This window comes from Ooceraea biroi, chromosome 10 (genome assembly GCF_003672135.1).
Source record: "Ooceraea biroi isolate clonal line C1 chromosome 10, Obir_v5.4, whole genome shotgun sequence".
In the NCBI taxonomy this organism is placed as follows: Eukaryota; Metazoa; Arthropoda; class Insecta; order Hymenoptera; family Formicidae; genus Ooceraea; species Ooceraea biroi.
The window spans coordinates 6,203,518-6,320,658 of record NC_039515.1 but is presented as its reverse complement, the minus strand read 5'-3'; the positions used below and the strand labels follow the sequence as shown (position 1 = coordinate 6,320,658).

Below are 117,141 nucleotides of genomic sequence, written 5' to 3'. Positions count from 1 at the left end.
CTGGATCCATCGGTCGTTCTGTCGCGGAGTAACAAAGCATCGAATCTTCCATAAAATCAGTGTGCTAAGAAACATACATGTGCTGCACGTAAAACGCTTTGCAACGTTCTGCCAGCGGGTGTATCGTTGGATTTCTAAATCCTAGTTTATTAGACGGTGTATTGAAAAATTTGCGATTACGATCAACTTCAGAATGTACGCAGTCGCGCCGCGCAGAAAAAAGATGAAGCGAGAAGAAGAGAAAAACCGGAGAGAGATGAAATCGCGTAGGATCCCAGATAACATTTTTTGCTAAAGCAAAGTAGTGCAATCTATTTGCTGGCAATTATTGCTGTCATGTTGCTATAATAATGACAGAAATTAACTTTTGCCACACTTTTGTTGACATAATGCCATAATTATATATTTTTCACCGCAACTGTTGCCCCAAAGGTGCTGTAAAGTTGCTGTTTTCGTGTTTCTTTGCTACCAATATGGAAACAAATGAGGACTCACCTTGTTGCCATTTTGTTTGCAACATTTCTGAGCAAATTCTTAGCACAATACTTGCAAAATGTTATGTGGGATAACAATGGACCACTTGTTAGACGGCCCATCTCTCTCGACCTTCCGGAATATCGGGGATACAAAGGATACTATTATCGGTTTACCATCGAGGAGACTTCTCGAAACGACGACGATATCGTCTGATGCATCAGAAATAGAATCGATTGAATTAGAGGAAAGTCCCCGATTATGAGATACCATATCGATTTTGCCGAATGTAAGGAAATCTATAGGCAGAATTTAAAAATGTAATACGTTCTCTTGAAGAGAATTTAATAAGCTTTAGGTTGGTCAAATGAAAAATCTAATTTTAATATTATTTTTTCTGAAAATTAAAACAATTTGAAAAAAGAGCTTTACGCAAGATCGCGAAAGTGTGCTCCTAATATAAGATACCTCGAGAAATCGGTGTTAAAAGTGCAAAATACATCAGTATTGCAAGTAAAAACTTTATTAGATATTTTTATAAAAATACTACTGCCACAGCCTTCGCCAAATCTTCACGATTCCACTGTCGACGCTTCCTCGTTCCTCTAACCTCCATAGTCAGATTCTATAAAAATTAAATACACAAAAATTCGTATTAACTTTTCTTTACCCTTAACGTAGTATTTTCTTTCTTTTTATTACACTACATAATCTTCATATTCGAGCAATAATGATCTCATATTAAGAGTACCCTGAATATCTCATTATACGAGCCACGCGCCCAGCGGTTCCGCGATCATGAAATCTAACCTCTACAATTAAGCAATTCAACAAATCGCATATTTTCCTGTTACTACGATTCTACTCTATCATTGCATACTGAATTTATTGCCAACCATTTCTTTATTATGTAATAAACAGGGTTTAAAGACTTACCTTAAGTTCCTTTGACACGTTGACAATTCCACAAACCTTTTCTTGCAAAGGCTAAACGCAATAACGAACAATGAATTTTTCACTAAATACATTTTACACCAAGAGTAATAAGTTTATGGTGGAATTAACAGATAGTGCTCACTAGTTTAGCAGAAACCCCATTATCTCATATTAGGAGCATATCTCATAATAGGGGATTCTCCTCTATTTCCTATTATCGTTGAATGTGAACTTTCTTGCTGGCATCTTGGAGGAAGGTCTTGCGCATCACCCTCAATTCGTCCTGTGACAAATGGGGTTTTATAAATTACCGTGATAGAATGTGAAAGCAAAAAAGAAATCTAAATAGAAATTTTTGTGATAAAATGTGAAAGCAAAAGAGAAATCTAAATAGAAAACTTTTGTGAAACGATAATAATGATTTTCATGAAAGGAACGCGTTTATCTACATAGCACAAAATAGTTCTTATTTTTACCGAAAACGGCCCTCGGTTAAAATTTTTACGATAACGCAACGTATATGTATCTAACAAATTATCTAAAAATAATTAAAATGAACTAAATTAACTAAAAATAGTGCTATTTAAATTTTATGCTTTATAAATAATTGTAATTGAACTTTAAATTCATGATCAACTAATCCAAATGTTAGAACAACAAATTTTATATGTAACAGTAAAAACATTTTACTCTACATTAGTTACCACATACGCTCTTTTCAAACATTATTTTCTTAAGTAAGATTTAATATTAGAAATGTTCACTTTACATAAAATTGTTTCTTCTGATCCTTACAATTGTCCTATTAACCCAGGCAGCACATGTTAGCCTAATATATGTTTCTTAGACGTATCTAATGTCTAAGAAACATAAAGTACCATTTAAGAAACGGTTTAAATAGAAACCGTTTTTAGACCTCAATTTTAAAAACGTATTTTTCACCTTTCCACAGAAACGAAAAATGTGTTTTATTCAATTGATTTGAAATTATATAATTAATATAGAAAAAATAGTAATTTCTATTTACTTTGCGAGAATTAATTATTTTTACATCATACGTTTCAATGTACTCGATTATGGAACAAGAGACAAAAATCAACACAAGTGTGTGTGATTCCCACCTCTGATTCACCAAGCGACCGATAGATGGCCAGGCCAGACGTGACGTTCTCGCAAGTAACATTTGTGTTATCACCTTATAAATAACCATCCGGAAAACCGATCCAATACTCTTTTCTTCTTCTTTTCTTTTGAAACTTTTGAGACCACTATTACTTGAAGTGATATCTCAAAAGAGTGAGATCCACTACACGAAATTTAGAGAGTAATTCATAAAATATAAAAATCTAGTTTTTTACAAAAATGTGACTCAACTCTGTCTATCTTTGAGGCACTGATATATAGAATTGATAAATATTTTTCTGATGGTTTCTGAAACGTTTTTTTGCCGAAAAAGAAACGTTTTTTCGTTGGACATTTTTCTCCTAACTAAACGTTTCAATAAAATGGTTATGAAACGTTACGGCAAAACGTTTATGAAACGGTTTTGAAACCAATGTGTGCTGCCTGGGAATTTAACGTAATAACTTTACTGTACTTAATTCCGATAGAAATTCTGATTTTCGTGCAACAGTCACGTGATGGAAAAAATTCAGTTAAGGGGGTATTCTAGTGTAAAAGCGGAATTTGTATACTATTTTGGTGAATTTTTTTTGAAAAAAGTATAAGGTTTTTTGAGGCAGGGTTTTCCCTGCTTATTCATACATATTTGGTGTATGTTTCCAAATTTTTGTATTAGACAATAACTATAAATAAGCGCTGCACATGATATTAAATAAGAACATGAAAAAAAAAAGTTGGTCCATGGTTCCCATGATTTCAGCTGTTCTGCTCATCTGAAACAAAAAAACCAAAGAGATTCTTAATTAGTATGAGTGTGGCTATAGCAGGTACCAGAATGAAAAAAAAATGTTAAAAATTTAAAACATGACTTCATTGAGAAAATTAAGTTTCGATTTGTGCCATTTTTTTCACCATTGAAGGGCTGTAGAAATTCCAAAAAACAATATTTCGACTTGATTGTGGTAGGGGCTATAGCCACACATATACTGAAGATGTGTGCAAAAGCCTGAGTCAATTGATTAACTGGTTTTTGAGATATCATGGGAACCAATTTGAGAAACATGGTTTCGAGAAAAACACGTTTAAAGTTTTTCATACTGATTACATAGAGATAATGTTACTTACGATCAATCGGCTAGTCCAGGGCCATACAGGGGACATTCCTCTTGTTCGTAGAAGTCCTGCAGAGCTGATCTCTCTTCCCTGCGATTCGTTCTCTGATCTCGAGAGAAGTTAGTGGAGCGCCGCCCCGAGCGGGCGATACGAGCTTCGCTCCGGGAGTTTGCGTACATCACCGCTTGCTGACCAATACTAACTCCCATCACGTTCATAAGTTTGAAAATTGGCATAAATCCTTTATTGAAAATTATAACTGCCAGGAATGTTGCTATTTCAACAACTTTCACGCCAGCGTGGAGATGTTTTGGAGCAAAAGTCCAAATCAATGAACTTAGAGATTCATTGTACTATGTAACCTGTACTATACAAAGGCTCCAATTCAAATGTACGACCTTCAAAGAATAACGATCTTCCGACCCTACCTAAAATACTAACACAATGCTCTGGTGTGTGCCGCGCGGTCCAACCGCCGAGCGCGCGCCAGAGGTTTTTTTCTATTAGGTGCTATTACTTTGTTAATTTTGCGAATCGGGCTAAATCTTCTCGCAGACATATTTTCCATACCATGTACTTGCAAAATATGCCCAAAAAAAAAATTCGATTTTTCTGACACGCTACACTAGAATACCCCCTTAAGGAGAAATCGGTCGGGGTCGCTCGAGTGCGAGCCGCCAATCTGAAAAATCGCAAATTTCAATAAGACTGACGTTAATCGCTACTTCGTAACTCTGCTCTATGGGACACCAAGCAGGCGCGCGGCATCGCGATATCGGCGAAGCGGGTGATCCGAGCGCTCGCATTGTGCGCGCAGCCTTATCCTTTGGGGCTCGCTCGTGCCCCCGGGATCCAATCGCTCGCGAGATCCCCATCTCGTTCCTGGAGAGGGCTCGACGCTCGCCGTGGCGTCCCCTCGTTGAATGAATCAGTCAGTCAGTCGGGCCGCGGTCTTCGCGCTGGTGCGCGCACGTCGCCGTGCTTACTCGTAGCGAGGAGTCGCGCGCGCTCGATCTCTGCTCTATCGACCGAGGAGGTGGACAACCGCGCGTTGAAATCACCGGGCGGGATCTTCAGCATCTCGCCGCGGTCGGTGCGTGCGCCGTGAAAATCTGGGTCCGCGCGCGGGCAGGGACGTACGCGCGTCGAGGAAGAAGCGGACGGAACGCCGCGCACCGCTCGCCGAGCGCGGGGGAAGGGGCGAGCGTCGACGGAGTCGCGCGCGTGCACCAGCGTGCAACGCGTCTGACAGCGCCGGTGTGGCAGCGCCGGCGGTGGCACGTCGTGTCCGGCACCTCGCGGATGGTTACGCGGTCGGCTGCGGCCGCCCTGGCGGTGGCGGCGGCGGCGTTAGCCCTGCTCCTGGACGCAGCGCTCGCCCGGCATCAGCATCACTCCGAAAACGAGCAGCAGTCCGATATCTCGCTATGGATCGATCAGCAACAAATTAAGATGCTCAGCGGTGAGCTTTCCTCTTGTTCCTTAGCGCGTCGCCGTCGCGACGCCAACAATGACGAGTCTCGGAAAGTACAGTAGGAAAATAGTAAATTCGTCATTGGGTATTGCTGTTTATTATTGTACGAACAAAGGGCGGTAGACGGTAAGGTGGTTTGGAAGTTAATGTTGATCACGAGTCATCATCTGTGAATTGTTTTTATCACTGATACAGGAGTGGCGATGGAAATATACGTGATCGCCGAAGGAACCGTCGTCTCGTATCTTTTGGACCCGGACTTTGAGAATAAAGTGCCGATTATTCCGAGCGAGGTGTCGCACGTGAATTTCACGTGGAAATCCGGCGTGAAAAAGTACTTTTACAACTTTTACCGTTTGAAATCGTTCGACGAGTCCATCCTAAAAACACCGTCGATCACGATTAAAAAGCAAGGACGAGTCCCCAAAAGGCCGAAAGGTAATTACTGAATATCCAAGCTAAATAACTCTGGAGACCGGCTTACTTAACTAATCTTTCACTGTTTATCGTCGCTTTTTCCACTATGCAATAGTAGAGAATAACACAAAGCAGAATTCGCTACGTCGATATACGCATGATCGTTAACAAAGTTTCACTTTGTGGAAAAAGAAGTCCTTTAATGTCAGACAAAATACTTTTGTTTTTTTTTGTTTGTTTTTTTTATCGAATCGGTGAATCCTGCACTGCGCGTCGCCGGGGGGAGGAATCGACCATGTGAAAAAATCCAAGTGCGCAAAAACCTTTTTTCTTTCCGTTACAGAGTTCAGCGTTCTGCTACCTTGCGCTGGCAATTCGGGAGTAGCGCAATTCGGAATAACTCTGATAATCGAGACGCGTAAGAAAAAGCCTCTAAACGGGACCCCGCTCCGTTTACTTTTGAGGAAAGAATGCACCGTGCGCGGTGAGTGCGTCAGTCGCGCCCACGATCATCACCTCTTCACTCGCACATACAGTTCCGTATCAGCAGTAATTCATTGCCTAATTTGCTGCATGGTTTTGATCGATTTCAGGAGAGGCAGTCGGAACCCCTCGCCGATCGTTGATCCCTCGAGTACGAGAAAACGAGACGAGAGGCTGCTGCCTTCGCGTACTCGTGAAATCCGGTTCGCACATGGTTTCTTTCGCTCACGTTCCGACTGCTTCTCTTCTTTTGATTTAATCGACAGCCGTGGCATGTACGCCCGAAGCACGCGAGCGTTCATTTTGATATTTTGTGAGAAAGGATTATCTACCTGCCTGAATACCTGCCTATCCAGATAGCCAAGTCTGCCGAAAGCAGATGATGCTAACTATCTGCTATCAACTATTGCCAGCCAAAAGACAACAAATTTGATACAGAAGTTGTTGTTAACGATTAATTCGACAAATTGGTGCCAGAAATGTAACGGAGCTTGCTCACAAAATCTAAGAACAGATTGGCGGCAGAAACCGAGCAGAATCTGCAAACATGGCTCGAAGTCGGATTGTCGACAGAAACCGAGCAAGATTTGCGCGCGCGGAATCTAACGGCAGATTGGCAGCACAAACCGAGCAAGATCTGCGCGCGCGGAATCTAACAGCAGATTGGCAGCAGAAACCGAACAGGATCCGCAGCTTTTGACAGTATTCAAATTTACACGGCTATGAATACGTGTTTTCGCTCCGCACCGCTATGCGGTGCACGCGTCGAGTTCTTACTCGATGTTAAGATTTAGCCTAACAGTTATATAAGTTAATATACGCGCCTTGGCATGATAATATTAATTTTTCTGAACATTTTTGCACTCGCGGCACAGAGGCTCCCATGGACAGCGTCCACGTAGTTCACGCACGCCACAAGCAATCTGAAGTTCGAAAGCAAAATTCGGACTTCGGATTAGAATAAATTAACAATAAGAGAGAGATTACGCAACGAACTGTCAGAAAGACACATCAAGCCAAATGTACTTTAATTTAACAAACAAACAAGTGCGTTCTTTTAACAATTTATAGTGTGTTAAAAGTAAACACATGCTTTAATATGTCGTAAATATGAATAGCCAAAAGCTGCAGATTCTGTTCGGTTTCTGCCGTCAATCTGCCGTCAGATGTTAACAGATCCTGCTCGGTTTCTGCCGCCAATCTGCCGTCAGAGTCTGTTAGCAGGCTCTGCTGGCAGATCACTATCCTAACGCGGACATAACGGATGCCAATTTGCTATCAACTTCTGCAGTAATCTGTTGCCAATCTGCTGGCAGATTGCACACATTTTGCTTACCCGGATAGCCAAGTCTGCCGAAAGCAGATGATGCCAACTATCTGCTATCAACTATTGCCAGCCAAAAGACAACAAATTTGATACAGAAGTTGTTGTTAACGATTAATTCGACAAATTGGTGCCAGAAATGTAACAGAGCTTGCTCACAAAACCTAAGAACAGATTGGCGGCAGAAACCGAGCAGAATCCGCAAACATTGCTCGAAGTCGGATTGTCGACAGAAACCGAGCAAGATCTGCGCGCGCGGAATCTAACAGCAGATTGGCAGCAGAAACCGAACAGGATCCGCAGCTTTTGACAGTATTCAAATTTACACGGCTATGAATACGTGTTTTCGCTCCGCACCGCTATGCGGTGCACGCGTCGAGTTCTTACTCGATGTTAAGATTTAGCCTAACAGTTATATAAGTTAATATACGCGCCTTGGCATGACAATATTAATTTTTCTGAACATTTTTGCACTCGCGGCACAGAGGCTCCCATGGACAGCGTCCACGTAGTTCACGCACGCCACAAGCAATCTGAAGTTCGAAAGCAAAATTCGGACTTCGGATTAGAATAGATTAACAATAAGAGAGAGATTACGCAACGAACTGTCAGAAAGACACATCAAGCCAAATGTACTTTAATTTAACAAACAAACAAGTGCGTTCTTTTAACAATTTATAGTGTGTTAAAAGTAAACACATGCTTTAATATGTCGTAAATATGAATGGCCAAAAGCTGCAGATTCTGTTCGGTTTCTGCCGTCAATCTGCCGTCAGATGTTAACAGATCCTGCTCGGTTTCTGCTACCAATCTGCCGTCAGAGTCTGTTAGCAGGCTCTGCTGGCAGATCACTATCCTAACGCGGACATAACGGATGCCAATTTGCTATCAACTTCTGCAGTAATCTGTTGCCAATCTGCTGGCAGATTGCACACATTTTGCTTACCCGGATAGCCAAGTCTGCCGAAAGCAGATGATGCCAACTATCTGCTATCAACTATTGCCAGCCAAAAGACAACAAATTTGATACAGAAGTTGTTAACGATTAATTCGACAAATTGGTGCCAGAAATGTAACAGAGCTTGCTCACAAAACCTAAGAACAGATTGGCGGCAGAAACCGAGCAGAATCCGCAAACATTGCTCGAAGTCGGATTGTCGACAGAAACCGAGCAAGATCTGCGCGCGCGGAATCTAACAGCAGATTGGCAGCAGAAACCGAACAGGATCCGCAGCTTTTGACAGTATTCAAATTTACACGGCTATGAATACGTGTTTTCGCTCCGCACCGCTATGCGGTGCACGCGTCGAGTTCTTACTCGATGTTAAGATTTAGCCTAACAGTTATATAAGTTAATATACGCGCCTTGGCATGATAATATTAATTTTTCTGAACATTTTTGCACTCGCGGCACAGAGGCTCCCATGGACAGCGTCCACGTAGTTCACGCACGCCACAAGCAATCTGAAGTTCGAAAGCAAAATTCGGACTTCGGATTAGAATAGATTAACAATAAGAGAGAGATTACGCAACGAACTGTCAGAAAGACACATCAAGCCAAATGTACTTTAATTTAACAAACAAATGCGTTCTTTTAACAATTTATAGTGTGTTAAAAGTAAACACATGCTTTAATATATCGTAAATATGAATGGCCAAAAGCTGCAGATTCTGTTCGGTTTCTGCCGTCAATCTGCCGTCAAATGTTAACAGATCCTGCTCGGTTTCTGCCGCCAATCTGCCGTCAGAGTCTGTTAGCAGGCTCTGCTGGCAGATCACTATCCTAACGCGGACATAACGGATGCCAATTTGCTATCAACTTCTGCAGTAATCTGTTGCCAATCTGCTGGCAGATTGCACACATTTTGCTTACCCGGATAGCCAAGTCTGCCGAAAGCAGATGATGCCAACTATCTGCTATCAACTATTGCCAGCCAAAAGACAACAAATTTGATACAGAAGTTGTTAACGATTAATTCGACAAATTGGTGCCAGAAATGTAACAGAGCTTGCTCACAAAACCTAAGAACAGATTGGCGGCAGAAACCGAGCAGAATCCGCAAACATTGCTCGAAGTCGGATTGGCGGCAGAAACCGAGCAAGATCTGCGCGCGCGGAATCTAACAGCAGATTGGCAGCAGAAACCGAACAGGATCCGCAGCTTTTGACAGTATTCAAATTTACACGGCTATGAATACGTGTTTTCGCTCCGCACCGCTATGCGGTGCACGCGTCGAGTTCTTACTCGATGTTAAGATTTAGCCTAACAGTTATATAAGTTAATATACGCGCCTTGGCATGATAATATTAATTTTTCTGAACATTTTTGCACTCGCGGCACAGAGGCTCCCATGGACAGCGTCCACGTAGTTCACGCACGCCACAAGCAATCTGAAGTTCGAAAGCAAAATTCGGACTTCGGATTAGAATAGATTAACAATAAGAGAGAGATTACGCAACGAACTGTCAGAAAGACACATCAAGCCAAATGTACTTTAATTTAACAAACAAACAAGTGCGTTCTTTTAACAATTTATAGTGTGTTAAAAGTAAACACATGCTTTAATATGTCGTAAATATGAATGGCCAAAAGCTGCAGATTCTGTTCGGTTTCTGCCGTCAATCTGCCGTCAGATGTTAACAGATCCTGCTCGGTTTCTGCCGCCAATCTGCCGTCAGAGTCTGTTAGCAGGCTCTGCTGGCAGATCACTATCCTAACGCGGACATAACGGATGCCAATTTGCTATCAACTTCTGCAGTAATCTGCTGCCAATCTGCTGGCAGATTGCACACAGTTTGCTTACTGGGTACCTACGGTCGATGGGCCCTGATAATCATGCGTCGAGTCTGCACGCCACCGTGTTTAGAAATTTACGACTGTCGAGTCTTTCAAGCCGACTCGATCATTGTGGTACGAACGGTCAGGTCTAATCTCAACGTAGATATTGCGTAAATTGTAAAGTGTCAAACAGAGTGAATTGACTCGTTTCAGCTCATATTCTTTTTCCAACACTTTCACGATGCGCCTGCGGGCGACGGTTAAATATTTTCTTTTCCCCAAACTTTTGTAGTTTCTAGATGTAATTCATCTCGAGTAAAACGTGTGAAATTTGGCAATTTTGCTAGAAATGAAATTTCTCGCGTTTGCACCTCGCCAAAATTTGTTCACTGTTAAAGATTTAAAGGAAGAAAAGACCCAGTAAAGACACATAAAAGAGGAAAATCATCGAGTAAGAGAGATTTTGCAAAGATGTGTACATCGTTGAATTTCTCAATAGAGTATCGCGCATCGAACCGGGCCCATCGTCGCTATATTTGTTTGATCTTGTTTGTGCTTGTATTTTTTATGTTAGCATTCGTTTTAGTCCTGCCTGACACTTGGTTGAGCGTAAGCCAACTCTCCGCTTCTTCGAGACATTCGTCCGCGAATTGTGAAGTAATTACGTAATTGCCTACTTAATGCGAAAGAACGCACGAGTCCGTTCTGCCTCTTTAGCGTTCTCTGTCTCTTTAGCTATTTTCCCAGCAAACACAGTCATATAACAATGATATTGCCATAATATAACAGAATGTAACACGCAATATAACATGTTCGTTACATGTAACGTATATGTTGGTTGTAATTTCCCACTCAAACGAAATTGCAGTAATATAACAATATATAACGTGTTACTAAAATGTTATTTAAATGTTATATAAATGGAATATATATTATTTATTCTTTCTTCCTCTCTCTACAACTACAGGTGCACGTTTAATTTATTTTCCTAAACGTTATGTACAAGTTCGTACTTTCCTCTTATTTATTATTCGTTCAAAATGTACCACTTCATCGTAGAAATGGACTTACGATACAACAAGTTGTGCCCTGCCGTGATCACCGTCCCTATATATATTTTGTATTATATTTTGCGTGCGAGAAACGAAGCCATCTACCGGACAACTCGACATCTGAATGTTAAAAATGATACATAACATAGACATAATATGCAAATATTACAGTTATATAATATCGCATATTTCAGTTATATTACTGTTATATTATTATAACCAATGTATAACAGTTTTATAACGCAGTTATATTGCAGTTACAAAGTCAATTATGCAACCTCAACATTAATAACATATAACAGTTGTTACATTACGTGTTACTTCTGTTATATAATAGTTATATTTTGTGTTTGCTGGGTTAATTCTCACATTCAAATCAAGTCTGCTTATTTGTTATTCAAATATTTTTCGTATTAAACATTTGAACAAATGATAATGTGGACATTAAAAATATTGGACTTGTGATACGCGTGATAGAAGCGCTCACTCGAGTTTAACACGCAAATTTTGACTGGATAGAGATCAGTTCAGACAACGATTCACGCGATACGTAAACGTTTTCATCTATTCGAACGCAGATTGGCGTAGTAGAATACAATGCTCGATCGTTTCTGCGGTAATATTCCGTCGCTAATAGTAAGTCAAAGGTCAAATACAAATAGATATTTTTCATGACAAGAAACTCGAGACACAGGAAATGAATAAAGTTGAATAAAAACAGTTCAATGAAATGAGAGATTCACAGTGTTTACGCATGCCAATCGAGGATGAGACATTTACAGATGATCTTTTCATTAAAGTTCTTAAAAAAGATTTAATCTTTTCACGCACTTATCTCTGCAAAAGTTACTGTAACGTTCAAGTAACGTTAAAAAAGAAAAGAAGACTGTAAACAATATTTTTCAAAACCTTCTTTTCGCGAACAGCAGAACAAAAGATCCGATTCTTCTGACCAATCGTTAATTTTTAAGATAATCACAAGATGTCGACAAAATTGAAAGTAATAAACGCTCTGTGTAATTTTTAAGGATATTCATATTCATAGAAATGTTTACATCGCATGTATCTTTTCATGATTTCAGATAAGATAAATATGTATCGTATCTCTAAATTCAGTAGTTTATCATGCAGTTCTCGAAAAGAAATTTGATTAGATCTGCATGAAGTTGCATGCTTTGAGAGCCATGTTATCAGATCGTACGAGATCACGCTTGATAACTATAGCCAGAACGTTCTTTATTTTTAGTCAAAGATAATTGTTAGATATGTGCATGAGCATATGCGTGTGCGTGCGTGCGTGTGTGCGTATACTATACAATGCATCTTTTTTCACTCGAAACTTTATTTTTACAGAGCCCAATCCCGGTCCGTGCCCGGATGGCTATCTGGGGCCACCTCATTGTAAAAAAGCGCTTTGCTACCCAAATTGCATGAACGGCGGCAATTGCACCGCGCCAGGAGTATGTTCATGCCCGCTTGGATACCAAGGGCCTTTTTGCGAAGGAGGCATGTATAACGAATTACGTGCATTAATGTAAACAATGCAAATGAGCTACTTGTGCAGGATGTTAAAGGCTTTAAGGGGGGAGCCTGCTTTAAAACGTTGAAAATAAGGTATAATTTTACGAATTTTTTTGGAGAAACTATACAGCGGATCATTATAAAACTTTGATGCATTTATTAGTACATGTTTAAAGATAAAAAAAATTATTTTTTATTAGAATATATCGCCCGTAGAGGTCGTCCTGGAGGCATCTTAGTGCAGCCGGCATTGCAAATTGGTGAGCATTCTCCCGCCTCCAAATTTCATCCAAACTGAAAAATTGAAATATTTTCTCGTTATTTATGAATTCCCATCGTCGATGAACCTTTAATATTCATAAAAACATTAAGTTAAACAATTACTTTTGCATGAAAAAGTTCAACAACTTTGCCTAAAAATCGTACTTTTGTGTTCTAAGCTCCACCATTTTGGCACTTTTCAACTTTTTTCTTCTCTCTTTGGTTCATCGACGATGGGAATTCATAAATAACGAGAACATATTTCAATTTTTCAGTTTAGACGAAATTTGGAGGCAGGAGAATGCTCACCAATTTGCAATGCCGGCGTCGCGGCTGCACTAAGATTTCTCCAGGACGACCTCTACGAGCGATATATTCAAATAAAAAAATAATTTTTTTATCTTTAAACATGTACTAATAAATGCATCAAAGTTTTATAATGATCCGCTGTATAGTTTCTCCAAAAACAATTCGTAAAATATACCTTATTTTCAGCGTTCTAAAGCAGGCTCCCCCCTTAAGGGCATGCTGGAGTTGCTAGTGAACTATTTTTTCACTATAGCGATGGTAATTGCAGTTTCGAAAATTCTCTTTATCGCTTGTGCAGTATAAAAAATCCTTTTCCACAAATGAAATATAGATAGAAAGAAAGTCCGCTCTACAGGACTTTATACTCAAAATGGCAAAAAGTTAAAAACTTGAATTTGTCTTTTCTAACTTTGTTCCATTTTGAATATAAAGTCCTGTAGAGCGGACTTTCTTTCTATCTATACTTCATTTGTGGAAAAGGATTTTTTATACTGCACAAGCGATAAAGAGAATTTTCGAAACTGCAATTACCATCGCTATAGTGAAAAAATAGTTCACTAGCAACTCCAGCATGCCCTTAAGGGGGGAGCCTGCTTTAGAACGTTGAAAATAAGGTATAATTTTACGAATTGTTTTGGAGAAACTATACAGCGGATCATTATAAAACTTTGATGCATTTATTAGTACATGTTTAAAGATAAAAAAAATTATTTTTTATTAGAATATATCGCCCGTAGAGGTCGTCCTGGAGGCATCTTAGTGCAGCCGGCATTGCAAATTGGTGAGCATTCTCCCGCCTCCAAATTTCATCCAAACTGAAAAATTGAAATATTTTCTCGTTATTTATGAATTCCCATCGTCGATGAACCTTTAATATTCATAAAAACATTAAGTTAAACAATTATTTTTGCATGAAAAAGTTCAACAACTTTGCCTAAAAATCGTACTTTTGTGTTCTAAGCTCCACCATTTTGGCACTTTTCAACTTTTTTCTTCTCTCTTTGGTTCATCGACGATGGGAATTCATAAATAACGAGAACGTATTTCAATTTTTCAGTTCAGACGAAATTTGGAGGCAGGAGAATGCTCACCAATTTGCAATGCCGGCGACGCGGCTGCACTAAGACTTCTCCAGGACGACCTCTACGAGCGATATATTCAAATAAAAAAATAATTTTTTTATCTTTAAACATGTACTAATAAATGCATCAAAGTTTTATAATGATCCGCTGTATAGTTTCTCCAAAACAATTCGTAAAATTATACCTTATTTTCAACGTTCTAAAGCAGGCTCCCCCCTTAAGGGCATGCTGGAGTTGCTAGTGAACTATTTTTTCACTATAGCGATGGTAATTGCAGTTTCGAAAATTCTCTTTATTGCTTGTGCAGAATAAAAAATCCTTTTCCACAAATGAAGTATAGATAGAAAGAAAGTCCGCTCTACAGGACTTTATACTCAAAATGGCAAAAAGTTAAAAACTTGAATTTGTCTTTTCTAACTTTGTTCCATTTTGAATATAAAGTCCTGTAGAGCGGACTTTCTTTCTATCTATACTTCATTTGTGGAAAAGGATTTTTTATACTGCACAAGCGATAAAGAGAATTTTCGAAACTGCAATTACCATCGCTATAGTGAAAAAATAGTTCACTAGCAACTCCAGCATGCCCTTAAGGGGGGAGCCTGCTTTAGAACGTTGAAAATAAGGTATAATTTTACGAATTGTTTTGGAGAAACTATACAGCGGATCATTATAAAACTTTTATGCATTTATTAGTACATGTTTAAAGATAACAAAATTATTTTTTATTTGAATATATCGCCCGTAGAGGTCGTCCTGGAGGCATCTTAGTGCAGCCGGCATTGTAAATTGGTGAGCATTCTCCCGCCTCCAAATTTCATCCAAACTGAAAAATTGAAATATTTTCTCGTTATTTATGAATTCCCATCGTCGATGAACCTTTAATATTCATAAAAACATTAAGTTAAACAATTATTTTTGCATGAAAAAGTTCAACAACTTTGCCTAAAAATCGTACTTTTGTGTTCTAAGCTCCACCATTTTGGCACTTTTCAACTTTTTTCTTCTCTCTTTGGTTCATCGACGATGGGAATTCATAAATAACGAGAACGTATTTCAATTTTTCAGTTCAGACGAAATTTGGAGGCAGGAGAATGCTCACCAATTTGCAATGCCGGCGACGCGGCTGCACTAAGACTTCTCCAGGACGACCTCTACGAGCGATATATTCAAATAAAAAAATAATTTTTTTATCTTTAAACATGTACTAATAAATGCATCAAAGTTTTATAATGATCCGCTGTATAGTTTCTCCAAAACAATTCGTAAAATATACCTTATTTTCAGCGTTCTAAAGCAGGCTCCCCCCTTAATAGATGTTGTGGGTATAGGGTTCGATAAACCCAATCCCATTATTTCTCTAATCTGAAAATTTCCGGAAATGACGAAAATCTCGATTTTAGACAATTACAGAAAAAGCAAAGATTAAACATTCGTTAACAGATTCGCTCTTTCTAGCTAATGATAATTTATTAGGTTTTGTACAAAGTACAATCGTATATATTTGTAATATTATTTACAATCTACGTGTTAAGGATACATACATGTATCTTTAACGAGGGGAAACATTTGGAGACGCTCTTCACCTTAATTCATATCACTTTGGAGATGGATATGGCTGTTTTGCAGCCGAACTTGATCACGTTCGTGAGAGCCTGGTAGAACGGTGCTTGCTCGGCACCGTGATCGATGCCGGTATCGTGATGCTCCTGCTCCTCGTCGCGAAATTTCTTAATAGTTTCGAGAATCTCCTCGTCCACGTCCGCGTTTCCCTTATTCTCCATCAACGTACGCAGCTGATCGTTGTAATGCTCGACGATCACGGTTTCCACAGCGACGGTGCACGCCATGGCCGCTTTCTCGCCCATCAGGGCAGTACCGGCACCCAGAGCGAAGCCGGCGATATTCCACAGAGGGGTGAGAACGGTGGGCCTGACCCGGTACTTTCGGACCAACTCCTCGAATTTGGCGCGATGCCGTTTCTCCTGATCCCACATGCGTTGTATGGTCGGTCCGACTTGCGTCCTGCCTAAGCTTTCGCATGGAATCGTCAAATGAAACGGCGTTCTGTTTGCGAGGACGGTTGACATATCAACCCATTAACGCCTGAAAGTCCAAAATTTTCTGCTTACTTTCGATTCTCTTGAATACCTATCAAATCATGAGCAATTTGACCAACAATGTACATCCTACTATTTTTGGGTATGCTCTTTCCGAATCCGTCGTTATATTTGAGTTTCGTCGACGTGGAAAAAAAAATAAAATAATGATAAGAATACAAAAAAAACAAGACTCTTCTCTCCGTCCACCTCCTAGTGGTAAGAGTCGGGCAACGTTAGAGACTAACGGCTGAGGGACGGGGGTGATTATGAACTTTTCATGATGGCTTAGAATGTACTGGGCTCTTATTATTACCAATTTATGTATTTATAGAGGATGATACACTAGATCGAGAACAGACGAGGATAACTGAGAAAAGTGAAAAAACTCCATATTTTCAATGTTTTCGCGAGTTGATTGGCTGCTATATAGAGTTCGCTATTTTTAAGAGTGAAAATATCAACTAATATCAAGTAGACTTATCGAATTTATCATTTAGAATCATGAATTAGATGTAAAAATCTCGATTATCGTTGAATTGTATCGAAAAAATGCTGTATTTGACAAATTTCCTTGACTTTGCCGTCATTTTGACACCGCCATGATGTTTTCGACCTTCTGTTTATGTGCATCTTTAAAGTACAACTATTTTATCCATCGATGGACGGGGTCTTAACTTCATTTCTACTCCCATCCCATTCCAAAAACAGAGATTTTTTCTCGAAAATACTGTTTTTTCGTATTTCTTTTTATTAAGCAACCATATTTTTTTCCACGTCGACAAAACGCAAATATAACGACGGATTCGGAAAGAGCATACCCAAAAATAGTAGGATATACATTGTTGGTCAAATTGCTCATGATTTGATAGGCATTCAAGAGAATCGAAAGTAAGCAGAAAATTTTGGACTTTCAGGCGTCAATGGGTTAATCTACATTTATTCTCGTTCGAGCGACGGTACCTAGCACAGCCATTTGTCCGGCGTATATCCTATCAGCTCCCAATTCGCCAGCATGATCGACCCTTATTATCGAGTCCAATGTCTTCCCAGGTGCCTTCGTAGCTGCCGACGTACTGGCTAGTCGTGCTCCGAGACCTCCGATACGCGACATTTTTCTATAAAGTTCGGGAGAAAACGTACACGTGAATTTCAAAAAATCAGAAACACTTATGACAATATTTGTTAACAGGTATTTGCACCGAAAAGTGCTTGAACGGAGGCAAATGCATACAAAAAGACGTGTGCGAGTGCACGAAAGGCTACTTTGGCTTGCGCTGTGAATTCTGTGAGTATAGACATGTTATGTTACGAGAGATCAACTTCAAAGAACGTTTTATAGCTGTGCACGTAAGACCTGACGATGGGTCAGAACAGAAAATAGCTTTCACCACGACATTATTTTTGTTGCAGCAAAATGTGTCATTCCTTGTCTGAATGGCGGCAGGTGTAGGGGGAACAACATATGCCGATGCCCGGAGGGATTTAAAGGCAATCATTGCGAAATTGACAAACGCTCGTCGCAACGTTCCATGTGTACGAAGCCGTGTAAAAATGGAACTTGTCAACCAGATAACACGTGTCTCTGCGAGCCTGGTTGGTTTGGAAAGTTATGTAATAAAAATAAGCTGTGGGCTTAGAGACTGAAAACGTGCGGTTAACGTTACATCTTACACCAACCGACTGCTTCAAAGACCCATACAATATTTAAATTACGTGCGCAAGATACGTATTCTAACAAATACGTGTACAAGACACATATTCTAACAAAGATCTATACCATTCTAATAAAGAAAGAATCTCATCAGGTTTCAAAGGCTCATAGAATTCTTGTTTGTTTAATCAAAGGCCAGGGACACGCCAGCGAAACGAGGATTTAAGCCCCGAAAACTTTCAATTGATCCCCATCGTTATATAAAATTTGCAAAATTTCTAATTTATCCTGTCTCATGTGTGATATGTAAAGCTCCTCTGTTTTATATAATATATTACAACACTATTATATTTAGTTATTGATACTTTTATATCAAGAAAACTCAACTATTGTGAGAAAGGTAAAGAATAAACAGATCATAAAATAATTTTCTAATGATGTGGCGGCAGGTGTAGGGGGAACAACATATGCCGATGCCCGGAGGGATTTAAAGGCAATCATTGCGAAATTGACAAACGCTCGTCGCAACGTTCCATGTGAACGAAGCCGTGTAAAAATGGAACTTGTCAACCAGATAACACGTGTCTCTGCGAGCCTGGTTGGTTTGGAAAGTTATGTAATAAAAATAAGCTGTGGGCTTAGAGACTGAAAACGTGCGGTTAACGTTACATCTTACACCAACCGACTGCTTCAAAGACCCATACAATATTTAAATTACGTGCGCAAGATACGTATTCTAACAAATACGTGTACAAGACACATATTCTAACAAAGATCTATACCATTCTAATAAAGAAAGAATCTCATCAGGTTTCAAAGGCTCATAGAATTCTTGTTTGTTTAATCAAAGGCCAGGGACACGCCAGCGAAACGAGGATTTAAGCCCCGAAAACTTTCAATTGATCCCCATCGTTATATAAAATTTGCAAAATTTCTAATTTATCCTGTCTCATGTGTGATATGTAAAGCTCCTCTGTTTTATATAATATATTACAACACTATTATATTTAGTTATTGATACTTTTATATCAAGAAAACTCAACTATTGTGAGAAAGGTAAAGAATAAACAGATCGTAAAATAATTTTCTAATGATGTGGCGGCAGGTGTAGGGGGAACAACATATGCCGATGCCCGGAGGGATTTAAAGGCAATCATTGCGAAATTGACAAACGCTCGTCGCAACGTTCCATGTGAACGAAGCCGTGTAAAAATGGAACTTGTCAACCAGATAACACGTGTCTCTGCGAGCCTGGTTGGTTTGGAAAGTTATGTAATAAAAATAAGCTGTGGGCTTAGAGACTGAAAACGTGCGGTTAACGTTGCATCTTACACCAACCGACTGCTTCAAAGACCCATACAATATTTAAATTACGTGCGCAAGATACGTATTCTAACAAATACGTGTACAAGACACATATTCTAACAAAGATCTATACCATTCTAATAAAGAAAGAATCTCATCAGGTTTCAAAGGCTCATAGAATTCTTGTTTGTTTAATCAAAGGCCAGGGACACGCCAGCGAAACGAGGATTTAAGCCCCGAAAACTTTCAATTGATCCCCATCGTTACATAAAATTTGCAAAATTTCTAATTTATCCTGTCTCATGTGTGATATGTAAAGCTCCTCTGTTTTATATAATATATTACAACACTATTATATTTAGTTATTGATACTTTTATATCAAGAAAACTCAACTATTGTGAGAAAGGTAAAGAATAAACAGATCGTAAAATAATTTTCTAATGATGTGGCGGCAGGTGTAGGGGGAACAACATATGCCGATGCCCGGAGGGATTTAAAGGCAATCATTGCGAAATTGACAAACGCTCGTCGCAACGTTCCATGTGAACGAAGCCGTGTAAAAATGGAACTTGTCAACCAGATAACACGTGTCTCTGCGAGCCTGGTTGGTTTGGAAAGTTATGTAATAAAAATAAGCTGTGGGCTTAGAGACTGAAAACGTGCGGTTAACGTTGCATCTTACACCAACCGACTGCTTCAAAGACCCATACAATATTTAAATTACGTGCGCAAGATACGTATTCTAACAAATACGTGTACAAGACACATATTCTAACAAAGATCTATACCATTCTAATAAAGAAAGAATCTCATCAGGTTTCAAAGGCTCATAGAATTCTTGTTTGTTTAATCAAAGGCCAGGGACACGCCAGCGAAACGAGGATTTAAGCCCCGAAAACTTTCAATTGATCCCTATCGTTATATAAAATTTGCAAAATTTCTAATTTATCTTGTCTCATGTGTGATATGTAAAGCTCCTCTGTTTTATATAATATATTACAACACTATTATATTTAGTTATTGATACTTTTATATCAAGAAAACTCAACTATTGTGAGAAAGGTAAAGAATAAACAGATACATAAAATAATTTTCTAATGATCAAAAAATATCATCGCAAGATAGTTTAGCATATCAGTCTCGTTTTTGCCACCACGTTTCCTTTTCTTTCGTGTGCATAAAATGTAGATGAATAAGAGAGTAAGTTTCTATTACAAATTCATGGAAAATATAAATTTAATTCCGAGGTGAATTTGCCACTTGTGCAAAACGCTCGTCTGGAGAGTGACGTAAAGCTTACCGACACACAAGTTTATTTATAAACTTCAAAATAGAAGTACAAATTGTGATACCACAATTGACTGCCACTAATCTTGGCAAGATTTTCAAACTTTGGCCATCTATAAAATGCGTAATCGTATTTTAACTTTGCTTATCCAGTCATTTCGATAAACTAACAGTGACAACAACAAAGGTGTTAAAGCAGTTGGCAAAATTAGCTTAAACAATGTTTCGTGCCTTTAAACGATAAACGAGCCGTAGAATGCGATGCGGAAAATTTTTATAGAAATTTCATAAGCATATTGTCGCGAGAACGAGTAACTTTACGTCGCACGAGACGCGACGGCGATTAGCGTAGGTCGGAGTTTGCACGCGCGATTGCGATTATTCTCGAACGAAGGAATACGCACCGGCGCGTGACGAGGCCTCGTCAAACGTCAAAACGACGAATATTCCCAAGTTGTTTCACGGGCGAGGGCGTACAGGTTATGTCGTCCGAACGTCGCGTCCAGTCGCGCCGCAAACGGTAGTCACGTGTCCCGTCGACCAATGGCGACGGCCGTACGCGGTGCGCCATGACGCGTGCCCCAGCGGTTCCCGCCAATAGCGCTATCCCAGGCTTGTATATATGTATATGGCGTTGGCGCTCGCCCGGATCGCTGCTGTTGTTTAGCCGACTCCTGCGGGAAAATGGTAAGTGCTGGCGCGGCAGCGGTGCGTACTTGGCGCGTAAGTGGTCGCCGATCGGCGTCGGTCGGGCGTGACGCTGAGCGCGTTCGCGAAATCGCAGCAATTCCGCATCGTCTGCTCGGGCGGGCATGCATCGCGCAGACTCGCCCAAGATGGCCGGTCCGTGGCCGCGTTTGTTGTGGTGGTGATGGAGGCCCGCTCGGTGCCGATCGATACGCCCGTCGCCGAATACCGGCCATGGCGGCTACCGTTGTGGCGCGTCACGCATCCTGAGGCAAACGCGTCGGCGAGAGTGTCGCGATCGCTGCCGCGGGACCGGCCCGGTGATGATAAGCGCGAGCACGGCCGCGTGTGCGGGGTGTGGTGCGAGAGCGTAGCCGAGGCGGCCGCCTCGCCGCAGACGCAGAGAGCCCTGAGCCCTCCCTGATCCACTCCGCGGGACACACCAAGGTGCGTACGCAACTCGCGATTTTCACTGGGCCTGCTCCATCGGCTCCGCGTTACCGAGCAGTCGTCGTGAGCAGCTCCGCGGCTACCCGGGGTGGTCTCTTTGCGTGTGCCCTGCGCATTTTCATTGCCCCCCCAAAGTATCAGCCCGAATAAACGCGCATATCCCCCGTCTCCCTCTCTCTCTCTCTCTCTCTCTCTCTCTCCCCTTTTCTCTCCGCCTCTTACGCGCGCGTTCTTTATCGCGTGCTGTCTTGTTGTCGTTTGTTCGTCCGTCAATCCTCCGCGTGCGAGGTGTCGCGAGTGGAAGACCGGGAAACGCGATATCAGTAACGCGCGGCAATTGCTGCCGCCGTTGCCGCTGCCGCGGTCGTCGTCGTCGTCGTTCCCGTCCCCGTTCCCGTCCCCGTCCCCGTTACCGTAATCAGTTACGTTTACACGACGGCACGTTCTTGCTGGTGCACCGAGTTGACGATGCGGCGGGAATCGCGTTCCCGTACTCGCATGGACGCGTGCTATCCCAGCCAGCGAAAGGATGCGTGCACGTCGCGGAAGACCTCCACGCGAACGCGGCCTCTCCGTCGTCGGTTGTGCGAAATGTACATACGCAGACCTGCCTCTGGTTTTTCTTCCACGAACCGAAACGTGGCTTGTCCCTTTCCAAAGTCGCACATAATATTCCATATTCAATAAGCAGCGTAAACGACGCGTATCCCCAGATAGCCACATCTGCCGAAAGCAGATGATGCTAACTATCTGCTATCATCTATTGCCAGCCAAAAGACAACAAATTTGATACAGAAGTTGTTGTTAACGATTAATTCGACAAATTGGTGCCAGAAATGTAACAGAGCTTGCTCACAAAACCTAAGAACAGATTGGCGGCAGAAACCGAGCAGAATCTGCAAACATGGCTCGAAGTCGGATTGTCGACAGAAACCGAGCAAGATTTGCGCGCGCGGAATCTAACGGCAGATTGGCAGCAGAAACCGAGCAAGATCTGCGCGCGCGGAATCTAACGGCAGATTGGCAGCAGAAACCGAGCAAGATCTGCAGCTTTTGACAGTATTCAAATTTACACGGCTATGAATATGTGTTTTCGCTGCGCACCGCTGTGCGGTGCACGCGTCGAGTTCTTACTCGATGTTAAGATTTAGCCTAACAGTTATATAAGTTAATATACGCGCCTTGGCATGCCAATGTTAATTTTTCTGAACAGTTTTGCACTCGCGGCACAGAGGCTCCCATGGACAGCGTCCATGTAGTTCACGCACGCCACAAGCAATCTGAAGTTCGAAAGCAAAATTCGGACTTCGGATTAGAATAAATTAACAATAAGAGAAAGGTTACGCAACGAACTGTCAGAAAGACACATCAAGCCAAATGTACTTTAATTTAACAAACAAACAAGTGCGTTCTTTTAACAATTTATAGTGTGTTAAAAGTAAACACATGCTTTGATATGTCGTAAATATGAATGGCCAAAAGCTGCAGATTCTGTTCGGTTTCTGCCGTCAATCTGCCGTCAGATGTTAACAGATCCTGCTCGGTTTCTGCCACCAATCTGCCGTCAGAGTCTGTTAGCAGGCAGATCACTATCCTAACGCGGACATAACGGATGCCAATTTGCTATCAACTTCTGCAGTAATCTGTTGCCAATCTGCTGGCAGATTGCACACATTTTGCTTACCCAGATAGCCAAGTCTGCCGAAAGCAGATGATGCCAACTATCTGCTATCAACTATTGCCAGCCAAAAGACAACAAATTTGATACAGAAGTTGTTAACGATTAATTCGACAAATTGGTGCCAGAAATGTAACAGAGCTTGCTCACAAAATCTAAGAACAGGTTGGCGGCAGAAACCGAGCAGAATTCGCAAACATGGCTTGAAGTCGGATTGTCGACAGAAACCGAGCAAGATTTGCGCGCGCGGAATCTAACGGCGGATTGGCAGCAGAAACCGAGCAAGATCTGCAGCTTTTGACAGTATTCAAATTTACACGGCTATGAATATGTGTTTTCGCTGCGCACCGCTGTGCGGTGCACGCGTCGAGTTCTTACTCGATGTTAAGATTTAGCCTAACAGTTATATAAGTTAATATACGCGTCTTGGCATGACAATATTAATTTTTCTGAACAGTTTTGCACTCGCGGCACAGAGGCTCCCATGGACAGCGTCCACGTAGTTCACGCACGCCATAAGCAATCTGAAGTTCGAAAGCGAAATTCGGACTTCGGATTAGAATAAATTAACAATAAGAGAGAGATTACGCAACGAACTGTCAGAAAGACACATCAAGCCAAATGTACTTTAATTTAACAAACAAACAAGTGCGTTCTTTTAACAATTTATAGTGTGTTAAAGTAAACACATGCTTTAAGGGGGGAGCCTGCTTTAGAACGTTGAAAATAAGGTATAATTTTACGAATTGTTTTGGAGAAACTATACAGCGGATCATTATAAAACTTTGATGCATTTATTAGTGCATGTTTAAAGATAAAAAAAATTATTTTTTTATTTGAATATATCGCCTGTAGAGGTCGTCCTGGAGGCATCTTAGTGCAGCCGGCATTGTAAATTGGTGAGCATTCTCCTGCCTCCAAATTTCATCCAAACTGAAAAATTGAAATATTTTCTCGTTATTTATGAATTCCCATCGTCGATGAACCTTTAATATTCATAAAAACATTAAGTTAAACAATTACTTTTGCATGAAAAAGTTCAACAACTTTGCCTAAAAATCGTACTTTTGTGTTCTAAGCTCCACCATTTTGGCACTTTTCAACTTTTTTCTTCTCTCTTTGGTTCATCGACGATGGGAATTCATAAATAACGAGAAGATATTTCAATTTTTCAGTTCAGACGAAATTTGGAGGCAGGAGAATGCTCACCAATTTGCAATGCCGGCTGCACTAAGATGCCTCCAGGACGACCTCTACAGGCGATATATTCAAATAAAAAAATAATTTTTTTGATCTTTAAACATGTACTAATAAATGCATCAAAGTTTTATAATGATCCGCTGTATAGTTTCTCCAAAAACAATTCGTAAAATATACCTTATTTTCAGCGTTCTAAAGCAGGCTCCCCCCTTAATATATCGTAAATATGAATGGCCAAAAGCTGCAGATTCTGTTCGGTTTCTGCCGTCAATCTGCCGTCAGATGTTAACAGATCCTGCTCGGTTTCTGCCGCCAACCTGCCGTCAGAGTCTGTTAGCAGGCTCTGCTGGCAGATCACTATCCTAACGCGGACATAACGGATGCCAATTTGCTATCAACTTCTGCAGTAATCTGTTGCCAATCTGCCGGCAGATTGCACACATTTTGCTTACTGGGTATGAGATGTTTGCCGATAATATTGTCTACATTATTTTTCCAGTTAAATCAGACAATTCTTAAATTAGCGTTCTCCAATATTTACATTTCTACCTCTTGATGCAATGCAAGTAGAGTATACTGAATTATTTAGATATACTCGATTTAACAATTACAATGTTACTATGTGTTGTGTGTGTGTGTGTGTGTGAGCGCACGCACGCACACACACATATATGTATATCTGATTCTGTATGGTACTTGTTCCGAGGACACAGAAAGGCAAACTTGATTGTTTATATAATTCCTGCCAAATTATATTGATGATTTCAAATGATAAACATCATGTATCATTTACGCGCAATGGTAATTTCTTGCCATTTTCTTGCATTGTTTTAAAATTTCTTGAATATTCTGTCATACTAGGTACAGGTAATGTAGAAGAAATTGATACTGCCAAGTCAACGTTGCAACGTCTTAACGGGTAATTGCAATATAAAAATATCAAAACGGGTGACGACGACAAAAACATGGTGTCTCTGCCTAATGCAGAATCTGGCACGATGGACCGAATCTCAGACGACGATGATGATGACAGTACCGGGGTATCGGATGCTTACGATGAAGATCTCATCACAGCTGCAATGGGAGACGACGTTACAGCTCAACTCGCTGCTGCAGGTTGGCAAATCAAACCCATTAATGGTGATTTCCATTTTTTTGCTTTTTCATTTCTTTCTTTTATTCATCTTTTAATCAAGCTTTGTCTTATGAAGCAAGCATAAGGTGTACATCCTTAAAGCATTGTAGGTAACTCTCTGTGAACAAAATTTATCTGTCATGCCTAATTTTGGTGAAAACGTATCTCATATTTGCAAAATTCTTTTACAATGATTGCAGATGGTTCATCTGTCTACTCATTAGATGCATACGGTATAAGCTGCAATTTATGCAATAAATCATTCAATAATATCATTCCTATGCCATAGCATAATATCCAAACAACATTACTTGTTCTTTTTTTTTACTAAAGTTTTATTTATCTATTTATATGATTTATGTGCCAATTTATCTTATTTATTATAAAATTTGTATAATGATTGCTTATTACATTTTACACAATTTGTGCGTACTGTATATTTACTTTCTCCATGTTGCCACGTGACAAGAAGATTAGATTGTATTTGTAGCGAACTTTAATCAAGTTACCCTTGTAATCATAGCCTGGAAATTTAAATTAAAAATGATTTCAAATTACCTTTTTCTCATTATGAAACAGAGGCATAAAGGTTTGTTCACTATTTATTATTATAATGAAAACATTAGACTTTATGGCATTGTATGTTGTCCATGTCCTAAGAACGCGATTGTCATAAAAAATTTGAGATGAACTGAAAAACAGTACAGTTTAATTTAAGAAATGAAAAAGGCGATATAAGTTTGCTTCCACATTAATAATTTATTTTAGTTATGAATACAATCTGATTCATTAGTTTCATCTAAATTGTGCGTTTGAAGTAAGTTGTATTGAAGCAAGAGTGTGTGTGTGTGTGTGTGTATGTTCGCGCGCGCTCGTAAATGAAAAATTGTATATTCTTTAAACATTTTTATCCACTTTTAAGCAATGTTTATTACTGCAAGAAGAAAGAAGATGTTTCAGAAAATTAACTTTTCTGAAGGAAAGAAGAAACAATACGTAACTATTGTTCAGTTATGTATGTCGTAATTGAACAATGGTTTCGTATATGACAAAATTAATCGTTTATGATATTAGAGCTTTTTTGTGGTTTTAGATTTCAAGCGCTTTATATCATTGCCGCTTATGCGTTTTTGTTAAATCACTAAAGGTACATTTGTGTGTTCCTGATATGTCAATGTAACTTATTAATATTATTAATATTACTTTCTTTGTGATACTATTCAAAGATGCTCTCTCAAAGAGCATTTGCATTTTTCTTAAGGGGGGAGCCTGCTTTAGAACGCTGAAAATAAGGTATATTTTACGAATTGTTTTTGGAGAAACTATACAGCGGATAATTATAAAACTTTGATGCATTTATTAGTACATGTTTAAAGATAAAAAAATTATTTTTTTATTTGAATATATCGCTCGTAGAGGTCGTCCTGGAGAAATCTTAGTGCAGCCGCGTCGCCGGCATTGCAAATTGGTGAGCATTCTCCTGCCTCCAAATTTCGTCTGAACTGAAAAATTGAAATATGTTCTCGTTATTTATGAATTCCCATCGTCGATGAACCAAAGAGAGAAGAGAAAAAACTTGAAAAGTGCCAAAATGGTGGAGCTTAGAACACAAAAGTACGATTTTTAGGCAAAGTTTTTGAACTTTTTCATGCAAAACTAATTGTTTAACTTAATGTTTTTATGAATATTAAAGGTTCATCGACGATGGGAATTCATAAATAACGAGAAAATATTTCAATTTTTCAGTTTGGATGAAATTTGGAGGCGGGAGAATGCTCACCAATTTGCAATGCCGGCTGCACTAAGATGCCTCCAGGACGACCTCTACGGGCGATATATTCAAATCAAAAAATAATTTTTGTTATCTTTAAACATGCACTAATAAATGCATCAAAGTTTTATAATGATCCGCTGTATAGTTTCTCCAAAAAAATTCGTAAAATTATACCTTATTTTCAACGTTCTAAAGCAGGCTCCCCCCTTAAGGGCATGCTGGAGTTGCTAGTGAACTATTTTTTCACTATAGCGATGGTAATTGCAGTTTCGAAAATTCTCTTTATCGCTTGTGCAGAATAAAAAATCCTTTTCCACAAATGAAGTATAGATAGAAAGAAAGTCCGCTCTACAGGACTTTATATTCAAAATGGAACAAAGTTAGAAAAGACAAATTCAAGTTTTTAACTTTTTGCCATTTTGAGTATAAAGTCCTGTAGAGCGGACTTTCTTTCTATCTATACTTCATTTGTGGAAAAGGATTTTTTATTCTGCACAAGCGATAAAGAGAATTTTCGAAACTGCAATTACCATCGCTATAGTGAAAAAATAGTTCACTAACAACTCCAGCATGCCCTTAAGGGGGGAGCCTGCTTTAGAACGCTGAAAATAAGGTATATTTTACGAATTGTTTTTGGAGAAACTATACAGCGGATCATTATAAAACTTTGATGCATTTATTAGTGCATGTTTAAAGATAAAAAAATTATTTTTTTATTTGAATATATCGCTCGTAGAGGTCGTCCTGGAAAAGGCTTAGTGCAGCCGCGTCGCCGGCATTGCAAATTGGTGAGCATTCTCCTGCCTCCAAATTTCGTCTGAACTGAAAAATTGAAATATGTTCTCGTTATTTATGAATTCCCATCGTCGATGAACCAAAGAGAGAAGAAAAAAGTTGAAAAGTGCCAAAATGGTGGAGCTTAGAACACAAAAGTACGATTTTTAGGCAAAGTTGTTGAACTTTTTCATGCAAAAATAATTGTTTAACTTAATGTTTTTATGAATATTAAAGGTTCATCGACGATGGGAATTCATAAATAACGAGAAAATATTTCAATTTTTCAGTTTGGATGAAATTTGGAGGCAGGAGAATGCTCACCAATTTGCAATGCCGGCTGCACTAAGATGCCTCCAGGACGACCTCTACGGGCGATATATTCAAATAAAAAAATAATTTTTTTATCTTTAAACATGCACTAATAAATGCATCAAAGTTTTATAATGATCCGCTGTATAGTTTCTCCAAAAAAATTCGTAAAATTATACCTTATTTTCAACGTTCTAAAGCAGGCTCCCCCCTTAAGGGCATGCTGGAGTTGCTAGTGAACTATTTTTTCACTATAGCGATGGTAATTGCAGTTTCGAAAATTCTCTTTATTGCTTGTGCAGAATAAAAAATCCTTTTCCACAAATGAAGTATAGATAGAAAGGAAGTCCGCTCTACAGGACTTTATATTCAAAATGGAACAAAGTTAGAAAAGACAAATTCAAGTTTTTAACTTTTTGCCATTTTGAGTATAAAGTCCTGTAGAGCGGACTTTCTTTCTATTTATACTTCATTTGTGGAAAAGGATTTTTTATTCTGCACAAGCAATAAAGAGAATTTTCGAAAGTGCAATTACCATCGCTATAGTGAAAAAATAGTTCACTAACAACTCCAGCATGCCCTTAAGGGGGGAGCCTGCTTTAGAACGCTGAAAATAAGGTATATTTTACGAATTGTTTTTGGAGAAACTATACAGTGGATCATTATAAAACTTTGATGCATTTATTAGTGCATGTTTAAAGATAAAAAAATTATTTTTTTATTTGAATATATCGCTCGTAGAGGTCGTCCTGGAAAAGGCTTAGTGCAGCCGCGTCGCCGGCATTGCAAATTGGTGAGCATTCTCCTGCCTCCAAATTTCGTCTGAACTGAAAAATTGAAATATGTTCTCGTTATTTATGAATTCCCATCGTCGATGAACCAAAGAGAGGAGAAAAAAGTTGAAAAGTGCCAAAATGGTGGAGCTTAGAACACAAAAGTACGATTTTTAGGCAAAGTTGTTGAACTTTTTCATGCAAAACTAATTGTTTAACTTAATGTTTTTATGAATATTAAAGGTTCATCGACGATGGGAATTCATAAATAACGAGAAAATATTTCAATTTTTCAGTTTGAATGAAATTTGGAGGCGGGAGAATGCTCACCAATTTGCAATGCCGGCTGCACTAAGATGCCTCCAGGACGACCTCTACGGGCGATATATTCAAATAAAAAAATAATTTTTTTATCTTTAAACATGCACTAATAAATGCATCAAAGTTTTATAATGATCCGCTGTATAGTTTCTCCAAAAAAATTCGTAAAATTATACCTTATTTTCAACGTTCTAAAGCAGGCTCCCCCCTTAACTCATTACATTGACGTATCAGAGCATGCAGGGCTGTGATAGCGTAACACTTCTTCCGCATTAAACAATCTTTAGGACCAGTTGGTGTAGCTGCCGCAGCTGCAATTGTCTCGGCCAAAAAGCGGAAACGACCACATAGCTTCGAGACTAATCCCAGTATCAGAAAGAGACAACAGAACAGGCTTTTAAGGAAGCTGCGAGTAAGTGCAATAAAAATATTCTTTCATCATCTGCTAATGCGCCAAGATTTTCATATTGTTAATGTAGTACATTCTTTTTATCATCGTGATCATCTCGATTATTAGCAAGGCGAGAGGTGTATTCGTAGGTAACGTAACATTCACGACACCGTAGCAATATAAAAGTCACTATAACTCGAAGAAAATATTAAAAGTATCATGCGTGCGTGAATCGGGGTCCGAACGCGAACAGTTGAAACTGCACGACGAAAAAAATACCAATAATAAGGCGAAAACGTGCTACTAGTATTTATTCGAGAACTTTCCAACATGTCACATGAACATGAAACTATTGCAGCAAACCATCGACGAATTTGCGACGCGAGTTGGACAACAGGCAGTGGTATTAGTGGCTACGCCGGGCAAACCAAATAGTAGTTACAAAGTGTTCGGGGCGAAACCATTGGAGGATGTAGTTAAGAATTTAAAGAACGTTATTATGGAAGAGCTGGAGAGTGCACTCGCGCAACAAGCACCACCGCCCGCACAGGACGATCCATCTCTCTACGAATTACCACCGCTGATAATCGACGGTATACCGACTCCGGTGGAGAAAATGACACAGGCGCAACTCAGGGCCTTCATACCACTGATGTTAAAATATTCCACTGGCCGTGGTAAACCAGGCTGGGGTAGAGATAGCACGCGACCTCCATGGTGGCCCAAAGAATTGCCCTGGGCAAATGTCCGGATGGACGCGCGGTCGGAGGACGAAAAGCAGAAGGTAAAACAGAAAGAAGCTCTTGTCTCGTATAAACGGAAAGGGCACAGTTAGTAGTTTGGAAAAAATCAGAGCGGAGGGATAATGTTGTCGAATCAATTTCAGATCTCGTGGACGCACGCGCTACGGCAAATTGTAATAAATTGTTATAAATTTCACGGAAGGGAAGATCTTCTACCAGCGTTTAACGAAGAGGACGACAAATCTAACGTTATAATACAACAAGCGACGCCCCATTCATCGTCGCATCCGTCGCACTCGTCGAGTCAGGGGCAAGGTGGCGGAGGGCAGCAGTCGCAGCAACAGACGGTGGGAGTTGTTCGCCTGAACAGCACGGATTCATCTAAGGGAAACTCTTCGCCAGCACAAATCATTGCCGCGTCTCCCACAGCTCTTGCCACTGCCACTCAGGTGGGAGTGGATGGAGTATGATAAAGAAATGAAAATAGAATTTCTGCATGAAACAACATGGATTTCATGGATCGCTTTTATCCATTCAAGATATTCTATTAGCATTTTTATACTTTTCTATTTCTCCTTTCGGCCCGTAGTTTTTCTCAACATCTCAGTTTTATTCGTCATGTTGTTTCCATATATATATATATATACAGGGTGTCCCGGGTTTTAACCGACAAACTACGGGAGCATATTCTACTAGTGGAAATAAGAAAAAATTCTTATATCGAGTTTGCTTAGGAATGCTTTATTACAAAGTTATAAACCAATATTGAAAAGAAATATCAGATAAGTAACAACGGATTTTTTCACAAAAATATAAATTATCTACGCAATGATTTAGTGACGCATTTCAAAATGTTGTCCTTGCACATCGATACAAGCTAGACATTCGACGTAGTACAGAATTTGTTACAGTGCGACATTCCTGAAAATTTTGTTGCATCTCAGTAACTGAATTAGTAATTCGTTGCTTTAAATCTATCTGGTACTCTCCTGTTAGGAAATCTACGTTGATACTCTCGTACGGCAGCTCGTGCATTTCCGTCACAGAATCCGTACGCGAAATGAATATCAGTGTATTCCTCATTTGAAAACACTTTTGGCATTCTGATAGTAATTGCTAGTTGACACGACGATTGAAATCTAACGGCTACTGTTGTGAAAGTAACAATCATACTGAATCGTTTCAACATAGTGAACATGAATACACGTGAATACACGTAACGTAAACATCTTCGACCTTCCAAATTCTACACTATGTTCCGTTGTTACTTATCTGATATTTCTTTTCAATATTGGTTTATAACTTTGTAATAAAGCATTTCTAAGCAAACTTTTCTTATTTCCACTAGTAGAATATGCTCCCGCAGTTTGTCGGTTAAAACCCGGGACACCCTGTATATATATTTTACATGTAGAGAGAGCTTTCAATCAGGAGAATTCGGATAATGCCTTATGAAAAGCAACGCGTTTCTGTTGATGTGTTTGGTTTCCCTTATTTGAGTTGCATCTGCCTTTTTCCATTTTATATCACGTTTTGTTTTTATTAAAATAGGATGCGTTCTCTAAGACATTTCCGTTATTAATTAGAGAGCATCCAGTTTTACGAGTATAACTTTGTCTCGGAACTGCATTCCAAAATTTCAAAATCTACTTTAAAGAGTATTCACGTGTTAAGCTACGTGTTACGTGGGTAATCGCTACTGACGGGATCTATAACGGAATTTTAAATCAGCAGCTCTTGTTCGTTCTTCTCTTTAGGATGAATCCTAGAGAATTTTGGAATGCAATTCGGTGACAATGCTGACTTCAGTAATTTAATTTACAATTGTTCAACAGATGACAGCCCAATATCCGACAGCTGTATTGCAGACAATAACCAATCCGGACGGTACAGTTTCCATCTTACAAGTGGATCCTAGCACTCCGATCATCACGTTGCCAGATGGTACGACGGCTCAAGTTCAAGGAGTTGCCACCGTAAGTATTCTGCAGAGCTTTTAATCTATATAACGAGCATTACAATATTCTTTTCCTGTACTGTATTGTGCAAGATGTTTCCATGTCCTTTTTTAAGAGTCAAGTTGATGCCAATATAATCTTTGTAGAGTAACGAGTAAAGGAAAAAGTAAAAAAAAAGTAATTACGCCACTTTTATATGATGCTCAATTAATTTGTGATTGTATCTAGATCCATACAAGTCAAGGAGAGGTGCAAGCACTGGCAGAAGTGGCTGGTGGCACCGAGGGTAGCGTGGCAGTTGATTTGAACACCGTTACGGAAGCGACATTAGGCCAAGACGGCCAGATCATCCTGACCGGCGAAGATGGACACGGTAAAACAGTTTTCTATAGGCTCTGCACCGTCGCCGGCCAGGAGCTACTTGAACAGTGACTCGTTTCCATTGGCCCAGGATATATATATATTTTTTTTCTTTTGATTACTTGTGCATGCTGTCTGCTATGCTCCAATCAGAAATCATGTCTCTATGTGTTGTACTACTTTGTATTACGAAGTAGGATCTGGAATTTAGTTAATGTATTTGCCTTGTATATGTACATAGCAATTTTATACATGGAGCTATGCACAGCTTTATTTGAAGCCTGTTCTTTAAGAATCCAAGGTGTGCTTAAGCGTGGCTCAAGCAAAGAACGTGCAAAAGTATTAATCAAAAGAGAGATATGTTGATATATTTGACGTATACACGTATATATATATATATAATAAATATATATATAGATATTGCTTTATACCTAAAAGTTTCCAGCGGTTGTCGCGTGAGATAAGAGAATAAAATTTATTTATATGTAATATGCATGTATATACTTTTTTTAATCGTGACACTTAATATGCAGGTGTATTATCGCATCTCATGCGCTCGATTGAATTATATAGTTTCAGCTGCTTCGTGTCAATCAAAAAGAATCGGTAAATCGCGTGTCGCGTGTCAATATCGATGCGGGTACAATTGCATAGCATTCATACATTCAATTTTATGTGTAAGTAAAAGGAATTATTCTGATTTCACATTTTACCACATATATATATATATATATATATATATATATATATATATGTGTGTGTGTGTGTGTGAGCGATCACATTTGGTCACTTCGTGCCAATTAGGATTTTTATAAACTGCTTGGTCGAGACCGAAAAAATAACGAATTTGCATTTTTAAACGTTAAATCAGGCACTTTTCGCACGTATATAGCCATATTCATGGAAAATTATGAAATCCCTCGATTTCCTTATTTTAGTTATCTCTTCACTCGCGACTCGTGATGGTCTCGATATAGTTGAGAAAGTTTTATGCAAGTAGTAAGAAGAACGTATGATGTACATGTAATTATATACAAAAGAAAGAGAGACGTATCACCATTGGATTCTTAAAATTTTTCGACTTAATAAACAGACTACACGTATCACGATAACGGAAGAAACTGTTATACGCGACCGTTACTTACCATTATTACCGAAGATTGATTGCTACTTTTAATTAAACGAAGAGAAATAAACTTGCTGTACATAGAGTATTTTTTGTTGATGTTTCATTATTTTGTAAGCATTACGTTTTTAGCAGCCTGTGTTTAAGCTGCTTGAGATAAGTGACAGGATTGTAACACGATATCGATGTGCTGGAGCGTTTACGCGCTTCTTGAACTTGTCACCCACGTGACTGAAAAGTTTTACAAGCAGCTTAAACATTCCCTGCCCCTCGTAACATTTACATTTTCTTAGAGCATAAATTGTATTTCCATTCTGCGCGAAGTTAATTGGATGTGACAAAGGAATTATTTAATTGTACCTTTTGATTTCTCCGCAATACATCCAAATTTATGAGACATTATTTTGGTGTTTTTTTAGTTACTCGATATTTATGCAACGCGCGGTTTTGTTTTTGCCAGACTTTTAACCCTTAATTTACACGTCTGCGTAATGGTGGTCATCGCTGCTTCTGTTCCACGCTTCTTTCATTTCCGTTTCCTTTATCTTTCGATCTGGAAGCGACGGTTTTTTTACTTATCTTTTTACTCGATGACGCCAGAAATAAAATTTTGTCTCCTCTTCTGGATAAATCAAAAGAACAAGAAGTCGTGTTAAATTAAGGGTTGATAATCCGGTACACGTTCGATTCTCCCATAAAGTTGTAATTATTTTAACTGTCGAAGTGAAGCTAAAATTGTCGGAATGCGTAGTTGCGAGCAACACGACTTTAATCGTGCACAGACCTATTGGTTCGTACCTAATTTTAGCGCTTTGCAAACAGCTTCTTGACGTTGTCGCATTGTGAGTACAATCGAGATATTTGGCCAGTTCCCTTACTTTCAGTTTTGTAACAGAGATCGTATTCGCCTGATCACAGGCAAAGCACAGGACCGGTTATTTGTTTGTTTCAGGATACCCCGTGTCGGTCTCGGGAGTGATCACTGTGCCAGTGTCCGCCAGTATGTATCAAACTATGGTAGCCAATATTCAGAGCGACGGCACGATGCAAGTGGTAACGCCGATGGTTCAAGTACCGAAAGTCGAGCCAGGAAACGGAGACACCACCATCGAAGCTGTCACTATACAGGGTCATCCAATGACCATGATAAACGCCGCCGGTGAGCATCAGGTCCTTCAAGTGATATCGTTAAAGGACGCCAACATCCTGACGAAAGCTATGCAGGCCGAAGTTGTCAAGGATGAGGATAGTCAACAACAACAAACGGTATCTAGCCCGGAATAAAAGTGTTAAGTGTAATCTAGTTAATCCGAAATTGCTTTGTATCATTTACACGCATCATCACGGATGATGGACGGGAAGGGTAAAAGTGCGAAAGAATTTACGAGATAACGATTGGTGTTGTGTTCTCTTTTCCTTTCTTTCTCGAGTCACTGTACTGTGTAGTGTGTCTTATTGACTGCATCATCGAACAGCGATTATAACCGAAAGTGAGACGAGTGCATGATCGATTGATCAGATTAGGAATAAATCGTATTTGTACTCGAGGTTCATCATAGATCGAGGATATCCGATTTCTCAGACGTAGCATTAATTTCGAAGATATTTCCCGTCGTAGCCGACGAATGTATAATGTTTATATTTTTACGGATAATTTGCCATTGTCATTACATCTCGCGTTATTTATCGAAGGCAATTTAATAATTTATTTTCCGTTACCACATAAGATAAAAGAAAACTTTGTCATCTAGATTTAAGTGAGGAAAACCAAAGAAGTTTATTCTTGATTAACTCGATAAGGTATGATACGTTTCTCGAACGAGAAAATGCGTATTAGTATAATTTATCACGCAGATCGATCGCTTTCAAAGCAACAGCAAAATAATTTATCAAATGTTTCCCGTTTCTCGTTCTTTTTAGATTTTAATAGCTCGTAAGGTGATTAATTTGAAAACTCGAAAAGGCACAGAGCTCACTCAATTCGCGAGTGCCTGGAAGTAATCGAGACAAGTCGCAATTTGACTCTAATTATCTTTGAAGATATCGATCATCTGTCTATAAGGAAAAATTACGAACCTATTTTTATGGGTATTATAGTAGGGCTCAGACATAGATCTCGACAGAGAGATTCGCATGATCGATCTGTTTGGATAAAGTACTTCGAGTTTGAGCTCGAAGTTGGATCTGTTTGCATTTGTTCGACCACTTAAAAATTTTCAGCATTAGTATAGAGAGATTATCTCATGATGACATTCTTTTTTATCGCAGATGTAACGATGTACAGGGTATTTCGTTTATCTTGACCACTTGGATTTCGTCGCTCCCAAATATATTACAAAAAAAATATGTAAAAACATATTTTTTCCTATTGTTAAAAACCACGCAGATATTCTAGGTGGTCGAGATCAGCGAAAGAGCCCCTATACATAATATACATAATATACATAATATACATATATATATATATATAAATTTAAAGGATCGATAGTAGAAGTAATGACAGAAAAGTTAAGCATTTCTGACGGGTACAAATAGGATATAAGATGTATGTTTTTTCGATAAAACGAAATGTACGAATTTGAATCTTCAATTCACGCATCGACGAGAGGCGTGTGTCCATAGTTTTATTTTACGAGAATCAATATTGCGCTACTCGCATACTTTAATCAGTATAATTGATAAAGATAATCGTGCGATTTTTATCAACGCGATAAAAAGAAAAAAAAAGTATATAGCACACATATTATATTTCTATAAAAGATTATTTAACGTTCTCGGTCTTGAAAGAATAATCGTAATTACAATACAATGAAATACCTATGCACTAATTTTCTAAGAGGGTACGCGCCACTATAAACCAGAATTGATGTACCATCCTTCATTCCATTTGAAGGTAATCAAAAATATCGATTCCCTATTTTACATTAAATAGTTGGACTGTGTCATGTGGTATTTAAAACATTAATCCACATTTTTATATAATGTATCTAAAGCAAAATGGTGTATTTTTTTGCGTGCAATCTTGTTTCAATGCTGCGATTACGAGAATTGGAACGTTATCTTCCATTACAGTTATTTCACTTTCTTCTCGGTTTGAGAAGTTCATTTTTCCCAGCTTTTCCTTTGTACGTAATTAACATTGTATATTGTGGAACGATTATAATGATACGTGTACACACTTTTGTTAAAAATTATTCCACCATGAGTAATTGTAAATTTAAGTTTTATCACAGTTGTATACAAAAAGCGTATCGCGACACCTGTCTCCTGAGAGGTCGTAACATTGAAACAACAAACTGCCCCTGAAAATCACGCGTATAATGATACCAAAGAGATTTTTATAACATTATAGGAAAAATAGTTGAGGTTAAAAAAAAGTAATTATTAAAACCGTATTATATGACTAAATATTAATTGTTACGTTGTTTTCTTAAAATCAGGGCTGCTACATTAACGATGTAATATATCTCAGTACTCACGTGTAAGATAAAAGTTATATTTTCCCTCTGTTGTTTGTAACAAAGCACGCGGGACATTAATTAAGTTGAATGTCATTCGAAAACGAAATGTGTATTACGACTTTAGATAATTATAGACGTATGTGTATATGACATTGCTGCTGTATATCCCAATCTCCATGTTATATATTCATATCAATTTCTAAATATGTCTACCTTGAATTACTCCTGATTGGAAATGAGTACGCGACTACTTAGTGCTACTGAACAGAACAGAAATCGTATGCCACTTGCGGACAGCTTCATTTTGATTTAAATCCTCACGTCAGTCTGACAAAAAATTCAGAGATAGCATCGGATTATACATTTGCAAAACCAACTAAAAATTGATGGAAAAATGTGCAGAAACTAAGAAAAATTAAAGCACACTCTGTATATATATTTTCAACTTTTCAAGTTACGCCTACTTCCCCATGAACGATAGAAATGTTATTTCGATAGACAACGATAACCGTTTATTCAACGTGCTGCTGATGAGACAGTTACATGGAAAGTATATTTCACGTACAATTTGTGTCACCGATGAATCATTCTCATCATGTATATCTGCGATAGCAGCCGAGAACATAAATACTAATGTTTATATAAATTTTTAATGCATTACATGTGGTACACTGATTCACAGGCTAATTCTGGGGTGTCGAGACCCAACTCCTCGGGCGTGCTGATACCCAGCTCGTCCAAAGTAGGTCTGATCTCTTGAAGAAGGTATGGATAAATCTTCTGGACGTGTGAACCGGTCTTATCTTTTACAGTTTCTAGGAACCTCACGGCGAGCGCAAAGTCGTTCAACCTTCTGCAAGCTCTCAATGCTGCACATATGATTTTTGGTTCCGGCACATTGTCCATACCTAGAGTAGACGTAACGAATTATTATTATTATTATTATCAATATAGACATATTCTACAATTCATACTCGTTTCTTTTTTGTACAATGCTTATGAAGCCAACTATTATTCTCTTACACAGTATTCTTTAGCCGATTTAGCAATGACACGAACGACACAAGCGGTACGTGACAACGACATATTCTTCTGCAAGAGAGCGCAGTTAAAATAAACATAGATCTTTTAACTCGCGGTCTCGCGTCTTCTCGCGTCAGCGACAGGCGAGGATAAGGTCAACCGCAAGTTGATCACCGCGTTTCATCGATCACGAGGATTACTCGCCGTCGAATGAGCTGGAGACTCACCGGCCAGATCGTTCATGGCCTTCCGAATCTCCCAGTGGTCGATGTCGTTGCGGTTGAAGAACTTTACGTATCGTTCGTCAAACTCCTCCTCGGTCTCCTTGACACCGTGGGCAGCCCTGACGCTCCGCGTGCCGACGACGGTGACCGTCGCCCGCGGTACCATCGCCGTGCGCGCCGCTGAGGCCGCGCGACTCGCTACGACGCGCAACATCTTCCCCTTGGGCCTTCGCTTTCTGCTCGACGAGTGTCCGCGACGTCCGACGAACCGTTTCTGTTGCGTAAACGGAGCACGGCGGAAGTCGACCGGGAAGACCTTCGTCGCTCCGCCACTTCTCACGTGGTAGCGCGACTGTGCACTTCCGTCTCCCCGGAAATCGTACATGGTGCGCCATGTCAGAATTATTTAAAAATTATCGTCAAAAATTTATAATAATGTCGTTAAATTTTATTGAAAAATTGGAGAATGAGTCTTGTCTAACTTGGTACCGAGTCGTATTACTACCTAATAAAGAAATAAATCAATCAGAATGCTTCACTTTTATCAGAGAGAAACCTGAGAGCGGCCACCAGCCTCCGCGGGCACATTTCCTGACGTTCGACGCGCCGCCTGACAAAGTGGACGTGAACTAGTTCGTTACGCTCGGTAATGATACATGATTCGTGTCCAAACTATTCACAAGGAAGCTTTCCCATGTAAACTCTACTTTCGAACGAGTCATAGTGCGTTCGAAAGGGAAGGTAAAAATATTAATGTCGTGTTCGAGGGTTTGGGCGTATGAGCCTTGGTTTCGGAGAAATTTACATCTAAAAGTGAGAATTTTCCAGCGGTACGAAAAGTACCATGAATAGCTACAATTTGGTATGAAGCGTCGTGGTCCAGTGGCTAAGCGCGAGACTCGTATTTTGCCATCCGCGCAAGTTGGGTTCGAGACCGAGTTGTGATAATTTTTTTTCTTCGGATTTTTGTTTCTTTGTGTTTGCATTATATTTTTTTATTATGTAAATAATGATTTATTACGTTTTATTATATTTTGGAAGGTATACGTATATGTATAATGAGACATAAACATATACATTTAACATTTGTAAACTTTTTATTTATTTATATAGTTTGTATACTGTCGAGTGTTTATTTATTATAAAATTCTGACTCATTAAAAAAAAGTGTCACAACCTCTGTGCCTATGACTGTACAGTGTTGCGGATGAAAATTTATATAAAAGCATTTATGTTTTTTATGCTTTTGTATAAATTTTTCATCCGCAACACTGTACAGTCATGTCAGAATTTTATAATAAATAAACACTCGACAGTATACAAACTATATAAATAAATAAAAAGTTTACAAATGTTAAATGTATATGTTTATGTCTCATTATACAGGGTGTTTCCTCTAACTGTAGCACTTAGAATATCTCTGCTTCCTTTGATGATATGAAAAAAGTCAAAGGACGAAAATTGTTCGATACAAAGAGACTAGTACTCTGGTAAGAAAATTATTTGTTTTAATGTGACCTTTCACAAGATATCAAGGTCATGAACATTTTTTAAATGAGATGGTATATTTTCCTTAACGAAATGATGTAGCTTGTAAAAAAACAAATTCAACCATACAGAATATGTTGACCTTCATTTGCACGGAACATACTCAACGAATCATTTCCTGATCGCTGGATTGGACGTGGTGGAAGAATTTCTTGGCCGGCTCGATCACCAGATCTTACGCCTCTTGATTTTTTTCTTTGGGGACACCTAAAAAATGAAGTTTATCGCGATATTCCGACAACACCCGAAGATATGCGAGAAAGAATTCAGCGTGCGTGCACCGCAATTACTCCGGAATCTCTCAAAAACGTAAAACAATCGTTTATTCATCGAATTCGAAAGTGTATGGAAGTAAACGGTGATCATTTCGAACATCTGTAAAAAGGTATATCTTTGTAGTTATACATACAATAAATAGAGTTTCTTTTCCTAAACGTGATTTGTGTGGTTCAAAGTCATTTGAAGGTCAACATATTCTGTATGGTTGAATTTGTTGTTTTACAAGCTACATCATTTCGTTAAGGAAAATATACCATCTCGTTTAAAAAAATGTTCATGACCTTGATATCTTGTGAAAGATCACATTAAAAAAATAATTTTCTTACCAGAGCACTAGTCTCTTTGAATCGAACAATTTTCGTCCTTTGACTTTTTTCTTTGGGGACACCTAAAAAATGAAGTTTATCGCGATATTCCGACAACACCCGAAGATACGCGAGAAAGAATTCAGCGTGCGTGCACCGAAATTACTCCGGAATCTCTCAAAAACGTAAAACAATCGTTTATTCATCGAATTCGAAAGTGTATGGAAGTAAACGGTGATCATTTCGAACATCTGTAAAAAAGGTATATCTTTGTAGTTATACATACAATAAATAGAGTTTCTTTTCCTAAACGTGATTTGTGTGGTTCAAAGTCATTTGAAGGTCAACATATTCTGTATGGTTGAATTTGTTGTTTTACAAGCTACATCATTTCGTTAAGGAAAATATACCATCTCGTTTAAAAAAATGTTCATGACCTTGATGTCTTGTGAAAGGTCACATTAAAAAAAATAATTTTCTTACCAGAGCACTAGTCTCTTTGAATCGAACAATTTTCGTCCTTTGACTTTTTTCTTTGGGGACACCTAAAAAATGAAGTTTATCGCGATATTCCGACAACACCTGAAGATATGCGAGAAAGAATTCAGCGTGCGTGCACCGAAATTACTCCGGAATCTCTCAAAAACGTAAAACAATCGTTTATTCATCGAATTCGAAAGTGTATGGAAGTAAACGGTGATCATTTCGAACATCTGTAAAAAAGGTATATCTTTGTAGTTATACATACAATAAATAGAGTTTCTTTTCCTAAACGTGATTTGTGTGGTTCAAAGTCATTTGAAGGTCAACATATTCTGTACGGTTGAATTTGTTTTTTTACAAGCTACATCATTTCGTTAAGGAAAATATACCATCTCGTTTAAAAAAATGTTCATGACCTTGATATCTTGTGAAAGGTCACATTAAAAAAAATAATTTTCTTACCAGAGTACTAGTCTCTTTGAATCGAACAATTTTCGTCCTTTGACTTTTTTCATATCATCAAAGGAAGCAGAGATGTTCTAAGTGCTACAGTTAGAGGAAATACCCTGTATACGTATACCGCCAAAATATAATAAAACATAATAAATCATTATTTACATAATAATTTATTATGTACATAATAAAAAAATATAATGCAAACACAAAGAAACAAAAATCCGAAAAAAAAATTATCACAACTCGGTCTCGAACCCAACTTGCGCGGATGGCAAAACACGAGTCTCGCGCTTAGCCACTGGACTACCGCGCTTCGCGCCGAGTTGTGGCTATTCATGGTACGTACTTTCCGTACCGCTGGAAAATGCTCACTTGTATCATTACCGAGCGTAACGAACAAGTTCACGTCCACTTTGTCAGGCGGCGCCAAACGTCAGGAGGCTGGTGGCCGCTCTCAGGTTTCTCTCTGCTTTTATCCTCGGAATGGAAGTTAGTTCCAAACCCTTCCGTTACGAGCCTCCACTGTCGTCGCTCAAAAAATGAGAGTAGTACGACTCAATAATGGAGCGGAAGTACGTTTATATTTTCCAATATCGCGACTCCAGTGGTTGTACTTTACCAAATCTCGAATCTTATGTAACGACAAGACCGAGCAGGACAGAGATTTATCATCGTCTGGTTATGATCGTATTAATATTTATTACAATATATATATTTACAAAAAAATGATATAGACCATCCAAGTAGCCGCTTTCACATTCACAATATATGTATAAAAGTAAAATGATTAGACTCTTGCGAGTTGCTCAAAGTAACGAAGTCGTGATACGATTCATTTATGTATACTAGAGATATATTGACTATTTTGCTCCTTCAACTTTATACTCGGAAAGCACACTGAACATCGACAGACTGGCAATCAATTTAAGGAACAATTGCTTGTACTCTACTGCTGGGTCAGTAACAAATTTTTGCCAAAGTTCTCTCAGAGCTCTCAGACACGTGATGATGTATCGAATCTCATTACCAATCTGCCGTCACATTTTTCTCTCGTAGGCTTTCTCCGATCTCTTCACTGGTATTCTATCAACATTGCATACATTGCATACGGCGGAATTCTGCATGAAATCTGTCCCCTATACGTGGCTAATCTTGTAACAGATACTAGCAGAATCTATTCTCGATGGATTCCATTATTTATGAATACAGACGATATTTTATACAAATTATAAAAGCTGTTTCGCGCAAGATGCAAGATTTGCCGCTTTTTAAATATGATATTTACCTAGTCTCGCATATATATGTATACAGAATTGACTTGGCGCAGGAAACACCGCTCTCTAATATTGTACATGTAATTTTTTTACGAGTCACATTTCACGACAACGCGTGGACTTAGTGATTGGTTGCTGATCTTTGCCGCTATATATTACAGTTTTATACACATTAGAGGTATGAATTAGAATAGGAATAGATACACCATATTTTAAATTAAGTACAATGTCATACGCAATGAAAATATCCTCTCGATACAGTCTGATATGTATAAATAAAAAGTATTTTTACAAGTCACCGCATGTTCCAAGGTAGGCGATCGTACAAAATGCGCGCACGCACACATGCATACAAAAAAACCCATACACACGCACAAGAATGTCGAAGAATGCTAAAATAAATAATAAATAGTCTCGGAAACTCGATATCGCACAGAATCGCATGCACACGTTACATATCGTTACATATTAGAAAATAAATAATGATATTCGAAAATCCTCCGTCGCTTTTCGAGGCATCATTTCGACTTTGCGAAATCTCGCGATTACATATTTAAAACGTCACATCCTCTAGTGGCAGTAATAATCGTCATCTTTCTTATTAGACACATGCAATGTAAACAACTTAGTAAATGCTTTCTCTCGTTAAATGTGCACTTTGTAAATGCTACAGCTCACCGGCATAGACACTTCTTATCTTAATCTAACAACAAAGATAGGCTGGCGCATATACTATCGAAAAGCTATACAGGGTGTTTCCTAAGTAAGTAGACAAACTTAAGGAGGATAGTCCTTGGCTTATTTTAAGAAGAAAAGGTCATATAAACATATGTCCTAAACTGCTTTGTTTTCCAAAAAAAAGTACATCACTGTTTTCGTTCACTTTTCGTTTATTATAGAACAGTTTGTGTTGTTGCAAATGAAACAAATGAAAAACAATAGTAACCAAAAAGAAAAATTATAACGAAAAAGAAAATAGTAACTAAAAAGAAAAATAATAACATCACAGTAACTGCTGAAAATGTCCACCTGCAGCCATGATACACGCCTCGACTCTCCTTTCCATTGATTGACGTACACGCTCAAAAATACCTGGAGTGTTACGTATTCTTTCACATCCATCTATTATGCGATTTCTGAGATCTTCATTTTGAATAGGTGTAGCGTAAACTAAAGATTTAAGCTGTCCCCATAGAAAAAAATCTACTGGATTTAAGTCTGGGGATCTTGCAGGCCATAAATGGTTTGGTCTTTGAGTACCTCGACCGATCCATCGATTGGCAAACTTCCTGTTCAAAAATTGACGAACTGCTAAGCTAAAGTGGGGTGGAGCGCCATCATGCATAAACCACATTCTATTTCTGAGCATGAGTGGAATATCTTCCAAAGGTAGCTCATCTTCAAGAAAATGTAGATACGAAGCACCGTTAAGTCTCAAGGGAAGAAAGACAGGACCAATCAAAAACTCACCAATAATTCCCACCCATACATTAAATGCAAATTGAACCTGAAAGTGAGATTCTAATATTGCATGTGGGTTTTCATCACACCAAAGATGGTTATTATGGAAATTTACGATAGCGTTTCTCGAGAAATTAGCCACCATCCCCACTCCATCCCCACCGCTGTTGACTCGTACTGCAAAAGCACGCTATCCGAAAAGTGAACGAAAACAGTGATGTACTTTTTTTGGAAAACAGAGCAGTTTAGGACATATGTTTATATGACCTTTTCTTCTTAAAATAAGCCAAGGAATATCCTCCTTAAGTTTGTCTACTTACTTAGGAAACACCCTGTATAAATCATCCTATATCTTTCTATGCCTGTCGATAGTATACGGCGCAGACTATTCCTTCCCGTCGTCGCGATGCAAAATATTAGTTAAATAAATTTACCTACAGTCTATTGGATCAATTTATTAAGGTTGTACGCATTATTGTCCCCGTATATATAATACTATCATGCGTTTAATGTAATAAGATATTCGAATTTTTAGAGAACGCGCTGAGAATGCCCCTTCCCCCGCCCGAAATTGTTGCGCATAAATTTCATACGAAAGGGGCACGAGAGAAATGAAAACTCCACCAGAAATTATTACATTAGAGATACGTTTCTTTTTTTCGAGGAAGACAACCGTGTCGCATTATCCGCGTGGGAAAAGAAAACGGCGTAGGAGAGAAAAGGAGGAAACAAGGTGAAAACGATAAAAGGGGACAGAAATAGATGGAAACGGGAAGAGAGAATGAAGAGTCTATTAATCTATCCTAGTCAGCCTTCTTTGTTTTCCCGCTTTGCGTGGTACTTGAGCAGCAGCTGCCGGTCCCCCTGATATTTATTATCAGTGTTTTGGATTAGAGTCTGAATCCGGCTCAGAACCGGAGCCGGAAGACTCCCCAGCATTAACGTTCGTACTGCAGCGCGAGCTCCTTCGGCTACTGGCGCCCGCGTGTCGGCATTTTTCATTACGATCCACTCCACCTACAATAATTCCAGTGGAAATGAATACATTCCAAAATAAAGAAGAAGTAGTTCTCTCTCTCTCTCAAGAAACAGTTTACAAAATCTGAGTGAGTGACGATTTGATAGCTGAATACGGGCCAAACATGTTTGCGTTAGTTGAATTCTCAGATAATCTTGGGGCGTTAATCTTTGAGAATGTTTAAAATGAGGTACTCACTGGTCAACGGTGTGTGAACCTCGACCTTTATGTTCGCTGTCGCGGTGACTTTAGTGGTGATGTGCGACGTGGATGGAACCGGCGACGTTCGACTAGATCCACTCGTATCTGATCCGCTACAGTTCTGTTAGTCGAAATAAAAGGAGGACACGCTCGTTAGTCATGCTCGGACAGGTCCAATGAATTTATTAGAGAAGGTCTTCCATGCTGATCGACGACAATCGATCGCGACTCTATGATCAAAACAATTGGAGAACCCACCTGATTGCCGCACGTGGACGTAGTTTCCACCTTGAGTTCTGGTTGAACGATAATGCAGGATGCATTATCCTGCGTGCTGTGCCACGAGTTGGGCTCCTCAGTGATGGTCGTTAACGACGGCTCGGCGTGCAGTCTGGCGTTTTCGATCTTGTGAGACCTTCTCGGCGGCGCGGGCGGTTTGGATCTTCTTAGGACGGGCGACGGCGGTGGCGTCGGTGTGGAGATGCGGTCTGGATGATCGTTCGGAATTACTTCTGCCGATGGACCGATCAGCGACAGTAGAATGGGGAAGAAGAAAATGCCGTTCACTAGACCGATGCCGATAACGCAAAGCAGCACAAGGAAGAAATAGTTGACTATAAACTCAAACTCTGAAAACGCGAGCATCATCACCGCGAGCAGCGTGGTGAGCGCACCGTGAATAACCGGAGCGTACATGTGTTCCAAAGCTAAACGCATTCTGCGATCCCTGCTACCCACGCTGGTAACGAAACTCTGGAAAAGATTCATGGAATGTTAGTAAGGAGATGCTAAAAGCTTTTTTTTGAAAAATGCGTTTTCAGAATATATCTTTATCATATATGGTTGAATTTGACATTAAATATGCTTTAAGTTTTATTGAAAGATAAATTTAAAAATTTTTGAAAAATTGAGGGGGGGTGGGATTTCGAAAAATCTAATTGCACTGTTATGAAGTACATTAGAAGCCATAAAACTTTTACTTGAAACTTTTTTTATTTTTTATTGTTTCCACGGTATTCGCTAAGAAATATAAAAACCGATTTTTTTCAAGAGGGTATTTCACCCCCTTAAGGGGGGAGCCTGCTTTAGAACGCTGAAAATAAGGTATATTTTACGAATTGTTGTTGCCTCCAGGACGACCTCTACAGGCGATATATTCAAATAAAAAAATAATTTTTGTTATCTTTAAACATGTACTAATAAATGCATCAAAGTTTTATAATGATCCGCTGTATAGTTTCTCCAAAACAATTCGTAAAATTATACCTTATTTTCAACGTTCTAAAGCAGGCTCCCCCCTTAATAGCGATACGGGCCCGTATAAAAAAATACGTGTCTCATATTTTGACCTAGACAACAACATATTCAAAGCTTATCAAAATCGGCGTGTGGCACTTGGGTAGTGTTGCTTGTGAGACAAATTTGCTCAATGATGGATAATAAATTTGAAGAAACGTATTCGCAATTATTTTCATATTTATGCTTACCAGACAAATGTGTACCATGAAGTGAACGGCTATGCCAACGCTGACCACTAGTAGCACAGCGGGGACGGCGCTCAGCTTGATGTTGCACAGACCCATAATGCCCAACAGCTGTAAAACGACGGCGGCTAAGGAGAGACCGACCAGGATAGCGGCCCACACGTTCAGCAACAGTACTCCAACCACGATGACGCTCGCGCCCAACGCGGCCAGGAGAGCCATACCCAAACAACTCCTCAAGTCCAAGTATTGCTCCCAAAATAGGAACGGTATTCCGGATGGAAAATTCGGCAAGCCGCGCTCCTCGAATCTCTTGCACAGTTTCCGCACGCTACTGATCAGTTCCGTAATCTCCTGCGTGTCGGTGAGCTTGTGCAGGGAAAATGGCATTTGTGCATAAGTGAGCGGCATGCTTTTTGGGATTTTCAGCTCGTGATCGTTAGTGTAGATCCACTGGCGTGGTTCGGGTCTCAGATTCGCCTGTGAGGCACCGTAGGCGAGTGCGTCGTTGGACGCCCAGGCGCTCAAGTAGTTGTAGAATGCGCGCGGATTGATGATGCCCTCCGAGTCGACCAGTCGCACCTGAGTGATCAGCGTCTTATCGATTGGATTGTCCACGTAGCCGGTCTGCACGAGCAATTTGTATGCCAGGATTGCTTCATCGCTGGCATTCTTGTACCACCTCTCCTGAGTGATGCAGCCGTTGTTGTAGTCTTTATCGAACGCCGTCTGCAGGCTCTTCAACCAATCGCGGAACAGGCCGAGCCAGAACTCGGGTAGACCGCCATTGTCATTCTTGAAGACGTTCTTGATGCGCATAAAGGCGTCGTGATACTCGTACAGCAGTCGCTGATTGTTGGGATATTCGAAATCTCGACCAGTAACTGCATACATGTTGTAGAAACCAAAGTGCTTCGCCTGGGCAGACAGGAACGCGTACTCGTTCGAGTTCTGCGGCACCAGATCCGTCAGATCTAAGCCGTCACGTACGCGCATCGTCTGCCACACGCTACCGGCCAGCACACAGACCAGGATTATCATGCCGAACACCTTGGTGGCCGGTCTGCTGATGAAGGGTGCGTAATGCCGTGCAGCGAGCTGCGTGAAAGAGAAGCTGAGACAGTCGTCCTGCGAACAGCCGGTCAGAGCGTCCTCCTCCGTGCACTGCTTGTCCAACTCCGCGTCGATGATATTTCCACCTATCTGCAGCAACGAGGGGATATACTTATAGGCGTGGATTCCGCGCACGAGGGATCTAGCACGGTCATGGATCCGCGTTAATTCAGACTCGATGCAAATACGTAGGAAAAGAATTATTTTATAAATTGTTTTATCGTATTTAACACGCCGTGTCTTATCAAACTGGTCGAGACTCGTTCGATCTTTACTACAACTCGAACGTTAGAATATAATGTCCATCCTCGCAAGGTAGCGCTTAAGGGGGGAGCCTGCTTTAGGACGCTGAAAATAAGGTATATTTTACGAATTGTTTTTGGAGAAACTATACAGCGGATCATTATAAAACTTTGATGCATTTATTAGTACATGTTTAAAGATAACAAAAATTATTTTTTTATTTGAATATATCGCTTGTAGAGGTCGTCCTGGAGAAGGCTTAGTGCAGCCGCGTCGCCGGCATTGCAAATTGGTGAGCATTCTCCTGCCTCCAAATTTCGTCTAAACTGAAAAATTGAAATATGTCTCGTTATTTATGAATTCCCATCGTCGATGAACCAAAGAGAGAAGAAAAAAGTTGAAAAGTGCCAAAATGGTGGAGCTTAGAACACAAAAGTACGATTTTTAGGCAAAGTTTTTGAACTTTTTCATGCAAAACTAATTGTTTAACTTAATGTTTTTATGAATATTAAAGGTTCATCGACGATGGGAATTCATACATAACGAGAAAATATTTCAATTTTTCAGTTTGGATGAAATTTGGAGGCGGGAGAATGCTCACCAATTTACAATGCCGGCTGCACTAAGATGCCTCCAGGACGACCTCTACGGGCGATATATTCAAATAAAAAATAATTTTTTTTATCTTTAAACATGTACTAATAAATGCATCAAAGTTTTATAATGATCCGCTGTATAGTTTCTCCAAAAAAATTCGTAAAATTATACCTTATTTTCAACGTTCTAAAGCAGGCTCCCCCCTTAAGGGGATGCTGGAGTTGCTAGTGAACTATTTTTTCACTATAGCGATGGTAATTGCAATTTCGAAAATTCTCTTTATCGCTTGTGCAGAATAAAAAATCCTTTTCCACAAATGAAGTATAGATAGAAAGAAAGTCCGCTCTACAGGACTTTATATTCAAAATGGAACAAAGTTAGAAAAGACAAATGCAAGTTTTTAACTTTTTGCCATTTTGAGTATAAAGTCCTGTAGAGCGGACTTTCTTTCTATCTATACTTCATTTGTGGAAAAGGATTTTTTATTCTGCACAAGCGATAAAGAGAATTTTCGAAACTGCAATTACCATCGCTATAGTGAAAAAATAGTTCACTAGCAACTCCAGCATGCCCTTAAGGGGGGAGCCTGCTTTAGAACGCTGAAAATAAGGTATATTTTACGAATTGTTGTTGGAGAAACTATACAGCGGATCATTATAAAACTTTGATGCATTTATTAGTACATGTTTAAAGATAAAAAAAATTATTTTTTTATTTGAATATATCGCCTGTAGAGGTCGTCCTAGAGAAATCTTAGTGCAGCCGCGTCGCCGGCATTGCAAATTGGTGAGCATTCTCCTGCCTCCAAATTTCGTCTGAACTGAAAAATTGAAATATCTTCTCGTTATTTATGAATTCCCATCGTCGATGAACCAAAGAGAGGAGAAAAAAGTTGAAAAGTGCCAAAATGGTGGAGCTTAGAACACAAAAGTACGATTTTTAGGCAAAGTTGTTGAACTTTTTCATGCAAAAATAATTGTTTAACTTAATGTTTTTATGAATATTAAAGGTTCATCGACGATGGGAATTCATAAATAACGAGAAAATATTTAAATTTTTCAGTTTGGATGAAATTTGGAGGCGGGAGAATGCTCACCAATTTACAATGCCGGCTGCACTAAGATGCCTCCAGAACGACCTCTACGGGCGATATATTCAAATAAAAAAATAATTTTTTTTATCTTTAAACATGCACTAATAAATGCATCAAAGTTTTATAATGATCCGCTGTATAGTTTCTCCAAAAAAATTCGTAAAATTATACCTTATTTTCAACGTTCTAAAGCAGGCTCCCCCCTTAACGATAGGACGATAGAGTCGTGCGTATATGTACGTTTATTTCATACCCAGGATTCGTTCTGCGCGTTCTGCGGTGTTAGGATCTGCGTGCAGGTCTCCCGTCTCTCAGGTGGTATCGCTCTGGTGACCGTCTGTTTGACCGTACCGTTGTTCCTCACGGAGTATCTGTTCTTCCTGGGATTGGACGCCGTCGGCAAGCAACAACAGAGAATGTCCCTTCGGCCGGAACGCCTTCGTCGTAGGTCTAAACTGACCATCGCGGGGAATATTAGCAGCATGGCGGCCAGATTGAATACCAACAGGATGCCGGCTTGCAGACAGAACGTTCGAAGGGCTGGGATCGGAATTATTGCCGCCGCGAAAAACGCGGAAACGTTACTAATACCCGCCAACAGCACCGACAGGCCGGTTCGTTTGAGAACGACTCCCGTTTGCTCGCCGCTGGGCACCTCGTTCACCGAGAGCTCGGCGTACGTGTGCGTCAGCAGGAACATGTCATGCACGCCCAAACCGAGCGCGAGAAATGGCACTATCTGCGTCGTGGTGGCGTTAAATGGGATCCCCAAAAGCGCACAGAAACCCAAACCGGCTGCTACCGTGGCGCAAACCAGTATCACACCGACTATTCCCACTCCGGACTGCGAGCGCACTGGATCCTTCCAACGAAAGAGTGCTATTCCGGCGTATAACAACTAAAAAAATTAAAAGCAAAACCGATAAGCAAAGGAGTGGACGACAAGATGATATATTGGGTCATTAAGTATGAAACTTTACAAATAGAACATAAACTTTTGCATTTTTTGGCACATGGACATGATTTATTTTCAATCGAAATATGCGCCCATGTTATCTACACACTTCTGCCATTTTAGTGGTAGTTGGTCTATGCCTCTACTATAGAAGCCAGGAGTACGGGAATCGATGAAGTCGCGGAAGGCTGTTTCGACTGCCTGTTGAGAATTGAACAATTTTCCCACCAACAAGTTGTCCAAATTCCGGAAGAAGTGATAGTCGGTAAGTGATAGATCTGGTGAATATGGTGGATGACGGAGAGTTTCCAATTCCAACTCCTGTAGCTTTGCCACGGTCAGTCGTGCAGTGTGCGGTCGAGCATTATCATGCAACAGGATTGGCATTGACCGATTGACCAATTTCGGTTGTTTAATAGCAAGTTGTTGCATCATTTCGTCCAGTTGCTTGCAATATACTTCAGCCGTTATCGATGTACCAGGTTTCATAAAGTTGTAGTAGATAACACCTGACCTGGACCACCAAACAGTCACCATAAGCTTCTTCTGTGTAATGTTGGGTTTCGCGTGATGTCTCGGTGGTTCATCAACGTTCAACCACTGATGTGAGCGTTTACGATTGTCGTAGAGTATCCACTTTTCATCGCAGGTGACAATTCGATTAAAAAAAGATTAATTTTTGTGACGGGAAAGCAAAGAAAGGGAAGCCTCTAGACGTTGCGCCTGCTGCGCATCGGTCAATTCGTGCGGGACCCATTTGTCCAACTTCTTTATCTTACCAATTGCAGCTAAATGAACAATATGGTGGGTATGGAAACATTGAATATCGATGCCAATTCACGTGTACTTTGAGATGGATCGGACTCTACTACGGCTCTCAAGTAATCATTATCCACCTTCGTCTTTGGTCTTCTACGTGGTTCATTAGCGAGGCTGAAATCCCCATCTCTGAAGTTTTTGAACCAATTGCCCACCGTTGCTTTAGTAGTTGAACTTTCACCAAATACAGCGTTGATATTACGAGCTGTCTCCGACACTGTGGTTCCACGGCGGAACTCATATTCATAAATCACACGAATTTTGGACTTTTCCATAGTTCTATAAAAAAGAATCCACCAATAAAACTAATGAAGATATTTGAAGAAACAAATATGACATTTGAAGAGCGAACATACATCTATCACACTAACCTAACCTGATACTGACGTCTGGCGCCAAATTTGAGATAACAAATGTTAAAAATGGCGCTTTTACATTTGTAAAGTTTCATACTTAATGACCCAATATAAATAAATAAAAATATAAATAAAAATCATTTCGTGTTTCGCTTGAATAGTTTTTCGTCTAAGCTGTGTTGTTACATTTAATTATCGAGTTATTTCTAACCATGAGCCCGCATCCAATCGCAATCTTCATGACGGACACCTCGCTGTACTTCCCGAGGATATCGTTCATCGTGGTCGTGCTGAAGGCGTACAGATTATACGGTGCCGACCCATTGATGTCCATCAACTTTTTCACCTCATTGCTAAATGCTCTTTGCCAGGTCTCCAGCACCTGAGCCGCTTTCTCCTGCGACCAATCGATATGGTGGACCTTGTAGGTGTTCGCCAGGAAATCGTACAGCTCGCGCTCGCCCATCAGCTGCACCACGGTCTGCAGAGCGGCCGCGCGAGTCAAGTGGCCCGTCTTGTTGTGCTTGGCACCGCCGACCACCAGCTCCTCCGGCCAATGCATGTATTTGGCCGCGAAGCCGTAGCAACCACCCGTCAATTCGACCCCTACGTCGGGTACCTGTTACAGAAAACGACATTGGGAGCATCAACCGGGACGTTAACCGCTTTCTAAGCGCGCGAGAAACTTGGCGAAGTACTTTCGACCATTAAACCACTCTCGGAATATGATATGATCAACCGTGAAAAGAACAATTCGAAGCGTTGGCGGGCGATTTCGAACAACAATAAGCAGCAACGAACTCGAGCACAAAGCTCCAAATGGAGATATTCCTTTTGCTCTTCGCCGTCTCGAGTCTTTCCGCGCATTTTGTTTCTCATCGAAGAATGCCTCAAGCGTGACCGAAGGCAAAACCGCGTCAAGCCATGCCAGAAATTCCTTCGACAAAGAATTATTACTGGGACTTGGAGCGACGTTCTCTTTTATATGGTAGCCGGGGGACCCCACAGCGAGAGATTTTATAGGACCCTATAAAAGGGCATACCAGCCGTGATTCTGGGCGTTCTGACTGCCCCGGGGCCTTGTCCTTTATATCATATGAGAATACGGATAAACATTCATAATATATGTAACGGAAAATGAAGCCTCGGCAAAGCAAGATAATCTTGGGCAAGAGATTACCGTTCCGATTAGAACCGTCCCCGTACGCGAAGGAAACTACGGAAAGATCGTGTCTGACGTTAGAAAAAATTTGTGTTTCGAGTCGGAAACTCGTAGGAAAATTTTCTCCCGGACGCGTCTACCAGACACTGGTGTCATCACGGGCCGCGCCTTCTCGTACGCGCGAAATACGCGACGCCGGTTCTCGAGTTAAACACCCGATCAATGACGCCCCGCCTGCAGCTACACTCGAAATATTCCGAGGTGCATGCGTGCCGCATCGCGTAGCCATTAAGTGCAATTACTTTAAGTACGAGGGCGAGCATACCCGTTATAAAAATAGAAATAGATACGTACGCGAAGGAAAACGCGCAAAGAGGGAGAAAGACAGGGATGCAGAAAGCGAGATTAAAGAAAAGAAAAGGAAGAGAGAAAGAGGGAGAGAGATATATATGGGATGTTGCATACGCACACGCGCGCGTAGCGATGCGGTTCACGTTGTACACGTGTCAGGGCATGCCGTATGTTAATGACACCGAAATGATGGCCGCGTAATGCGATGCGCGGTTGCGCGCGCGTGAGACCACCACAACCTGGATCGAGCGCGCTTGCGACCACCGGCGTAGCGCAATAATGACGCACGTCACTCGATTTTATTATTTCAATGGGCCGCCGCGGCCCACGCGACTCGCATACTCGTCAACCGTTTCGCGCAGGAATCGTCTTTTCGTTCCTTTAAACCGAGAGCCCGCTGCGATCATCTTTCCCGTCTGACTATCGCGCGAATCGGAACCGGAAGCATCATTGCCGGCGCGGTGTCGACGCCGATCTTTACAGAGAAACTTCTTGCAGCGAGAAGCGTTTCTGAAGTTTTGCGGAAACTAATGAAACATGAGTTTATCTTACAAGGGAACTAACACAACTGCCCCTCATCGATTTTGATGGGCTTTGGATATGTTGTAGAGCATCGAAAAATATTAGACCCCTATTTTTTTTAGCTGCGTATCTCAACGTTTAGGGGTTGAAACAGCCCCTCGAAGATAATGAATGTTTTCATTTTTAGCGAATATCTTTGAAAATATAAGATATATGAAAAAATGTTTTATACAAAAGTTTTATAGTATTTTATACCCTTTACAACGGTGTAATCACATTTTTCGAAAATGTCACATTTTTTAATTTACCCCTATCTTCGAGGGGCTGTTTCAACCCCTAAACGTTGAGATACGCAGCTAAAAACAAATAGGGGTCTAATATCTTTCGATGCTCTACAACAGTGCTCGGAATTAGTTGCCCTTTTCGGGCCGATTTCAGAAGCGACGCCTATCATTCCCCCACTAACGCTCGACGCGCGACGGCCGAGCCGCCGAACGCTGTGTCTTTTTCATTTTTAGCGAATATCTTTGAAAATATAAGATATATGAAAAAATGTTTTATACAAAAGTTTTATAGTATTTTATACCCTTTACAACGGTGTATTCACATTTTTCGAAAATGTCACATTTTTTAATTTACCCCTATCTTCGAGGGGCTGTTTCAACCCCTAAACGTTGAGATACGCAGCTAAAAACAAATAGGGGTCTAATATTTTTCGATGCTCTACAACAGTGCTCGGAATTAGTTGCCCTTTTCGGGTCGATTTCAGAAGCGACGCCTATCATTCCCCACTACCGCTCGACGCGCGACGGCCGAGCCGCCGAACGCTGTGTCTTTTTCATTTTTAGCGAATATCTTTGAAAATATAAGATATATGAAAAAATGTTTTATACAAAAGTTTTATAGTATTTTATACCCTTTACAACGGTGTATTCACATTTTTCGAAAATGTCACATTTTTTAATTTACCCCTATCTTCGAGGGGCTGTTTCAACCCCTAAACGTTGAGATACGCAGCTAAAAACAAATAGGGGTCTAATATTTTTCGATGCTCTACAACAGTGCTCGGAATTAGTTGCCCTTTTCGGGCCGATTTCAGAAGCGACGCCTATCATTCCCCCACTACCGCTCGACGCGCGACGGCCGAGCCGCCGAACGCTGTGTCTTTTTCATTTTTAGCGAATATCTTTGAAAATATAAGATATATGAAAAAATGTTTTATACAAAAGTTTTATAGTATTTTATACCCTTTACAACGGTGTATTCACATTTTTCGAAAATGTCACATTTTTTAATTTACCCCTATCTTCGAGGGGCTGTTTCAACCCCTAAACGTTGAGATACGCAGCTAAAAACAAATAGGGGTCTAATATCTTTCGATGCTCTACAACAGTGCTCGGAATTAGTTGCCCTCTTCGGGCCGATTTCAGAAGCGACGCCTATCATTCCCCCACTACCGCTCGACGCGCGACGGCCGAGCCGCCGAACGCTGGTCTCAGGGGCGCCACTATATGAGATGTACGCTGAGAGCATTATCCCAGCGCCCTTTCGTCCAGTCATTAAAATTTTTCTAGCTAAATAAGTTTTACTTTCACAATGAAAAGTGAAGTACTAAATTTTCAATTATTAATGTAGTAGAGGAAAGTCCCCGATTATGAGATACCATATCGATTTTGCCGAATGTAAGGAAATCTATAGGCAGAATTTAAAAATGTAATACGTTCTCTTGAAGAGAATTTAATAAGCTTTAGGTTGGTCAAATGAAAAATCTAATTCAAATATTATTTTTTCTGAAAATTAAAACAATTTGAAAAAAGAGCTTTACGCAGGATCGAGAAAGTGTGCTCCTAATATAAGATACCTCGAGAAATCGGTGTTAAAAGTGCAAAATGCATCAGTATTGCAATTAAAAAACTTTATTAGATCGTTTTATAAAAATACTGCTGCCACAGCCTTCGCCAAATCTTCACGATTCCACTGTCGACGCTTCCTCGTATCTCTAACCTCCATAGTCAGATTCTATAAAAATTAAATACACAAAAATTCGTATTAACTTTTCTTTAACCTTAAGTAGTATTTTCTTTCTTTTTATTACACTACATAATCTTCATATTCGAGCAATAATGATCTCATATTAAGAGTACCCTGAATGTCTCATTATACGAGCCACACGCCTAGCGGTTCCGCGATCGTGAAATCTAACCTCTACAATTAAGCAATTCAACAAATCGCGTATTTTCCTGTTACTACGATTCTACTCTATCATTGCATACTGAATTTATTGCCAACCATTTCTTTATTATGTAATAAACAGGGTTTAAAGACTTACCTCAAGTTCCTTTGACATGTTCACAATTTCACAAACCTTTTCTTGCAAAAGCTAAACGCAATAACGAACAATGAATTTTTCACTAAATACATTTTACACCAAGAGTAATAAGTTCATGGTGGAATTAACAGATGGTGCTCACTAGTTTAGCAGAAACCCCATTATCTCATATTAGGAGCATGTCTCATAATAGGGGATTCTCCTCTATACACACACACAGTAATAATTTTACATTACACTTTAATAATAAGTTAATAATTGACAATTTAGTACTTCACTTTTCATTGTGAAAGTAAAACCTATTTAGCTAGAAAAATTTTAATGACTGGACGAAAGGGCGCTGGGATAATGCTCTCAGCGTATATCTCATATAGTGGCGCCCCTGGGACACAGCGTTCGGCGGCTCGGCCGTCGCGCGTCGAGCGGTAGTGGGGGAATGATAGGCGTCGCTTCTGAAATCGGCCCGAAAAGGGCAACTAATTCCGAGCACTGTTGTAGAGCATCGAAAAATATTAGACCCCTATTTGTTTTTAGCTGCGTATCTCAACGTTTAGGGGTTGAAACAGCCCCTCGAAGATAATGAATTTTTTCATTTTTAGCGAATATCTTTGAAAATATAAGATATATGAAAAAATGTTTTATACAAAAGTTTTATAGTATTTTATACTCTTTACAACGGTGTATTCACATTTTGTAATTTACCCCTATCTTCGAGGGGCTGTTTCAACCCCTAAACGTTGAGATACGCAGCTAAAAAAAATAGGGGTCTAATATTTTTCGATGCTCTACAACATATCCAAAGCCCATCAAAATCGGTGAGGGACAGTTGTGTTAGTTCCCTTGTTACATACAGTCTATTCACGATACGAGAAAGCTCCGCTTAAGGAGAGAAATTAAAATTCAATATTTTTCAATTCTAACCGTGCGAAAATGCGACCCACTAAGTGAATAAATATTCATCGCCGACTTTGTCATTTCACTCTCCGCTAGTTGGAGCGTCAAAGCAGCCACCGGTTCATGCACGTCAGTTAGAGTCAGTTAGAGAATTCCAAATCATCGTTTGTTATTCTCGAGGCGAGGCGCATGGACGAACGGCGCCGTAACGGATGAATGTGAGACAGCCTTTGCGTTACGTTATCCTGCTGCAGCGTTTCTCGTTTAACGTGAGACGGATAGTCGGTCTCAAACTGTTAGCAACTTGCAAACTTTATCGCTAGAATTGCGGAATGCCAAAACGTTTCGATGCCGCACAGTTTCGTACGGTACCGATTCCAGGGACCCAAGTATCTCAAAGACTAACGGTTCGCGGGTGTCGAGGGCGACTAGACATACTAAAAGAACTTACCTCCTGAGATTTTTTGTTAGGCGCGGTTTCCGGGCATTCCGCATCCGCTGGATTCAGACAGGGCTTGCTCTGATAGCCGTTCGTTATTCCAGCTCTCTTCATGTAGTCTTCGAGTGTCTTAAACGGAAACGAGAACTCCAACTTCTTCATATCGTTCAACAAACTGGAGGGATTGAGATTCGTCCATCGGACTGGCTTATTGTTATTCTTTATTCCACTGTTTGTCCGTGTCAGAGATCTAAATAATTCCGTTGGATATTAACCACATGTTGATGGTGACGAGACTGAGATGCTTGTAAGACGATTACATAATTTATTTCATTATTCTTGTTGTTGAAAAGAGATGCTTTTCTTTCGAGCAAACAATTTTTAGCGCATTACTAAACAGCTGGATGGAAAGTACTCACGGTATGTGAACGGGATATTCTGGACCCAAGAGTTTGCTACCTTCCCAAAAGCAATCGAGCGGTGTGATGATAGCGCAAGGTATAATACTGTCAAAGATCTGCAAATGATAAATAAATAGGTATAAATGGATATGTTTTCGAATAAATAAACATATTTTGACGTTGTCTTAAATTGACAGAGTTTTTCAGTTACTCAAGACTCAAAGACCCCGTTTTTCTTTTTGTTTTAAATCTGATCAAAATTCAAACAGTGAATTTTTCTATTTGGAAAAGTCATCATTATCGAACTGCAACTGCGGATAATGACGAGTTTGATGAGGCTGCATTTCAAGGGCCGTTCGAAAAACGCGCGGGCAAGTACCAAGTGTTTAACTGACACTTGGACGCAAGGTGTAATCTAAGATGATCTTGTCCAGCGTCGGACGTTAGGCGCGCGAGGGTTACGAAAGAACGTGGTGCACGGACCGCCCTATTCGAGTTTCCTGGAACCCAGAGGTGGGTCTGCGTAATGGCTCGGTACCCAGAAAAACCGTGTGACGATCGTCAATGTCGGTGCCGTGGATATTTAGTCGGATCACATTTTGTTTATCGTTCTACACGGAATAAATCTTCTTTGCTCGTTTCATTATTTTTGCTCCGTTGTTAGCCGAGAGCCTCCAAGTAGAGGAGAATCCCCTATTATGAGACATGCTCCTAATATGAGATAATGGGGTTTCTGCTAAACCAGTGAGCACCATCTGTTAGTTCCACCATGGACTTATTACTCTTGGTGTAAAATGTATTTAGTGAAAAATTCATTGTTCGTTATTGCGTTTAGCCTTTGCAAGAAAAGGTTTGTGAGATTGTGAACATGTCAAAGGAACTTGAGGTAAGTCTTTAAACCTTGTTTATTACATAATAAGGAAATGGTTGGCAATAAATTCAGTATGCAATGATAGAGTAGAATCGTAGTAACAGGAAAATACGCGATTTGTTGAATTGCTTAATTGTAGAGGTTAGATTTCACGATCGCGGAACCGCTAGGCGCGTGGCTCGTATAATGAGACATTCAGGGTACTCTTAATATGAGATAATTATTGCTCGAATATGAAGAGTATGTAGTGTAATAAAAAGAAAGAAAATACTACTTAAGGTTAAAGAAAAGTTAATACGAATTTTTGTGTATTTAATTTTTATAGAATCTGACTATGGGGTTAGAGAAACGAGGAAGCGTCGACAGTGGAATCGTGAAGATTTGGCGAAGGCTGTGGCAGCAGTATTTTTATAAAACTATCTAATAAAGTTTTTTAATTGCAATACTGATGCATTTTGCACTTTTAACACCGATTTCTCGAGGTATCTTATATTAGGAGCACACTTTCTCGATCCTGCGTAAAGCTCTTTTTTCAAATTGTTTTAATTTTCAGAAAAAATAATATTTGAATTAGATTTTTCATTTGACCAACCTAAAGCTTATTAAATTCTCTTCAAGAGAACGTATTACATTTTTAAATTCCTTACATTCGGCAAAATCGATATGGTATCTCATAATCGGGGACTTTCCTCTATCTCTTTCAAACTTTACGAGTATTTCTCTTTCTCAAAAATCCTTCGCATACTAATTTTAAGAGATATTCTATGTAGCAAAAGTAGAGGTTTAAGCAAGGTAATTAAGTTCCGAGGACTCTAACGGTAGTGTTAGCCCTTGAATTATGAACGCATACAAAAGTGACGTGCGTGCATCGATATCTCTCTCTCTCTCTCTCTCACCCCTCTCTCTTCGCTAGGGGTCCCGAATGGAGACAGCGAGCGACAGCGCATAAACACGCGCTCTCGCGCGCACGCCATTCATACTGCGCCGATGCGCGCGTGCAGCTATCGGGCGCGTCGTACGCGCCGCGTATCCGTACGTATGCGTACGCTCGTTCGAATTACCTGGTCGATATAGTGCAGGTCGAAGTTGGGTATGCTCGGCGCGTAGCACAAGTCCTTCAGCCTCCACGTGCTGCAATGACATACACGCATTCGTGAATACGAGATGGAAAGACTAATTTTCCAGGTTGCAAAATTTAAGAAACACAAGACGAGTTTCGTTATTTCACGTCTCCTTTACTCGATTTTTTCGTAGAAAATCCCCTTCTCCTTAATTTGTACGCGCGTTTATAAAAATTATGTCGTCATAATGTATACGCTAAACACAGTCTGTAATCTTGCTACCCAATTAATCCGGTTTTTAATTTGAATGCTAACCCGGCATCACCGGATGCTCCTTTTGTGTATACAAATGAGAAAGCGCGGACGGGGGACTTACATGTCGAACAGGTGCACCGTAACTTGCGTCGCAGCCTTGAGTACTGCCAAATGTTCTTTGAGCGCGGCCGGGTGCAAGATATTTGCTCCGGAATGCCTTGGCGTTTGGATGACGAGCTGGTGCGTCGACGCGGCAGCCTCGCCGAGCGCCTCCGACGCGTAGGTCAACTCTTTCTGCAACCTTCCACCTTCTGCAAAATCAGATAACAAGGCGATTAACTTTGGCATACTTGAAATTGTTATCTTTAGCAGTAACGCACAGAATCATTTTGCGTTACGTTACGTTACGTTAGAGCTAAAGGCAATACAAGGTTTGCCTTTGTCAGGCAAACCTTGTATTGCCTGATAAAAAGGCCGTGATTAGTAGTATGCCTTGAGAGCTTAGCTTCTCGCTTCTGCGAGGAAACTAGCGGAGCAACAATGTCGCAAATTTCACACCCTTTAGTGTCACTTTAGCCGAATGACTTCATAAGCCCTGCCCAAGGTGGACGGTGTTTGCGACTGACGTGGACGTTGGAGTTCTCCGAAGAGAAACATTCACCGGGACAGTGTCGTAATACACCCGTTTCTGCGCGTCTTTGTACCGACAAAAATTCCCGGCAGTCTGCCAATAAAACGTTCCCAGAAACGGATGTGAAAATAGCGGTTTGAAAAAGCAAGAGGAAGATCGATTCGCGCTCTGGCTCTCGTAGATTATCTATCCTTTTAGTGGTCCTCGCGGCCCTATCGTTAGCGCGGCATGATCTTTCTCGCCTAAACGCTGTTGTGCTTTGTAGCATAAACAGCATGTATGAAGGGTCCCTTCATTCAACAACAACAACAACAACAACAATATTGCCGGCTCTCGGCTTACCCTATCCCATTCAAAGGGATTAAAAGGAGTTAGGTGTTTCAGAGGGATTTTAAAGGGAACGTGGCGGAGGAATTATTTTCCTTAATGCGCACGGACGTTCAGCGCGGGTTTACTTGACCTTTCCCAGGTTCATTTGGAGGAAACAAGTGAAGCGTTGTCTTTGCGAAGGACACCACGAGCACGATCTAAAGGAGTATACACCGCATGCACGAGCAGTAGTAATGGACGAGGGGCACACGAGGATGATGGCCGTTGCGCGCGGAGTACTCTGGTATCCCACCTAGTCAGATTTCACCGTCAAAAATGCCGACGGCGTATTTGCTCGTTCCGCCACGACGCCGGTCGCCGTGGACCACCCGTATTGCTTGCCGCGCGAGAGCGGTTCTCAAACGAATCCTGCAGAAACTATCAGACGTACCGTCCACGCAGTCTCGTGCTGCAAATTTGCTCCACGGAGAGGAGGATATAGGCTATAGGATGATGGGACTTGGCATGCACAGCGGATACGCTGCACTTGTGCCGCCTTCCAAGATTAAATGCAAATCGATTAGATTCGATTAGATATACAGGTTTTAGTGGTTTTGCAAGAATAATGCAAGTACGAGTGGAAAACTTTGCGAAAAAGGACACAGAAACGTAATTGTCTATAATGCGGGATGCTGCTCCGGGATTGTATGTAATATTATTGCTAATGTTTATTTAACTAATACGAAGAACGTTCCACGTCCCCCAAATTAATGATATAATATAATCTGCCCTTTAATACAGTTTTCGATGGGAAATCTTCAAAATCGACTCGGTGACTTGTGAGTCGACCTGTAGAATGCGACCGAGGATCGAGCGTAATAAAGACACTACTCTCTGCTCTACGCGCGCGCGCGAAGCAAGAAACGTGGCTTAACGGTGGAAAGCAGAGGAAAGGGAGAAGGAGAGACAGAGGAAGAGAGGGAGAGAATGAAAAAGGGCAGCGTCGCCGACGGAGAAGACTCAGCTTAGAGAGGGGACTAGCAGGCAGGATATTCTTGCGGGAGGAGAGGGGGCGGGAGGGGGAGGGAGGGGTACCGGGCTTGATTTATCGACGAGGCGTCTCTGTAATTATTTCCCCGTCCCTGTCTCGTTCACGGGGGCGAGCTGCACCCCGTCTATCCGCACCCTTCCGGCTACCGTGATTGCGGGGCCTCGCGCGCGCATCTCCTCGTATCGCATCCCGCTTGCCGCGGGGCACCCTTGAATGGCCGCGTCGTCTTTCAGGTCCCTGTCGGCGCGCCTCATTCACCATCCCTCTCCTATTGTTTCCGCGAACTCGTTGCATCCCGGAGGACGGTGGACTCGCGCGTGGAAATCGGGACATCCGAGCCCATTGACGTTAATGCGACATCGCGGGCACCGTTTAACGGTCCAACGAGATCGTAGAGGGCAACGAGAGTTCTATTAGGCCAGGGGGGATAACGATTTCGACTCGATCATCGATCGGATGGCGAGTACTGTATCCGATCAACATAAATGGAACGTAATGAGAACTGGGAGAAGAATTTCCTTGGACGACACGAGTGCCGCTGCATCACTGCCGATTAAGATGTCTCCTTTGCGTTGCTATTATCCTAATTATTTACTCCAGATCGATCGGCGGTTCTCATCGGGATGAATCTATTCATTAACGTGCGTGTTCATCTGGCGCGCAAGTGCGGACAGTTTTATGACGTGTGAAAATGCAAGAACCACGTGGTGGCTGCAGCCTTGTTAGGGGTCCTTGTTCTCGAGACACGCCCCGATTGACCGCGCGGCGGTTTGGATCTTCGAGGAAATGCTTAGAAATTCCCGTGTGGGAGAGGAGCGTGCCCGCCCGTTTTCCTTTCCGTGAGATTAATGGGCGGTTAGGTTAGGTTAGGTTAGGTTAGGTTCCTCATGGCGGCGTCTCAATTCTCCCAAATCTTGTACAACAAAATTCAAAGCCCCGAGCGTCAATCTCGGTTTCCCGAACTTGATTACGCCCGAATGCGTTTCGAGGTAGTTGTCGCATAAACATTTACACGTTTCTTCATTTTTCATTTATAACAATACGGTTATGGCTTCCTGCGCATCTCCGAAAGAGGGACTTTAAGAAAACGGAAAGAACATTGTGACATCGTTTGCCCCTTCTTGAAGATACCCCCTACCTAGTTTCTCGTCTCTTTGAGTCTTTCGACGAACAAACTGAGATGTCCCGTGATCTCTATAACCGGGCGAATGAGAGTCACTGGGATTGGATGGGGCTCGGTTCCGGTGAATGGTCGCGGTGGGTGGCCCGGTGGGCTCTCTGTGCGCCGAGCCAACCCAGCCAGCCAACCAGCGGTGGGCCTGCGTGCCTGAGCCGAGTCTCGGATCTTCTCTCTTCGGACAGCCGGAGTCGAGCGAGAGCAGCTTCGTCGTGGGGCCCCCGCTCGTCCCTTACCGATCAACCCCCCTTCCGTTGCTCGCAGTCGTCGCTTGCTCGCTCCGCTTAGCCGCACGCGTTCTTCGTCGCTCTCTCGACACTCCGTCAGGAATAAGTCGGTAAAAGGGGCCACAGGAGAGTTCCTGTACCAGGTAGCTGAGGTCCACCCTCTCCCGAGTACCGCGACGCACGATGCTTCCTTTCTCCATCTCGCGGCTCCTCTCTTCTATCTATCCAGTGCGCATCAATTGCACGAAAGAAGCGCATCAACCATTCATCCGTAAGCACTCGTCAAGTTAGAAAGTGGTCATTTGAGCGTGACAATGTCATTTAATCGTCTATTGTTTACCTAAGGAGAAGTCGAATATGTTAAATAGCGACAAACTCTACGCTACAATAAAATCAAATAAATCGATATAATAAAATAAAATCACATTCACAGCTACACAGACCCCAATAGATACGTTGAAGAGACTGCTCTTTACAAAAATGTACGAATAAATAAAATTTGTATCTGTATTTGTGCAGGCAATGCAGGGAATCATGAATAAAAATCATCGATAAAAAGGAGAAAGAAAAGTTCATCACATTTTCGTGGACCCATTGAATCCGAAACTCGACGAATCAGGAAGATGATCCAATCTACCTGGCACGTTTGAAACGACCTGTACAGGGCCAAGGAAGCCGCCTTGTCGCCCAAGTGCAACAAGGACGGGCGGAGGACGAAAGCACGACCGTGCACGAGGGCCGGCCGAGTGCTTACATCTTCATTAGGCCTCCATGCCTTCCAGTGTACGAGACAGAGAAAGGTGAGAGTGAGAAGGGAGCAGATGCAACGAGGGAGACTGGGAGAAAGGAAGAAAGAGACCGTGGCGGAGAGGCCGAGAGGAAGAAAAAGAGCACGATGAGATGAGGAGGAGAGGACAGAGTGAGAAAGGGCAGTGAGAGAGAGCTGAAGAATCGCCATTCCCATACCCACTAAGAATCTGTTGTTGTTGCACCGGCGGTCGGCCGGCCACATAAACAGAGGGACTCATCTTCTGTTTACTCGCTGTGCAATTGTTGCATACACGCATGCACGCACGCATGTCCGCGATATCGAGTATCGCGCGAATTGCATCGCAACTTGTGACTCGCTCGAGAGGTTGGCGATGATGCGCGATACAAACGAGGTGTTTACTTCCGACGAATTGTTGCGTTGCTCGAAATGATTGAACGCAGTCACATGGAAGGGAATCCACTGTTGGATTTTTCCATCTCGGTCGCGAATTCCCGATCCACGTAACGTGCCAATGCTTAATGATCAGATGATCATCGAGTATCGCTCGTCAAAAATTGTTATCTCGCTTTCAGTTTAACGTCTCGTTTCCATTCCATTTGCATCAGCGTTCTTCTAAACTGGCTCAAAAGATTCGCAAAAAAACTGCATATTTGTTATACTCGTTTAAAAAAAATAAAAGCTTGCATTTAACTTGCGTTTCCTCCTAAAGGGACGGTACCCACAAATATTTGAAGTATCCTGTACACGTCGTTGCTTTCTTATTCGGGGTGGAGGTAAAATAAGCTATTCCCATCTTTCTCCAACGTTGTTCTGTCGTTCTGCCGTTCTCTCGTGAATGCTAAACGCTTCCCGCCACATGCAGTTGTCTGAGCGCGGAGAAAAAGAAGAGAACGGATATTGGCGCGTGTGCCATTCACGTTTCTGCTTAACCTTCCGGCAATCGCGTCTGTCTACAAAGTACAGTTTCGATTCACAGGCAAAACGAGCACATTTTTCTTCCAACTGACAGTGATTTGATGTTTAACCATGAATATGATTTTCGTCTTCTCATACTTTCCAACTATATCGTAATCATCTCAAGTTGTTAGTAGCCCAGTGATACCTATCATTGGCCCTCCCTGTCTACCGTTGCAACTTTTATCTTTCTTGTATTTCTCAGTTTAATCGTCCTGTGACTCCGATATATAATTCTCATCGGTTATTGCTGAGAATATATTGGGTTGGCCAAAAAGTAATTGCATTTTTTTTATATAAATAAAAGGCGAATTTTTCATGGGAAACAAAAACTTTATTAAACAATACATTGTCCATTTTGTTTGATTATCTTTTGCCATTTTTCAGGCAACTTCATGATTCCGCGCTCAAAAAAGTTCTTATCTTTTTCAGCAAAAAACTATTCCAACGATTTCATATCCTCATCAGCAGTCAAGGTTTTACCATTCAAGGCGATTTGCAAAGAACGAAACGAATGGTAATCTGATGGTGCCAGGTCTGGCGAATATGGTGGATGTGGTAACATCATGGTAACACATCCCATCCAAGCTGCAACAATTTTTCACGAGTGACCAAACTTGTGCGTGGTCTAGCGTTATCGTGGTGAAACACAACACCTTTGCGATTCACCAATTCTCGACGTTTCTGTTTGATGGCATCATTTAATTTATCCAGTTGACGACAGTATACGTCTGAATTAATGGTTTGATTCCTCGCAAGCAGCTCAAAATACACAATACCTTAAAGTCCCACCAGACTGACAGCATAATCTTTCTTTGGTGAATATCTGCTTTTCAAGTGCTTTCAGCAGGTTCATCACGATCTTTTTCGTTTGACGTTGTTGTAGACGATCCATTTTTCGTCGCCTGTTATCATGCGTTTCAAAAATCGATCATTTTCCTCACGTTTCAAAAGAGAATCGCAGGTGTCAATACGCTTAGTGAGATGAATTTCTTTCAGCTCATGTGCTACCCAAATATCGAGCTTACTAATGTATCCAAGTCGTTTTACATGGTTTTCAACACTCGATTTCGATATGTCAAGATTCTCAGCAATCTCTCGTGTCGTTAAACGCCGATTGGAATCGATCAGTGCCTTTATTTTGTCGTCATCAATTTCGATTGGCCTTCCTGAGCGTGGTGCATCTTTCACATTAAAATCTGCAGATCGAAATTTAGTAAACGAATTTTGACACTGCCGCAGTTTTAAAGCATCTTCGCCATATACATGACATAACTTTTTATGAGCTTGCACAGCGTTTTTCCCTTTTCGGAAGTAACAAAACAAAATATGACGAAAATGTTCTTTTTAATTTTCCATTTTGAAATCGACGGCAAAGAAACAATTGTTAACGAAATCGCGTACTTTCTTTTTCTAAAACAAGCTTGAACCGTGAGTTGTTAACCTACATAATGAATTTGCGGTTTAGAATGAAGTTAGGTACATTTCAAGACATGTATGTCCATCTATTGGAAAAAAACGCAATTACTTTTTGGCCAACCCAATAAAAGGCGAATTTTTCATGGGAAACAAAAACTTTATTAAACAATATATTGTCCATTTTGTTTGATTATCTTTTGCCATTTTTCAGGCAACTTCATGATTCCGCGCTCAAAAAAGTTCTATCTTTTTCAGCAAAAAACTATTCCAAGAACGATTTCATATCCTCATCAGCAGTAAAGGTTTTACCATTCAAGGCGTTTTGCAAAGAACGAAACGAATGGTAATCCGATGGCGCCAGGTCTGGCGAATATGGTGGATGTGGTAACATCATGGTAACACATCCCATCCAGGCTGCAACAATTTTTCACGAGTGACCAAACTTGTACGTGGTCTAGCGTTATCGTGGTGAAACACAACACCTTTGCGATTCACCAATTCTCGACGTTTCTGTTTGATGGCATCATTTAATTTATCCAGTTGACGACAGTATACGTCTGAATTAATGGTTTGATTCCTCGCAAGCGGCTCAAAATACACAATACCTTTAAAGTCCCACCAGACTGACAGCATAATCTTTCTTTGGTGAATATCTGCTTTTCAAGTGCTTTCAGCAGGTTCATCACGATCTTTTTCGTTTGACGTTGTTGTAGACGATCCATTTTTCGTCGCCTGTTATCATGCGTTTCAAAAATCGATCATTTTCCTCACGTTTCAAAAGAGAATCGCAGGTGTCAATACGCTTAGTGAGATGAATTTCTTTCAGCTCATGTGCTACCCAAATATCGAGCTTACTAATGTATCCAAGTCGTTTTAAATGGTTTTCAACACTCGATTTCGATATGTCAAGATTTTCAGCAATCTCTCGTGTCGTTGAACGCCGATTGGAATCGATCAGTGCCTTTATTTTGTCGTCATCAATTTCGATTGGCCTTCCTGAGCGTGGTGCATCTTTCACATTAAAATCTGCAGATCGAAATTTAGTAAACGAATTTTGACACTGCCGCAGTTTTAAAGCATCTTCGCCATATACATGACATAACTTTTTATGAGCTTGCACAGCGTTTTTCCCTTTTCGGAAGTAACAAAACAAAATATGACGAAAATGTTCTTTTTGATTTTTCATTTTGAAATCGACGGCAAAGAAACAATTGTTAACGAAATCGCGTGCTTTCTTTTTCTAAAACAAGCTTGAACCGTGAGTTGTTAACCTACATAATGAATTTGCGGTTTAGAATGAAGTTAGTTACATTTCAAGACATGTATGTCCATCTATTGGGAAAAAACGCAATTACTTTTTGGCCAACCCAATAGATTTCGCTACGATTTACCAATCTTGTAACGCAGACCGCACCATTCTCGCGGCGAAAATGGCGCATCGAATTCGGAACGGAAGAAAGCGACGAATGGTTGTAGGTACGGGTAGGTACGGGTAGGCAGGTGATTGAAAGCCGATACTTTGCGCTTGTACCGGATGCAGTTGCATGCGCTGATCGTTGCATGCTCCGCACCCTCGGGGCGTCAGACAGTCGTTCGACAGCCACGTCCAGTATGGGTATCACGAGACGTCTCTTAACCATCGTGCTGTCGCCACAATTGTGGAATCTTTTGACGTAATCAAGTGGCCTCTGCGAAATTACTTGACTGTACACAACGAGTTTAGTTTTATATTACATTGGATAAAAAGAATAGATTGTTTATCTCTCATCATTAAACATTCCTGAATTATACTTTATAATATCATACCTCGCAATAACTTTTGCCGTTACATTGACTGAATTTTCGAAACATTTCATGTAAATATAATTAACGTAACGAGCCATGTGACACGGATATCCTGTTTCGGTGCTCAAGAGTTAAGTATGTTCTTAGGTATCAGGAGAATGTACTCGCGAGTACATCGCAACGCAACCCTGTCTGGCTGTCGCACGGATTATTTACCGAGGTGCTGGTGGTGCAACGTGGAAAAGTGGCGGAAGAATTATGCGACCCGGCGGTAAGGAGCGGTATGCAACGTAAGGTCGAAGGAAGGCAAAGAGATATAACACCTTCAACAAAGGCGAGCTGGGGTGCCTACGAGATGGCGATATCGAGATGTGCGTGCATTACCATCGTAGAATTTAAGAACGCTCTGCAAGAACAGAGAACTTTCTCACAGAAAGAAATAAATAAATATCTACCACTATTTTTATTTAAACCATGTTTTCAAACTTGTCACATACACAGTGTATGTGCGCCTGCACCCGTACCGGATATCCGTGAGGCGACCGTGTGCGGCTTGCGCGCGTCACAAACATGCGGTCCGAACATGCGGGCGCAGTCTTTTCAGAAGAGCCGATTCAGCACGAGCGTGCGTCCGGTGGGCGATGAGTTGATGACGATTGCCGCATCGTGCATAACCGAGGGAAAGGAAAAGATTTAGATTACCATCTTACGTTGAAAGAAGATGAATGCAAGATCCCATTATAATTAATCTCTCGAGCGAGATACTTCTCCAAATCATTTCCGATGCTTTATGTTGACTTTGTGTTAACGTCATCACCACTCGTCATTGATATTGTTGGATGTTGGATACTATTCAAACAAATTGCACTCAAGTTGCTAAAGTGTTTGACTTTAACGGCAACAGACTCACTCATTGTGCGAAATTATTATCAGTAAATCAACAATTGATATTATTGGGTTGGCCAAAAAGTAATTGCGTTTTTTTCCAATAGATGGACATACATGTCTTGAAATGTAACTAACTTCATTCTAAACCGCAAATTCATTGTGTAGGTTAACAACTCACGGTTCAAGCTTGTTTTAGAAAAAGAAAGTACGCGATTTCGTTAACAATTGTTTGTTTGCCGTCGATTTCAAAATGGAAAATCAAAAAGAACATTTTCGTCATATTTTGTTTTGTTACTTCCGAAAAGGGAAAAACGCTGTGCAAGCTCATAAAAAGTTATGTCATGTATATGGCGAAGATGCTTTAAAACTGCGGCAGTGTCAAAATTGGTTTACTAAATTTCGATCTGCAGATTTTAATGTGAAAGATGCACCACGCTCAGGAAGGCCAATCGAAATTGATGACGACAAAATAAAGGCACTGATCGATTCCAATCGGGGTTTAACGACACGAGAGATTGCTGAGAATCTTGACATATCGAAATCGAGTGTTGAAAACCATTTAAAACGACTTGGATACATTAGTAAGCTCGATATTTGGGTACGACATGAGCTGAAAGAAATTCATCTCACTAAGCGTATTGACACCTGCGATTCTCTTTTGAAACGTGAGGAAAATGATCGATTTTTGAAACGCATGATAACAGGCGACGAAAAATGGATCGTCTACAACAACGTCAAACGAAAAAGATCGTGATGAACCTGCTGAAAGCACTTGAAAAGCAGATATTCACCAAAGAAAGATTATGCTGTCAGTCTGGTGGGACTTTAAGGTATTGTGTATTTTGAGCTGCTTGCGAGGAATCAAACCATTAATTCAGACGTATACTGTCGTCAACTGGATAAATTAAATGATGCCATCAAACAGAAACGTCGAGAATTGGTGAATCGCAAAGGTGTTGTGTTTCACCACGATAACGCTAGACCACGTACCAGTTTGGTCACTCGTGAAAAATTGTTGCAGCTTGGATGGGATGTGTTACCATGATGTTACCACATCCACCATATTCGCCAGACCTGGCACCATCAGATTACCATTCGTTTCGTTCTTTGCAAAACGCCTTGAATGGTAAAACCTTTACTGCTGACGAGGATATCAAATCGTTGTTGGAATTGTTTTTTGCTGAAAAAGATAAGAACTTTTTTGAGCGCGGAACCATGAAGTTGCCTGAAAAATGGCAAAAGATAATCAAACAAAATGGACAATATATTGTTTAATAAAGTTTTTGTTTCCCATGAAAAATTCGCCTTTTATTGGGTTGGCCAAAAAGTAATTGCGTTTTTTTCCAATAGATGGACATACATGTCTTGAAATGTAACTAACTTCATTCTAAACCGCAAATTCATTGTGTAGGTTAACAACTCACGGTTCAAGCTTGTTTTAGAAAAAGAAAGTACGCGATTTCGTTAACAATTGTTTCTTTGCCGTCGATTTCAAAATGGAAAATCAAAAAGAACATTTTCGTCATATTTTGTTTTGTTACTTCCGAAAAGGGAAAAACGCTGTGCAAGCTCATAAAAAGTTATGTCATGTATATGGCGAAGATGCTTTAAAACTGCGGCAGTGTCAAAATTCGTTTACTAAATTTCGATCTGCAGATTTTAATGTGAAAGATGCACCACGCTCAGGAAGGCCAATCGAAATTGATGACGACAAAATAAAGGCACTGATCGATTCCAATCGGCGTTTAACGACACGAGAGATTGCTGAGAATCTTGACATATCGAAATCGAGTGTTGAAAACCATGTAAAACGACTTGGATACATTAGTAAGCTCGATATTTGGGTAGCACATGAGCTGAAAGAAATTCATCTCACTAAGCGTATTGACACCTGCGATTCTCTTTTGAAACGTGAGGAAAATGATCGATTTTTGAAACGCATGATAACAGGCGACGAAAAATCGATCGTCTACAACAACGTCAAACGAAAAAGATCGTGATGAACCTGCTGAAAGCACTTGAAAAGCAGATATTCACCAAAGAAAGATTATGCTGTCAGTCTGGTGGGACTTTAAGGTATTGTGTATTTTGAGCTGCTTGCGAGGAATCAAACCATTAATTCAGACGTATACTGTCGTCAACTGGATAAATTAAATGATGCCATCAAACAGAAACGTCGAGAATTGGTGAATCGCAAAGGCGTTGTGTTTCACCACGATAACGCTAGACCACGTACCAGTTTGGTCACTCGTGAAAAATTGTTGCAGCTTGGATGGGATGTGTTACCATGATGTTACCACATCCACCATATTCGCCAGACCTGGCACCATCAGATTACCATTCGTTTCGTTCTTTGCAAAACGCCTTGAATGGTAAAACCTTTACTGCTGACGAGGATATCAAATCGTTCTTGGAATAGTTTTTTGCTGAAAAAGATAAGAACTTTTTTGAGCGCGGAATCTTGAAGTTGCCTGAAAAATGGCAAAAGATAATCAAACAAAATGGACAATATATTGTTTAATAAAGTTTTTGTTTCCCATGAAAAATTCGCCTTTTATTTATATAAAAAAACGCAATTACTTTTTGGCCAACCCAATACGTCACGCTGCATGTGTCACCAAATGAATAATTTCGTTTATGTTACAGAGGCACGTGATATAATATGTGAAATTAATATATGTACGTATATAATAAATATTTGTATTATACATAATATTGGTAAGAAATTCCATGCAAAGGCAATAAACATTAACACATACAATGATGCAAAAAGAAGAAGAAAGAAAAGACGAGGCCCGGGACCTCGGGCCAGATCGCGGATCCAACGTTCCGCGCCTCCTTTAACGATCCTTATAAATCCTTAACAGCGGCGGGTTTATCGCCGTGACTGCCGACGGCGATCGGGTTGCGACTTTCGTAGTTGCGGGAACCGATCGGGCGCATACCGATCGTTGAACGATCGTATCGCACGTGAAAGGTGGGAAGAGAGTGTTTTCGATTTTACGCAAAGTACACAGCAAAGTGCTTCCGAGAAATAAACTGCCAGAGAATTTCTAGTTGCAGATTCTTACTCCAACGCCGATTCGTCGCGTCGGACTGTGAATACCAGCGAGATAACGAGTAGAAAAACGGGCTTGACCCCGGCGTGAAGTTTCACAGGGTCAAGTGCCACGGAACGTCCGCTCGACGGATCAATCCCAGACGACGCCGATCTAGGAGGTCCGCGGTATCTTCCCTCCGATCGAAAAGCAGCGCATGGCATGGCGTTTCTTCATGCCAAGTCGAGCGCGTCGAAAGAATCTCTATACAGTTAGCCGTGACATCCAACATCTTGTACTTCTCTCTCTAGTCCGGCCGAACGGAATGTCCGTCCGCTCCGTCAGCTCGCCTTCCGTCATTGTGCGGCGCAGAATTCGTTACCGAGAAATTGATCTCAGTTATGAAGAGCGATCTTCTGGAAACCAACTGTAGTGGAACGGGCCACATGAAAGATCAGCAAGAAAAACCGTGCATCTGCGCATCGTGGTATCACGTCGTGTCATTCTCCACTTGTTCACTTTCACGCAGCAAAGAAAGCATGTTACGTAAAGGTCCGAGACGTACGAGACGCCACTAAAGCGCTCGGGGGCCAGCTGTAGAAGCTTAGCTAATTCGAGCAACGTGAAGACGTAGAAACGCGTGGTTCGGTACGTCGAGTTTTTCTCACTTACTCGTTCGCGTCGACGATGTGTGTAAGTTAGCAATACGTGCTCGAATTAACGTTCGAACGAGTAAATATAGAGGGGCCACCCAGGGTGCAACTAACGTAGCGCGTGTGGTGGGAGAGAATCCGCTCGACTCGTTTCCCTGCCGTGCCGCGTATCCTCCTTTTTCCTCTCTTTCTGCCTTCTTCTCCCCGCAGACGATTTATTCGCTGTCCATCTCGCTTGCCTACTCCCCCATTTTCCACGGCACCATAAAAATTTACGTCGCGCTTAAGGGCAAACGGAAGAATGAGACGCTTTCCCTCGCGTCGTGCCCCGTTCAACTGTCACGTGACGTTGCTCAAAGTGAGAAAATAAAGCGTGCACGACATGGCGAGTTAAGGGGGGAGCCTGCTTTAGAACGTTGAAAATAAGGTATAATTTTACGAATTTTTTGGAGAAACTATACAGCAGATCATTATAAAACTTTGATGCATTTATTAGTACGTGTTTAAAGATAAAAACAATTATTTTTTTATTTGAATATATCGCCCGTAGAGGTCGTCCTGGAGGCATCTTAGTGCAGCCGGCATTGCAAATGGGTGAGCATTCTCCCGCCTCCAAATTTCATCCAAACTGAAAAATTGAAATATTTTCTCGTTATTTATGAATTCCCATCGTCGATGAACCTTTAATATTCATAAAAACATTAAGTTAAACAATTACTTTTGCATGAAAATCGTACTTTTGTGTTCTAAGCTCCACCATTTTGGCACTTTTCAACTTTTTTCTTCTCTCTTTGGTTCATCGACGATGGGAATTCATAAATAACGAGAAGATATTTCAATTTTTCAGTTCAGACGAAATTTGGAGGCAGGAGAATGCTCACCAATTTGCAATGCCGGCGACGCGGCTGCACCAAGATTTCTCCAGGACGACCTCTACAAGCGATATATTCAAATCAAAAATAATTTTTTTTATCTTCAAACATGTACTAATAAATGCATAAAATTTGATGCATTTATTAGTACATGTTTAAAGATAAAAAAATTATTTTTTTATTTGAATATATCGCCCGTAGAGGTCGTCCTGGAGGCATCTTAGCGCAGCCGGCATTGCAAATTGGTGAGCATTCTCCCGCCTCCAAATTTCATCCAAACTGAAAAATTGAAATATTTTCTCGTTATTTATGAATTCCCATCGTCGATGAACCTTTAATATTCATAAAAACATTAAGTTAAACAATTACTTTTGCATGAAAAAGTTCAACAACTTTGCCTAAAAATCGTACTTTTGTGTTCTAAGCTCCACCATTTTGGCACTTTTCAACTTTTTTCTTCTCTCTTTGGTTCATCGACGATGGGAATTCATAAATAACGAGAACATATTTCAATTTTTCAGTTAAGACGAAATTTGGAGGCAGGAGAATGCTCACCAATTTGCAATGCCGGCGACGCGGCTGCACCAAGATTTCTCCAGGACGACCTCTACAAGCGATATATTCAAATCAAAAATAATTTTTTTTATCTTCAAACATGTACTAATAAATGCATAAAACTTTGATGCATTTATTAGTACATGTTTAAAGATAAAAACAATTATTTTTTTATTTGAATATATCGCCCGTAGAGGTCGTCCTGGAGGCATCTTAGCGCAGCCGGCATTGCAAATTGGTGAGCATTCTCCCGCCTCCAAATTTCATCCAAACTGAAAAATTGAAATATTTTCTCGTTATTTATGAATTCCCATCGTCGATGAACCTTTAATATTCATAAAAACATTAAGTTAAACAATTACTTTTGCATGAAAAAGTTCAAAAACTTTGCCTAAAAATCGTACTTTTGTGTTCTAAGCTCCACCATTTTGGCACTTTTCAACTTTTTTCTTCTCTCTTTGGTTCATCGACGATGGGAATTCATAAATAACGAGAACATATTTCAATTTTTCAGTTCAGACGAAATTTGGAGGCAGGAGAATGCTCACCAATTTGCAATGCCGGCGACGCGGCTGCACTAAGATTTCTCCAGGACGACCTCCACAGGCGATATATTCAAATCAAAAAATAATTTTTTTATCTTTAAACATGTACTAATAAATGCATCAAAGTTTTATAATGATCCGCTGTATAGTTTCTCCAAAACCAATTCGTAAAATATACCTTATTTTCAGCGTTCTAAAGCAGGCTCCCCCCTTAAGTTACTTACCCTGCACCCACAGCTGGTCGACCTTGCTATAGACTTGCGCGGACTTGAGAGGAACGCAGAACGTCGCCAACGCGAGGATGGCCACAAAGAGCGCCTTCCCGGCATGCCTTTGCAGGAAGAAACCCAGTTGACTTAGCTGATCTTGCAGTCGCGCTCTGATCCACACCGCTGACCTCTGACCCTCCGCCTTTCCCTAAAAAGAAAACTTGGTGTGACATCGTTGCACAACGTATCTACGTATCAGGCATCCTGTTAATTCGACAGCTAACAAATTTCCTTGCGTTTCGATGGAACTGATATCGTGTTGTTGGTTTTGGTGCGGCCTGTATCCCAGAATAATTCCGCCAGCGTTACGCGGAATAAGAACGGGTGCAGCCGGTTTCCGGGAAAAATCGGTGAATGCACCCGTTGCAGGGGTGGGGGCAAGTGCACCGGGGCCTTTAAATTCGTCGCGTGGGTTGAAACGACGAGCGGCGGAAACGGCATGATGAACGGAAAGAAACTCGAGTAAGACGGGAAAACAATAAAGGAGAAGTAGGAGCAAGAGAATGGCAATTTGAGCTTTTTTAGAGCGAAGTTACGGCTGTTTAAACGAAACTGGAGGAAGAGAGAAAGAGAAAGAAAAGGTTCCAAGAGAGGGATGGTCGTACAAGGAGAAGTCGAAGTCTTACAGAGAGAGGGGGAGGGAGGGAGGGAGGGAAAGCCGCGCTTGCAACATTGCAAGCGGCAACGTTGCACACTACCTGGTGGCCGCTCTGACAATGTATACCGTGGACCACCCGCAACAATGCCTATCTTTCGAGGTAGAAAGAGGGATCGGTATGTCCAATCTAGAGAGCGAGTGAGTGAGTGTGTGTGTGTGTGTGTGAGAGAGAGAGAGAGAGAAGGAAAGAGAAAAGTTGAGTAGAAAGAGTCTCGCTACTTGTGCCCATCTTCCCTCTCGTCGCCTAAATAAGCAAACAAGGCTCAATTTGTGATAAACAAGTAGTTGCCGGTCGTCGACAGGACCTGCCGCGTATGGAGAGCGCACACTGTAATTATTGTCCGCGTTACTTTACGTAACGTGCGCCCTTTCCGTTACATAATACGTATTAAGAAAGAACACGTGGTTTGACGTTTCACCACGCGAGTGATCACTGCATCGCTCGTCGCTTCCACATAATCGTGTCACAGACACGGGGTATTGAATCAATCCGTGGGAATTCTTAATGCCCTCGAATGACAACGTTGCCACATTAATTAATCTAAAAATTGTATCGAAAAAAAAAAAACAATTTGGTAAATGTATGACGCTTCAGACAAGAAGAGAGCTAGAGATCAATTTATCGCATTGTGCAATCCCTTCATCGTAATTTCACCAAATTATTATACAAATGAAGATTCAGGTGCGTACTTTCTTATATTAAACATCGTTGACTCGCTCGAAGCATCAAGAAAGCGCAATGCACAACTATTAACCGTAACCTGCTTATATTTACAGAAAACGGCTACCGTACACCGGAAGAGCACGAGAAGAGAAACGAACGGGTACACGCCTTTTTGCTCGTGGAGCTAGCATCGCCTTTTGCGCCAAAGTACAGTTACGTTTTAAGAGTAACGCGCGCTCGGCCGAGCGCGGCCGGCTAACAGACGAATATATGGATTATGCGCGGCCACGTATCTCGGGGCGGTAGCCGCATATCGGATAGCAAGGTTTTCCAGCCAATTAACTCTGGTGGTGCGGACCTGCGGCTGCACGAGCCCGGGTAATTCTAGACGCGCGGACAATCCGCGCTCACCACATGGTGTGCCGTAGGGGCCCGTTGCGCGTTAGCGAACTTACCGGACTACGCGCGCTCGTGGCATTGCCGCGTTCGCGTGACCCTCCGCTCTTTTGACTTTTGACTTCGACGTTTCTCCACGGGAGAATACACCGGTAGTGATCGCGCAACTACCTCGAATACCGGTACTATTTGATGGTATAGGTGTTTAATCGTGCGATTATTTAATCATGACGGAGTTTCCAAGTTGTAAACAAAAAATGAAGATAAACTTGCAAATGAAGCATCAGAAATTTTCAGAAAGTAAGGCAGAACTGAAATATGGATTTATCGGAGAGCCTGTTATTAAAGTTACGGCTGCTAGTTGGGAGACACCCTATATATTACTATGAGAGCGCATACCGGTATTTTCACCGACCGTTTCGAGAAAGAAACCGAAAGGACGAAGAAGAGAAAGAAGAAGAATAATAAGGAGAAGGAGAAGAAGTAGTAGTAGTAAAAGAAGAAGAAAGATAGAAGAAGCAAAAGGAAGTCGAGACGCCACGAGTCGCTCTCGAGACGTCTATATAGCGTCCACATACGGCGGCGTGTAAGAGAAAGAAAGGAGGAAGAGAGACGGAGAGAAAGAGAGAAGAAGAAAGGGAACAAAGATGGTTCCCCCTTTTTCCCGTAAGTGGTCTCTCTCTCCGCGGGCCTTATGGGGTTTCTCTCAGTGGTGGGCAGTATCTACATATTACAAGCTCGCGGCGCGGAGACCACCGTCGTTGACATAAGATCCTGTTATGCTGTCTGCTATCTCTCGGCGCAGCTCGTGTCACGCCATAAAAAACATTAAAAGTACGAGTAACATAAATTCGTTAAGCGCGGCAGTGGTGGCGGCGGCGCAGTCGCCTCGCTTCTCTCTCGCGAGAGTGCCTCCTCGAGAAGACGAGCTTGATTGTTTGCTCCAACACTTTCACCCTCTTTCCTGGTCGGCTGTTTGTTCGATCCCCCCTCCTCTATCTCTATTTTTGCTGCAATTTCATATTCTACCGTAACATTTCATGTAAGGTAGCTTACAAGTGTAAGATCTGGAAAGATAGTCGAGACTGGCAGGTCGTATAGAGGATCGGAATGAAAACAAGTTGATCACAACAGTAGGAGTATTGGCCGTACAGCCTAAGACCTAGGCATGTGAACCAGGGATCCCGGAGAGTTCGAGTTCAAATCTAAGGCAGTATCCTAGTTATTTTTCGCCTCTTACAATTCAGAAGTGGGATAAAATCCGCTACCCCTCGAAGACAGTTGAGATTCAACCACTACCCCTCGGAGAGGAGGGAGTTGAGAAGCAGCTGGCCGGTAGTGAAGCCTGAACATGGAGGTCGGGACGGACTCAGAGGAGTGAACCAACATGGAGGTTGGGAGGGACTCAGAGGAGTGAACCAAAAATGGAGGTTGGGAGGGACTCAAGTGGAGTGAACCGACGATTTGGAGACATTCGGGGACGAATGTAATGTCAGGCTGGTCGAGCTGTAAGATCTGGAAAGATAGTCGAGACTGGCAGGTCGTATAGAGGATCGGAATGAAAACAAGTTGATCACAACAGTAGGAGTATTGGCCGTACAGCCTAAGACCTAGGCGTGTGAACCAGGGATCCCGGAGAGTTCGCGTTCAAATCTAAGGCAGTCTCCTAGTTATTTTTCGCCTCTTATAATTCAGAAGTGGGATAAAATCCGCTACCCCTCGAAGACAGTTGAGATTCAACCGTTACCCCTCGGAGAGGAGGGAGTTGAGAAGCAGCTGGCCGGTAATGAAGCCTGAACATGGAGGTCGGGACGGACTCAGAGGAGTGAACCAACATGGAGGTTGGGAGGGACTCAGAAGAGTGAACCAAAAATGGATGTTGGGAGGGACTCAGTAGAGTGAACCAAAAATGGATGTTGGGAGGGACTCAAGTGGAGTGAACCGACGATTTGGAGACATTCGGGGACGAATGTAATGTCAGGCTGGTCGAGTTGTAAGATCTGGAAAGATAGTCGAGACTGGCAGGTCGTATAGAGGATCGGAATGAAAACAAGTTGATCACAACAGTAGGAGTATTGGCCGTACAGCCTAAGACCTAGGCGTGTGAACCAGGGATCCCGGAGAGTTCGCGTTCAAATCTAAGGCAGTCTCCTAGTTATTTTTCGCCTCTTATAATTCAGAAGTGGGATAAAATCCGCTACCCCTCGAAGACAGTTGAGATTCAACCGTTACCCCTCGGAGAGGAGGGAGTTGAGAAGCAGCTGGCCGGTAGTGAAGCCTGAACATGGAGGTCGGGACGGACTCAGAGGAGTGAACCAACATGGAGGTTGGGAGGGACTCAGAAGAGTGAACCAAAATGGATGTTGGGAGGGACTCAGTAGAGTGAACCAAAAATGGATGTTGGGAGGGACTCAGTAGAGTGAACCGACGATTTGGAGACATTCGGGGACGAATGTAATGTCAGGCTGGTCGAGTTGTAAGATCTGGAAAGATAGTCGAGACTGGCAGGTCGTATAGAGGATCGGAATGAAAACAAGTTGATCACAACAGTAGGAGTATTGGCCGTACAGCCTAAGACCTAGGCATGTGAACCAGGGATCCCGGAGAGTTCGAGTTCAAATCTAAGGCAGTCTCCTAGTTATTTTTCGCCTCTTACAATTCAGAAGTGGGATAAAATCCGCTACCCCTCGAAGACAGTTGAGATTCAACCGCTACCCCTCGGAGAGGAGGGAGTTAAGAAGCAGCTGGCCGGTAGTGAAGCCTGAACATGGAGGTCGGGACGGACTCAGAGGAGTGAACCAACATGGAGATTGGGAAGGACTCAGAGGAGTGAACCAACATGGAGGTTGGGAGGGACTCAGTAGAGTGAACCAAAAATGGATGTTGGGAGGGACTCAAGTGGAGTGAACCGACGATTTGGAGACATTCGGGGACGAATGTAATGTCAGGCTGGTCGAGTTGTAAGATCTGGAAAGATAGTCGAGACTGGCAGGTCGTATAGAGGATCGGAATGAAAACAAGTTGATCACAACAGTAGGAGTATTGGCCGTACAGCCTAAGACCTAGGCGTGTGAACCAGGGATCCTGGAGAGTTCGAGTTCAAATCTAAGGCAGTCTCCTAGTTATTTTTCGCCTCTTATAATTCAGAAGTGGGAAAAAATCCGCTACCCCTCGAAGACAGTTGAGATTCAACCGCTACCCCTCGGAGAGGAGGGAGGGAGTTAAGAAGCAGCTGGCCGGTAGTGAAGCCTGAACATGGAGGTCAGGACGGACTCAGAGGAGTGAACCAACATGGAGATTGGGAGGGACTCAGAGGAGTGAACCAACATGGAGGTTGGGAGGGACTCAGTAGAGTGAACCAAAAATGGATGTTGGGAGGGACTCAAGTGGAGTGAACCGACGATTTGGAGACATTCGGGGACGAATGTAATGTCAGGCTGGTCGAGCTGTAAGATCTGGAAAGATAGTCGAGACTGGCAGGTCGTATAGAGGATCGGAATGAAAACAAGTTGATCACAACAGTAGGAGTATTGGCCGTACAGCCTAAGACCTAGGCGTGTGAACCAGGGATCCCGGAGAGTTCGCGTTCAAATCTAAGGCAGTCTCCTAGTTATTTTTCGCCTCTTATAATTCAGAAGTGGGATAAAATCCGCTACCCCTCGAAGACAGTTGAGATTCAACCGTTACCCCTCGGAGAGGAGGGAGTTGAGAAGCAGCTGGCCGGTAGTGAAGCCTGAACATGGAGGTCGGGACGGACTCAGAGGAGTGAACCAACATGGAGGTTGGGAGGGACTCAGAAGAGTGAACCAAAAATGGATGTTGGGAGGGACTCAGTAGAGTGAACCAAAAATGGATGTTGGGAGGGACTCAAGTGGAGTGAACCGACGATTTGGAGACATTCGGGGACGAATGTAATGTCAGGCTGGTCGAGTTGTAAGATCTGGAAAGATAGTCGAGACTGGCAGGTCGTATAGAGGATCGGAATGAAAACAAGTTGATCACAACAGTAGGAGTATTGGCCGTACAGCCTAAGACCTAGGCATGTGAACCAGGGATCCCGGAGAGTTCGAGTTCAAATCTAAGGCAGTGTCCTAGTTATTTTTCGCCTCTTACAATTCAGAAGTGGGATAAAATCCGCTACCCCTCGAAGACAGTTGAGATTCAACCGCTACCCCTCGGAGAGGAGGGAGTTAAGAAGCAGCTGGCCGGTAGTGAAGCCTGAACATGGAGGTCGGGACGGACTCAGAGGAGTGAACCAACATGGAGATTGGGAAGGACTCAGAGGAGTGAACCAACATGGAGGTTGGGAGGGACTCAGTAGAGTGAACCAAAAATGGATGTTGGGAGGGACTCAAGTGGAGTGAACCGACGATTTGGAGACATTCGGGGACGAATGTAATGTCAGGCTGGTCGAGTTGTAAGATCTGGAAAGATAGTCGAGACTGGCAGGTCGTATAGAGGATCGGAATGAAAACAAGTTGATCACAACAGTAGGAGTATTGGCCGTACAGCCTAAGACCTAGGCGTGTGAACCAGGGATCCTGGAGAGTTCGAGTTCAAATCTAAGGCAGTCTCCTAGTTATTTTTCGCCTCTTATAATTCAGAAGTGGGAAAAAATCCGCTACCCCTCGAAGACAGTTGAGATTCAACCGCTACCCCTCGGAGAGGAGGGAGGGAGTTAAGAAGCAGCTGGCCGGTAGTGAAGCCTGAACATGGAGGTCAGGACGGACTCAGAGGAGTGAACCAACATGGAGATTGGGAAGGACTTAGAGGAGTGAACCAACATGGAGATTGGGAAGGACTCAGAGGAGTGAACCAACATGGAGATTGGGAAGGACTCAGAGGAGTGAACCAAAAATGGAGGTTGGGAGGGACTAAAGTGGAGTGAACCGACGATTTGGAGACATTCGGGGACGAATGTAATGTCAGGCTAGCCGAGCTGTAAGATCTGGAAAGACAGTCGAGACTGACAGGTTGTATAGAGGATCGGAATGAAAACAAGTTGATCACAACAGTAGGAGTATTGGCCGTACAGCCTAAGACCTAGGCGTGTGAACCAGGGATCCTGGAGAGTTCGAGTTCAAATCTAAGGCAGTCTCCTAGTTATTTTTCGCCTCTTACACAAGTAACGCTTCTCTCAAATGCATTAACGATATTGGCATTAGTAACGTAAATTAATTACCGCTAATAATGTAAGGTGTGCATCCAAGGCGCGGAGTTTTTAAATAATAATTACGAATATAGAAATGCGCCGATACATATAGCCAAGTATGTATAAGATTGATGCAACTCGGCTGAATCAGGCATTTGTGACACCACATGTACACGCGAGTCGGCCGGATAAACGAAGAGGTTCTTGCGGTAGGTACGGCTCGAAAGTGTCCACAAGAAACTTGATCCGCCTGACGCTCTAATCGACCGAGGAATTCCACGACGATACCTATTCGAAAGGGAAATCCAAAGGTTGGACTCTTGAAAGTAACGAACTTTCAAGACTGTCGATAATCGAGGGGGCACGCCCGCTTGTATTTCGATCCACAATCGCGACTCGCGATTGAAATGCCTTTGTAATCTTTCTTTCTTTTCTAACGGGAAGATATAATAATATCATGGCGAGTTGTAACACGGAAAAACGGTAAATACCTTAGAAGAAATGACGGAATAAAGAGCTTGACTCGAATAATCTTGTAACGTGAAATTGACAGCTCTGAGCACTCTATTTGAGCTTTCGTGTTTCCAGAGATACACATGTGTACATATACAACGGAAGCCAGGTATAGGACGAGCACGACGAACGAAGATGAAAGGCGTCCGAAAGACGCCAGGTCGTGTGGGCGTGTATCCTTCAGCAAGGATGAAAGGGACGGGCCGACCCTTAGGCATACTGGTGCCTGGCACACTTCTTGGTCGTTCTTACGATGGATCGCGGTTCAATCGATGAAACTCGAAGGAAAGCGTGACTGCGGAAATCTTCAGAAGTTTTGGACATAATGATGCATGAAGACTTCCTGCCATGTTACGAAAAGTCGAAATTGCAGAAGATCACATGAGAACGGTATCCTATCGTGCACCTGTGTGAACCTGTGAATATGAATTTCACGTCATAAACTGTTACAAATTTACAACTCTATTACCAGGTAGCAAAGTCAAAAACCTTACTTTTAAAAGTGTATTATACCACTTTTGCATGTGAGGAAGGAAACCTTGTTCACGAAACGAAGTAACAAAAGATGCGGCTTTAAGCTAAAGAGATCAAAACTAATGGTACACAAAGTTTTGAGAAACAATAAACTGGTCGGCAGAACATAATTAAGTCCTTTCCTTTCTTTCGTGTTTGTCTTGGTGCTGGTTTTCAAGGGAGAGCAAGAAAAAGAAAGTCTTGTCTGTCTTAATTCCTAATGAGTATACCCACGTATACAGGAAATTCTAAAGTTATCGCGTAATCTTAATTGCAAATTATATATATAAATATATACATCGAAAATCTCTTTTAAAAACGTATATAAAAGCTATCACCTATCGCAGATTTTTTTTTTACGTTTTATCGAAATTTAATGTTTTACCATCGAATATAGAGGAAAGTTCCCGATTATGAGATACCATATCGATTTTGCCGAATGTAAGGAAATCTATAGGCAGAATTTAAAAATGTAATACGTTCTCTTGAAGAGAATTTAATAAGCTTTAGGTTGGTCAAATGAAAAATCTAATTCAAATATTATTTTTTCTGAAAATTAAACAAATTTGAAAAAAGAGCTTTACGCAGGATCGCGAAAGTGTGCTCCTAATATAAGATACCTCGAGAAATCGGTGTTAAAAGTGCAAAATACATCAGTATTGCAAGTAAAAAACTTTATTAGATATTTTTATAAAAATACTGCTGCCACAGCCTTCGCCAAATCTTCACGATTCCACTGTCGACGCTTCCTCGTTTCTCTAACCCCATAGTCAGATTCTATAAAAATTAAATACACAAAAATTCGTATTAACTTTTCTTTAACCTTAAGTAGTATTTTCTTTCTTTTTATTACACTACATACTCTTCATATTCGAGCAATAATTATCTCATATTAAGAGTACCCTGAATATCTCATTATACGAACCACACGCCTAGCGGTTCCGCGATCGTGAAATCTAACCTCTACAATTAAGCAATTCAACAAATCGCGTATTTTCCTGTTACTACGATTCTACTCTATCATTGCATACTGAATTTATTGCCAACCATTTCTTTATTATATAATAAACAAGGTTTAAAGACTAACCTCAAGTTCCTTTGACATGTTCACAATTTCACAAACCTTTTCTTGCAAAGGCTAAACGCAATAACGAACAATGAATTTTTCACTAAGTACATTTTACACCAAGAGTAATAAGTTCATGGTGGAATTAACAGATGGTGTTTACTAGTTTAGCAGAAACTCCAGTATCTCATATTAGGAGCATATCTCATAATAGGGGATTCTCCTCTAAATTTAACACACAAGCATTAAATTACATATTGAGTAAAAAGGTCCATTTAACTCATATTTACCTAGTACTGCCAATTTAATGATCGAGCTTTCAATGTCAAGCAACTGTGTAGTCGTTTACTTATTTGTATATCACGAGAGATTGCAAGGGATTTTTCTTAGTTTATTTTACGACAATTATATTTGACGGGATATTTGAACATGATTCTGGGACACCTTGTACATAGACGAGTTTCCACGAGCCGCCTTAAAGGCAATGTGCGTGTGTGTGCGCGCGCGCCGTGCGTCTCCACCCTCTACGTAGGTATTATTAGTGTTGGAAGTCCCTCACACGTAGCGTCGGCGCCCTTTAATCTCACTCTCACACAGAAGCGGTCGCAAACGCGTGCGTGAATGCTCAGTATTGTGGGCTGCGCCGAGGACGACCCTGCTCTCAGCTGCCAGAAATTAAGACACAGATTACGGAATAACGCGCCCGTACGCTGTTCCGTTGCCGCTGGAATTTAGCGTTTATCTCCGATCGTGATCTTTATGAGCGATCATCTCGGGTCAGTTGGTGGTACAACGTGCACGCGGGGCACGTTTCGGAAATTGTTCGTGCATTTGCAACCAATGCATTTCCCGCAGGAACATGATACTCGCGATTCATATCGCCATTTGCCGCGAATAAAATAATTCAATTTCTTATTGGACACGGCATGATCCGTCTCAAAAATGCCAAAGTTATTAATTTTCAGGTTTTAAAAAACTTTGTGAACGTACTGTACAAACGTATGCAAATATTTTTTGCAAGTAGCTTAATTTCCCACATTTTTAACGGTAACAGCAATGCTCTTGCATGCATAAAATGCACATTCAAGATGGTGCTGCGGGTTGAAGACGTACCCGACCGCTGAACCGTTCCCGGTGAACGTAAACAAATTGGAGTAAATGAACTCTGGCGCGCGCGCGCGGGCACGCATGTGTGACGCACGATGATGATAACGGATCCACGTATTCTGTAAACAGTCGTGGACGCACGCACGCATACACGCATGCGATGCAAGGCCAAGGTTGATCCGGCGATCGAGTTGCATCCTCAATGAGAATAAATCAATTTCGACCAGCGCGTTTGGATCGTACCGTTAAAAGTGAAACCGCACTGCCAGATTCTTGATGAATGGGGAGTTTCTCTTTGTTCAGATGTAAGAAATCGTGCTCGTAAATAAGGTAACCGGTCGAAATTTCGCAATCGAGAACTTTAACGCGTAATCAACTATAATAATAAGATTTAAAATCGCCTCGTGAGGACGAAGCTCATAGAAAATCTTATTCGGTTTAACGAAGTGCCCCGAACATTGTTACCGAATCCGTTCGTCCTTCATAAAAAAAAAGCGTGCAGCAAGCGTGAAAGTATTATTCCGTCACGAAAATACTCGCGTTAGGCAAATTGCCCGAAATTGAGTTCTACTCCGCAGAAGATTAAGAGGACACGATAACGACGTAGAAATTGGGTGATAGCATTATTTTCAAAGAAACCACGCCGTGCTGCAGCACACACACACACACACACACACTTCGATATTCCCCAGCGCCAACGAAACTAATTCATCACGTTCCATTATCATCCCGCACATAAATCCTCTCGGCGGAGTCAGCCCCCCTTTCACCCTCAGGGGGAAAAAAGAAGAGGGACAGACCCGTATGCATGCGTCTCCACGCACGCACGCTTGCTTATAGAGAGACCGGGGCCACTGACTCACTGAGTCATTCGGCATAAATGTGAAGCACGAAGAAGCTCCTCTTCTTCGGCCGAGGCACCGCAGTGAGAAGAAAAGTGGAGCATCGACCTCGAATTTTGTCTTTTCATCTCGCCGTGTCATCATCGCTTCTTCCCACCCGCGATCACGTGCGGTCGTGCGCGATCGTGCAAATTGCATCGGATTACAGGAACTCGAAAATCTCGCGGCGACCCGCGACCAAAGATCGCGGAGACGTCGTGTGCAATGCACCATCTTGGAAATTCGATGCAAATTATATTGGCCGTTTACAATAACGACGCCGTTACTCCCTGCCAGACGTCGCACTATCCTCGCCGACAAGCGTTCAGGAGCGCGATTACCACCGCATTTATTATATATATATATATATATTTATTAAACGGGAAAAACCCTCTAGTATACAGTAGATTACAAGAGAAAATGAAAAAAAAGACGAAGATGAAGAGTACATAGAATCTAACGGACGCGCGATACAACGAAAACGAAAAAACATGATGTTTGATTGCGGTACAAATCAAATGGGCAGTGACATTCCATTAATTAGCAAATTCACTGCAAGGATAGTCCAGTATATACAGTCCCACAATAGTGGTCAATACAAAAAATACAACCATTGTTATCACCCACCTTGAATCTTAATACGGGGAAAAGCAGCTCCAATCGCATTAGGAGAAGCATAAAAACAGTCAATATATGGGGAAAATGTATTGGCAGCAATACGGAGACGATTTAATGGCTTATGGTAACCACACGATGAACGAAGAGATTCAACATGAATTTAAAATGCATTTCCGATCATCAGAGTGCGTCTTGTTGAGCGCAGATCAGAGATAGTGCGACGACGTCTGGCAGGGAGTAACGGCGTCGTTATTGTAAACGGCCAATATAATTTGCATCGAATTCGTGCGCTTATCTTCACGTATCCGAGAAGGCCGATAAAGACCAAGAGTGTGCCGGTGCCACGGCTGTGCCGTGCCGTGCAACATTATCTACATTGGGTAGCGCAAGAACAAGAATAGATCAACCTGTGACAAGTCGTTCCTCGCGAGGAGTTGCTAATAGAGAAATTACTTCACGTTAATTAATTCTCCCATGTATTAGGAGTGTGATTTAGTTTTGAGGGTTTTGCACCAGATGGCTGTAGTGTCAGTTTGTTCCAATAGCTGCTTCCGATAACTGTTGTTTCTTACAGTGTTGACATTATCCATGACATTTAGTAGCATTGTAGCAATAGATGCAATAACAGTCGTGTTTATATCATCGTAAAAATGCAACTTCCGAAACAGCATTTTCGACATGCGTTGCTTTTGTTTTTTAATCAAAAGAAAACTGCGGCTGACGGTTATAGAATTCTTGTCGAAACTTATGGTGATTCTGCCCCATCAATTAGGACGTGTGAATACTGGTTTAGACGCTTTAAAAGTGGTGATACTGATGTGAAGGACAAAGAACGCTCGGGACAACCAAGAAAGCTTGAAAATGCAGATTTGCAAGCATTATTGCACGAAAATCCAACACTATCCACTTCAGAACTTGCCAGAGCATTAAATGTTGATCGTACAACAGTTACCAAACATTTACATGAAACGGGAAAAATTCAGAAAGAAGGGAAATGGGTTCGACATGAATTATCGGAAAGTGCCATTTGAACATTTGCATTTCGTTGATCGCCAGGCAAAAAAAGAAGAGTCTTTTGTCTCGGATTGTTACTGGGGATGAAAAGTGGATCTATTTTGATAATCCGAAACGCAGAAAATCATGGGTGGATCCAGGCGAACCATCAGCATCCACTCCGAGACGCAATATTCACGGTTGAAAAGTAATGCTCTGTATTTGGTGGGATAGTGTACTATAAGCTGTTAAATCCGCACGAGACTGTCACGGCTGATCGTTATCGACACCAATTGTACAAGTTGAAGCAAGCATTGGACCAAAAACGACCACCAGTTGCGAGTAAGCGACGGAAAGTGATTCTTCTTCGTGACAACGCTCGACCTCACGTTGCGTTATCAGTGAAACAAGCACTATTAGAGCTTGAATGGGAAGTCTTACCGCACCCCGCGTATTCTCCATGCGATTATTATTTGTTCCGGTCGATGCAACACGCTTTAGAGGATACGCACTTTCATAATTTCGAAGAAGCGCGAAAATTCGTCGACGAATGGATCAACTGAAAAGAAGAGTGATTTCATCGTGGTGGAATCCATCTCTTGCCAGAGCATTAAATGTTGATCGTACAACAGTTACCAAGCATTTACATGAAATGGGAAAAATTCAGAAAGAAGGGAAATGGGTTCGACATCAATTCTCGGAAAGTGCCATTGCGAACCGGTTGAACATTTGCATTTCGTTGATCGCCAGGCAAAAAAAGAAGAGTCTTTTGTCTCGGATTGTTACTGGGGATGAAAAGTGGATCTATTTTGATAATCCGAAACGCAGAAAATCATGGGTGGATCCAGGCGAACCATCAGCATCCACTCCGAGACGCAATATTCACGGTTGAAAAGTAATGCTCTGTATTTGGTGGGATAGTGTACTATGAGCTGTTAAATCCGCACGAGACTGTCACGGCTGATCGTTATCGACACCAATTGTACAAGTTGAAGCAAGCATTGGACCAAAAACGACCACCAGTTGCGAGTAAGCGACGGAAAGTGATTCTTCTTCGTGACAACGCTCGACCTCACGTTGCGTTATCAGTGAAACAAGCACTATTAGAGCTTGAATGGCAAGTCTTACCGCACCCCGCGTATTCTCCATGCGATTATTATTTGTTCCGGTCGATGCAAGACGCTTTAGAGGATACGCACTTTCATAATTTCGAAGAAGCGCGAAAATTCGTCGACGAATGGATCAACTGAAAAGAAGAGTGATTTCATCGTGGTGGAATCCATCTCTTGCTAGAGCATTAAATGTTGATCGTACAACAGTTACCAAACATTTACATGAAATGGGAAAAATTCAGAAAGAAGGGAAATGGGTTCGACATCAATTATCGGAAAGTGCAATTGCGAACCGGTTGAACATTTGCATTTCGTTGATCGCCAGGCAAAAAAAGAAGAGTCTTTTGTCTCGGATTGTTACTGGGGATGAAAAGTGGATCTATTTTGATAATCCGAAACGCAGAAAATCATGGGTGGATCCAGGCGAACCATCAGCATCCACTCCGAGACGCAATATTCACGGTTGAAAAGTAATGCTCTGTATTTGGTGGGATAGTGTACTATGAGCTGTTAAATCCGCACGAGACTGTCACGGCTGATCGTTATCGACACCAATTGTACAAGTTGAAGCAAGCATTGCACCAAAAACGACCACCAGTTGCGAGTAAGCGACGGAAAGTGATTCTTCTTCGTGACAACGCTCGACCTGACGTTGCGTTATCAGTGAAACAAGCACTATTAGAGCTTGAATGGCAAGTCTTACCGCACCCCGCGTATTCTCCATGCGATTATTATTTGTTCCGGTCGATGCAACACGCTTTAGAGGATACGCACTTTCATAATTTGGAAGAAGCGCGAAAATTCGTCGACGAATGGATCGACTCAAAAGAAGAGTCATTTTATCGTGGTGGAATCCATCTCTTGCCAGAAAGATGGGAAAAAGTTATAGAAAGGAAGGAAAATATTTTGATTAAGGTATTCATTCATTATCATATTTAAATACATGCGTTTTTGAGCAAAAAAACCCTCAAAACTAAATCACACCCCTAATATCATGCGAGCAAATACAATCAACGTAACGGTCCCTTTATCTTTCGAGCGAAATTTGCAGAAAATCCAGCTTGTCCCACGTTCTTAAAAAATCGCTTTGAGACGTGAAAACGATCATTTCTCACCTTTTCCAGTTGATCCAACGCTATCGCGGCGTCCGTCCAGCTGGGCCTGACGTAAAGATCCGATTCGTGTCGTTTCTTCGCGCTATCCGTTGCTCTGGCGTCCTTCTCGCACTCTGCGCTGCTTCCATGCTGCCGCGGGCCCTGCGATCCAGAAGGGCGTCCCGCTAGGATCCCTGTGGATATGGGGCCGGACGCGGAAACCATGATCCGTCATGCATTCGCCCGCACGCCACGCGCGGTTACGACTTGACAAACTTGCCGTTCACCTTTGCTCGGAGCTTTACTTTCTCTCTCTCTCTCTCTCTCTTCCTCTCTTTCTTTCTCTCTTTCTCTATCTCCAATATCTCACAAGACCGATTTCTTTAATCCCTCATCCTCTCGTGTTACCAAGCTTACCAAGTATCTCAACGATCCGCGAAAATGATGACCAACGTCAACGATGACACCTCAATGATAATCCTCTCTCGTAGAATTCGGGCAAGGCGGGGGGCACGAATCGCTGTTCTCTCGACGCCGATATCACGGATTCGCGCAATCGAGTCGCTGGACACGGGACTTGCCCCTCACACTCACTATCCGGGAAACCGTAACACCTTTCGGGAGCACTTCTCACCAACACTATCCGCGATTCGCGGATACCACGTGATCCCCGCTCGAAATTCGCGCACGGGACAGTGAGCCGCGACGCGCATGCGCGCGCGTTCTGCCGATGTATCGCGACTGCGTCGGCGAGATCGGTTTTTAGGTTACCCGCAGCGTAAATACGTCCCTCTCTGTCTCCTCCGTTCTCTCTCTCTCTCTCTCTCTCTCTGACGGGACGAATCACGACCAGCGCACGACGAGGAAAATCGTATCGCGCGCCCGCGCGCGCGCGACGATCGTTCTTCCCGCGTGAATCGCACGACGATCGATCACGTGCTACCGCGCGAGTAACCCCGGACGCGGTTGGACCCTCGTCTGGGCCCCGGCTCGCGTTGTCACTGTCACTACCGATCGCCGTCTCCGTCACCGCTCGGGAACGTTCGCGGGCTGCAACGGGCCCTTTGCGCGACCTCTGTGGTGCGTCTCGACCGTGCGTGTCTGTGCGTAACGATACGATACGACGGCGGACACCGGCGCGCACACAACCGCCACTTAGAGCAGTCTAAGTCGGTACTAAGCGAAACCCGCGGCCACATTTCTTTCGTGGCCTGCCCGCCGCGCCGGCCATGGTTGACGGCCTGCCCCCTCCCTCGCTCAGACTTCAGGACCAGGCTGCGCAAACATTCAGACTCGTACGTAGCCGAGAGCCCCGAGTCCGTCCCGGGGCCCGTTCTCGCCGAGGCACAACCGATTCTCGACACCGTCAGATGGATCCGAACCGACCGAACAAACACGAAACGCGCCGCGCCCATAGGCCGTAGCTGGTCATACCATCGCTCGGACGCAGCAGATCCGATCGCACCCGATCGTTCAATTGATTATCGAACGATCGATTTTACGCGCTGGATCAGTTGACGATCGATGCGCTACTGCGCGCCGAGATGACGTCAAAGCCGAACGGACCCGAGAAGGACCGAAGTGTCGGAGTCTCGGAGACGATTGGCGGAGGTGCCTTGGCGTTCCACGTTGCTAGGATACCCGGGGACTAGCGAGGGGAGTCGACTCTAGACCACACACGCGTTCCCATTTTCCCTGGAGCAAAAACATTACCCACACACCGAGACGCGCGACGCACACGACGTGCAACACAACCGCGCTGCGCGTGCGGATCGCGGCGTAGCGCTGCTGCCTGCATGGGCACGGATGAAAGCTGTATTTTCAAAAATCCATCTGCACGAGATGCGCAATAATCTCTTTGACAGCAATCTAACGGAACGTATTGCTAGGAAAAAATTGCGCAAACAGGAAATTCCTGTCTCAATGCAGCATCCTCTGATGGACCCACACTGAGAAAAATGATTTGATTGTATCAGCAAGACGTATCTGATAGAATGCATTTTGGTTAAACTAACCAAGAATTTCTAGTTATCACGATAGGACCGGATATTTTATAACTAGAACGTTTGATAGACTGTACTGTAAGAATTTGGTTAGTATTTTCCAGTTGGATCTATAAAACTTCTAGTTATATTACACTAGACATAAGAACAAACGAAGATGCAATCAGAATTCTGGTTAATCGCAGGGCACTCCAGCAGCATTCTATTGTTTCGTGTCGTGTGTGTTGATGCATGTTCGGGAAACGGATCGGCACGGACGGCACGTTTTCCTCCTGTAGTGAAATGAAATTAGTTAGTGGAATGGCTGTGAAGTGGCTGCTGAAGTGATGGCGGATGAAAAAACGTGTTCTCTTCTTATATTTTTTTATACAGGGTGTCCCGTAATAATCGCCTAACCTCTCGCATGCCAATAGAGCAGATCGAGATGAACAGAAAAGTCCCATACCATTTTGCGATATTCGCAATAATAATCCTATACCTCGAGCGGCTCGGCACTCGCCTCCGCGCGCTCTGGATTCGCTTGACTTTAATATGCAATATTTCGATTATTATTGCGAATATCGCAAAATGATATGGGACTTTTCTGTTCATCTCGATCTGCTCTATTGGCATGCGAGAGGTTAGGCGATTGTTACGGGACATCCTGTATAAATATCAACATGATATTTCATTTACAGCAATCCAAGAAAACTCACGGTAACGAAACAGAAAAACGTTTCTTTTCACTAAACAGTCATGTTAATTTAACTAAATACATTTAGTATTATTATCAAGAAAATCTGGTAAATTGAATAGGAAGGAATTAATCATGCTCATCTGGTAATTCCTAAAGGAATTCTGATTCGTCTATTTTCCAACAAACTGGTTGAACCTACCACATTTCTAATTAATGCAACCAGATTTTTTTTTCAGTGCTCTTGCAAGAGTAAGATGCATTACATTGTGACGTGCATTCGAAAATGAGAAGAACGTCTAGATCCGAGTCTAAAACAAAATCTTTTATTGCTATAAGATTTTTGATTGAATTAAATGAGACACAACGTTTCGTTCGCGAAATTCTTAAACAGCACTGTGCCGTGCAGTGTTTCTTTCTCTTGTAAGAGGCGAAAAATAACTAGGACACTGCCTTAGATTTGAACTCGAACTCTCCGGGATCCCTGGTTCACACGCCTAGGTCTTAGGCTGTACGGCCAATACTCCTACTGTTGTGATCAACTTGTTTTCATTCCGATCCTCTATACGACCTGTCAGTCTCGACTGTCTTTCCAGATCTTACAGCTCGGCCAGCCTGACATTACATTCGTCCCCGAATGTCTCCAAATCGTCGGTTCACTCCACTTGAGTCCCTCCCAACATCCATTTTTGGTTCACTCTTCTGAGTCCCTCCCAACATCCATTTTTGGTTCACTCTTTTGAGTCCCTCCCAACCTCCATGTTGGTTCACTCCTCTGAGTCCTTCCCAATCTCCATGTTGGTTCACTCCTCTGAGTCCGTCCCGACCTCCATGTTCAGGCTTCACTACCGGCCAGCTGCTTCTCAACTCCCTCCTCTCCGAGGGGTAGCGGATGAATCTCAACTGTCTTCGAGGGGTAGCGGATTTTATCCCACTTCTGAATTGTAAGAGGCGAAAAATAACTAGGACACTGCCTTAGATTTGAACTCGAACTCTCCGGGATCCCTGGTTCACATGCCTAGGTCTTAGGCCGTACGGCCAATACTCCTACTGTTGTGATCAACTTGTTTTCATCCCGATCCTCTGTACAACCTGTCAGTCTCGACTGTCTTTCCAGATCTTACAGCTCGGCCAGCCTGACATTACATTCGTCCCCGAATGTCTCCAAATCGTCGGTTCACTCCACTTGAGTCCCTCCCAACATCCATTTTTGGTTCACTCTTCTGAGTCCCTCCCAACATCCATTTTTGGTTCACTCTTCTGAGTCCCTCCCAACCTCCATGTTGGTTCACTCCTCTGAGTCCTTCCCAATCTCCATGTTGGTTCACTCCTCTGAGTCCGTCCCGACCTCCATGTTCAGGCTTCACTACCGGCCAGCTGCTTCTCAACTCCCTCCTCTCCGAGGGGTAGCGGATGAATCTCAACTGTCTTCGAGGGGTAGCGGATTTTATCCCACTTCTGAATTGTAAGAGGCGAAAAATAACTAGGACACTGCCTTAGATTTGAACTCGAACTCTCCGGGATCCCTGGTTCACACGCCTATGTCTTAGGCTGTACGGCCAATACTCCTACTGTTGTGATCAACTTGTTTTCATCCCGATCCTCTGTACAACCTGTCAGTCTCGACTGTCTTTCCAGATCTTACAGCTCGGCTAGCCTGACATTACATTCGTCCCCGAATGTCTCCAAATCGTCGGTTCACTCCACTTGAGTCCCTCCCAACATCCATTTTTGGTTCACTCTTCTGAGTCCCTCCCAACATCCATTTTTGGTTCACTCTTCTGTGTCCCTCCCAACCTCCATGTTGGTTCACTCCTCTGAGTCCTTCCCAATCTCCATGTTGGTTCACTCCTCTGAGTCCGTCCCGACCTCCATGTTCAGGCTTCACTACCGGCCAGCTGCTTCTCAACTCCCTCCTCTCCGAGGGGTAGCGGATGAATCTCAACTGTCTTCGAGGGGTAGCGGATTTTATCCCACTTCTGAATTGTGAGAGGCGAAAAATAACTAGGACACTGCCTTAGATTTGAACTCGAACTCTCCGGGATCCCTGGTTCACATGCCTAGGTCTTAGGCCGTACGGCCAATACTCCTACTGTTGTGATCAACTTGTTTTCATCCCGATCCTCTGTACAACCTGTCAGTCTCGACTGTCTTTCCAGATCTTACAGCTCGGCCAGCCTGACATTACATTCGTCCCCGAATGTCTCCAAATCGTCGGTTCACTCCACTTGAGTCCCTCCCAACATCCATTTTTGGTTCACTCTTCTGAGTCCCTCCCAACATCCATTTTTGGTTCACTCTTCTGAGTCCCTCCCAACCTCCATGTTGGTTCACTCCTCTGAGTCCTTCCCAATCTCCATGTTGGTTCACTCCTCTGAGTCCGTCCCGACCTCCATGTTCAGGCTTCACTACCGGCCAGCTGCTTCTCAACTCCCTCCTCTCCGAGGGGTAGCGGATGAATCTCAACTGTCTTCGAGGGGTAGCGGATTTTATCCCACTTCTGAATTGTAAGAGGCGAAAAATAACTAGGACACTGCCTTAGATTTGAACTCGAACTCTCCGGGATCCCTGGTTCACACGCCTAGGTCTTAGGCCGTACGGCCAATACTCCTACTGTTGTGATCAACTTGTTTTCATTCCGATCCTCTATACGACCTGTATGTCTCGACTGGCTTTCCAGATCTTACACTCTCTGGATCGCGCTTCTACTTCATTCCACGTTCCGTTTGTGCGCGTGCCACGTATTTGTTTGTTTATCCACACGCTCATTGGAGAAGAGAATAACTCGCAAAGGAGCCGAATTTAGTAGCGCAGCTATTGATAGAGACTTGGATCTGCACACGCACTGCGTAATCCTCAATGTAGTCGTCTTTACCGAGAGGTGCCTCGGTGTAAGGTATTTTTGTTGTGAATTTAATATGTAAAATGCGTAGGAGTAAAAGCCGGTTGTTTCTGCGGCTGTTCATTAAGCCGGCACAGCAGTGCTGTGGATAAGCATTGCGTGGCGCGATTAGCGCATTAAACTGTCGTCGCAGTATTTGCATAACGATGGGACTTCATTAGGCGTTCACATATTGCTTTCTTGCGTTCACGCGTGCACACGAAGGTGCCATGCAACTAAGAAAAGAATTTGATACCAGAGATAACTGTTGTCCCACACACAGGCACACACAAAAGATATATCTGCAAAATATATGTATCATGTTCCATAGCAAGTAAACTAAGACAAAAATCACAGGACGTTTCATCATCTTGAAGCAATATCCCATTAAGTTTAGAAAAAATAAGAGAAGTAATTTAAACAAACAACGATTATTTCGCATTTGCATATCGCAAGAGTAACTTGTTATCCACAAAATCTATTTTAACAAATGACTTTTAGAAATATGCTGCACTTGTACATTTAATGTCAAATGCGTTTTTAGTATGGAAAAACTTTACTATGATTATTATAAAGTTAATTAAAAAAACAAAATGTACTTGAAATGATCAGCAGGAGCAAAAGAAGGAGAGAGGAGGAGGAAGAAGAAGAAGAAGAAGAAGAAAAAGAAGAAGAGATCCTTGCGTATTGTCCCCTTTGACGAATGCACCCCGCAGTTGCCGTCGATCGGCGATAAGGGAACACGCTCGCTGAAGAACCGTTAATAATTTTTACGACACTCTTAACTCGCCACCCGGTATTAAGCGGTCCTCCGTAGGAGACGAGCTTTGATCTTTGCCGACGCTGAGTATCGGCTTAATGAGTGCGAGAGCGAGATAGAGGCTGAGTCAGCGCGCACACCGCGTTCGCCTATAGAACCACTTTCCCGTCAATAAATACGCAAGTGTATGTCGAGTTGCATATCTCAGGCGCGATGACACGGTACAGCGAATTTCTAAACCAATTCATCGATAGAATTAGTCTAATAAATTTGTATTAATATTTCAGCAATTTGCAAATCAAATATATATATCTTCGGAACAATCACATGCACAATGAGACTTTAACAAGAAAAGTTTGCTCTTTTTCTTTATGAAAATGAAAATACGATAAAGATTTTGACTGTTTAAAGATAAATGCGTAAATTAAAACAACACTAAAATTGTTGTCCTAAAACAGTCTTTAAAAAATGGGCACTTTTCTTGGCAGATCGAATCGATCGAGGCTATCCCCGCAGCTTCATTTTTAGACTATTCGGAAACTACTTCTCCATTTAGTGAAAATAAAAAAGTAAAAGGAAGCAGACACAAAAAAAAGGATAAGCGTGAGTGAGGAGGAAGGAGAAAACGAGAAGAGAGAGGAAGAGAGAGAGAGAAAGAGAGAGGAAAGAGTTGGAGAGGAAGATATCCGACTTACTAATTGCAGCGACGTCGGTGGTCCGAAGGCACACCGCGGGCCATAATGAAAAGCAATATGGTCAGGATACATGGCACGGATCCGCGCGGACTCATCTCGGTGACTATCCCGAATTAAAATCGTAAATCCAACTCGAAGGATTTGTAGCGGCGCCGCGTTCAGCTTTAAGCTACGACGCGCGTCACCGCTAAAACTCTGGAAAATAATTATGACTTTTTCGAGCAAAACGAGGAGGAAGATGAGAGGGGAACGGCTTCCCACATTCCATCCCTCGTTTATCTCTAAGAAATACCTATCCTGTATTTGCCTGCATATTATTGTAATGCATGCAAGTAGAACATACTAAAAGACATAATTTAATAATTTAAAATTATAATGTACACGTTTCTTATCATAAGCGTACAAATTGCAAAACACGATATAAACACCCACAGAAAAGATTTCTGGACTTAATGCTATTACTCTTTAATCTATCATAAAATAAGATCGCTATAGCGACAATCATATTTATTATTGAAAAGAAGCATATTTTAATCTTGAATAGAAAATTCGAAAATCTAGATTCAAATAATCTTCGTGCTATCTCATTAATTTTCTCAGAAGGATTTAGATACAAATTTGTAGCAAGTTCAAAATATTCTTGATTTCAGAATATTGTGAGATCTAAAAGACATCTTATTCTATTCTTGTAAGAGAATTTGTAGAATCTGCACAAAACGGCCAATATTTATGTGTTGCAATCGAAAATCGGGAAAGTGTTTCTGTTATTTACAATGAATAAGTGCAATGCTCTACAAGAAATATTAAAAGGTATGGAAATGTCTTATCTCGAATCTTATTTCTCAAGTAAGTATATTGTATATACTTACTTACATTTCCATATCTTTTAATATTTCTTGTAGAGTATTGCACTTATTCATTGTAAATAACAGAAACACTTTCCCGATTTTCGATCGCAACACATAAATATTGGCCGTTTTATTGGAATAAAGGACGCAGAAGCGCCGAGTCGACGAGCGACTGTGAGAAAATGATGCGTCGACGTCGACAAAGCCTACTATAAAGTGGCGCTAATATCAAATTATTCTACATACAAGAATATATAAGCATAAATTTGTACATGTTACTCTTGTCTCGAGACAGTAAGACAATGTTATTTAATTCGAGAGAGAAGAATAGAAATTACTGATTTAAATTAAAAATTGTTTTATTTTCATATTTTTTATACTCGTAATACGATTAAATTAGTCAAGAATATTTTTCGTCTTGTTATCAGAAATCCTTTCTGAGGGTGAACGAACTGTGAAAAACACAAATTAACATCTCGGCTGATCGATCGAGTGAGTTTTCGCGCGACACCGAGGTAGCGAAACGAGGCGATTCAGAACCCATGACGATCCATTTGCCATCGCGTCTTGCAAATGAAGACATTCTACGGAAAATAGATTGAGACCTCACCTACGTACAGCATGGCTCGTTCGACTCGGGGGGCAGGGGAGGAAGGGGCTCGTTAAGGCGAGCCGTAAAGGCCAGGAGAAAGCCGCAAACGGCTAAGCGGCGGTCTACGAATTCAGCGTCCGATCGCGCTATTGTGTCGTGCACTCCTGAAATCCGTAAAGTCAGTAAATTTTCCGACCGCTGCCTTGCGCGCTGGCATTATAATACCTGATCGTTGGACAGAGAGATGCGTCGAGACTCTACGTGCGCTCTGTTTGCGTAGGACGGGGACCACCCAGGTCGGGCCGACGCCTCTGTCCGCGTGGTGGATCCGACTTGGCGGAATCCTTCGCTTCGCCGAGCGAAGCGGAGGCGACGTGCGTAAGGCAGGGTCGGACCGACTATGAAATTCGGACGATATTCAAGACACGTATTGGATGTCCTCACGAGCAGAAGAACCGCGTGAACCTTTTCCGCGCGCCGATCGAGGCAGAGTCGACGTTGTATTCCGTTTTCCATAAGCTGAAAAGCAATTTATATATAAAATATGGATGCGTGAATTTAATTCGAAATTACGCGTTATGCGATGCCGTTGAAAATGCATAAGCGTTACGTGCGTTCCACGACGCGCCACGACATGGGACCGCTGTATTGTAATATATATTGAGTGCCCCTTAAATTTATCGCGTTCCTTTTTCTCTTTTAGCGAACCTCGCAGTCAGTGCGTCCCTGACGCAAGGCAACGAGATCTTTAACCTGGTCCAGTGCGCTATTTTTCATCCCATTGTGCCCAATGGTGGGATCACGACTCCCCGCGACGATTCCTGAATGAGTTCGGTGATGGATATGTGAACGTTTCTATCACACAACGAGAAAAAGGAAATTGGGGAAATTAGAATGTCAAACGTGCGAAGCGAAGAGATACTTAGTATCTATTCAGTCGGCTGCCACCCACGGTGTGTCTCCGGTCATTTTTGTCCTGTTGTTTAGTCGCAACGTGAGCGAGGGTACATGCAACAAGTTGATCAAATTCATAGCTCTCTCTTTTGTGGTAAATCTGAAATCTCTCTTAGCAGACAATAAATAAATTTAAAAATATATATATATACAGGGTGGCCCATTTAAATTTATACAGTCGATTTTTTAAAAAACTAAAAGAGATACGAAAAAATGTTTCAGACAGACATGTCACGATTTCGAGGGGGACATAAGATGATACCATTGGTTTGACCTTGAATAGTCGTTTGAAGGTCACGCGAAGATCACCTTCAATTTCTTAAATTGAAACCCCAACTTTTTATTGCAGATTCTTATTCTCCATCGAAAAGTAAGTAACTTTTGTCTGAAACATTTTTCCGAAAAATGTCATCTTATGTCCTTAAAATGTCCTCAAAACTCATCTTGAAGATCATTTTAAGGACATAAGATGACATTTTTCGGAAAAACGTTTCAGACAAAAGTTGCATGTTTTCTCGCGTAGAATCCGAATCCGTAATAAAAAATACCATGTCTCATTAAAAAAAAATTTCAGAATTCTAGCTTCCGGTCTGAAATTTTTTTTTAATGAGACATGGTATTTTTTATTACGGATTCGGATTCTACGCGAGAAAACATGCAACTTTTGTCTGAAACGTTTTTCCGAAAAATGTCATCTTATGTCCTTAAAATGATCTTCAAAATGAGTTTTGAGGACATTTTAAGGACATAAGATGACATTTTTCGGAAAAATGTTTCAGACAAAAGTTACTTACTTTTCGATGGAGAATAAGAATCTGCAATAAAAAGTTGGGGTTTCAATTTAAGAAATTGAAGGTGATCTTCGCGTGACCTTCAAACGACTATTCAAGGTCAAACCAATGGTATCATCTTATGTCCCCCTCGAAATCGTGACATGTCTGTCTGAAACATTTTTTCGTATCTCTTTTAGTTTTTTAAAAAATCGACTGTATAAATTTAAATGGGCCACCCTGTATTTCTACAGTGTTATATCCGCATCCCGCTGTGATCAATTAACATTTACAGCATTAAGGAGTTCTGCACCCCGATAATGGAGTCTATATGGCACTACACGACCGACTATAAAAATATTGTTGGCCTCAATGTCTATCCAGTTGCGATTTGTGACTCGCTATTACCCCCGGGAGACTGTCCGAGATTACGTAAAGTACGTATGGATTTCTTTCTTTGACGAAACTCCCAAGTCCGTCTGCCCGCGGACCTCGCCACGCGTGCGTTGGCGCTAAATAACGCGATGCGCGACGGTTAAGCGGACCTCGTGTGTGCGTGCGTATATCACGGCGTGTACGCGTAACTTACGTGGTCCTATGCTTAATATCAAAACAGTGTTAGTGGCTGACCACCCACGGTGTAACCGAGGGACCACCCAACGAGCCCCGCGCTATTATAAGGGGCCCGTCTCCACTTCGCACTTTGCTCCAACCGCCATCCTCCTTTAATCTTTTAACACGACGGAGACACCCTGCCCACTCCTAACAGAGTTCACTCGAGGACGCTAGGATGCGTCAGGACTCTCTAGAAACCATCCCTTTTTTATTCGTCAATTTTCGGAGAAATCGTGATAAATCAGCGCGAGGTGGATACCGTTGTGGATCAACAACTCGTCAGCTCAGTCGCGAAACAGGCTCATTGTTAAAATGCGCGTCAGGCACTACGGCGAGTCGGTCGTGTATCTATTCGATTATCGAGATCTCTGCATCTCGCGAGAAGGCATGGCGTGTTGCGACAGGAATTTATAAAATCCAGTCGCGCGAGACGGTTGCGCGGGATCGACGGGCCGGCCCGCGCGCGCAAATCACATTTACACGCGCGTCATTAGAAATCAATAAGCGCGTTTGCGGACACGTGAGGCCGTCGCGTGTGTGCATACGCGCGCACGCAACCTCGCGCGCATACGGGACGAGCTATCTGAAGCTATCTAAGCCTCATATTCCGTGATCGTAGACCACCCAACTAGTCTCCACCGCGGAAGTACGCACGCACGATTTGCGCGCGCGCGCACGTATACGCGTGCGGCATTAGCGGAATATACGGGGTGTCTCGCAAACGATAATCGAAACTACCGTCAAAACTTGAGCTTTAAATGTCTGTCGCGAGTCGCGGGACAATTTGCTCAAATTTCCCGTTGAGTTTTTTCATCGACACAGCTTTAAATTATATCTGGAAAAGATGTCCTTGGAAACGGATTCTATCCACATCTTTAATTCTGTTTGTTTAATTTTATGTCCTCTATCTTCTGAAATTAGTAGAAAATGTTGGATTAAATATCGTGTAATATTGTTTCCCGAAAAGATTGCAACTAAAACCGCTAATTCGCAGACTTTCGTTCTTTATGACCGTCATCAAAAAACGTTGTTCTCTTAGCTTTATTTTGCAGCCGTGATTATAAGTCTTCTGTTTTCGACCTCTCGCTCGACTCCGACGCCCATTATTATGTTTACCGATAATTATGTATGTTTATCGATAACCATGCTCAATTACGGCGACAATTTTCACATTTGAAGAATTTCAATCGTTGCCCAATACTCGTTATTTTTTAAGGGACGATGATCGATCTTGGCTCGAGTGATCGAGATTGACTTTTTCTTGCTGCAGTACTCGCAGGAGGGAAAAATATCCAAGATCTTTTCTCCTATTTCTTTTTTCCGTCCATTGCTGCCGGGGACGAAAAGAAGTCCTCGCAACATGGATTGCCTCCGGGGGTTGGTGGCGGCAGAACGAAAGCATTGGTGGTGGAGGCGGCGGCGGTCCCGCTTAATGTCGTCCCCGGGGTGGTTACGCGCGTTTGCGTGCACAGCAGCGTCATTATACGCGAAATAACATGTTGCACTCGTTCGCTGCATACGCGTTGAACATTGTGAGCGAGGTAAATTAATAATTGGAACGTTTTGGACGAACTGTCGGCACGCCCATGGTGCCCATCTAATGATACAATTCATCTGAAAAAACGAAACCAATATTGTCAATCCTTTTTATTCTCTCGCAAAGGGTTGTTATTACCACAGGATAAAGCAGAATAATCGAATGACACTTGACAACTCGATTTACTGTTCCGAAGGAAATGTATTTCACATTTCAGGAATAATATTCATTTTCGATCTAATATTATCAAACCTTTTGTTTTATCAAACTTTGGTTCTCCTACAATTAGACAGTTGCATAATATAAGTGACAAAAAAATGTTTTCAACAAGAGTAAAGATATTTAATGTTAATAATACAATTATTAACTATAGAGGAAAGTCCCCGATTATGAGATACCATATCGATTTTGCCGAATGTAAGGAAATCTATAGGCAGAATTTAAAAATGTAATACGTTCTCTTGAAGAGAATTTAATAAGCTTTAGGTTGGTCAAATGAAAAATCTAATTCAAATATTATTTTTTCTGAAAATTAAACAAATTTGAAAAAAGAGCTTTACGCAGGATCGAGAAAGTGTGCTCCTAATATAAGATACCTCGAGAAATCGGTGTTAAAAGTGCAAAATGCATCAGTATTGCAAGTAAAAAACTTTATTAGATATTTTTATAAAAATACTGCTGCCACAGCCTTCGCCAAATCTTCACGATTCCACTGTCGACGCTTCCTCGTTTCTCTAACCCCATAGTCAGATTCTATAAAAATTAAATACACAAAAATTCGTATTAACTTTTCTTTAATCTTAAGTAGTATTTTCTTTCTTTTTATTACACTACATACTCTTCATATTCGAGCAATAATTATCTCATATTAAGAGTACCCTGAATATCTCATTATACGAGCCACACGCCCAGCGGTTCCGCGATCGTGAAATCTAACCTCTACAATTAAGCAATTCAACAAATCGCGTATTTTCCTGTTACTACGATTCTACTCTATCATTGCATACTAAATTTATTGCCAACCATTTCCTTATTATGTAATAAACAAGGTTTAAAGACTTACCTCAAGTTCCTTTGACACGTTCACAATTTCACAAACCTTTTCTTGCAAAAGCTAAACGCAATAACGAACAATGAATTTTTCACTAAATACATTTTACACCAAGAGTAATAAGTTCATGGTGGAACTAACAGATGGTACTCACTAGTTTAGCAGAAACTCCATTATCTCATATTAGGAGCATATCTCACAATAGGGGATTCTCCTCTACTATTAATTATAATATTAATAATATAATAATTTAACTGTACCATTTATTGTTAATTTAAGACGTGCGTGTACATTTAATTAGAAATTAGAAATTACGTTGGAATTGCGTGACAGTTTATTTGCGCTTGACAAAACTCATCTTAAAAAAACGAAATCTGCCACGCAATACCAGAATGTCAGCTTAGATAAATGGCGCTATTAAAACACCAACGCCAAATATTTAAATGAGGAATTTATCACTCGCGTTTATCGCGACACGTAGCGCGATCGTTGCGGGCGCAGTACCGACCAAAATCGGGCGACTTTACGATTTTTACGATTTCTGCCGATCATGTGGGCGCGAGAGAATCGCGTAGAAACGAGCGAATTAGGTAAATCTGCAGAAGTACAAGGCGACTGCAGCTAACGGTCTCACGCGAGTAGTGATGGAAACGAGACAGCAATATCAATATCAGCAATATTGTCATCTTTGTGTATTTGCAATTGACACTTTTATATCGATTATCTCTTTCCTCCGCATGGAACATAAGCGTAAAATGTCTTATTTCTGTTACAATTTGTTGAATTAGTTTTGGATATCTCGCAATTCTACTCATACCATATTAATGTGATACTACTGCCGATATCGATACTTACTATCGAAAGAGCTTCGTCCAATTATCAAAAGATATTTATCAACGTTCGAAGGAGAGCGAGAGATCCGGTAACTTCCGGTGTCGAGCCATTCGTATCCCCTATCGTACTCCCCTTTGGTAATCGCCATTATCTCCGTTGACTCAGCGAATTCTGAGATATATCTGGTGATCGATCTTGTCGGAATACCCGATCCCGCCGATTCATCGATCTATCCTTTCGGATCCCGCGAATCTTAATGTGAAAACAGCGTTCGTCATTTACGACAGGGCAAAATAGGAAACAAAAATAAAGATGTGCCACACACACGCGCGCAAACGCAATCACTCTACGTACAAAGTTCTCATTTCTCTTTCGAAATTTTGTCTCACTTTCCATCCGGATTTTTCCCGTTAATTTTCCCTTCTAAAATATGTACACGTGATCCTTATACGCACTTGCGTGCTTGCGACGATTACAAGCGAGTGTCACGTATGAAGGTAGGCGCGCGTATTGTATCATCGACTTTATATATCATCCTGTAAATTCTCCTCGCTTTCCGCACGTCGCTGCTAACTCGTTTGCGCACTGACTTACCGTGACAGTATAAAGCTGCGTGTCCAAGCGATCACCGCATAACTGTGCGATTTATCAGCGTCGCGCACAATAATGCCCGAGAGAAATTTTCCGGATTAAATCTTTGGAAGCGATTTTTCACTTATTCGAGAAAACCAATGAAAGGCAACGTACCCGATGAGTTGTGCGTGTTTACTACACTCGGTTACGTGCGCCGTTCAAATCCTATCCTCGCCCTCTTTATTCCGGTTGTGACGATTGAAAGCTAAAAAGGTCTGGGCGGTGCAGATCGCCAATGGACTTCAATTTGGATATCTGCGAAATAGAAAGTGAACGGGCGAATCAGCCGGCGAGCCTGGACGATGGACGGACGGACGGACGGACGTGTGTGTCGCATATATTCCGTGTTTATTATTTTGTCGGTGGGTGGTCCAGAGAAGTCCGGAGTGCCGTCTCGGTGGCCGATAGCATCTCTCGTGTGCACGCACCGTTGAACGCAGTCGTCTTGCGTAAGGAAGTAGTCGACTTCTCCCCCCCCCTCCCCCTCCCCCCCTCTGTCTTCTTTCCCCGTGCTCTCGTTCTTTGTCCCTCTTGTTTTCTCTTTTTCCGTCTATCGATACACCGTTCTCGCTCTGAGCCTTTCGGCCGCGTGTCCTTTGTCTTCCTCTCCTTCGTAGAAAAGAGAGAACGAGAAAAAGGAGAGTGAGGCGAAAGAAGATCGAATACTGCTACGTTGTCCGCGGTACACTACAAGCAACGTGGCATCACGTACGTGCGTGCGTGCGTGTACACGTGCGCAGAGGGAAGGAGAGAAAGGATACTCGAGTCCTGTGCGAGCGCGCGTATCACTACGTTTGGGTACCGATACCCGAAAGACATTCTTCCCCGTGAAGCGACCCATAAAATTGCGGCGCCAAGACCGTTTAATAAATGCTCGAAGACCGTTTACGTATACAGGGTATCCCGGGTTTTAACCGACAAACTGCGGGAGCATATTCTACCAGTGGAAATAAGAAAAAATTCTTATATCGAGTTTGCTTAGAAATGCTTTATTACAAAGTTATAAACCAATGTTGAAAAGAAATATGAGATAAGTGACAACGGAACATAGTGTAGAATTTGGAAGGTCGAAGATGTTCACATGTATTCATGTTCACTATGTTGAAACGATTCAGTATGATTGTTACTTTCACAACAGTAGCCGTTAGATTTCAATCGTCGTGTCAACTAACAATTACTATCAGAATGCCAAAAGTGTTTTCGAATGAGGAATACACCGATATTCATTTCGCGTACGGATTCTGTGACGGGAATGCACGAGCTGCCGTACGAGAGCATCAACGTAGATTTCCCAACAGGAGAGTACCAGATAGATTTAAAGCAACGAATTACTAATTCAGTTACTGAGATGCAACAAAATTTTCAGGAATGTCGCACCGTAACAAATTCTGTACTACGTCGACGTCTAGCTTGTATCGATATGCAAGGACAACATTTTGAAATGCGTCACTAAATCATTGCGTAGATAATTTATATTTTTGTGAAAAAATCCGTTGTTACTTATCTCATATTTCTTTTCAATATTGGTTTACAACTTTGTAATAAAGCATTTCTAAGCAAACTCGATATAAGAATTTTTTCTTATTTCCACTAGTAGAATATGCCCCCGCAGTTTGTCGGTTAAAACCCGGGACACCCTGTATATATATATATATAATATAATAAGAAAAAATTCTTATATCGAGTTTGCTTAGAAATGCTTTATTACAAAGTTATAAACCAATGTTGAAAAGAAATATGAGATAAGTGACAACGGAACATAGTGTAGAATTTGGAAGGTCGAAGATGTTTATGTATGTGTATTCACATGTATTCATGTTCACTATGTTGAAACGATTCAGTATGATTGTTACTTTCACAACAGTAGCCGTTAGATTTCAATCGTCGTGTCAACTAGCAATTACTATCAGAATGCCAAAAGTGTTTTCGAATGAGGAATACACCGATATTCATTTCGCGTACGGATTCTGTGACGGGAATGCACGAGCTGCCGTACGAGAGTATCAACGTAGATTTCCCAACAGGAGAGTACCAGATAGATTTAAAGCAACGAATTACTAATTCAGTTACTGAGATGCAACAAAATTTTCAGGAATGTCGCACCGTAACAAATTCTGTACTACGTCGACGTCTAGCTTGTATCGATATGCAAGGACAACATTTTGAAATGCGTCACTAAATCATTGCGTAGATAATTTATATTTTTGTGAAAAAATCCGTTGTTACTTATCTCATATTTCTTTTCAATATTGGTTTACAACTTTGTAATAAAGCATTTCTAAGCAAACTCGATATAAGAATTTTTTTTATTTCCACTAGTAGAATATGCCCCCGCAGTTTGTCGGTTAAAACCCGGGACACCCTGTATATATACATATATATATATATATAATATAATAAGAAAAAATTCTTATATCGAGTTTGCTTAGAAATGCTTTATTACAAAGTTATAAACCAATGTTGAAAAGAAATATGAGATAAGTGACAACGGAACATAGTGTAGAATTTGGAAGGTCGAAGATGTTTGTGTTATGTGTATTCACATGTATTCATGTTCACTATGTTGAAACGATTCAGTATGATTGTTACTTTCACAACAGTAGCCGTTAGATTTCAATCGTCGTGTCAACTAGCAATTACTATCAGAATGCCAAAAGTGTTTTCGAATGAGGAATACACCGATATTCATTTCGCGTACGGATTCTGTGACGGGAATGCACGAGCTGCCGTACGAGAGCATCAACGTAGATTTCCCAACAGGAGAGTACCAGATAGATTTAAAGCAACGAATTACTAATTCAGTTACTGAGATGCAACAAAATTTTCAGGAATGTCGCACCGTAACAAATTCTGTACTACGTCGACGTCTAGCTTGTATCGATATGCAAGGACAACATTTTGAAATGCGTCACTAAATCATTGCGTAGATAATTTATATTTTTGTGAAAAAATCCGTTGTTACTTATCTCATATTTCTTTTCAATATTGGTTTACAACTTTGTAATAAAGCATTTCTAAGCAAACTCGATATAAGAATTTTTTTTATTTCCACTAGTAGAATATGCTCCCGCAGTTTGTCGGTTAAAACCCGGGACACCCCTGTATATATATATATATATATAATATAATAAGAAAAAATTCTTATATCGAGTTTGCTTAGAAATGCTTTATTACAAAGTTATAAACCAATGTTGAAAAGAAATATGAGATAAGTGACAACGGAACATAGTGTAGAATTTGGAAGGTCGAAGATGTTTGTGTTATGTGTATTCACATGTATTCATGTTCACTATGTTGAAACGATTCAGTATGATTGTTACTTTCACAACAGTAGCCGTTAGATTTCAATCGTCGTGTCAACTAGCAATTACTATCAGAATGCCAAAAGTGTTTTCGAATGAGGAATACACCGATATTCATTTCGCGTACGGATTCTGTGACGGGAATGCACGAGCTGCCGTACGAGAGTATCAACGTAGATTTCCCAACAGGAGAGTACCAGATAGATTTAAAGCAACGAATTACTAATTCAGTTACTGAGATGCAACAAAATTTTCAGGAATGTCGCACCGTAACAAATTCTGTACTACGTCGACGTCTAGCTTGTATCGATATGCAAGGACAACATTTTGAAATGCGTCACTAAATCATTGCGTAGATAATTTATATTTTTGTGAAAAAATCCGTTGTTACTTATCTCATATTTCTTTTCAATATTGGTTTACAACTTTGTAATAAAGCATTTCTAAGCAAACTCGATATAAGAATTTTTTCTTATTTCCACTAGTAGAATATGCCCCCGCAGTTTGTCGGTTAAAACCCGGGACACCCCTGTATATATATATATATATAATATAATAAGAAAAAATTCTTATATCGAGTTTGCTTAGAAATGCTTTATTACAAAGTTATAAACCAATGTTGAAAAGAAATATGAGATAAGTGACAACGGAACATAGTGTAGAATTTGGAAGGTCGAAGATGTTTATGTATGTGTATTCACATGTATTCATGTTCACTATGTTGAAACGATTCAGTATGATTGTTACTTTCACAACAGTAGCCGTTAGATTTCAATCGTCGTGTCAACTAGCAATTACTATCAGAATGCCAAAAGTGTTTTCGAATGAGGAATACACCGATATTCATTTCGCGTACGGATTCTGTGACGGGAATGCACGAGCTGCCGTACGAGAGCATCAACGTGGATTTCCCAACAGGAGAGTACCAGATAGATTTAAAGCAACGAATTACTAATTCAGTTACTGAGATGCAACAAAATTTTCAGGAATGTCGCACCGTAACAAATTCTGTACTACGTCGACGTCTAGCTTGTATTGATATGCAAGGACAACATTTTGAAATGCGTCACTAAATCATTGCGTAGATAATTTATATTTTTGTGAAAAAATCCGTTGTTACTTATCTCATATTTCTTTTCAATATTGGTTTACAACTTTGTAATAAAGCATTTCTAAACAAACTCGATATAAGAATTTTTTTTATTTCCACTAGTAGAATATGCCCCCGCAGTTTGTCGGTTAAAACCCGGGACACCCTGTATATATACATATATATATATATATAATATAATAAGAAAAAATTCTTATATCGAGTTTGCTTAGAAATGCTTTATTACAAAGTTATAAACCAATGTTGAAAAGAAATATGAGATAAGTGACAACGGAACATAGTGTAGAATTTGGAAGGTCGAAGATGTTTGTGTTATGTGTATTCACATGTATTCATGTTCACTATGTTGAAACGATTCAGTATGATTGTTACTTTCACAACAGTAGCCGTTAGATTTCAATCGTCGTGTCAACTAGCAATTACTATCAGAATGCCAAAAGTGTTTTCGAATGAGGAACACACCGATATTCATTTCGCGTACGGATTCTGTGACGGGAATGCACGAGCTGCCGTACGAGAGCATCAACGTAGATTTCCCAACAGGAGAGTACCAGATAGATTTAAAGCAACGAATTACTAATTCAGTTACTGAGATGCAACAAAATTTTCAGGAATGTCGCACCGTAACAAATTCTGTACTACGTCGACGTCTAGCTTGTATCGATATGCAAGGACAACATTTTGAAATGCGTCACTAAATCATTGCGTAGATAATTTATATTTTTGTGAAAAAATCCGTTGTTACTTATCTCATATTTCTTTTCAATATTGGTTTACAACTTTGTAATAAAGCATTTCTAAGCAAACTCGATATAAGAATTTTTTTTATTTCCACTAGTAGAATATGCTCCCGCAGTTTGTCGGTTAAAACCCGGGACACCCTGTATAAGAGAGAAATTTCATTCATCAGATTACTTCCGCCAAATCGGACGAGATCGTCAGTTGCCGGAGCATTTCACATTTCCGAGATGATGCGAGATGAGGAATCGATGGCTGCTCGCTCACACGCGAGAGGTCGAGAACGGGAGCTGTTGCGAGAGAAATATCCCGTGGACAGGAAACGAGAAAATCGTAGCAAACTAATCAGGCAATCGCCTGAGAATCGTGCTGATGTTCTCGAGGATCGATATATACGCTAGAGGACCGCTTGGTTTCGTGCTGCGGGACCCACACGACGACACGATGCGCACCCTGGAATAAGGTAGCCCAGGCTGCGGCGACGAGAAACGGCAACGTGGGTGGTCCAGAAGAGATTTGCCTTCCTCTAAATATCGCCTTTGCGCCCTCGACGTGGGTGGCCCTCTCGCTGCTGGCAGAGGGGAATCCTCTCCTCCCTCTTCTGCCCCGCCGAAGAAGTCACAACTTGTCTCTTGTCCTCGTTCCTCGAAAGCGATACTCGCTCGCGCGCGCGGTGGCGACCGAAATTTTCATCTTAATGCGACGCGAACGCCTTTCATTCCGAGAATCAATTCCGCAAACGTGATCGCGGCGTGATGAGAAACCAGACGCACGTGCCTGTCCACTCCGTTCGAACCTTCCACGGCAAATCCGTAATAAAAGGTCATGAAATACCGATATTCAGACATGGGATGACTAACAAACCGGGATTCAACGACGTTGAATCGAGCAACGAGTTTACCTTCCCCGTTTATCGTCTCCCGTCGAAGAGAGTTGCTCGCTTCATTGATCTCTGCCTCGTTTGGTCGTTTTGTATAAAGAATTTGTCATCCTGTCATTGTCATTTACCATTTGCGATCACCCGGGGAGAAGGGTAACCATGGAAATGCGAAAAGTACAAGCACCGAGGTATCCGGTTGCGCGACGATAATAAAGTAGCGCTACGGCGAAGAATAGAATGCGCCGGTCGAGTGGATAGATTGCGAAAGGACGAGAGAAAGGCGACAAGAGGCGCGTGTGGTCCGTTGAACGTCGAACGATGAGTAGGACAGAATCGGAGAACGACGACAGTATCTTATCCGAGGCTCGGGCTGACCGATCGATCAATTGCGAGATCGATGCCTTCTTCGTCGGTCGAACGATCGGGTTGCGAACGAAGCGGCAGGCGCTTGGCCGCGCAAGTATTTTTCACCCCGCAGGCGGCGGCGACGACGACGTCGGTGCTGGCCATGACGGCGCCTGCTCGGTTTCGCTCATAGATTCGACCTTCTGAATCATCGACCACGCAGAATTCAGTTCGAGAATCATTTCTCTGTAAATCCTTTGAACCCATTACCATTTTATTGATATATATATATATATATATATCAAAATAAATAGGATTTTAAATGTTCGACGCGAAGGCTGAGTGCGATTAGGATATCGTTCAGCGTATAAATTTTGCGCTCTCACTGAATTTTTTTGACATTCTCCATAAATGAGATCATTCTCCATCATGTCGACTTGTTCTTCAAATGAATACATCTTGCACGATTGACTTATCTATCGATACTACTTTTTATGTTTATCTTATCCTGTGAACTTATTAAGATGGCCTTCAAAGGGTCTTTGTTTTCATTGAAATAAGTTTACGTCACTATTTATTTTCATCGATGTATCCGTTTGAAGAACAAGTTGATCCTCATTTATGAGGAATGTCAAAATCAAAACATTCCGACAAAACATACTAATAAAGCGTCATTTCGTACATCTTTTAAACGTAAATTTCATTTAATATAAAAATGTATTTTTTATCCTTTTCATTTACATTTAATCTTGTTCAATAATTTTGTGTCATGAGTTCCGTACTTGTTTTAAGCTCCTCTATAAAATTATGGAAAAAAAACATACCGAACCTATTAAAAAAAATGAAGGTGACCTTGATATCTTCGAAGCGCCTCCACCAGGACAAAAATTATTATCGCCATATGTTAGCCCCCTTCGTACCGTATAATTTTGATTACATAAATTTTCCTCTGGACCTTATAAATTAGAAGATATTTAAGGTGGTAATAGTTATTGCCCCACCCTGTATATATATATATATATATATATACAGGGTGTTTCCTAAGTAAGTAGACAAACTTAAGGAGGATATTCCTTGGCTTATTTTAAGAAGAAAAGGTCATATAAACATATGTCCTAAACTGCTTTGTTTTCCGAAAAAAGTACATCACTGTTTTCGTTCACTTTTCGGATAGCGTGCTTTTGCAGTACGAGTCAACAGCGGTGGGGATGGAGTGGGGATGGTGGCTAATTTCTCGAGAAACGCTATCGTAAATTTCCATAATAACCATCTTTGGTGTGATGAAAACCCACATGCAATATTAGAATCTCACTTTCAGGTTCAATTTGCATTTAATGTATGGGTGGGAATTATTGGTGATTTTTTTATTGGTTCTGTCTTTCTTCCCTTGAGACTTAATGGTGCTTCGTATCTACATTTTCTTGAAGATGAGCTACCTTTGGAAGATATTCCACTCATGCTCAGAAATAGAATGTGGTTTATGCATGATGGCGCTCCACCCCACTTTAGCTTAGCAGTTCGTCAATTTTTGAACAGGAAGTTTGCCAATCGATGGATCGGTCGAGGTACTCAAAGACCAAACCATTTATGGCCTGCAAGATCCCCAGACTTAAATCCAGTAGATTTTTTTCTATGGGGACAGCTTAAATCTTTAGTTTACGCTACACCTATTCAAAACGAAGAAGATCTCAGAAATCGCATAATAGATGGATGTGAAAGAACACGTAACACTCCAGGTATTTTTGAGCGTGTACGTCAATCAATGGAAAGGAGAGTCGAGGCGTGTATCATGGCTGCAGGTGGACATTTTCAGCAGTTACTGTGATGTTATTATTTTTCTTTTTAGTTACTATTTTCTTTTTCGTTATAATTTTTCTTTTTGGTTACTATTGTTTTTCATTTGTTTCATTTGCAACAACACAAACTGTTCTATAATAAACGAAAAGTGAACGAAAACAGTGATGTACTGTTTTTTGGAAAACAAAGCAGTTTAGGACATATGTTTATATGACCTTTTCTTCTTAAAATAAGCCAAGGAATATCCTCCTTAAGTTTGTCTACTTACTTAGGAAACACCCTGTATATATATATATGTTTACGGTGAGAGTAAACAGTTGCGCAAACAGACGGCTACATACGACGAAATGTTTGTCGAACATATCAATTAACTATCAGATGATAGAGAATTCTTAGAATATCGATAGAAAGTTTCTATTAGAAACTCTAGAACTTCTCGATTCGATAACTAATCGCTATGGCCGACAAATATTTTGCGTATGAACCCAGCAAAATGATACCAACATGCCCGCAGATTGGTAACAAATTCGATCAGAATCCCAAACCAAAACCGTAGCCATCTGTGTCCGCATTAAGCTCGGGTTCTGCCGACAGAGCCTGCTGGACAGGTAATGTGAGCAGATTGGCAGCAGAAATCGCGCAGAGTCTGTACACGTAACCTGGTAGCAGATTGTCAGCAGATTGAGAGCAGAGCCTGCGCACATAACTTGAGAGCAGTTTGGCAGCAGAAATTGAGCAGATTCTGTACATAATCAGCTGTTAAAATGACCCCTAATCCATACTGCTATTTAAATTGCTATTTTTCTTTATTTTCAATGGGAAAGAAATCCAAAATTGAAAAGAAATACACAATAATAAGAATGAAATATATATCCAGTAAAAACAATGTGGGCAATATGGCTAAATTAAAATACATTTGGCTTGATGTGTTTTTCTGACAGTTCGTTGCATAATCTCTCTCTTATTGTTAATTTGTTCTAATCTGAAGTCCGAATTTTGTTTTCGAACTTCAGATTGCTTGCGGTGTGCGTGGACGTTGTCCATGGGAGCCTCTGTGCCGCAAGTACAAAAATTTTCAGAAAAATTAATATTGTCATGCCAAGGCGCGTATATTAACTTATATAACTGTTAGGATAAATCTTAACATCGAGCAAGAACTCGACGCGTGCACCGCGTAGCGGTGCGGAGCGAAAACACGTATTCATAGCCGTTTAAATTTGAATTGTGTCAAAAGCTGCAGATTCTGCTCGGTGTCTGCTGCCAATCTGCTCACATTGCCTGTCAGCAGACACTATTGCATTTCTGATAACAGTTTGATAACATCATCTGAAAGAGCAACTTCTGTATAAACTCTGTTGCCTTTCTGACATCAAAAATTTACTGCAGACACTGCTCAGAATTTGTTCGTGCAGGTTTGGCTATCTGGGAATGTAACATCAGCCTTGAGCTCGATATTTAGTGGTCGGGGTGCATTATGGATTGTGGCTTGTCGCATAACCAGGTTCGATTCTCGAAATCATTCATTTGCTCGTCAAAAGCCGACCCGGCGTTACGACCCTAAAGACAGGTAGCCCGTTTGAGACGGTCGCACATATGGCGCACCCACAACCGTGACCAATCGCTAACACGGTCATATCGGCCCTCGTTCAACATGCCGCACACATTGGCACACATACTTTGCTCATATGTGCGACGCGAATGTGCTTTTGTCTGAAACATTTTTCCGAAAAATGTCATCTTATGTCCTTAAAATGTCCTCAAAACTCATCTTGAAGATCATTTTAAGGACATAAGATGACATTTTTCGGAAAAATGTTTCAGACAAAAGTTACTTACTTTTCGATGGAGAATAAGAATCTGCAATAAAAAGTTGGGGTTTCAATTTAAGAAATTGAAGGTGATCTTCGCGTGACCTTCAAACGACTATTCAAGGTCAAACCAATGGTATCATCTTATGTCCCCCTCGAAATCGTGACATGTTTGTCTGAAACATTTTTTCGTATCTCTTTTAGTGTTTTAAAAACTCGACTGTATAAATTAAAATGGGCCACCCTGTATAAATAGTCGTACTTCCGCATCTGCGTATCCCGCAACGAAGATATCGAAAAAGATAATCCTTTGATACGATTCTGCACTAAATGGCTATATTAATTATCATGCAAGGAAAAATTATTAATTATTAAATCGTATAATTAGGCCGACTTTGATTCGCAAACGTAATAAAAATTGCGAATTGTGATTTGTGGTGAGATTTTCCATGCTCGCTGCATCTAGGGAGCCATCTAGTAATTCTGAAGCGATCGTTCACGATTTTAATTGCCATAAAAATTAATAAAGATCATGATGTGGGGAGAATTGCGCGTAAGCGCACTTTGAACTTGGCATTCGGTGAATCTTTCGCGCCGCTGCACCCACCCATCTTGCGCGCACGCGTACTCGTTCGCTCTCGATTTGCCAAATACGACGGGAGGCGCGCGGCCACGAGGCACACGCGGGCTCGTTACGCGGTGGATCGTCGCCGTCCGTCCGACCTCGATCTCGATCTCAATTTCGATCATGATCGCGACGGCCGGCTACTCCCCGACCGGTGACGAAAAATTGCACAACAGCAGGTTTCGTTGGTCGCGGCGTATCGTACGGGAGAGACAGCCGGGCAACCTAATGCTAATGCGACTACCATTAGCAAGTAGTGAATCGAATGTAAAGTCGGACGTAAGGTGGGACCACACAGGTCGCGCTCACTCGCTCGCTCGCGGAGGGTTATACGGGGCCAGCAGATGCAGTGCCCCATAAACAGCGGGGCGAGACCACCCAACGCGCTTGTTCCTTCGTTTCGTTCCTTCGTCTGTTTCCTTAATAACCACGATAGCCTGCCTGTTACCTTCCCGTGCGGGAAGGTGTGCAAGCGCTCCTCTCTCTTTCTCCCTCCCTCTCTCTTTCTCTCTCTCGCGCGCGCGAATATGCGTGTGCCATGCCCGTGTATTCGTACATACGTACATACGTACGCGCGTTCGTGTACGTGCGGTGTAGTGCATCAAATCGCAACAGCGGCTCGCTCTTCCCTCGATCCAAATCGTTTTCGAGCTTTCGAGAACGAGCTCTCTCTTTCTCTCTCCCTCCTCCTCCTCCTCCTTCTCCTTCCTCCCTCCTTTCACCCGGA

The 117,141-nt window shown here is 41.5% G+C and overlaps 5 protein-coding genes and 1 pseudogene across 18 annotated transcripts; 2 read left to right on the top strand and 4 right to left on the bottom strand.

The window, feature by feature from the left end:
• Positions 1-4,653: 4,653 nt before the first annotated feature.
• LOC105284966 (protein shifted) lies at positions 4,654-20,232 on the top strand. Of its 5 annotated transcripts, XM_026973501.1 has the most exons (7): positions 4,852-5,107; positions 5,315-5,557; positions 5,880-6,071; positions 12,528-12,680; positions 17,636-17,731; positions 17,857-17,890; positions 18,547-20,232. In XM_026973501.1, exons 1-7 carry the CDS (start codon positions 4,948-4,950, stop codon positions 18,635-18,637), a joined length of 969 nt encoding a protein of 322 aa, XP_026829302.1. In that variant the 5' UTR covers positions 4,852-4,947; the 3' UTR covers positions 18,638-20,232. The 5 variants fall into 5 exon arrangements, with proteins under 5 accessions (XP_026829306.1, XP_026829302.1, XP_026829305.1 ...); XM_026973505.1 differs by having other exon boundaries at positions 4,654-5,107; positions 17,857-20,229; XM_026973503.1 differs by lacking the exon at positions 4,852-5,107 and adding an exon at positions 5,130-5,222 and having other exon boundaries at positions 17,857-20,229.
• LOC105286846 (5-demethoxyubiquinone hydroxylase, mitochondrial) lies at positions 15,794-21,507 on the bottom strand. Its single transcript, XM_026973506.1, is given in 3 exon segments — positions 15,794-16,373; positions 17,407-17,561; positions 21,319-21,507. Coding segments are annotated over 3 exon segments (759 nt in total). The 5' UTR covers positions 21,486-21,507; the 3' UTR covers positions 15,794-15,936.
• Positions 21,095-38,037, top strand: LOC105286847 (DNA-binding protein P3A2). Of its 10 annotated transcripts, none has more exons than XM_020034136.2 (9): positions 21,095-21,377; positions 25,567-25,624; positions 25,693-25,821; positions 30,082-30,206; positions 30,544-30,969; positions 31,072-31,377; positions 32,764-32,904; positions 33,115-33,259; positions 35,325-38,037. In XM_020034136.2, exons 3-9 carry the CDS (start codon positions 25,704-25,706, stop codon positions 35,654-35,656), a joined length of 1,593 nt encoding a protein of 530 aa, XP_019889695.1. In that variant the 5' UTR covers positions 21,095-21,377; positions 25,567-25,624; positions 25,693-25,703; the 3' UTR covers positions 35,657-38,037. The 10 variants fall into 10 exon arrangements, with proteins under 10 accessions (XP_019889695.1, XP_026829298.1, XP_026829294.1 ...); XM_026973497.1 differs by having other exon boundaries at positions 25,693-25,845; XM_026973498.1 differs by lacking the exon at positions 21,095-21,377 and adding an exon at positions 21,687-21,824 and having other exon boundaries at positions 25,693-25,845; positions 35,325-37,985.
• A 215-nt stretch (positions 38,038-38,252) lies between these two features.
• On the bottom strand, positions 38,253-39,411 carry LOC105286845 (cytochrome c oxidase subunit 5A, mitochondrial). The gene is made up of 2 exons (XM_011352086.3): positions 39,084-39,411; positions 38,253-38,741 (listed from the first exon to the last, which is right to left on the bottom strand). Exons 1-2 carry the CDS (start codon positions 39,292-39,294, stop codon positions 38,491-38,493), a joined length of 462 nt encoding a protein of 153 aa, XP_011350388.1. The 5' UTR covers positions 39,295-39,411; the 3' UTR covers positions 38,253-38,490.
• A 5,915-nt stretch (positions 39,412-45,326) lies between these two features.
• Positions 45,327-92,203, bottom strand: LOC105286843 (protein patched). Its single transcript, XM_011352085.2, has 12 exons — positions 90,984-92,203; positions 76,151-76,343; positions 61,172-61,361; positions 60,796-60,865; positions 58,882-58,979; positions 58,475-58,712; positions 52,977-53,384; positions 50,889-51,533; positions 47,593-48,792; positions 46,364-46,858; positions 46,103-46,226; positions 45,327-45,903 (listed from the first exon to the last, which is right to left on the bottom strand). The coding sequence occupies exons 1-12, from the start codon at positions 91,185-91,187 to the stop codon at positions 45,764-45,766; spliced, it is 4,005 nt and encodes a 1,334-aa protein (XP_011350387.2). The 5' UTR covers positions 91,188-92,203; the 3' UTR covers positions 45,327-45,763.
• Positions 51,666-52,684, bottom strand: LOC113562779 (annotated as a pseudogene).
• Positions 92,204-117,141: the final 24,938 nt, after the last annotated feature.

What these genes read in the sequence shown, in the direction of transcription:
- LOC105284966 (XM_026973505.1), top strand. Translation starts at nt 4,948, where the DNA reads ATGGTTACGCGGTCGGCTGCGGCCGCCCTGGCGGTGGCGGCGGCGGCG. An exon ending in CCTCTTCACTCGCACATACA is followed by an intron (nt 6,072 to 12,527) that starts GTTCCGTATCAG and finishes TTATTTTTACAG; the next exon opens with AGCCCAATCCCGGTCCGTGC. An exon ending in TGGCTTGCGCTGTGAATTCT is followed by an intron (nt 17,732 to 17,856) that starts GTGAGTATAGAC and finishes TTTTTGTTGCAG; the next exon opens with CAAAATGTGTCATTCCTTGT.
- LOC105286847 (XM_026973493.1), top strand. Translation starts at nt 25,671, where the DNA reads ATGGTGTCTCTGCCTAATGCAGAATCTGGCACGATGGACCGAATCTCA. An exon ending in CGGAGGACGAAAAGCAGAAG is followed by an intron (nt 30,970 to 31,071) that starts GTAAAACAGAAA and finishes AATCAATTTCAG; the next exon opens with ATCTCGTGGACGCACGCGCT. An exon ending in GACCGGCGAAGATGGACACG is followed by an intron (nt 33,260 to 35,324) that starts GTAAAACAGTTT and finishes TGTTTGTTTCAG; the next exon opens with GATACCCCGTGTCGGTCTCG.
- LOC105286845 (XM_011352086.3), bottom strand. Translation starts at nt 39,294, where the DNA reads ATGTTGCGCGTCGTAGCGAGTCGCGCGGCCTCAGCGGCGCGCACGGCG. An exon ending in GGCCATGAACGATCTGGCCG is followed by an intron (nt 38,742 to 39,083) that starts GTGAGTCTCCAG and finishes CGTCTACTCTAG; the next exon opens with GTATGGACAATGTGCCGGAA.
- LOC105286843 (XM_011352085.2), bottom strand. Translation starts at nt 91,187, where the DNA reads ATGGTTTCCGCGTCCGGCCCCATATCCACAGGGATCCTAGCGGGACGC. An exon ending in CGATTGGATGCGGGCTCATG is followed by an intron (nt 51,534 to 52,976) that starts GTTAGAAATAAC and finishes TAATTTTTTTAG; the next exon opens with TTGTTATACGCCGGAATAGC. An exon ending in GGTTCACACACCGTTGACCA is followed by an intron (nt 45,904 to 46,102) that starts GTGAGTACCTCA and finishes GAATTATTGTAG; the next exon opens with GTGGAGTGGATCGTAATGAA.